This window comes from Pistacia vera, unplaced genomic scaffold (genome assembly GCF_008641045.1).
Source record: "Pistacia vera cultivar Batoury unplaced genomic scaffold, PisVer_v2 Contig129, whole genome shotgun sequence".
NCBI classification, from domain to species: Eukaryota; Viridiplantae; Streptophyta; class Magnoliopsida; order Sapindales; family Anacardiaceae; genus Pistacia; species Pistacia vera.
In genome coordinates, this window is record NW_022195346.1 from 602,192 (window position 1) to 746,370 (window position 144,179).

Sequence of the window (144,179 nt, forward strand, 5' to 3'; positions counted from 1 at the left end):
AATTAATCAACTAACCTATGATATGAGCATACAAATAAAGCACCCAGAGATTTACATGGTTTGACTAGAATCATTTTAGCCTACACCTAGGGGACTAAGTCCACATGAAGCAAATCCACTATAACAAACACAATACAAGCGAATCCAGAGTTGATGTTAAGTACTACAATGTAGAATACTCCTTGTTTTACAAGACACTAACTCTACCTTCTGATTCCTTCAGTGTTCTGCTACAGCAAGCTTTTGTCCAAGATACGACTTGGTCAGTTCGAGCTCCACTTGAGCTTCAATTGCGGAACTCTTCTTTTAGCTCCATAGGTTGACTTTTTTCAAGCTTTCAATCAATAAAACAACGTTCCAGTACTCAACCACAAATGAAATGATCGTCAATAGAATCAACAAACAAAAAGGAGTTGTGCAAGAAAATACTCTGAAAATTCAGAGCAAAATGAATAGCAAAACCAGGATAGTGCACAAGGAAGAAGATGACACTATGTATATCCTTGCATGAACCACATGTGAAAACCTTTTACCAACTTTCTTGGACCACTCTAAAAGTAGAGTGACACCTGTAAAGTGACTTATCACACAAGTCTCATAAAAATAATTAAGATAAAAAATATCTAGATAAACAGTTAATAAAATGTTTACACATAAATCGGAAATGTGCCTACATGTTTTGTTTAGTACGATCATATGAACAAGATAATATGTGCATATACAACAAGATGTTACAACATGTGTAAACGATAAAAGAAAATCCAAGACTTTATAAGACTTAGCCATTCCTCTTATTAATACAGGCCTTTTGGGAAGCCCAGGTCTGAAATTAGTTTCGGCATAGTTCCACCGTAATTTTATAAGGTTGTCACTGATTTTCTCTCAATTTCTGTCTCAATTACACTTACAAAATTCCAAAACCCACTTTTGTATTCCCTTTATATTCTTATTTGCGATATCTCCAATGTGTAAAACGCTCATGCTTCTTAATTTGAATTAAGAATTAACACATCCTGTCTGTCTCCATTATTATTTTATTTTGAACTGTCTCCTTTGAAGTCTACATTTGTCGTCACTGTTTATTGCAAAAAGGGTTGGTGATAATCCAAGCAGTAATATACTTTTTGATTCATGCATTATATCAAATAGCATTTTTTTTCTTCACAAACTCAGTTTTGCATCTTACTTGTAAGAAGTGGCAACTAGCTAGTGTACAAGTAATTTTATAAACAACCGAATACATTTATTCATTTATAGCCATGAGAAAAATAAATTTTTTTGAAAACAGCATAACCACAAGCTCAAGATCATCTAGTAGCTTCTGCCTTCTATCATTCTAGGATATATCTTGAGTTTGGATTTGAGTTTATTTGTCTCTTAATGAAGGATCTGAGCCTCGCAAACATGTGACTGCAAATAGAGATCCCAACGTGAAAACTTTGGTACATTCTTCCTTTCTATACTCTGTCATTGTATACTTGAACTTAATGAGCTAGCTAGCTCTTCTCTTTTGTATTAGAATAACACTGACCATCCAAAATAACGCACTAGAAGATTGAAAGTAAAATGAATCAAATAATTAATTATATTGCAGCAATCATACACCTTAATTATTAATTCTTTTTGTATTGATGATTTTGACAATGATTCTTCTTTAATTAATTTCATCTTTTAAGATAAATTTAAGGATGGCAAAAAACCTGGTTCCACCAGACAGAAAATCCCTTAAAAGGTCTGAGGTTGGGGAAATGTGGAAACCCACGAAACCCGACTCCGTCTCTTACAAAGATATTTAATATATATAATTAATTATAATGAATATTCCATTTAAAATTCAATTAAAAAAAGAAACAATTTCGGGATTTCCCAAGTGTGGGTACAAGGCCGGGGTGGGTATTGCTTTCCCCTACCTTGGGGATACCTGCCCCCATCTCCCAAAGATTTGAGGTTATGGAAAGGGCGACATCTTTACAGGAATGGGGTTGGAGATGAAGGTCCCCGGCCCACCCCTGAAATTGCCAACCCTAATAAAAGGTTTGTAACATAATGAGTGGTATATATTACATAAACGTTACACTTATATATAATTTTGACAAGTCATACTGTGAACCTTTTTTTTTTTTTTTTGTTGATTGAGTTGTCTGGGCCAGCTTGTGCATCTTAACTAATCCCCGAAGCCCTGAAGTTAATGGTTTGGTAAACTTCCAATAATCACTCCTATTAGTAATTGAAGTGAATCAGATTCAAGACCTCTTGGGTAATACCTCAAAAGTCTATATTTAACCACTCGATCACCTAAAGGTGATTATATAGAAGTTTGATTAACAGTATTGAACTTCATTCCAAAAAATTTATCATCCTTTGTCCTCCATATTTGGATGTACGATATATGAACTGGAGCTTCGTAGTCTTCACTCACATAACTGTATTTTTTATTCTAGTTCCAGGGAAAATGTAAGAAAATATTAGTATTCATAACCCTGAAATCTACAAATGGTATTTGTCAATATCAATGCCCAGAGCTTAACTTTTCTTGTAAACTGAAATTTTTTTCCTGATTATAACTCCACTTAGCTCGTGATTGCAAAAACTGGCGGCTATCTGCTTTTCAGCGATGTAACTTTTTACCAGATTTAGACAATTTCTTTGAAATTAACAAAAGCGCCAAATTACAGATACATATTGCATCAAACTCCCAATTAAAATAATATTGGATTAATGTGAAGAGAACTTAAGTAGCATCAACTCTTGGATGTTTGCGAGCATATTGTTATATTCATTCCTTAAAGGCTAATTAGATGTGGTAAAATATTCTCCTCATAAACCTCAAAATGCCTTTAAACATACATCTAATTAATGTGAGATCAACAGGGATCATTAACAAATTAATTACTGGCGGATCATTTTCAAAGCCTCTTGGTATTAAATTGTGAAAGTAAATCCATGCATGCTCATCACATTAATATTAATGGATCTTAATCTTAAAAATACGCAAATCAAACCCTACAATTTGATGTTAATTTACTTTACTTTTTTGAATTGTAGATTCACTTAAAAATAAACATTATGAACCTGCGACCGATAATCGAGAAAGAAAACAGGTTGGATGGATTCAATTTCTCGGACTGGTATCGTAATCTTTGGATTATACTCAAGTCTGAAAAGAAATTGTATATCCTTGATAAGTCATATATGGCTAAGCCTGATCTTGATGTCACTCAGGAAGTAAATGATGCTTATCAAAAGTTTCTTGATGATGCTGATGGCCTTCAATGCTTGATGTTAGCATTGATGACACCATTGCTGCAAAAGCAGCATGAGAACATGGATGCTGCTGCCATTATTCTACACCTTAAGGAGCTTTACGAAGGGAATGCTTGACATGAGAGGTACAAGATGTCAAAAGCACTGTTTGAAAGTCGCGTGACTGAGGGAGCCCAAGTTGGCCCTCATATGCTAAAAATGATCGAGCACATGGAAAGGCTTGAGACTTTGGGGTTTGAGTTGGATGCAGAATTACAAGTGGATTTAATTTTGCAATCCGTGCTTGACTCTTATGCACCGTTTATAATTAACTTCAATATGAACACTATGGTGAAAACCTTGTCGGAGCTTTTGAACATGTTAAGGACTGTAGAGTAGGGCTTGAAGAAGTCCAAGCCTGTTTTATTGGTAGTTGCCAGTAAAGGAAAGGGTAAGGCCAAGGCCAATCCCAATCCCAAGCCTAAAGGACAAGATGCTCTCAAGCCTGCGGGTGGCGTTGGGAAAGGTAGGAAGGTAGTCTGCTTTTATTGTGGCAAGCTTGGCCACTGGAGGATGCATTGCAAGGCTTTCCTCGCAAACAAGAAGAAATTAGAAGTTTCGACTTCAAGTATGTTTATGATTGAGCTTAACTTCTCTCTTTCAACATCTTGGGTCATTGACATAGGATGTGGTACTCACATTTGTACTGATGTGCAGGGACTAAGGCAGAGTAGATTGCTCGCCAAGGAAGAAATGAACCTACGGGTTGGAAATGGAGCATATGTGGCTGCATTAGCTGTAGGGACTTTTTGTTTGTCTTTGCCTTCGGGCTTATTATTAGAACTCAAAGACTGTTAATTTGTAGCTGCGATTTCTAGAAACATTATTTCAGTATCCGCTTTGGATAATATAGGATATCGTTTTGAAATTTCTAATGGATTGTCGTCATTTAGTTTGAATGGTAGTCTATTTGGAATTGCAAGGTTATATAACGAATTATATGTTCTTGATTTGAACAATAAGGATATTCTCAATGTTGAAACTAAGAAAGCTAAACATAGCGAACAAAACCATACATACCTCTGGCATTGTAGATTGGGTCATGTTAATCAGACCCGCATTGCAAAACTTCAAAGTGATGGAGTTTTGGACCTTTTTGACTTCCAGTCATTTGAGGTATACGAGTCATGCCTTTTAGGCAAGATGACTAAGTCACCTTTCACAGGACAAAGTGAAAGAGCTACTGAACTGTTAGACATCATCCATAGTGATGTATGTGGTCCACTAACAGTTGAAGCCAAAGATGGATATTCCTACTTCATCACATTTACTGATGATTTCAGTAGATATGGTTATGTCTACCTCATGAGACATAAATCTGAAGTCTTTGATAAGCTCAAAGATTCAGGAATGAAGTACATAATATTTTGGGCAAAAGTATTAAAACTCTTCGGTTAGATCAATGAGGTGAATACTTGAGCTTAGGGTTTTCTGAATACCTGAAGGAATGTGGGATAGTATCACAAATCACCCCTCTGTATATACCTCAACACAATGGAGTATCTGAAAGGAGTAATAGGACCTTACTTGACATGGTTAGGTCTATGATGAGTTTTAGTGATCTACCTGCATCATTCTAGGGTTATGCCCTAGAGACTGCAACTCACATATTAAACAGTGCGCCGTTAAAGTTTGTAGATAAAACTCCATATAAACTATGGAGTGGGCAAAAACCCAACTTGTCTTATCTAAGGATTTGGGGTTGTGAAGCTTATGTCAAAAAATTGACTTCGAACAAGTTGGACCCAAAATCGAGAGATGCATTTTGTGGGGTATCCTAGGAAAACCAAAGGGTGCTATTTTACCACCCAGAATAGTGCAATTTTTGTTGCTCGTATTGGTGTCTTCTTATAAAAAGAATTTTTCTTAAGAAGTACTAGTGGGAGAAAAGTAGAACTCAATGAAGTTCTAGAACCACAAGATGCATTAGACGCAGGACGGAAAGATGTGCCACAGGAAGTGGTTGAATATCATGAGAAGGTCACTCCACAATCCGTGGATCAAAGTGAACCACCTCAAGTAGCACAGGAGCTACGTAGATTTGAGAGAGTACGCCATGAGCTAGAGAGATATAATTATCTTGTGACTCAACATGATGACGTACTAGTCTACCAAGACGATGAACCCATAACCTATGAAGACGCTATATCGGACCCAGATTCTGTTAAATGGCTTGAAGCCGTGAAATCCAAGATGGACTCCATGTACCAGAACCAAGTATGGTCTCTGGTGGAACCACCTGAAGGGGTAAAAGCCATAGGGTGCAAATGGGTCTTCAAGAAGAAGACTGACATGGATGGCAAGATGCACACTTGTAAGGCACGACTGGTTGCCAAAGGTTTCAAACAAATTCATGGTATTGATTATGAAGAAACTTTTTCGTCGGTTGCCATGATTAAATCCATCCAGATTATGCTTGCGACTGCAACATATCATGATTATGAGATTTGACAAATGGATGTCAAAAGGGCTTTCTTGAACGGTAACCTTGAAGAGGATGTGTATATGACATGACCCGATGGTTTCATTCTTGATGGGCAAGCTGAGAAGGTATGCAAGTTGTAGAGATCCATTTATGGACTCAAGCAAGCTTCAAGGAGCTGGAACATTTGTTTTGATGAAGCTGTAAAAGAATTCAGTTTTATCAAGAACGAAGATGAGCCTTGTGTTTACAAGAAAGTGAGTGGGAGCGCAGTGGCATTCCTAATGTTGCATGTCGATGACATAATTCTGATCGAGAATAATATACCGAACTTGCAGTCGGTAAAGACTTGATTATCCAAGTGCTTCTCCATGAAAGACTTAGGAGAAACAGCCTACATTCTCGGAATAAAGATTAACCAAAGATAGATCACGTAGATTGCTTGGCCTAAGTCAGAGTACATACATTGACAAGGTACTGAAGAGATTCAGTATGGAAGAATCCAAGAAGGGATTTCTTTCGATGTCACATGGTGTCTATCTCTCTAAGTATATGTGTCCTAAAACACATGATGAGAGAGATAGAATGAAGAGGATCCCATATGCGTCAATAATTGGATCCATCATGTATGCCATGCAATGTACTCAGATTGATGTCTCATATGCGTTAAGCACTTGCAGTAGATATCAATCAGATCCAGGTGAGCATCACTGGATAGCTGTCAAGAATATCCTTAAGTACCTGAAGAGGACTAAGGACATGTTCTTGGTTTATGGAGGGGAATATGAGCTCACCGTAAGAGGATACGGTGATGCTAGTTTCCAAACGGGTAAAGATGATTATCGATCGCAATTAGGGTTTGTATTTTGCCTCAATAGGGGTGCAGTGAGCTGGAAGAGCTCTAAGCAAAGCACTGTATCAGATTTTACAATAGAGGCTGAGTATATTGCATTATCCGATGCGACCAAGGAGGCAATTTGGATTAAGAAGTTCATCACAAAACTTGTCGTGGTTTCCACGATTATTGATCTGATAAATGTCTATTGTGACAACAATGGAGCAACTACTCAAGCAAAGGAACCACGATCTCACCAAAAGTCTAGACACATACTTAGATGTTTTCAACCCATTAGAGAAATGGTTGAGAGGACAGATGTACAGATCAATAAAGTGCATACTGATGACAATCTTGCCGATCCACTGACGAATCCTATGTCATAGCATAAGCATGAAAAACACTTAAGGTCATTCGATATTGAATTCATGAATGATTGGCTATAGTGCAAGTGAGAGATTGTTAGAGTAGGTGCCCAAGAGCCAATCAATTATTGTAAAATTAACTCTGTAATAAATGTTTATTTATCAATAAAAGGCATATTCTTCAATATCGTGTATGTATTAACATATATGTCCTTAGGATGGTAGAACCATGACGAGGGTATCAAGTGTTTCAAATCTTGATAGTGAGAACCCTATGATCACATATGGTGGCCATTCTAGAAACGTCCATAGCCCTATTATTATTCTGACTAAGGACATAGATAATACGGTAAGGCTATCATAGTGTTGAACAACCCTGTCGAAAGGCAGTGACTGATCTCACTTGTCAAGATTGTTTGTTGACAACCTGGTGCAACGCATGGATGCTTGCTAGAGGCAAGTTCACTGGACAGACCCACCAGAGGATTTCATATAGATGGTAACCCTAGTGTCTATGGAATAAATCCTCTAACAGATAGTGGTGCATGTGATCCTTAGGCTTAAGATCACCAGAGCGCCTTGTGCACCAATTGGTGTAGTTTGACACTAGCCCAATGTAGTTCTATTCAGAGCTATCAATACGGTTGTGATTGGCTACATTGAGAAGTCTATCGAGACTATGGTGGATCGACAAATGATTCATCACTCCTGAGTACGGGAGAAGTTATCTCATTGGGTAATTCAGTAAATGAAAATGACACTAAATCTGTAGCCACAGTGGGATTGAGTTGATGCTTAATCCAAGTTAATATTCCTGTCATTGGTCCAGTAACTGAATACAAACATGTCGAGGATATCTGAGGTTGACACTATTTCTGTACGTCAGTCTCGATGAGATAACAGTTGATGAAAAGATTTGATTGGACAGTAACCATACCGTTGACAGGCTGCGGTTTTGCTGAATCCGAATCTATCGGGTAGCCATGATGCCTTGCTAGGGGCCAATCTTGGTTTGTGTGTTGTGAGACAATTAATTGGTATTAATCGCGATACTACACACTATCGATATGGCGAGAAGCCTACGGGTCACACACTTAGAAGATAATTTAAGAATCAATTTGTGAGAAGAGTATTTTCGTCTTTCAGGATGAAAGGGTATTTTGGTAATCTCACAGTACAATTAAATTTGTTGAGGTTCTTGCTTGTATTTAATTTTAATATTAAAATTAAATTAGTGAGATTATATTTAAATATATCTATGTATATATATTTAAATGAACTATTATTATTAATTAAATGTTAATATATTATTATATATATTAATTGATTTTAATTATAATAATAATTAATTAATTAATTAAAATATCATAAAGGGTGTGTTTGGTTGCAAGGGTAAACTAGGGTTAGAGTCCATGGCTATTCCTAAGTGGAATAGGGTTTTAATTGTTGCACTATATAAGTGCAACTTAAAATTAAAACAAAAAGAATTATTCATTCAATCAAAACCCTAGCCATTTTCACTCAGGGAAGCGAACATTAGTCACTGTCTTGAATAGATTTGTTCATCTCATCATTTCTTTGATATCTTTGTGGATCTCTAGTCCTCAGATTTACCTACCCCAGTCTCTTCTTAATTTATATTTTTATTGTTTCTGATAAAAAATAAAAGAAAAAAAGTCACTCCCTGGTTATTGTGAATGGTGGGCAGTATATGTATAGATGTGGTTTGGTTACAACCCTTTATTTACATAACGCAAAATTTAGTAAATAATTCTAGCTATTGATTACCAATTTACCATCTAGTTAGGCTGGTCATTTTGTAATGAATTCCATCACCTGTATATTGTTTTGCACAACTTGTATGTAAAGAAAACATCACCTTTTGTTCTTATTAGAGTTCAATTTCTTGTGGATTATGGATGATAAAGACTATTTGCTACTTAAGCTGAATTCGATTACTAAGGCCAAGATTGATCTATCTTTCAAAAGTAATTTGATTGGAGATCCGAGACCAATACTATAAATAAAATTTATCTATTGCTTTCTCTGTCAGGAATTGGGTTACATGTTGTAGAAGTTATTTAGCAAATTTGGCCTAATCTCTTGTGTACATGTCAAAGCACAATAATTTTATGTGGTGCAATAATTCTCTTTATAGCAGCTTTATTCATTCTTAATAGATTTTGCTCCAATGATAATTACAATGTGATGTTCTTGTTTCAGCTGATCTATATCTAAAGAATACCAACTTATACACCCATCAAAATTGCACAACAGGTCAATAGCCAAGTGGTATAATTTTTCTATATTTTGGATTTTTCTCTTGTCCATAGACACAGACTTTACGAATCATGTTAAATTATTAAATCTTATATTATATCATACATCACTATATATATATATATATATATATATATATGTGTGTGTGTGTGTGTGTGTGTGTGTGTGTGTGTGTATTGGTTGTCTCAAGCATTGACATGGCAGATTCTGAAACTATAGATACAGATATGGTTAACGTGAGAGCAAGTGACGATGCTTCTAAGGTAATGTCACCTCCTTCTAATTCTAGTATTCCTACAACTAGTTCTAGAAATAAACGTAAAACATCAGAAGTTTGGAATTACTTTGAGACATATGTTGATGAGAATAAGAATGAGAGGGCTAGGTGTAAGGCATGCAATAAAACTTATGCATATGGTAGTGCCACACATGAGACTAAAATTTTGAAGCGTCTTATTGGAGATTGTCCAAAACGTGGCAACCATGATGTAGGGCAATTATTGATTGATCATGATCATAGATTGCAAAGTAGAAAGATTAGTCAAGAGACTTATTGTGAATATATGGCCTTATCAATTATTCAACATAATTATCCATATTCACATGTGGAGAATCAAGGAACTAGGAGAGTCTTTTCGTATGTGTGTAAGGCGCTTAAGCATTATTCTAGGAACATCGCTAAGGCAGATTGCTTAAAAATATATAAAAGGATGAAACAAAAAACTAAGCTTGAATTAGGGAGGCTTACTAGTAGAATATGCCTAACTTCTAATGTTTGGACTTTTGGTACAATTGAGGGATATATTTATTTGACAACTCATTATATAGATGAGGATTGGGAGTTACAAAGTAAAATACTAAACTTTTGCCATATTCCTCCTCCACATTTAGGGGTTGTTTTGGCAGATAATACTATGAATTTCTTGCAAGAGTGGGGAATTGAAAAGAAAGTTTTCTCAATTACTTTGGATAATGTAGGTAGTAATGATAGGATGGAGGATATCTTAAGAAACCAGCTTTGTGTGCAAAATGCTTTGTTATGTAGGAGTGAATTTTTCATATGCGATGTTCTGCACATATCTTGAATCTTATTGTTCAAGAAGGGTTAAAAGCTACTAGTGTCGCTTTAAATAAGATTCGAGATAGTGTGAAATATAAGCAAATGAGGCTAGAAGAATCAAGTTTGGAGAACTTGCTATACAAATGGGAGTGAAAAACTCAATGGGGTTGAGATTGGATGTTTCCATTAGATGGAATTCGACATTTTTAATGCTTGAAACGGTGTTAATATATCGTCCTGTGTTTGTGGCTTTATTAACAATAGATCTCAATTATAAATTTTGTCCATTAGATGACGAATGGGATAGGGGGCGAGGATATGCAAGTTCTTGGAACCATTTTATGATATTACGACTTTATACTCGGGTTCCAAATATCCTACAGCAAACTTGTACCTTAAATGTGTGTGGGAAATTCAATTGTGTTTAATTGAAGAGAGGATGAGTGAGGATGAAGTTGTTAGGAGCATGGCGGAACAAATGATGCCAAAATTTGCAAAATTTTGGGATTCTTATAGTCTTGTGTTGACAATTGCAACTATTCTTGACCCACGTCTCAAGTTTTAGTTTGTGGAGTATGCTTTCAAGAAAGCTTATGATTTAACTACTTCCATACGAAAGTTGGAGGCTGTTAAGAATAACTTGCAAAAGTTTTTTCAAGCTTACAAGGCTTAATCTTCCAAAGAAGTTTTTGCCTTACCTTCAGTTGTTTCTCCTGTGAGTGGTCCTACTCTTGGTAGGCGTGTAGATTATTCTTCTGTAAGTCACTATACTTTTTAGTTTTTATATTCTTATGATAAATAAAGTATTGTTTATTGTTTAATTTTAACTTTTGACACTTAACTATTTAAATGGTGCAGGATTTTGACAACTACAAGAGTGATTTTATTTCCACCAAGAAATCCGAATTAGATCTTTATTTAGAAGAGATGAGGTTTGATTGCGTCAAATATCAGAATTTGGATATCCTCGATCATTGGAAGAACAATTGTGATCATTATCCGATACTTGCCATGATGGCTTGTGATATCATGGCAATACCAATAACATCTTTTGCTTCGGAGTTTGCTTTTAGTATTGGCAGTAAAGTGCTCAACAAATATCAAAGCTCACTTCGACCTAAAAATGCAGAATCTTTGATATGCACTCGGACAACATGTTAACATTATATTTCATATATTTTATTATTTACATTTATTAATATTTGTAGTTGACCATTGTTTTGTAGATGATGATGTGAATGATGATTCAGATGATCATCTTGATGTGCCATTAACTAATCTCGGGACTGTGGAATCAAGAGACTCTATCACCCCACTATGGTATGAACATTTGCTACCCAAGAATGTTTTTTGTTGACCATTTGATTATGCATTTGTTTATTTTAATTGGCATTTGTAGTTTTGTATTTTATGTTATTGACTTATTGTGTTTGTTTATGTGTATTAGTGATTATGTATTTGTTTATTTTGGTTGGTATTCGTAGTTTTATATTATATGTTATTGACTTGTTGTATTTGTTTGTGTATTATTATTAGTGATTATGTATTTGTTTATTTTGGTTGGTATTCATAGTTTAGTATTATATGTTATTGACTTATTGTGTTTGTTTATGTGTTATTTGTTTATTGTGGTTCCTATTTGTTTATATTCTAAATTGAATTGAATTTAGAGTGGTTGATTTTGGGGGTGTAAACGTAAAAAATTAAAATTGTAGGAATTTTGGGGGTATAACTGTCATAATTGAAAACCATTAGGGGTGAAAAAATGTAAAACCTGGAGAGAGAAAAAAGGGGCACCCGCAGGTCCACCCGCATAGGATGGGGTACGAGTCCAATATTTTGGACCCGTATATCTCCACGTATATGACGCATACCCGTGACGACCCGACCCGACCTGAACCTGTCCTACCCGCCTGTTTTGCCAAGTCTAGTAGCCGACGCCCAACAAATAACAAGGACAAGCGTTTTGTAAATTTTTATGCATGCAAAGAATATTTAAACTAATGTTACTAAAAATAACCTAATTAAGACAATATAAGACAAACAAGACAATATAAGTTTGTTTAACATAGTATCAGCCTTGTAATTGTCCAACTCACAGTTTGACATATCTAAAAGTATTAAAAAACTTCACTTGCATGATTTATACAAGCATCTATAAATACCCACCTCTTCTCTAAACTAGTTATCAGGCATTCAACTATCGATTATATAAATTAAGCTTGTTCATAACTAAAGAAACTAGATATGGCAACAATGCGACACATCTTCATAGTCACAGCATTAGTCTTCTTCCTTTTCTTCGCGACAACTACCACCGATAAAACAACAACCTTTGACATTGCTCCATATGTTCATAAGAATCCTCCATATGTTTACATTTTTATTCTTAATGTCGTGTTCGGTGTTTATACTAGTTGTTTTCAGTCTTTCTAAATATATATTTGAAAAAGTCAACTCGATATTACGCATTTTGTTATGTTAACATTCAAATATATAAATTTCCTTTTAGAGCCTAACTTAGAAATTAACTTTAGGGGTTAAATTCAAAGTAAAATAATATAATATATGAAAAATAAATGAGTGCAGCCAGACATAAAAACATTGATTCTGATTCAACCTAATAAAAAAGAAAAAAGAAAAACCGAATTTTTGAATTTTTATGTTGAGTGGGGTCACTAGCCCCCACTCGTTAGTATGTGAATTCGTCCATGCTTTCCTTGGGCCAATACCAAAAAAAGTAACATGGATAATCATGGGAATACAACAAGAAGATCTAAAGAAGACATTATTTTGATTTTGTTCCCAACATTGAGCTAATTTTCCAATTGAATGTAGCTTCTGCATGTTATGGTAACAAAGACGAGGGAGCAATGATCGCAGCAGCCAGCGATGAAATTTGGGATAGTGGAAATGCTTGTGGTCAGAATTATAGGGTTAAGTGCTTAGGTGCAACCAATAAAGGTGTTGCTCATCTGTGCCAATTAAGGCTCTGGGGAAGTGGTTGTTGGGATATTATGGCTCATTTTTCTGTTTGTTCCCATTTAAAATTTATGTCTTTAGGAAAACTCTTTAGTAAAGAATACAATTCTAAATATAAATGAAAATATGAAAGTCCAATTAGGAATTGAAATATGAATCCTATTAGGAATAGAATATCCCATATACTACCTATAAATATAGGGGTGAGAACTAATTCAAGGTTATGAGAGAGTGAGAGAATGTGAGAATTGCTGAATATGGTTCATACTTTGCATGGTCTTGGCCCCTATGCAAAAGCATTCGAGGGTCCCACTTCCCGGTTAGTAGGCGGTGGTCTCGCATCCTGGTAAGCGGGCGGGGGTGAGTGGGCAGTGCCCCCTTCACGGTAAGTCCAATTAGTAATTGGACTTGTTATTGTTTTACTAATATTTGGGTCTAGGTCAGGATAGATTCAGGTAGCCCAAATGGGGAAGGGTTTTTTCTATTATATAATGTAATAGTGAGAAACCTAGGGTTCTAAGAAAATAAAGAGAGTGAGCTGCCATCAATTATTGATTTGTAACTGCTACACTGTTCTAAAACTCAATAAAATGTTTATTTGAATGATGCATGTAGTTCCTTAATCGGAACGAACCAGGGTAAATCAAGTGTCCTTATTTACTTTTCTGTTTATTTTATTACGTGTGTTTGGCTGGTGTTTCAACAAGAACACGGGGTATTTGATGTAAGGGTTATTAAACACCATGGGGAGAGAGTCTTAGAAACTGGGATTGTTTCCACTCTAGGTATTGGGTTGAGCGTGGTTAGAAATTAGGATGTTTCTGCTTTGTTTTATGTACTGGGTTTATGGTGTTGTGTACTCTTGTATATCGTGTTCATGAAACTATAGTGGATTTCTCTCATCCGTTGATGTAGGCAGGTTTTGCTGAACCATGTAAATATCATGTCTGTTTGTGTGGTTTGATTTTATTCCGATGTTATTTACCTCGAAAGCATGTTTTCCGCTGCGCGATCTCCTATCAGATGGTATCAGAGCTCCAAGTTGCAACCTAGGAGATGAGTTCTTTTGAGATGGTGGATGCACATAAGATACGGACTACAACATATTTAAGTTGTAGTTGGAGTGGTTCTCAAATCTTGGCAACAAAATTTAGCATGGCTACTATGCGACTTGGATGCTAGCATAATTCGACATGGTTAACCTCGATGTTAGGGTGATGGAGCATTATCTTCGTCATATTCATCGTTGTGATGGAAAACTCACCACGGTGGAGATTGTTGGGATATTGTGGCTCGTTTTTCTATTTGTTCCCATGTAAAATTGTATGTCTTTAGGAAAACTCTTTAGTAAAGAATACAATTCTAAATAGGAATGAAAATATGAGAGTCCAATTAGGAATTGAAATATGAGTTTAGGAATAGAATATCCCATATACTACCTATAAATATAAGGGTGAGAACCAATTCAAGGTTATGAGAGAATGAGAGAATGTGAGAACACAGGGTATTGATATAAGGGTTATTAAACACCATGGGGAGAGTGTCTTTGGAACTAGGATTGCTTCCACTTTAGGTACTGGGTTAAGCGTGGTTAGAAACTAGGATGTTTCCGCTCTGTTTTATGTACCAGGTTTATGGTGTTGTGTACTCTTGTATATCGTGTTCATGAAACTATAGTGGATTTCTCTCATATGTGGATGTAGGCAAGTTATGCCGAACCACGTAAATATTATATCTCTTTGTGTGGTTTGATTTTATTCCTATGTTATTTATCTCGAAAGCATGTTTGCCACTATGCGATCTCCTAACAAATGGTATTAGAGCCAGGTTCAAGGAAGAAAGCGATGGTTGGAGAAGAAGGAGGATCTGCACCTGGGATCAACAAGTTTGATGGAACAGATTACACATTCTAGAATATGCATATTAAAGATCATCTGTATGGCAAAAAATTACACCTACCTCTCTTAGGAGAAAAACTCGAAAAGATGTCAGATGAAGTTTGGACACTCCTTGACAGACAAGTATTATGAGTCATTCGATTGACATTAACTAAAAACATGGCAAGTAACGTGGCGAAGGAGACAACTACAACATGGTTGATGAAGATCTTGTCTGATATGTGTGAGAAGCCTTTCGCAAATAATAAGGTACATCTTATGAAAAAATTATTTAATCTTAAGATGAGAGAGGGTGCTTCTATGATAGAGCATATGAATGATTTTAATACAATTATTAATCAATTGTGATTTGTAAAAATTGATTTTGATGAAGAAGTTCGTGCCCTAATTCTTATGGCCTCCTTACCAAATAGTTGGGAGCCTATGAGAGCAACAATTAGTAATTCAACAGGTAGTGCGAAATTAAAACTCATTGATGTTAGAGACAAAATTCTCGCTAAGAAGGTTCACAAGAAAGATTTGGATGAGATAACATCGAATGCTTTGAATGTTGAAACAAGAGGTAGGGGCTACAATAGAAAATCAAACCGAGGCAGAAGAAGATCAAAATCAAGGAACGGAAGAAGCAAGTCCAGGTTTGGGAAAAAGGTTGAGTGCTAGAATTATGGCAACAAAGGCCACGTACAAAGGAATTGCAAAGCACCAAAGAAAGAGGAGAATAATGATAATGACATCGCTAATGCCGTAACTGAGGAGGTACAAGATGCTTTACTTTTATCTGTTGATAATTCTATTGACTCTTGGGTTTTAGATCCAGGAGCTTCATTTCATACCATTGCACGCCGTGAAATTCTAGAAAATTATGTGGCTAGAAATCATGGAAAGGTATACCTAGCAGATGGAGAACATTTGGATAGTATGGTTGATGTTAGGTTGAAGATGACAAACAGATTTATGTGGAAAATCCAGAAAGTAAGATATGTACCAAAATTGATGCACAATCTAATATTAGTTGGGCAACTTGATGATGAAGGGCATAGTGTGTCTTTTTTGGGTGGTGCATGGAAAGTTACTAAATGAGCCATGGTGGTTGCTTGTGGAAATAAAACTAGAACTCTTTACATGACTTCTAGTTACAGAGATTCAGTTGCAATTGCAGATGCTAGTGTTAACTCGAGTTTGTGGCATTGTAGACTTGGGCATATAAGCATGAAAGAAATGAAGGAGCTTCAATCAAAGGGAAAACTACCAAAGTTGAAGTCAATTAATCACAATTTGTGTGAAGGTTGCATCATTGGCAAATGAAGAAGAGTAAGTTTTTCCAAAGTATCAAGGGAACCAAAGGCAAAGAAGTTAGAGTTGGTTCATACAAACGTGTAGGGACCCGCTCCTGTGTCATCCCTTGGAGGCTCAAAGCATTATGTGGCGTTCATTGATGACGCGAGCAGAAAGGTATGGGTTTATTTTTTGAAAAATAAATCTGATGTTTTTTACGGTTATAAAAAGTGGAGAGCCATGATTGAAAATGAGACAAACCTAAGGGTGAAGTGCGTGCGATCCGATAATGGGGGAGAGTACATTGATTAAGGGTTCAAAGAAAATTGTGCCACTAATGGGATCGATATGGAAAAGACCATTCCTACAACTCCTCAATAGAATAGTGTCGCTGAAAGGATGAACATAACCCTAAATGAGCGTGCAAGAAGCATGAGATTGCATGCTAGACTACCACATACATTTTGGGCTAAGACAATTATTACTATAGCCTACTTGCTAAATAGAGGACCCTCTGTATAGCTAAATTGCAAGATTCCAGAAGAAGTTTGGAGCGGCAAAGAGGTAAATTATTATTTCTTATGAGAGTTTGTTTGTTTAGCATATGTTCACATTGACTCTACTCTTAGAAGTAAGCTTGATGCTAAATCTAACATATGTTTTTTCATTGGTTATGGTGACGCTGAGTTTGATTATCGTTTCTGGGATGACCAAAACTGCAAGATTATAAGGAGCAAAGACATCATATTCAATGAAGAAGTGATGTACAAGGATAGACTTAACATGAAGTTAGAAAATCCAAGCATTGAAGTGAAGAAGCAAGAGGTAGTTCATTTGAAAGTCTTCATAATGAATGGCATGCAAGACAATGACCAAGAAGATCAAGATAATATAGCTCAAGAAGTTAAACCACAAACGCTTGTGTTTGAACATAGAAGATCTTCTAGGACTATAAGACCACCACAGAGGTACTCCCCTTCTTTGCATTATATTTTACTAACTGCTGGTGGTGAACCAGAGTGTTACGAGGAAGTAATGCAAGTTGATGACTCAATCAAGTGGGAGCTAACTATGAAGGATGAGATCGACTCATTATTAACATCAAACCTGGCAGTTGACAGAGCTACCACAAGGGAAGAAGGCATTGCAAAACAAGTGGGTTTATCGAGTGAAAGATGAATATGACGGTAGCAAATGATATAAAGCAAGACTAGTTGTGAAAGGATTTCAGAAAAAAGAAGGCATTGACTATACTTAAATTTTCTCTCCACTTGTCAAGTTGACTACAATAAGAACAATACTCGGGTTAGTGGCAAAAGAAGACCTCCATCTTGAGTAGTTAGATGTAAAGACGACGTTTCTTTATGGAGAACTGGATAAAGAAATTTACATGCAATAGCCACAAGGTTTTAAAGTACAAGGAAATGAGAGAATGGTGTGCAAACTTCAAAAGAGCCTATATGGGCTAAAACAGGCGCCTAGACAGTGGTACAAGAAGCTTGATGGGTTTATGTGTAGTAACAGTTTCCTCATATGCCAAACAGACCATTGTTGTTATTTCAAGAAACTTGGTAATTCCTATATCATCCTATTACTATATGTAGATAACATGTTGATTGCGAGGGCTTGTAAACAGGAAATAGACAAACTAAAAAGGCAATTATCAAAAGAGTTTGCAATGAAGGATTTGGGAGCTACAAAACAAATCCTTGGTATGAGGATAACCAGAGACAAAGCCAAAGGTTTCTTGAAGCTGTCACAAGAAGAGTATGTGAAGAAAGTACTCAATAGGTTCAACATGGATGGAACAAAGCCAGTAAGTACTCCTTTGGCTAGTCACTTTAAACTATCCAAAGATCAATCACCTACAACAGAGCATGAGTGAGACTACAAGGCCAAGGTACCCTATGCATCAGCAATTGACAGTCTTATATATGCCATGGTGTGTACAAGGCCAGACATAGCACATGCAGTGGGAGTTGTGAATAGGTACATGAGCAATCCAAGAAAGCAACATTGGGAAGCAGTAAAGTGGATTCTCAGATATTTGAAAAGTATTACAGATTTAGCATTATACTTTAGGAAATCAAACTTAGAGCTACAAGGTTATGTGGATGCTGATATGGCTGGTGACATTGATAACCGCAAGAGTACCACAGGTTACGTCTTTACGTTAGGTGGTACAACAATCAGTTGGGTTGCAAAGTTACAAAAGATTGTTGCTCTCTCTACTATAGAGGCAGAGTATGTTGCTATGATAAAAGCTAGTAAGGAGCTAATATGGTTACAACGATTCCTAAAGAATTGGGTTAGAATTATGAAAGGAGTGCTTTGTATTGTGATAGTCAAAGTGCAATTCACCTGGCAAAGAACCCAGTCTACCATGCTAAGACAAAACACATAGAAGTTCGTTACCATTTCATACGCTCAGTTTTGGAAGAAGAAGTTATAGCTCTCAAGAAGAAGGGAGTAAAATTGCAGTTGATATGTTTATGAAAGTGGTTACCATTGAGAAATTGAAGTTGTACATCAGTTGGACTTCTCGCTTGAAGAAAGAAAAGTTGATGTCGCTGCTGAGTGAAGAATTGAAGATACGTTGAATTAGTCTCCAAGTGGGAGATTGTTGAGATTGTGGAGCCAAATTCAATCCAAATTAGAGTTGGATTAGGACATGGGTTTTCCTAATTTGTGTTTAAGTAGAATTGTTTTCTTTTAGGAGTACAATCGGGAATAGGATTATAATTGTATTAGGAATTAAAATATAATTCCTATTAGGATATGAGTTTGAGTCTTATTAGGAATAGTATCCCATGTATTACCTATAAAAAGGGGTTAAGTGCTAGAGTTATACATCACAAATTGAATAGAAGGCAAAGCCACAATGAGAGATGTGAGAACACATGGTATTTGATGTAAGGTTATTAAACACTATAGAGAGAGTGTCTTAGAAACTGAGATTGTTTCCACTCTAGGTACTGGGTTGAGCGTGGTTAGAAACTAAGATGTTTCCGCTCTGTTTTATGTACTGGGTTTATAGTGTTGTGTACTCTTGTATATCGTATTCATAAAACTATAGTGGATTTCTCTCATCCGTGGATGTAGGCGGGTTATGCCAAACCACATAAATATCGTGTCTCTTTTTGTGGTATGATTTTATTTCTATGTTATTTATCTCGAAAGCATGTTTTCCTCTGCGCGATCTCTTAACAGTGGTGGTGACTATTGTCGACTATTGCCCAACTGTCGAGGCACCATTGACTTATCCCAAGAAGCCTTTAAATCCATCGCTGATCAGAATGCCGGCAAGATAAAAGTATCCCTGGATAAGTATGTAACATTATCGATTTCATCTTTTAAAAGCTGAATAATCAAGTTCCATACTTGCATTTTATATGTTTATAACGAGTTTCCACTTTTCTTTTCATTGCAGGCAATGAAGATTGGGCAAATAACTTCTGTTTCGATGAAGTGTTTGAAGAACTGTCATGGAAGTGAACTTAATTTGAACTTTCATAAATGTGTTGTATGGAAGATGCTTCAGTGTTAGAAGCAACAGAATCGATGTGTCATCCTTAAAAAATAAAATGGGTAATAATTGTCTGTTATTCCTGTGATAGTCCATCATCATCTACCATCATAAGCAAGAATTTAAAAATAATATATGATTCCCTAATCTATTATATATACTTGTATATATAATTCAAGTAATCATTCTAAGCATCTAAGGACAATGAATGCTTAGAATGATATTAAAAACTGATTTTGTTACTATTATATGTAGATATCTAATAATTGTCTCCACCAGGAAAGCAATACAAATAGAAAAGAAACCTGTGGCAATAATTTTTATTGGTCCGGGAAAGATCTCAAATAATATCAAATATTTTTACAATTAAATTATGGTGAAAAGGATTCATATATATTCCAATTATCACTACTGACTCTTAGTAAGGCAAATAGCAGTAGCAAAGCAATTCCCCACAAATAGATTGAAGGTATGAGAGATTGTAAACAAAAAATAAAATAAATGTTTAGAGTGTGAATTTGAGATTAGACTTCCATAATTAGAGGTTTGTACGACTATTTTTTATTTTCTAGTTTTCTGTTAATCAGAACTCAAGAATTGATCCAGGCTTCTCTGTCAAACCATGTAAATGATGTTCTTGAATGGAATTGCAATCTTTCTTTGTTTTTGACATCTCCCATTCAATTATTTTGGGTGGTTTTCTTTTTACTTAACACATAAATCAAATTTAATTAAGTATACTACATAACTATTGAATATATCTAGTATATACCTCTTTGTTAAGTTGCCACTTGACTTAAAAAGTTAAGCTAGTAGCAAGGGGTCAAACATTACATTTGAGTTTAATAGACTCTCTCACATAAAACTTAGGTTTTTTATTTTTTATTTTTATTCAGTTAAAATTTGAGATGTAAGCATGTTACATTTGACTTTGATACTATGTTGAGTTGACACTTGACATAAAAGTTTAAAGGTGAAGCTAGTTAGGCTAATGTAGATGCTATATAAGATAACAGTTTTCACTATTAACAGGTTATTGATGATTCTTATATGTCACACTAATAACGACTATCGACAAAAGATTCTTAATTACTAATCATCACAGAAAAAAATTCTCACGATTGAAGGTCTGCAGAGGAAAATAAGAAAGTTCATTCTTTCTAATTATGTTTGTAATAAAAAGATAACTAAAATTACTTATACAGGAACGCTACATGATGTAAATCATGAAAGTGGTCAAGAATAAATGTGATACACAAACTTGTTAGCCATTAAGGCCTTCTGTACTCTGTTCATTTTTTTTTTTAAAGAAACCAGGCCCATGTAGACTTTTTGGTGGATCTTCTGGAAATGGAAGTTTCCTTAGTTTGTCTCTTTAGAAGAAAAAAAAAAAAAAAAAAAAAAGGTTATAAATCATGGCAACTAACATTAGAGGTCAATAATGGTAGAAATGTTTTTACATTTTGCAATATAAACAACTTACTATTTCATCTAATTGAAATAAAAATTTACCTACCCAAGTGAGGTTATAGATCTTCATCAAAATTTCTTACATATGTGATCATCTACTTATATTGCGACTTGGGTTAATTAAGTATCAAGCAAGAAAGTGATAACCTTACAAAGTCTTCAAGTGGTAGCCTTTAAGAATGCGGAGAGCCAACTTTCCTTCCCTGCAACAATTTCTTCGGAGTATTTGATTTTTAATTCTTTATATGTTTGGAGACTACATCTTATTTACAAGTTATATCTACAAAATTTAGCTATAATGTCCAATATAATGTTTGTATCCAATTAATGTATCAATCACCTATTTGTCTAGCTGATAAATTCATTGTATGTATACAAGTATTCTATTTTCTTCTATTTATGTATCCTAACCAGCAGTTAATTGGTATTTTATATATGGATTATATATGTAGTACAACTTTGTACCCAATTAAATCTCCCCATTAATGGGGAAAATCTTGCATATGCTTGAATGATAAACATTCTATTCATGTATCCTTATATATGATTGTTGATTTTAAAACTAGATACAAATCTACCAAGTTGTTATGGTACTAATATACAAATGGTACGATACATCTAAAAATTTTTGGAAGGCGGAAGCGTGAAATGAGATATTGCCACCATTATTATCATAAGCAACAAAAGAGGAAATGGACGTTGGAGAGGTTTGAATGCTGGTCATGACAAATATAAGCACAAACAATATAAGGACAAGAATAGATAAGAAACCGGATGCATGTTTTCTGCAATACTTTGGTTGTAATGGGCAGACAGAAAACTTTGATGCATACACGTAGAGCTCTTGTCGGTATATTAAAAAGCTTTGTACATTGGGGTCCATGGAGACCGAACAAGAGGGTCCATTTTTAACCTACTCTTCGGGAAGTTTATTGATCAATCAGGGATGTGATGAGAGGATTAATGATATCATCAAGTTTTTTGGAGTTTTGTTCAAATTGGCCTCACCACTACAACTACAGTACATGCTTTTACTATTCTTTCAAACTAGATAAAAAGAAATCGCTATACTCATATTTTCCTCAAGTTAATTCCATTGCGGATACTTTTACATTATTGAGGTTTGAAAAAATGCTGCTCTTGAAAATTCATTTGTTTTAAATCAAATTTTGATAAGGCTAGCTCATGATTATGTCTTTCTCGATAAAGTTATCATAATTTCTTTCCCTTTGATAAGATGTTGTGGTTTGCTCAAAGAAATAAATTAAAGTACATTAAAAGAAGAGAGTAATTTACTAGTGTGTATTTTTTTTTTATTACCTGTTATTCCTATAAATATTGGTCAAAGTAATTTACAAGCTTTTTTGGCATAGTGATTGATCTTACTCTCCCTCACTGTTATACTGAACAAAATATGTCAACAAGAAGTTGGTTTGGCGATATTAAGTGTAAAGTTTCAATAATGGATGATGATAACTAAAATTAACTCTAAAAAGTTGCAAAAAAATTTATATGCAGCCATCTCATCACCTTCATTGGCTCTTCAACCATCAGACAAGTTTACGGGGTGGCAACCATTACAAGAAGAAATTAAAGCAAACCCATTCCTATGCCTTGAAATAATACTGAAAACTCCACAAAACAACAAAACGCATTCACAACTTGCTTGCCAAATCATAACCCACATTACTAATTAAGTAATTATCATCACTCTACATATAGGACAAAGTCATCTTTTAATATGCAAATTTGTATTAGATATCATTCATTATAGTTTCAAAGATTTATTTAAATCTAGCTCATCCACTACTTAACTTTTCCAAAAAGCAACATTAGGCAGGCCTACTTGCTTATGGAAGTAGGGTTTCCTTTAAGTTGACCTGAGACAGCATCTTTTAGTTTTGTAATGGTATAAATTTAGGGTTTTCATCACATTTGATGTACTTGAGACAACTTTCATAATTTCTGTAGTGTCCATTAAGATATATAATTCTCTCAATCATTTCCTAAGTAATGGATTTGCAGATAACCTTGAAGGAGACTGTAACTGTGAGGCCATGTGAACAATCCAATACACAAACTATTGATCTCTCTGGTCTCGACAGGATGTCTCCAGCAATTCTCTACATGATCTTTTTTTTTAAGTCTCAGTTGAAAAAAGAAATTGATCATGTTGAGAGAGCCAAAAAAGCTCTCCAAAAGGTGTTGAGTCAATGGTATCCGGCTGCAGGGAGATTTAAATTCCATGGGACTACAGGGAAGCTAGAGATTGATTGCAACGATGAAGGCGTCGCCATGGTCACTGCTTTGACTAAGTCCAGGCTTGAAGAGCTTGGTTGCTTGCATGAATATAAACCTTGCTATGAAAAGCTAGTTCCTAAACTTCCTGAAGCAAATGATATATCAGAAAACCCCCTGGTTGTTGTGCAGGTTTGTATTTTTCATGAAATAAGAACCCTACATATATTTTATTTCTCTTCTCCATTTAAAGTTTATATTCTCTTCACAGGCTTACTTGATCATTGCTGGTGGTAGGGGAGATTTTAAAGTTTTTCTTTAAGGGTTAAGAGAGATTTAGTTTTCAAAATCATCAATCATCGATCAATTTGCAAAGTTTGCACTTGTAATTCTAGAGGTTTAATTTTATTCAAGAGATATCAGCAAACACAAGAATTTTTAATTTCTTGATTTCATAATCTCTTAATTTTTTTTGTCATCTAAATAGGTGCTAGGGCATCTCTGTTTCACAAACAGTTAGCTTAATTTACTCATGAATAATAAAACCCTAACCCGAGACCTAAACCTATATAGATTTTATTTGTTGTATTCATTAAACGTTGAAAGCCTCTTATATATTTTGGAAGATCACTTCATAGTAGTAACCTGCTAACCTTAAACCATGAATAAAAATCTAGTTTATCTTGTCTTACATAACCTTAAACCATGAATAAAAATCTAGTTTATCTTGTCTTACATAATACTTAACTTTCATGAATGTTCGTCAAGATTCGATAACCCGAAATTACTAATCCAGTTTAGCTTTCTCTTATTAGCAGGATTACTGCACCATTTTTCTTTTATTGAATTCAACTTACACGAGATAGACTAAAAAATTAAAAGGAAATTGTGATGATTGATTGGTTAACAACTGCAGACGCCCTCTATCATTTCCTTGAATTGGTTTGATTACACTTGTAAAACCCCTTTAAGAACCCCAGATGGAAAATTGAAAGGAGAGGTTATTTTTACTTCTTTTTCTTCAAACTGAGTAAATATAAATGGTATGTAGTGTTATTTTAATTTTGCTTAAGAGAATACACATGGCATTCCCTCTTCTCTATCTTTCTGCTTTCATTCTTTTATTTTTTCTGTATTTCTCCGTTGCCCTAATTATTTTTTTCTTTTCTTTTTCTAATTCAAGTTGCAAAACACAAAGGGTTGTACAACGGATTAATCTTCTCAAATATCGGTGGAAGAACATTCAAATGTATTTTTTTACGATTTCAAGATACCTAATCAGTTGATAGACATTTTCACCTCTTTTGCAGATGACAAAGTTTGCTTGTGGAGGGATTTCAATAGGTATTGGAGGCAGCCATGCTTTGTTCGATGGCGTCGGCGCGTTCAACTTTCTAGCAGCTTGGGCTAACACATCAAAAGGGAAAGATGATTCCAACCTTGTTGCGCCCAACCATTCAAGAGCTGCCCTTCTACAAGCCATCTATTCTCCGAATTCAAGCCCTAAAACTTCTTCAATATATGAACAAGAACACATTGCAGCTATTCAAGATCTCTATGGCATACCTATGGAAGCCATGGCCTCCGATGACCGATGCTGGGAAACGGCGCTATCAAAATTTGGGCAGATTGAGCCTCAAGGTGAGCTTGCACTTGTTACACTTAGTGTGCAGAAGGAAGTTGTAGAGAGATTGAAAGTGCTGGCTACTAAGGAAAGTGGCAAACTCTCTAAGTGCTCCACATTTGATATTTTATGCGCACATGTATGGAAGGTAAGTATTTGTTATTGCATATTTTATTGTAATTTTGTGGTTGTGTCGTGATTGCAAAAAAAGAAAATTAATTTTGATTCGATAACTAATTAATTCATAACTGAACTCCCCTGGACCACTATTAGTCTTCTGATTTTTATAAAATCCAACTTCACTGACCGAGAATAAAGTGAAGTTTTTATATGTTAACGAACTCAGATTGCTCCGAATATACAATCTGCCAATTTGTTGTTTATTTGCTTCTTTAGTTTGTTTTATAATTAATATAATTTGCTTTATATTAATTATAAAACAAACTAAAGAAGAGTACTCTTACCAGATTTTTGGTGTAAAGGAAAAAGAAAACAAATATATTTCACTAATCTCCCCTGAGCTATTTTTCAAATTATTCACTTAACCATCGTAAATTTAAAAAGTTGATGTCAAATTATTGAGTTTTTTCAAATTTTTGCTGACCTTTCTTATAATACAATAACATGTCAACGGAAATAAGTGATATTTCCTCAAAAGAATTGCTCATAAATTATGTAATACATTCATAGGACATCTACTATGACTAACATGATCATTTTATATATATCTTGAGTCTTCCCTTTTAAAATACTGATGAACTAAAAGTGGTATACTAATGGCTGATGCTGACATTCTGAACATAAAGGCAAGAGTGACTGCTCTCAAGCTACATCCCGATACAAAAATATGTTTGCAATTCCCAGTGGATTCAAGAAGCCGGTTCCATCCCCCTCTTGGTAAAAACTTTAGTGGCAATGCCATTGTCCTTGCCTCAGTGTCATGTTTGGTGAGAGAGCTATTAGAAGAACCTCTAAATTACACAATCCAAAGAATTCAAGCTGCGAAAGGTGTTATCACGGACGAATATATCAAATTATATGCGAAGGCTCTTGAGACCTCTGATAAGTTTTTACCCTCCATGAGAGAGCTGACAATAGTAACTGATTGGTTAAAGTTCCCATTGCATGCCCTTGATTTTGGATGGGGAAGAGTTTCAACTGCAGCTCTCTTGGCAACTCCTGTTCCTGAAACTGCATTTCTAATGCCAAATCTTGAAGAATCAGGAGGGTTCCTGGTTCGAATCGGTATCAAAAGACAATATGTGCAGAATCTCCTCAGCAAATTCAATGACTTCAACTACACATCAAACAGCAGCTCTTCTTCCACCTATAATTGATGAATAATCCTACTCATACAACATTTTTTCATACAACATTATGTGGCAAAAGATGATTGGGTGTAAGTTTAATTTTAATTTAAACTCAATCGATCATATTTTGCTATATAATATTATATGAAAAAAGTTATATATGTAGTATTACTCATAATTGATATCATCGATCTTTTGGTAAGTCTTCACTTGATGTTGCATGCATGTCCATATTGTAAGATAGGATAAGAATAATGTTTGATGTAAGATATAGACTGTCCCCTTCTTGTTGATATCATTGTAAGATATATGTGTGAGCTTTTGTGAAAAAAGTGTTGATGTTTTGAATTTGAGATCATTTATGCGATGGTCTTGTTCTTCTAGGGATATGTCACATATTGTAAACATAAATGTGATTGAATTTTGACTATTATATTATCCTTATATAGAGTTATATACCATGCCAAATAAATATACAGCTCATAGATTGATTATGATGTTAAAGAACGCGAAAATTAGGGTACTTAGCTGGCTTCCTATAGCTAAAGATTTATAAATCCATGGAAATTAAGATATAAAACGATTAGAAACTACTTTATAATTACATATCCAATGATAAGCCTTGGATGGAGCAATTGTAACAAATTTAACAACTTAATAAGCATATTTGGATTTGTGTACAAGAGTTCTTTGCCTATGTATCTGTTGGACAAATGACAAAGTGCCAAAGTTATTGAAGGAAACGCTGTCGTTTAGCTCAAATAATGAACACCCAAAACACTGTCGTTTAGAGTGTTAAAGTCTACTAAATTGAGTATATGTAAAAACAGTAGCACTCTTTCTTTGTTATTAACGAAAGTTCAGTAAAGAGATTTGTGCTTTCTCTGTTCTTACTCTCTCTCTGTTTTTCAGTTCTCTGTTTTCAGTTGCAATCACACATGGTATCAGAGCCGTGACTGGCGTCAATGGCAAACTCTGGAAAATCTTCTGATGTGCTCAACGACTCAAACGAGATGTTGAAGCAATAAGCAAATCGAGCTACTCCAGCTCTTGCTACTAGTCATCAGGTCATAAATCCGAAGCTAACCTAAAGTAATTACCCTTTTTGGAGCTCTCAGGTGTTGTCCACAATTGGCTCTCACGAACTTGAAGATCATCTACTTGGTAGGGTTTCCTGTCCCTCACCTCTTATAATTTCTTATTCAGCAATTGATCATGAGTTAGGTAAATCTAGTGGTGAAGTTAGGGCAAGTAATGTTTCAGTTAATGAGCAATTGAATCCTGCTTATATAATGTGGAAAAAAACTAATAAGTTCTTAGTTAGTTGGTTATTGGCATCAATTTCAGAAAGCATGTTTAGGTATGTGTCCAAATGTAGAAGCTTTACTAAGATATGGTTTGCAAACGCTAGAGCGTTACATCTCAAGAATTTACTTCAGACAACACAAAAAGGAAATTTAAATGTAGGAGATTATGTCAAAAAGATGATGGAAATTTCAAAGAGTCTGTCTGTAGTGGACTGATAATTACTGATGAAGTTTTACTGCAATACATCTTAGATGGACTTGGTCCTGAGTTCGATGCTGTTGTAGTGAACTTAACCTTATGAATTGAGTCGAAATTTGATTCTGTTACATTGCAAGAAGCCACATTTTTGCTGCAAAAATATGAACTTAGACTTGAAAAGTTCAATGCTGTTGATCTATACAATTGTTCAGCCCACATAGCTTCTATTGGCAACTCTGTTGGTGATTCTAATTGTTCAAACAATGTCACAAACATTTCCTCCAAACCAAACCTAGTTAGCCAACAATCTGACAAAATGACTGGACCATGTTATACAACACCTCCCACTCTGATGTCTCTCGGCAATCCTCATTACCCTCAATATCCCATAATACCTAGCTCTCAAACTATCCCTCAAACCTATAATCAACCTCTGAATAACAACATACCACCTTATTTTGGGGGAGTATCATATGGTAGAGGAAGAGGACATAGTGCTGGAAGAGGAAAACTAATATGTCAATTATGCAGTAAAACAGGATATTCAACTGGGCAGTGTTATCATAGGTATAACTCTGCTTTCACTGGTATGTCTTAGAATCCCATTGGCTACCCATCACAACCACCTAGTTCATATCATGAAGGATTATCATCTCAACCACATAACAACCAGCATTCATACAACCATTATCAATACAATAGTGGTAGAAATCATTACCCATCTAGCATTCCTCAGTTTAATGGTCATGCAAGAGGCTCTTATTGTCCATCAGCTTATCCACAACCATCTTATAATACTCAAGTTGGTACTCAACATGGGAACTTCAACAATGGCACAAATCATTCTGACAATGTGGCTGCTACTGCTTATAATGTTCCAAGTCAGCAGATAACTAGTCAGAATCAAGCACATTTCGTGGCTGTGGGTTCCAATTTTCACTCAGCACAACCCTTTCAACCTTCACCCTCTTCAGTGTAGTCCCTTCCACAAGCACAACAATTTGCGGTGGCTACATCTCTTACACTCACTGATCCAGTGTGGTATATGGATTCAGGGGCAACTGACCATGTCACTTCAGACCTCAATTATCTAAATATCAACAAAAACTACAGTGGAGTGGATCAACTTCAGGTTGGAAATGGTGAGTACCTTAATATTTCTCATACTAGTCATTCCTTTTTGCCTAGTACTTTTCATTCTAAATCTTTGCATCTAAAGAACATTCTTTGTGTCCCTAAAATTACAAAAAAACCTATCAAGTATCTCTAAGTTTACTAAAGATAACAACGTCATTGTTGAATTTGATGCTCATTGTTGTGTTGTCAAGGACAAATTCACAAGAGCAATCCTATTGCAAGGGGATCTTAAAGAGGGCCTGTACCAACTGAATTCCTCCTCCAACAAGCCTTCCTATGCTCCTCATATGTCATCCCTAAATAATTTGTCTTCCCATATAGCCTCTGTTACCTCTATTAAGAAACCTGATTCTCAACTGTCAAATACTTGTAATGACATCAGGTGTTCAGTCCAGTTAAATGAAGGTTAGTCCAATAATACAAGTCAGTTCTATAATAGAGGTTAGTCCTCTTCAGGTTAGATTTTTTTTTTTTATCTTAGTGACAATGTTGATAAGGTCTCTCATGTTTTAAATAATAGCACTTGTACATCTTTTGTTACTGAAAATTGTCAATGTACTACTTGCTTGAAAAATAATGAAATTTCTGATTCTGACAATAGTTCTGTCTCTAAAACAGTCTTTATATCTGATAATTCGGACCACAAACACAATAATACTGATGTTTATTATTTAATTGCTAACACACAGTCTGGTGAATACATGCTTTGGCACAAACGATTAGGTCATCCTCATTCACAAACTTAGCATCAAATTTTAACTGATTTGCATTTAAAATTTCCATCGAAAATTAGGACCTCTGTTAGTTCCAGTGTTACCTATTGTGATGCTTGCCAATTAGGTATATTACACCAGTCTAGCTTTCCAGCATCACAATCTCATGCCATAGCTCTATTAGAACTGATCCATAGTGATGTTTGGGGCCCTACCCCTTGTATCTCAGTAGAAGGTTTTAAATACTATGTGCAATTTTTGGATGACTACAGTAGATTTACATGGTTGTTTCCTTTTAAGACCAAAGCTGAAGTCCAATCAGTTTTTATCAAATTTCAGCATCTTACTGAAAGGCAATTTGGATGTAAACTAAAAACCCTACAATCTGATCAAGGTGGGGAATAAAAGCCCTTTTACCATACTTAGTTGATCAAATTATTCAGGTTAGACAGTCTTGTGCTTATGTTCATCAACAAAATGGTAGGAGTGTGTTGAACCAGTCGTCACGGCCACAAAATTAAACCTAAATACCGTAGTTAGTGGTAAGCAGGGTCGAATCCACAAGGAGCAAGACTAACAACCTAATGTATTTTGAGTAGCAGAAATGAAATTGACAATTGATTAATGAAACTAAATAAACTAAATGCAAATAATGAAAGAGTGAAATTAAAACTAATAAAGACTTTATAATAAAAATGTTGCCGTTACGGTTTTGGTTCGACACGAGACTGACTCACACAATTCTCCTCCATCCTCTATGATCCCCTAAACCTACAAGGCAAGGTAAATCAATGAAATGGCCTTCCGGCACTCTAGGTATAATCTATCATGTCTCACCCGATCACTCAAGTTCGATTGGTTAAAGACTATCATTAAATGCCGATAAACGCTACAAGGCAATACCACTAGTTGGTATGCGATTAACAAATACAATTTGTCAACACGTAAATTCCAATCAATCAACTTCACAATAAATGCAACAACAGTAGAAATTAAATTAATCCGAACACAACTCAATTACAATCGATGTGAAGTAATGAAAAGCAATATTCATCATGTAATTATTTCAAACCAACATTTATCATTCAGCAAGTTCTATGAAATCATAATGGACAACAATATTCATCACAAGTTATGCTCAAATCATATTAAAGCATCGAAATCAAACATGAAACGAAAACAAATATAATCTGAAGCACAATACTACCAAATGTCCTACAATCGAGCTCGTCTAACTAGTCAAGAACTGATGAGGAGAGTCGTGGAGTCAATCTCGATCTCGCCTGTGCCGTAATAGACAACCGGGAACTTAGCCGCTCAAGTGGTGGTGACGGAGGCTGAAACGGTGGAAACGAAGCTGATCATGGCGGAGAGGAGGTAACTGACAGCGATATGATGTGAAGAAGGGGCGAAAACGACTAACGGAAAACCCGGAATACGAACAGCCACACTCGCCGGAAAACATTAATTTTTCGGCGGGTCTTCCAGAAAACGGTGGCGGAAATGGGATCTGAAGGTACCGATGGAAAGCTCTGGTGATGGGGAGTTCAGATAAGGTCTTGGGGAGGTGAGAAGTCACCAAAAATGAGCAGGATCTGGGCTGGAAGATGAAGAGTTGCGGTGGCTAGATGGCGGATTCTGACAGTTTTCGCAGCGGCTGAAGCTTGGGATGTGTAGATCCGGCCGTGGGGAAGGGAGATCAAGTCCTAGGGAGCCGAAACGTTGTCGAAAAACAGCCAAAACTGGCCTAGAAGATGAAACGTCACGGTGGTGGAAGACGAAGCATCGCGGTGTCATGATGGTTCCCACGGTGGTGATCCGGGACGATGGAGATGACGACGATCTATGCACGAGGAAGCCGAACCGTCACCGGAGATCGCAGGAAAGGAAGATGAAGCGTCGCCGGAAAAGATGGATGAACATCGCCTCCCCTTCTGCGACTTTTCGTCTTCTTTTATAGAACAAAATGCAAAATATCAATTTGGTCCTTACATAATTGAAAAGTGACAAAATCAACCCTTATAATATGACAATTTACCCCCTAAACAACATAAATGAGACAAAATCACCCCTAATCCATAAACCACAACCTAATATCAACTCATATCATTTCCAAAATCATTCTAAGCACGTTAAATTCATAAGAAAAATATTAGGAAGCGATTTTCATGAATAAATTCATAAATTCTTTAATTGTCTCAATATACTTCAATTTAATCACACATGGGGTATTTTTATCATCAAAATAGAGTCACTTTCAAGACTCTAACCGAGTGAGAGGAAACATAGACACGTTGTAGAGTTTGGTCTTACACTTTTGGCCCATGCATTTATGCCACTACAATACTGGTTGCTAGCCTTTGAAACTGTTGCTTACTTAATCAATAGACTGCCTACTCCTATCCTAAATAATGTGTGTCCTTATAAAAAGCTTTTTAACCAAACTCCTATCTATGAAGGCTTAAAAGTCTTTGGCTGCTTATGTTTTCCTTACACTAGGCATTACAATAGGCACAAATTTGATTTCCATACCATAAAGTGTGTTTTTGTTGGTTATAGCTTAGTACACAAAGGTTACAAATGTCTAAAACCTGATGGAACAGTAATTATCACCCCTAGTGTACAATTCAATGAATGTGAATTTCCTTTTGCAGTCAACAATATGTTTTCTTTCCCACACACAAATCTAAACTCTTCATCTCAAACCAGTGTTGACATTTGTACAAGTCCACAAGTTTTACATTTTCCTTGTGACACTAATCCTAGTCATTATCACCCTTCAGCTCCCCTTGGTTCCCCTACAGTAATTGACTCTATTGATCAGTCACCTTCAGACAATGCAGCAGTAGGCAAGACTTCTCAATTCGTTGTGTCTTCTCCACACACTATACCAGCTCCTACAATACCAATTCTTTCCCTTAATATCTCTTCCAGTTTTGTTTGTATGTTTGACCCATCTAATATCCCTACTATACCTCATTTTGATCACAAAATCTTCATTGACCATAATTAAACCACAGTAGATACTCTCCCTATTATTCCTACAGATTGCTCTTCCTCACCATGTCAGCTTGTTGTTGATCTCACTTCATCGCAAGTTGCTACTGACCCAGATGACAGTTGTCTCGGTGAGACCCTTTGTTCCAATACATCACCACCATGTTAGCTTGTTGTTGATCTCAATTCACTGTAAGTTGTTGCTGAAATAATTGATAAGTCAATTTATGAGAATATTAATCCAATGGTGACCAGATCTAAGTCAGCTGTCCAGTCCCATATGGTTCCTTATAGTCAAACTGGTGATGTGAATCATTTTTCACTTCTCATTGGTGGATCTGGCAGTACTGAATTTGCTGAATCAGAACCTGGTGCAGTCTCTGAAGCTCTCCAAAGCAGCAACTGAAATTCTGCCATGCAGTGTGAGTATGATGCACTTATAGCTAACAACACCTGGACGCTTGTTGACCCTATTTCTGACGTGAACATAGTGGGAAACAAATGGGTTTTTCGCACAAAATTTAATGTTGATGGAACCCTACAGAAATATAAGGCCCGGTTAGTTGCAAAGGGTTTTCAGCAAACTCCAGATCTTGATTACTTCGAGACTTTCAGTCCAGTGATTAAACCAGCTACTATACATACTGGTCTCACTCTAGCTGTGACACATGGATGGGATATTCAACAGATAGATGTTAACAATGCATTTCTTAATGGAGTTTTAATTGAAACAGTCTTCATGAAGCAACCACCTGGTTTTGAGCGTTTTGTTTTTTCTGATGCAGTTTGCAAGCTGAACACTTTATGGTCTCAAGCAGGCTCCAAGAGCTTGGTTTGATCGATTGAAGGCTGCTTTACAACTTAAAGGCTTTCAAAACTCAGTATCAGACTCAAGTTTGTTTGAAACAAGACATTGGTTCTATTTATGTTTTAGTGTATGTCGATGACATACTGATCACAGGTTCTGATTAGGTCTTTATTAAGCAGTTGATGAAAGATCTCAATGATAATTTTGCCTTAAAGACACTTGGCTCACTCAAATATTTTATGGGCTCGGAAGCAACAAAAGATTCAGCAGTTATTCACTTAAAACAGTCTAAGTATGCTTAAGACTTATTAATTCGAACCAAAATGATGGAGGCACATGCATGCTCAACTCCAATGACTGTTGGTGTCAAACTTAGCTCAACTAACAGTGAGCTGTTTCAGAATCCCAGCTTGTATAGAAGTACTACAGGAGCACTACAATACTTAACTCTTACAAGACCAGATATCAGCTACACTGTAAACAAGTTAAGTCAATTTTTACAAGCACCTACTGAACTTCAATGGCAAACTTGTAAGAGGGTGATGAGGTACATTAAAGGTACTCTGGATTTTGGCCTTTTGTTTAAACCAACAAGCACTCTTCATGTTGAGTGTTATGCTGATGCTGATTAGGGAGGAAGTATAGAGGATCAAAGATCTACCAGTGGCTATTGTGTATACTTAGGACCAAACTTAATCAGTGAAGTTCTAGGAAACAAAAGGTTGTTGCTCTCTCCTCCACTGAAGCTGAATATAGAGCCCTTGTTCACACAGCCACAGAGATAGCTTGGCTTGAAAATATGTTTACTGAGCTTGGCCTAACCTTTCACACTGTACCAGTAATCTGGTGTGATAATGTTAGTGCTGGTGCTCTTGTATCTAATCTCGTATTTCATGCTCGAACCAAACATATTGAGATTGACGCTCATTATGTTCGAGAACAAGTCTTGGCAAAAAAGCTAGCCATCCAATATGTTCCCTCCAAGCTACAAATTGCGGATCTTCTTACTAAAGCACTCTCAATTACTCAGTTCACTAAGTTAAGAGCCAAACTGAATGTGGTGTCATTAGGAAATGTTTGCAAGTAAATGATAGTTGATTCACTGCTGAGATTCTTTTTTAACCCTCCTTCTGATCTGGTTTGCAGCTCAGTTAATTGATCTGCAGTTCTAATAAATTGGTGTTTGCAGATTCTCTACTTTGCTTTTGATCTACTCAGTTAATTGATCTGGTGATTGTTCGTGAGTTATTCCTGATTGTTCTGGAGTTCTGTAATTGATTTATTGTTCTGGAGTTCACAGTTGATTTTTTTTTTTTTTTTTTTTTTGCTTTTTTTGTTCTTTGAAGATTCTGACAATTGATTCTCGCAGCAGCTCAGATACTATCTTTTTTCTGATCTGGTTTGCAACTCAGTTAGTTGCTCTTCTGCCAATTCTGAAAAATTTCTGCAAGCTCAAATAACTGTTCTGGTTGCAGCTCAGAAATTTCCTTATTATGTTGCTTTAGTTGATGGATGTATTCAGCTTGCATCTCAGATTTTTCTTCACTACGTTGCATATCAGTTGATTGATATTTTTCAGTCAGATATTGCATTCAGTTGGTGGATGTATTTAGCTTCAGCTCAGATGTTTCCTCACTTGTTCAGTTCGTTGATTGATGTATTCAGTCCAGATACTTGTTTTGTCTTGCAGTCCTGCTAGGTAGATTTAAGTTTCCTTTAGTGAGAAATTGCAGCCCAGCCATGTGCTCAATGCAGTTGGTTCTTCAGTTTGAACAATGGGGTGAATCATGCAGCTGAGTTAAATTGCGTGTTGATCATATCAGCTATTATTGCATTATTCCAGCAACTTATGCAGTCTGGTTTGAGGGGCATGTTGGACAAATGACAAAGTTATTGACGAAAACGTTGTCGTTTAGCTCAAATAATGAACACCCAAAACACTGTCGTTTAGAGTGTTAAAGTCTATTGAATTGAGTATATGTAAAAACAGTAGCACTCTTTCTTTGTTATTAACGAAAGTTAAGTAAAGATATTTGTGCTTTCTCTATTCTTACTCTCTCTCTGTTTTTCAGTCCTTTGTTTTCAGTTTTGCAATCACACAGTATCATTTTAAAGAAGAAGAAAAAAAGGACGAGAAAGTAAAAAAAAATCATATTTGGATTTAACCAAAAAAATTAAGTTAGAAGAAGAAGTGAAAAGTGATTATTAAACAAACTATGAGTTTAAGAGGGTATAAGAAAGAATAAATAGAAGGAAACATTAATAAAATGGAGATGTGCTTAGATTCTATAAGATCCTTTATAGTAATTTTATTTTAAGGTTAAACTTATCAAAATAATAATAAAAAAAATGAAACGAAGGTTATCAATAAAAAATGGGTATTGTTACTATTGTAACTGTTTCTAAACCCCATTATCAGTTCTTTTTTAAATTTAAAAATTTATTATATATGCAAATTACTAAAAAGGACTATCTGTGTCAAAATCTATTAACAAGTTTTTCTAACTTTAAAAACTTTTAAACATCTTGCATTTCTAAGATAAAAATATATTTATTTACTTCAATGATAATTGCTTTTAGTTTTTTTTTTTTTTTTTTTTTAAACTTTAAACATCTTGCAATTCTAATATTATACTCTATTTATTTAATTTAATTATATTTTTTCTTTTTCCAATTTATTTACTAAATCAAATCTATAGATTTCTAAATTCTAAATTTTAAAAAAACTGTTTCAAAACCTTTTACCTTTTAATTTCATCTACCTGTGTGTAACAGTAAATCACTTATACTAGTTTTCTTATTTTATTATATTATCAATAATTTTATGATAAATTTTTTATTTAATTCAACGTTCAATTATTGCTTATGATATTGTCTGTAAAATCATGGCAAGAAATATTCTTTCCAATTTTGGTTTAGCTTATCTTTATGAGTTTCCCATAATTGTTTCTAAATCATAAGTTTTTTTGTAAGAAAGAAGATAAGTAAAAAAAGATTAGAAAAGTAGGGAAGTTAAAAAAATATTGGAAAAAGCGCAATTTTTAAATATAATAAAATTTATTTAAATTTACCTTTTGTAATTGGTTTTGGGGCTTACAGGTTACAAAGTGTATAGGCGAGCTTAAATAACCCCACTTTTACTTTTTAACTTTTACACTAGATGTGATCTTTTAACTTAAATTTCTAACTTAAATTGAAACACAAATTCATGATTATTGATTATTTCAATTTAACGCATATAAGATGAAAATTGAAATGGTTATTTATTTATTTGTCACCTTATCAACTCTTACCACTATTGGTTTGCAATAGATTAGCACTTGAAAATTTAAGTCAGAAATTTCAATTAAAAGATTTGATCCCTTTTCAATTAATCATTTAATTTTCTATTGATTTGTTTACTGTTTGTTATTCAATTATTGAAAAATTTCACTTAGGTCTACACCATTTTATAAGAAATTTATCAATAGTTATTTTTTCTTTCATATTTAACTAATTTTTCTATTTTTCTAAAGTTTTTCTTAGGTTTTTCAAATCAAGATTCATATAATTGACATGATGAAGATTAAAATTTTTCTACAAACAAATCTCAAGCGAATTAAAACACAAAGAATAATATAATAATGAACAATTTAAAATAATTGAAAAAGAATAAGTATAAAACGACATAACCTAACATTATGTTGAAATTGAAATGTTGATCCTTACCATTCCAAAACTCAAATATTTCTATGGAAATTAAGAAGAGAGATTGTTATAATATTGAAGTGAAAAAGACATGTTGGTGATTTTCTAAGTTATTTGACTTTTAAAGCATTATGTATAGGTAAAAAATCGTCTTGAGCCTAATGAAGCCCAATAACAAAATAAACATGCCACGGCTCAAGGTCTTGGCCCAATTCCAACTAGGCCTACACTTAAATTCACTTGTGAACTGCCCTACGAGTTGGTTATCCTATAAGTTAAGTTAAACTGGGTTCTGACCGGTTAGCCCACGGCAATCCATTAATAGGAAATCAGAATCTCACCCTATTTCTTTTTCTGCCAAGATTCCGAATCTTACTCAAACTAGTAAACCTAATCTGATAAAGGAAAGAAATTTTCTTTCTTTTTCTGATTGGAATAATCTCCCAAAGTAGGATTTAGTGTCCTACTAGGATTCCAACCCCTTGAGTTCACTATATAAACAAAGGCAAACCCTCTCATTAAGGTGATTATTCAATATCACTACCACCTTCTAAGCTCCCGAGTTCTAGCTCCCAAGAACTATACATCCTTGCCATAGGCCTCGTCTCCGACAAAACTTCTAGTAATCTTTCTTTCCCTTAAACTTCATTAAATAACCTCTCTTAGACTTGCTGACTTGAAAGTTTCATCACAATAAGAAAGTTCTTCTTTACTTTTCTTCATTTGTTTTATCTATTCACATGTATTATATCATTCAGCATATCATAGTTTGTTTTACGCATATCATGTCTATTCAACATATAATATGATACCTTGAAGCATCAAAACACATCTCCCGTGTTCATAATTTGTTTTGTGCATTAGTTGGAATATTACTTCCTTTTTTGTATGTGTTTAATTTCTTTTTAGAAGGTATTTCGTTTTCTAAAAACCCTTACATCTCTTGGACATGTTTTAGAGTTTTTAAAAACCCATTTCCACATCTCAATGCTTCTCATCACTCATCCAACACTTCCAGCGTAAAATCACATGTGCTCCTCCACATATCTCAGTTTCAAGATACCACCCCACCTATTTGATCCTTTTCTAACATGATCATCTAATGCGTAAGAAGACAAACGTTGCTTTGGGTTGTGGGCCCTTTCTTCTTTACATTACCTTCCCACAGACGACACTATATACATATAACACTCAAAACTGTAATAATACCCAAATCAATTAGCATAGATTCAGTCATTTGGTTCATGCCACCAGAGTTTTTTCCATCCAGATTGGTTTCCCAAGCAACAATAGAAGCGACCCTCATGCACTCTCCCTCTCTTTTTATTTATACCAACATCACCCTTTTACAGCCCCACATCTCTATCATACAGCCCCACTTCACCAACCTATAGCCCTACTTTGCCAAGTCACGGTCCTCAGTCTGCCAAATACAGTCCATCACTAGCTTATTCACCAAGCGGCCCAAGATTGCCACTTGCCAGCAGTCCTACATCTCTAGATTACAGCCTAACACCTTCATCATATTCACCTACATCTCCATTTTATTCTCTTTCAAGCCTGTCATTTAGTCCTAGCAGTCCATATAATTCTAGGGTAAGCCCTGACTATAGCTTGAGTTCTCCACAGTACAGTCCAAGTGCCGAATACTCACCTAATGTGTCAGGCTACTCTCCATCATCTACTATTCTATACACCCCACAGAAAAACAGGGAAGAATGCCACCTCCCAATCTCTTTCTTCTTCCATGAAAAAAGTCAAAGTTCCCTAAGAAACTTGCCAAGAACGATTCTAAATCTTCTCCAGAAATCACCAAATTCCTTTCGAAAACCTCAAGAACTATTGGAAAATTAAACTTTGTAGAAAAAACGGAGAAAACCCATGAACTTTTAGCCTCCTTCAGAAAATGAAGCCACCAAGCATCTATAAAACTACTACATAACATAACTTCATCTTTTTTCTAGAAGTACACCCACCTTACAACAAATCCAACACGAGCTTAATCAATTCTTTCATGGAGATCGTATCATCCACTAAAGAAAAAGCTTTTTTCTTCTTAGAGTCTCATTAGTGGGACCTTGGACACTATCGTTTCAACTTTCTCAGACATCCAAGGAAGGAAATAGAGTAACAGAAGCTCTCAAGCTTGGTAAAGGCGAAAGCTCTCAGGTGGCCACTATGAATGTTTTGAGAAACAAGCCTTTCACTTTGTCATCACAGACCACTGCCACTGCCATCACTGCTGCTGTTGCCACCGTCGTTGTTACTTTGAAACCCAATGTCTTCAATCTCCCTACCGTTAACTCTACCTCGCCGCCACTATCTCACTAGTCGCTGTCTACATCTCCTTTTGCATCACTGTCTCACTCTCCTACTAGGTCTCGTTCTCGCTCTGAGTAAGCCAATTCCATGTGCAGTACGTGGATCGCATGACCCCTAAAGGGTACTTGAGTGGACTTCCACACTCCTGCTTTGAGTTTCCGTTATTGGTAAGAAGTGGTGAGCCCCTATACTGACTTTAGTAAGGATGGGCACAATCCAGGCCAAGGCCGATGACCTTTGTCTCCGGCCTCAGCCCAAAGGCCCAAGGGGATTCCCTGGTCCTCGCCTATAGCCCGAATGGGGAATTCAAAGAATCCCTAAATTAGGCCCGATCCCCAAATGGGGAATTCGAGGAATCCTTGAAATCCCTGTTTGGGGGTTTTGCCTCTTTGATCCTGCCTTATTACCATTTTCTCCAAATTATAATGTACATATTAAACATAAAGACCATCATACTAAATTTATAATATATTGTAATACATTACAAATTTATAATCAAGAGATTCAAAACATAAGAAGTCAAACTGCCAAAAAGACCCCACAATCCACATTAGTAGATTCAATACATCACACTATCAAGATTCGACATTCAAGAGTAACACCTAGATGGCCAGACCACAGTAGACAATGCCTAACACATTCCATTTCCATGTGCAGCCCACAAACAACCTATAGACAAATTTTAAATTATTACATACCTAAAAAAAAATCTAAACCATATTAACTTGCATATAATTAAAATATTGAGAAATAAACCTGTCACCTAAGAAATCCAAAACTTTTCACCAAAAGCATCCATATCATCAAAATTATAATACTTCGATTTCCTCCTAAACAAGCAAAAAATATAAATTAGATGATATTTAAGTAACATGTACACAAATTTTAACTACCATACAAATGACTAAAGAAGAGGAAAGAAAAAGAATACATTATAAAATACAAATCTATAATACCTCATTGTCTGCATCATTGTCATCATAAATTGATGAATAATATCCTAGCCTTCGGCGTAACATAACAATAAAAGTAAACATTAACAACTATCATATGTTAATAGGTTTTTTAATTCTTAATGTAGAAGAAACAAAAATTTCTTTTTTGATTACCTTTGATGTCAGCCCATTTCCAATTCCGTAAACACATCAAAGCCTCTATTGTATCAGAATCAAGCCTGTTGCGATGCAGACTCACTATATTGCCAGCAATGCTAAATGCAGACTTAGAAGCAATGTAGACACTGGAACAACTAGGATATCTGAAGCAATCCTTTGTAGGATAGGATATTTGGCCCCACATGACCTCCACCAAGTCAATAAATCAAAGTCTGGAGTTCTAGGAATAATTTTCTCATCTAAGTAAGAATCCAACTCAGACTTTTCTTGGCCAATACTAGATTCTTCGTACAAAAAATTATCCAAACTAGCCATTACCCCCATCCTTTCAAACTTAGCCTAGGAAGATGTGCCAGAGGATGTAGTGAAACTATAAGATTGATGCGTTTGGCAGCTTCAATGGTTACTCTCATATTGAACATACAAATCATAACATAATCTCAAGATCTCATAATCTCATCTAAACCATCCTCTCCATAGAGCAAAGGAAAAAAGAAATCTAATAACTTCGTTTTAAACCTAGGGTCTAAAACCATTGCAATCCCCATGACACCATGAATCACACTCCAATGCTTTTTTAACTTTTATCCATCTGAGTTGCCATCTTCCTTACCAAATCATCCTCATCTATTAGCAAATTAGTAACATGAAGTCTAATTTCACAAATCTTGGGAAAATAAGAATTGGCAATGGGATATTTCATTGCAGAGAACACGAGTGTGGTATCATAAAATATTTCAAGCTTCTCATTGATATTTTCTCCAAACTTCCATTCTTCATCACTTGGTAAACATTTAAAATTTGAATCTTGATGCTTTAAATGCCTAAATATCCCTTTATAAATGAAAGTTGTTTGAAGCATCAAACACGTTGAATTCCAACGTGTCTTACAATCAAGACGTAACTTCTTTGTGCTTGGAATGCCTGCATGACGTGCCATTTGCACAAATTTTTGCTCCCTTTTAGGTGATGTCATCCAATAGGAAACAATTTCATGGATTTTGGATATTGCTACTCCAATAACTGATAAGCCATCCTGAACAGCTAAATTGAGAATATGCGCACAACAACGCATATGAAAAAATTCGCCATGTAACATAAGGATAGAACATTGAAGCTCTCCTAAGATATCATGGAAAGCTGCATCATTGGTAGAGCAATTGTTAACCGTCAATGTGGACAACTTCGAATCAATATTCCAACCATAAAAACAGTCCATAAATGCCATAGAAAGCACATCTCTAGTATGTGGGCAACGCACATGTACAAACCTACAATATAAATTGTAGATAATTAATATTTTAATTTATCTTAAAAAATTACAAAGAAATAAGAATAATGAAACATAAAAATTAAAAACATAATACCTTAAAAGTTGATTATGCAAGACCCAATTATCATCGATAAAGTGCGCTGTGATGGTCATATACCTTTGTTCTAGTTGCCAGCAATCCACAAATCAATAGTGATGGTAACTTTACTCTGGTTCTTACTTAACTTTTTCATGGACTTCTCCTTCTGAACTTCATACATCTTCATAATGTCCCTCTTAATAGTTCTCCTAGAGACAACATTGAAGGAGGTTGAAATAGTGTTGCAAATTTTCTAAACCCCATATCGTCAGCCATGCTCAACGGATACGCATGAAGAATAATCATATTTACAGGATCATCTATCCCCACCTGTTGATCTAAATGGTAATTGCTTAATGTCTTTTTGAAGTCTTGTTTTTGCATCCCCACAAGCATCATTTATGATACATCTTGATTCTTTTACATTGCACAAATTTTCTGATGATCATGCAAATGCCTTGTTCCGTTTTTAGAACCATCGACTAGCTGTCGGTGACAGTGGTTACACTCTGCCTTTTCCTTCCCATCAACTAAGACTTTTTTGAAATGTTGCCATACAATTGGCCTAGACCTTCCAGTTTCAGTAACACAAGTATCCTCTTGGGGAAATAGAGGAGGGGTTGAACGAGGGGTATCGGTCATGATTGGTATGCTAGTTCCTTGAACTGGATATTGTTCTTGGTCATTTCCATCAGATTTGGGTGGAATATTCATGTGGGAACTCGCAATAGATACTTTTTTGGATGCCTCAGAAGATCGGTTGATATCTTCTTCTAAACCCCTTCTTTTGGTCGATGTTGACATGGTGTAATGTAATCTATTAATAACCTGCAGATAACATCCACAAAAGAATAAAGATGTTAAAAAAAAAAATTGCAAAAAAAACCCCTACAACAGTTTACACATTTGTTAAAAAAAAAAAAAAAAAATTGCAAAATAACTCAACTCGCAATAGATGCAATCTACAAGTTCCATTTGCAAATTGCAGATGTAAACTACAGTGCAGATGTAGTTTGCATGTGCGAATTGGTGTAGTTTGCTTGTGTGAACTGCAGTGCAGTTTGCTCAAGCAAACTGCACAGCAAGTGCAAACATAACTCGTACAAAAACAAGCTCGGATCAGATCATAACTGAATCAATCTAAACCCTTAAACCCCACATAAAATCTTCAAGCATAACTCAATCAATCAATCTAAACGGCAAATACAAAAACAAGCTTGGATCATAACTCAATCAATGTAAACCCTTAAACCCCACATAAAATCTTCAATCATACAAACCAAAACTGATGAAAGACCAAAATTTTAAAAGAAAACAAAGCACGGAGAAAGACCTTGTTTGTACAGGTTTTAAGAGTTGATTAATAAAAGAACTACAAAAACAAACAAAACAAGAAGTGGGTTAAGCCTTTCAGTTGAAAAAACACTCTTTCAATTCAACTCAACCAAATATTGAAGTTCCAAGAAAAGTTAGATGGAAATGTTCATCAATCATAATAAAGAACACGCAATGCAACCGATAAAAGCAATAAACATCCAAAGAATTTCTAGGTTGAGAAAAGAGAATTGAATGGGTAGAATTTAAGACATAGTGATGAATTGTGGAGGCCGGAATCAATGAAGAGGCAAAGATATTCTAATGAAGGTTTGACACTGAAGAGGTGGTAGCGTTTTAATTGGACAAGGGATTTAGGGTTTCAAACTTTGAATCGTGATTCGTGAGTTAAGTTGAGTTGAGTTGTATACTTGGGCATAATTTGTGTTTATAAATGAAGGTCAAAACTGTTATTATAAAAATATAACAAGGGCAAATGGGTAATTACGTAATGATTAAATCATTTAATTTAAATGAAGGACAAGGTCCACAAATACTTTATTTATAATAATTAAAAAAAATTATAATGATTTATGGATTTATTATAATGAATCAAAATATCAAAATGATAATTATGATACATTATACATATATATAAATATATTATATATTAATAGTACAATATTATGTATTATTGTACTAAGTAATAAGTATTAATATATGATATTATAATTACGGATAATAGCATATTATGTATAATATATAATGTACAATTTTTGTTTTATAGCATATTATGTATAATGTATAATATATAATATCAATATATTAAAATAAATTCTAAATAAATCTCACAATATATATTATAATGTCTCATTAATATTCTAAATAATACATAACATTATACATAATGTATTACATCTGATACATTATACATATATATTATAATAAATTCTAAATAAATAGCTACCATATATATTATAATAAATTCTAAATAAATAGCTACCATAATATAATAAGGGTAATTAGGTAATAAAATTGAAATAATGATTCAATGAGGGAGAAAAAAAATTTATAATGATTTATTGATTTATTATAATCAATCAAAATATCAAATGATACATTATACATATATAACATATATATTATGTATTAACATATAATTATAGATAATGACATATTATGTATAATATATGTATAATATATGTATAATATATATATATATATTATACATATATATCAAATGATACATTATACATATATAACATATATATTATGTATTAACATATAATTATAGATATATAATAGCATATTATGTATAATGTATAACATATATATGTTATACACATTATACATATATAACATATATAATGTACAATGTACAATGTATAATGTTGAATGTATAACTTTAGATAATAGCATATTATGTATATTGTATAACATATATATGTTTTACACATTATATATATATATAACATTTATATTATGTATATCAAATGACACATTATACATATATAACATATTTATTTATTATGTATTACAAATATTTATAATGATTTATTATATTTAATCTAATTATATTTATTACCTATTAGTATATGGTTTCATAAAATACTCAAACAATTATAATTTGTTTTTGTATAATTTATGGCTTTATTGATTGATTTTCAACTATTAAAATTAATATAAGATTAAATGGTTAAAATCAAACCTTAGTACAAATATATAATGCACGGGCCGGGTCGGGGAATTCGGGCCGAGGAAAAAACGGGGCTGGGCCGGGGCAAGACCAATTCATCCCCGAATTCAGAGACCGATTTTTAGCCCGAGCCCGACCCAAACCTCGAATAATTCGGGGAAACTTCGCCCAATTCGGGGCAGGTCGAAGCTAGTATTATGCCTATCCCTAGACTTTAGGCCATTCCTCGCACATGCGCTTGAAGCATAATCTCCATGTTATATCCTACGGTGGTAGGAGCTGCTCTACAGTAGTTGTTCCTACAACTCAAAGAGACAAACAAGTGGCTTCAATGCCTTCACGCGGCTCAGCCACTCGTCTCCCAATACTCCACAAAATTCAGGTCAAAAATCTTCAGACAAGTCTCACACAACTCCGCTTGGCAAACACTTTCTCAAAGAACCCACTCGCCTCGCCTATGGGCTTTAGAGGAACACCAGAGTTTCTCTTGGCACAACTCAACCCCAATCACAAGACTCCAAATAGTTTTGTGACCGAACTTTGTCCTAGCTAACAATCACAAGAGGTTCATCAGTGAATGAACGACTTTATAACCCTCAGTTCCCACTTTAATACCGCTGCTCGACTCTACTTCAAAGGACAAAATTGAGAAGCAAATTTGGACTTCCCTTGGCCTATCTATAAGAGACTTAACACCTTCTCTTTCCCGCTCGACGTCAGAAACATATACATAACTCCACACTTGTTCAGTCAATTCAAACAAGGCCTAATATAACCTTTGTCTCCATTAGGCTCTGCTTCCTAAATAAAAAACATTATCCCTTCTTGGTTTAGTCTAAATGAAAAATTCAGCAATATTCACAGCTCCAAGTCATTTTGAAACATGTGAATGCTCAACTCCCACTTGGCTCTTTACGATCGTACTCTGAGTAAACGATTCCACTCGTCCCACAACCAAGTCCAAAAGTTTTAGTTGGCTCAACCTAATTTTCTCTTGGGGCATCCTCCGATCACTCCACTTGGCAAGTGGACATCTCCATACTCGGTTTTATTTACAAAATTCTAATCAGCCATGTACACAATAAGGCCTGGATCATGCCTATAGAGTTTCACTTGGCTAGGTAGTTTCACCCAAGTCAAATGGAGCCAAATGGGAATGGTTATTATTCAAAACCCTCATTTCAGAAAAGGAGTGCTACTTTGCCTCTCCAAAATGCTGGCAAGAAAAACCCAAAGAACNGTGCAGGGAAAATCTCAAAAAGGTTCATTACATATCTTATTTTTAAGGTCACGCTTTTTCCTCAATAATTAAATCTCCTTCTCATGTCTAATATACCTCAATTATTTATTGTATATGAACCCTTTTTTATTTTATTTTTAAATTTCACTTGAATAACCTTATTTGTTTTCTCAATTTACCTCGTGTCACATGTTGGGAGTTTCATAGGATTGGGTGGGAGAGAATATCACGGATCTCATATCAAAAACACATTGATTGGGAGTTTCACAGGATTGGGTGGGAGAGAATATCACGGATCTCATATCAAAAACGCATTGAGAAAGTCTTGGGCTTATAAGAAGGGAGTCCTGCCACCTAATAAATTAGCTTTTTTGATGTAAAACTCCTAGTCCGTGACACTTAACTAACATACTATATTAGGTCGAATCTTTGTCTCAAATCTGGCTTCTATACATATCAGTTAAGTATAAATATATTTTTCATTGTTTTCTCTCTCGAACAAGAAAAAGAGACAAAAGGAGATTAATTAAACAAAGAAATAAGTTTCTATCATTAAGGTGGTGGAAAATTGATGTGAAATATAATAAACCAAATGGATTCTCATTCGTTAATATAGTGGAAGAGGACAAAAATTATTCTTTGATTTGAAGATCCACAAACAGGCATAGGCATAATCCTTGCCATGTCGGGACTCGGCTCGGCCAAACCCAAACGAGGCGGAGATTCCTCGAATTGTTTGGGGTTTGGGTCAGGCTTAGGCTAAAAAACAGTTGTCGAATTCGAGGATGGGATTAGTCTTGCCCTACCCCTTCCCGTCCTATCCCCGAATTGTCGCCGCCTTGACTTCCCCATATATATATATAAGGTTTAATTTTAACAATTTAATCCTATATTAATTTGAATAATTGAAAATCAATCAATGAAACCATAAATTATACAAGAGCAAATTATAATTGTGTGAGTATTTTATGAAACTATATACAAATGGGTAATAAATAATAATAGATTAAATATAATAAATCATTATAAATATTTGTAATACATAATAAATATGTTATATATGTATAATGTATCATTTACTATATATATTATATATATATATTATATATATATATATATATATATAGTGAATAAAAGTTATACATTATATGCTATATTGTACTGATGTGGGGTCCTTTTGGCTCCTCATATTTTGATTATAAATTTATAATATAATGTAATATATTATAAATTTATTATAATGGTCTTTATGTTTAATATATACATTATAAATTTAATTTCTTTTCGGATGATATGCATTATAATTTAGAGAAAATGATAAGGTAGGTTCAAGTTGCAAAATCCCTAAACGGGGAATTCAAGGATTCCCAAATTCCCGGTTTTGGGATCGGGCTTAATTCAGAGATTCCTTGAATTCCCCGTTCGGACTTTGGGTTGAGGTCGGAGACAAGGGTCCCCGACCCCAACCCAGCCCGTGGCCATCCCTATCCACAAAGCACCTTTTGTTTTGTTTTCAAGATATGATTCAACTTATAATATCATAAATATAAATCCATAAATTTGCTTTTCAGAAAGTATTGCATTTCGATTGGTATTTGGTTGTAATATCAATATAATATTGATGGTAATTATTTATTAATTACATATTTAAATCCTTAAATACTGTGCTTCGATTTAATTGTCCACAAGCACGTTTAACAACCGAAAAAAGCTGCATTGTTAAAATATTTAATTAAATGTATTACACGTGTTGAGATGGTGAAACCAAATTCAATCCAAATTAATATTACATTAGGACATGAATTTTCCTAATACGTTTCTATGTAGAATTGTTTTTATTTAGAAATACAATTAGGAATAGAAATATAATTGTATTAAGAATTAAAATACAATTCTTATTAAGATATAAGTTTTGAGTCTTATTAGGAATAATATATTATGTATTATTTACAAAAAGTGTTTAAATCATAAAATTAGGTAATTGAATAGAATAGAAAGTAAAGTCACAATTAAAGAATAAGAGCCATAAAAAGATGCTTAGTGAGAGAGAGACTTTTGTAATTTTGCTTCTTCTTCAAAGCGACAGAGTAGATGTAACTCTTATATAAATCTTATGTTTGTGTGTGATTTCTTTATTTGTTTTTTATTTGTTTTATTTTCGTTTTTATATGAATTTATGATTCGTTAGCATCTGATTAAATCCACACAACAATTCGGTGTGATGTTATCTATTTTTGTAAAACAAAAAAATAATTAACCCTGACTCAAGGAACACAAAACAATACTACAAAAAAAGATTATAATCTGATAATAATAACTGCTCTGTTAATTATCATATTTTCTTGAGAGTAATTCACCCAATCGATCGAGCTAACGTTCTTGCATACTTAAGAGAGTGGATTACAATGGAATTAATATACAATACATATTAAATAAACATAATTATATTAAAGCTAATTATAGGTGTCAAAAGAAAAAGTTGCTTATGGACCCAAATTAAAGATCTTGATTGACCATCAAATCGAAGTATTTTGTCCTTTTCATGAATGCGAATCCCATTGGTGTAAATTAAATATTTCACGTCTCCATGATTGAAGCTCAATTTATCTCTAAATCAGTTGAACTTTAGAGTCTTAATTATTAAAGGAGGGAGCTAGAGAAGAAAAGATTAAGGAAGAGAAATATGGAAGCTAATTATAAAGAGACAAACTCCATTTCAGCTTCACTTAAATCTTACCCCATGAATGGTGGAGAAGGCCCTAATAGCTATGCCAATAATTCCAGCTTATATCAGGTATCAATCTCTCTATGAAAAACGTTTTACACTAAACTTAAAACGAATAATATCTACTATTTTCAATTTTGTAGAAAAGAGGACTGGATATAGCCAAGACATTTTTATACGAAGAGATCAACAAGAAGCTTGACGTGAAGCTGCTTTGTTCTTCTTCAAATTCCTTCAACATTGCAGATTTGGGATGTTCGGTTGGACCCAACACATTTCTGACCATCCCAAATATTATAGATGCCATAAAATTCAATTTCCAATCCCAGAACTTGAACCCTAACACTATAGAATTTCAAGTCTTTTTCAATGACCATACTTTGAATGATTTCAACACTCTCTTCAAGTCTCTTCCTTCTGACAGAAACTATTTTGCTGCTGGTGTGCCTGGCACGTTTCATGGAAGCTTATTTCCGAAGGCCTCATTGCATTTTGTACACTCTTCTTATTCGATTCAATGGCTCTCTAAAGCTCCGGATGAGGTTCAAGACCAAGGCTCTCTTGCATGGAACAAAGGGAGGATTCTTCAAGATGGAAGTGAGGATGTTGAAAAGGCTTATGCATCTCAGTTTGCTGATGATATGGTGTCGTGTTTGAGAGCTAGGGCAATGGAGATTCTCCCTGGAGGTTTCATGGCTTTTCTCCTTCCATGCATACCACATGGAGCCAATCCTTCAAATTGTTCTTTGATTGCAAATTTGGAACTTATGGGCTCTTGCCTAATGGACCTCGCCAAGAGGGTATGGATATATAATTAATTGTTCAATAATTCTACTCATGAAACTTGTTTCATCTTCAATTGCATGGCCTGGAAGTAATTAGTAAACAAATCATTTGAGAAGTTTCAAAACCTTTTTTCATTACATATAATGATAAGTGGTTAAAGAATAATGATTTGTCAGAGGGATCTCAAATTTTCACCCAAGAAAAAATAAATTTTATGAACTTTACATTATTTTTGGGCAGGGTTTGGTGGAAGAAGCAAAAGTGGACTCCTTTGTTGGAGATCCCATATCGACTAGGCACACTCAAGCCAATGGGTTTATAAGAGTGGGCAATCCTCCCACTCAATAAGGCATTTTGGGTGAGGAGTTAGGCCCAACTCCAACAGTGGTATCAGAGCCAGCCCCATGTGAGCTGAGTGATTGACCAGCGGTGGGCTGCCAAACTACCTCCATTCATAGGCAAGTGGACCATATGGGCTTGACCGTGAGGGAGAGTGTTGGAGATCCCATATCGACTAGGCACACTCAAGCCAATGGGTTTATAAGAGTGGGCAATCCTCTCACTCAATAAGGCCTTTTGGGTGAGGAGTTAGGCCCAACTCCAACATCCTTCAAGCTGCCTTTATACTTTGCAACTAAGCAGGAGATGGAGCTATTGATACAGATAAATGGGTGCTTCAAGATTGAGAGAATGGAGCAAATGGAACGCCCCATGGGAGACATAACAAGATCAACTGTCGAGAAGTTTGCGTCGCTTATGAAAGCCGGATTTGAAGGGATTATTAAGCAACATTTCGGAAGCCATGAGTTCATTGAAGAGCTCTTCAACCATTACACAGATAAACTCATTGACCATGGCCTCTTCTTGGATTCTAGTTACATGCCGATGCTTGACTTATTTGTCTTTCTCAACCGCATTAATTGATCATTGAGTATTTTGTATAAATATCTATAATAAAGTTTTATGTAAAGTAATATTACAACTACCAAGTTACCAAAATGACTCTAGAAATAACTTTATCGACCAGAAATACTCTAGAAATAAATTTTTATGTCTCTTCCTTTTTTTTTTCATGGGCACATGTATCTTCGAGGGAAAATTTTAAAAAGTTATTTAAGGGTCCATTTGATATAGAATTTAAATACAAAAAAATTGTTTTAAAAAAATAAGAGATATAACAAATCTTATAAAAATGAGTAGATTGTTTTCAAAAATAGTTTTCGAATACAATCATAAAAACTAGTATAAAATTAGGAAATGATTAAAAAACATTTTCACAGTTTTCTATAGCTTTGAATCTGAAAACAGTTTTTAAATTTTATATCATACACATTTTTAAATATTAAAAATATTAAAATACAACTCAAAATTTGAATCATACTTTAGTTTCTAAAATGAAATCTATGTGAGTAGAAAATTATATTCTACAGCTTCATAATTTAAGAGATATATATATATAATCGACATAAACAAGAAATATTAGTAAAGATATGTTTTCCTACATTATGTGTTGACGCATGATTTTGGACGCCAACGACTCGCACGTACAAAGTGCTAAGAGAGTCTTAGAAATTACACGTGATGGAGATTTGAATATGGAGCTGAGATTATATATGTTGCAAAAAACATAAATAATAGGCTAACAAGAGAGGTTTTTATAGTGGTTCGAATGCTCAAACAAGCGACTCCTACATCCATTGTTATTTTATTGATCTCTGACCCTTTCTATGATATTGCCTGTAAGGCAAACAAAGATGAAGAAATACAGTGTTTACATAGAGAAAGAATTGAGCTCAAACTATGGTTAGCTCTCATATGCCTCGCCCCCCTTTTCGGGAAGAGAAATGTCAATTTATACACCCCTGAACTCAATGTAATAAGTGTTTTGCAAGTTGCCTTGACACATGGAAGGCTCTCGTCCATTCATCTATTGAAATGAGATAGGGTTGGTATGAATATCTTTGAGTAGATATGGGCTTGGCAGCTAGTAACAAAAGACATTTATTAGGTTGACATAAGCATGACTTTTTAGGCATAACATTATGTATTAATTAACAAGAATTTGAGTTGGTATGAAAATCCTCACATAAGAGGAACTCACCTAATATTGAAGTACTGAGAAAAAACCCATTAAGTTTCGGATTTATCTTTAGCAATAGCCTGTCAAATCAATTAGAGAACACAGGGTGCAAAAATAAAGTGAAAATGAACGAGCTGGAATGTAGAATCCTTTCTTCTTCTTTTTTTCCCCACAATTTTTCATATTTTTATGGGACACAAATAAATAGATGGAAACAATATTAATTTTATGTTTCTTCATTGCAAAGGGCTAGAATAATCCATCGTTACCACAAGCTTTTGCATCTCCTATTTCATTACTTTATCCATCTCGGATGTGAACAGAATAACACAAGCTTTATAGAGTAAAAGGTATTTGGTAAAGTTGTATATTCTATAACTGAGTAAAGTAAAAGTTGCTGTACATATACAAGGAACTGTAACTAACTAAAACGTGACTAATCTAGCAAACTAACTGCTTTACAGCTCAGCATCTAACTAATGTAACCAATTATACAATAAAATAATTTATTCTGTACATCCCCCCCTTAAGTTGGAACTTGATGGAAATCCAACAACCCTAACTTGGAAGTAAATTGATGAAACAAATGACCAGCTAAGGATTTGGTGAAAATATCAGCAACCTGCAGCTTGGAAGGAATATGTTGAGGATGAACAAAACTAGCCTTAAATTGATTGCGAACCAAATGACAATCAATTTCGAGATGCTTGGTGCGCTCATGGAAAACAGGGTTGGTAGTGATATGGAGGGCAACCTGATTATCGCACCAGAGAGGAATAGGAAGGTGAAGCTGAACATGTAAGTCCTAAAGAATATAGGAAATCCATTGCAATTCACAAACAGTATAGGCAAGTCTGCGATATTCAGCTTCAGTAGAAGATCTGGAGACAGTGGTCTGTTTCTTGGTTTTCCAAGAGATGAGAGAATAACCAAGATAAACACAATAACCAGTTAAAGACTTTCTGGTAGTTAGACAAGAAGCCAAATCTGCATCACAAAATGCTTCTAAACGAAAAGAGCTATTTGCAGGGAAAAACAAGCCTTTAGAAGGACAACCCTTCAAGTAACGAAGAACATGAACAGCAGCTTCCCAATGATGAGTGTAGGGACGTTGAACATGTTGACTGAGTTGCTAAACTGCATAAGCAAGATCAGGTCAGGTGAAGCCAAGATAAAGAAGTCTACCAACCAATCTGCGATATTGATCAGGATTAGCAAATAAAGTATCCTTAGTAGAACAAAACTTGAAGCCTTTAGGTAAAGGAGTTGTAGCAGGTTTGGCACCAGAAAGGCCCGCATCTGTAATAATATCCATAGCATATTTTCTCTGATATATGTAATTACCCTATGAGGATTGAGCAATCTCAAGACCAAGGAAATATTTGGCATATCCAAGATCTTTAATGGTAAATTGATCATGAAGGAACTTCTTCACAGCAAGAATGTCAGTTTCAGAAGAACCAGTAATGATGACATCGTCAACATATACTAAAAGAACAATAAAGGAAGAATCAGTAGATTTAACAAACAAACAAGTATCATGAGTAGACTGAGTAAAACCATAAGTAATCAGTTGAGAAGTAAACTCATTATTCCACTGTCTGGAAGCCTGTTTCAAACAGTATAGAGATCGTTTCAGATGACAAACCTGATCTGGTCTAGCTGTATCATAACCAGCAGGTGGTAACATATACACTTCTTCATCAAGATAGCCATGCAAAAATGCATTATTAATGTCAAGCTGATGAATAGGCCAGAATTTTGCAGTAGCTACAGCAAGAAAAATTCGTACAATAACTAATTTTGCTATAGGAGAAAAAGAATCAAAGTAGTCAACACCTTCTACTTGGTTGTAACCCTTGGCAACTAATCGGGCTTTATACCTATCAACTGAACCATCTTGATTAAGTTTGATCATATAAACCCATCGGGAACCAATGGCTTTCTTTCCTGCAGGTAAAGAGGTTAACTCCCATGTATGATTTGCTTCTAAAGCCTAAAGTTCATGGTGCATGGCCTGTACCCACAGATTATTAAGTCTAGCTTGACTATAAGAAGCAGACTTTTGGACATTAGATACATTTGCCAAGAAAGACATATATGATGAAGTAAAAAGGGGTGATTGCACATATGGAAATGTGGGAGGTGTATGTGGTGAAGAGACACCAGATTGAGCAACAGTGGCACTAGAAGTTGATGGACAAGTAAGAACATTAGAGACAAAATCTTCTAACCAAGCAGGTGGTTTGGATGTCCTGGTACTACGTCGTTTATGAGGTATAATTGGTGAGGGTGAGAGTCTATAGAAGAGGAGTTAAGTGATGAAGGTGACAAAAGGGGAGAAAGTAATTCTGTATGATTAAGAGGAGTATAGTGATGATTTTCAGTAATAGAAATCTGACGTAAAGACACAGTTGTTGACATAGGGCTATTTTGTTTAAAAGGAAAAGAATGCTCATGAAAAATGACATCCCTAGACATAAACACTGTTTTAGACCGAATATCAAACATTTTATAGGCTTTATGACCACTGTTATAGCCGAGGAAAACACATTTATAAGCTCTAGGGGCGAACTTATCTTTATGAGGATGAGTGTTAGTAGCAAAACATAAGCATCCAAATGTTCTGAGGAAAACGTAATCTGGAGATTTATGGAAAAGTATTTCATAAGGGGTTTTCCATTTGAGAGCAGGAGTGGGCAATCTATTAATGATATAAGTGGCTGTGAGTATGGCTTCCCCCCAAAAGTGTTTAGGGAGAGCTAATTGAAACATAAGGGATCTAGCTACTTGAAGCAAATGTTTATGTTTCCTTTCAACTAATCCATTCTGCTGAGGTGTATAAGTGCATGATCTTTGATGTAAAATGCCATGTTCAAGGAAAAGATTCTGAAAATCTTTACTAAGAAATTCAGTTCCATTATCAGTTTGAATTCTTTTAATGGACAGGGAGAACTGATTTTTAATCATCCTAAAGAATGTAGTCAATGTATGTACTACTTGACTCTTATGGCTAAAAAGAAAATTCCAAGTAGCTCTACTGAAATCATCAACTATAGTTAAAAAATAATGTGCCCCTGTAAGTGTGGCTACTTTATAAGGTCTCCAAATGTCAACATGAATCAATTCAAAAGCTGTGAAAGAGTAAGTTGTGCTAAGATGGAAAGGTAATCAATGCTGTTTTGACAGTGGACATACATCACAAATAAAAGTTGCTAGATCAGAATGTTTGACAACAGAAACTTTATTAAGAATATCATGTGATGGATGGCCTAATCTTTGATGCCATAAAGTTGATGATGGTACATTATTAGTGACAAAATAGAAGGTGTTACAAGCATGTGTACTAACAGGTAATTCAGACCTAGATACAAACTGTGAAGAAAAAGTTTTAATCGTTTCTAGTTTAAAAGAGAATTTATCTAAAATGTATAATCTTCCCATTAACTTGCCAATTGCCAATACTGCCTCAGTCTGTAGGTCTTGTAAGATACAATGAGTAGGGTAAAAAACAAACTTGATGAGTGCGGACTTTGAAAGTTTATTTACTGAAAGTAAGTTAAACTTAAAATTTGGAATATGTAAAACCTCAGTAAGTGTTAAGGCTTGCTGCAAAAGGACTTTTCCTATGTGTTGGACAAAATTAATTGATCCATCAGGTAAGTATACAGGTGTGGGTTTATGAATTGAATTATAGGTGTTAAACAAGGCAAGATCGTTACACATATGAATCGAGGCTCCTGTATCTACAATCTAAGATCCTGAACTTAAAAATTCAATTGAACTTAATGCTTGTGTTAGACCAATACCTGCAAAGTCAGCGAAATGAGCAAAATCGATTGTAGAGCCATCAGCTAATGCCTTTCCTTTCATAAGCTTGGCCAACTCTTGTTGGATTAATTCTGATATTGTTGTTCCCTACTCAGTTCTAGTATTGCCAAGTTCATTTCCAGCTTCCAGAGGTGTATTAGTCATATTTGCATAAGTCTTGTGTTGAGTCTTTCCATTTTGTTCCTTCAAATCTTTGTACCAATCAGGATAACCTTGAAGCTTAAAACATGTCTCCTTCGTATGCCCATTGTTATTGCAGAAATCACAATGTCTCTTTGACTTCTTAATCATATCCTTCCTCTTGTATCCTGTCTTAACACCTTGTGCTTTTGCAAACATAGCACTATTTTCAAGATTATTTGCAAATGCTACATGTACCTCTCTCTATTTTTCAACTTGCAAGATCATTGAGTATACCTTGTTAATAGTGCGTAAGGGATCCATGACCAGAATTTGATTTCGAACATGATCAAAGCTATCATTTAATCCCATAAGGAATTGCATCAAACGATTAAAAGAAGTTATTTCTGCCATCGATTTAGCTGCTCCACAACTTCACTATGGTATAGGCATCAAACATGTCAATTCATCCCATAACTTCTTCAGTTTTGTGTAGTATTGTACTAGTGGCATATTTCCCTGATTAATTGAACTAATATCCCTTGGATTTGATATAACAAAGGTCCATTACATTCACCGAACCTTTCTTCCAATTCCTTCCACAAATCTTTTACAGAGGTTGTATACAGGAAAGCTTCAACTATCTTTCACGAAATTGAATTTAAAATCCAAGAAGTAACCATGCAATCTACCCTCCTCCATTGATCAAATGCTGGAGAACTTTCATCAGTATCTTACATTGTCCATTAATAAACCCTAACTTCACTTTGGCTCCTAATGCGAGTTTCATCAAACGACTCCAAGACAAGTAGTTCTTATCCATTAATGGAGTTGAGACAAGGATCATACCTGGATGATCAGAGTTTTGCAGAAAAAAAGGATCTCTGCTTCGTATATTTTCTCCTGTTCATACTGAATCAGGTTCCATTGTTGCTTCACTTTGAAAATCCGAGCTCCTTATACTAGGTTCCATGTCAACTAGAAGCAATAGTATGTCACAAAACCAGAAAATCAATGATTTCGTGAAGGATCTATTCCTCTGATACCATGAACAGAGTAATGCAAGCTTTACAGAGTAAAATGTATTTGGTAAAGTTGAATATTCTGTTATTGAGTAAAGTAAAAGTTGCTATATATATACAAGGAACTGTAGCTAACTAAAACGTGACTAATCTAACAAACTAACTGCTTTACAGCTCAGCATCTAACTAATGTAACCAACTATACAATAAAATAATTTATTCTATACAGGCTGCCATTAATTTTGACAACCCTCTAAGAATAGGCAGTCAAGACAATAAGAGGTCCACATGCTTTCATACCACCATTGTAGAGTTTCTGGTGGCAAAATACTGGACAAAGAAAATCTATTATACTTATTGTTGTTAGGTAAAGGAGAAAGAACTGTTCTTGAAGTGGTTGTTCCTCTACCTTCAACATGGAAAGCTCGAACATCTTTGGTAAAAAAAAATCTTGATTCAAGAGTATTCCCAACAGATGCAACCATAACATATCTTCCAGAGCAGCCATCTGCACTACTTGCACAAACTATCTAATAATCTCTCCAGATTGTACACACCCTTATCATGAAACAGCAATGGACCATTATTAAACATATCCTAGGTGGCAGGTGTAATTCCATTAGTTAGTTAGACACATTTATAAGGAAGCATTAGTAAAATCGTACCAACTCATGCTAGACAAAGTAATCCATACCCTCGTACCAGATCTCCAAATGTCATGGATCCTTCATATTAAATCACATAAACCAAAGCAACCATCATTCAAGTCGAGTATGTATCTCCTAACACGAAATCCACTCTTACTCAAGCCTATACCTGTTAGGCGTCCACAACTTCCACAATTTCCACCCTAGCCTATACCTGCTAAATGTCCACAATTTCCATCCCAACCTATATTCACTAGATGTTCACAATTTCCAACCCAGCCTATTCCCACTGGATGTCCACAATTTCCATCCTAGCCTATACTAGCTAGATGTCCACAATTTCCATCCTAGCCTATGCACCATGTTGGATGTCCACAATTTCCATCCCAACCTATTCCTGCTAGATGTCCACAATTTCCATCCTAGCCTATATCCGCTGAGCCTATATCCGTTGGATGTCCACAATTCCATCCATTCAGTTAATACAACCACTAGCACCACCACCACACTAGTATCTCGGGTCCTTAATACAAACAGCCAACTAGGCCACCCACAATCTGAACTCGGGGTGGTGTCATCCACATTTTACCTTTGAGATGGCTAAAGCATTACAAGATGACCATACTCGACTCATAGTCTACCCTCGGGGCATTAAGTAATAATATCCGACCCACAATAATATATATATATATTAAAATTTTTGCATATAAAAAACTATAATATATTATAATATTAAATTTTTGATTAATTAAGTGTATAATTGGAATTAGGATCCAATTAAAAGTGTTTTAATTTTATTAAAAGAATTATTTTTGAATAAAATAGTTGATTAAATAATGTTTAGTTATTTACTTCAATTATCAAGTTTCAAGTATATTTATCGTAAATTAGTAATTAATTAATTATATATGATAAATTAATAAACATTAGTACATTATTAGTTAAATGATTATTTAATTAATTATAACATTACATTAGTTAAATTATTACTTAATTAATTATAAGTTTATAACATTACATTAGTAATCAACTACATTAATAGTTTAGTATATTACTTAATTACATTATTAGAAATTTAATTAATTATAACGTTACATTCTAAACAAACGATTACTTAATTAATTATAACATTACATTATAAACATTAATAATTTACTACATTAGTACATTACTTAATTAAATGATTATAAATTTAATTAATAATAACATTACATTATAAATTATAATAAATTGATTGAATTCAAGTGTTGCCTAGAGATTAGGGGATCTATGAGTCACATTGGACACAAATAAATGAGTAATCAAAAGTTGAAAACTACTAAATGAATCTAGGTAGGGATGACAAAATGTTAAATGGCTCATAGTTTTGAGTTTGTAGGAATCTAGGTAATACTACACTTACAACCCAATTTCATGAAAATCTCACAATTATCATACAGCTCTTCGCCCCAATCACTCAAAACTTTAAAAAAATTAAATCATCCAATTATCATACTACTCAGTTTTAGTTAAAGGTTATTGGCACAATGTAACTGAAAGGACGGTTCTCAAAGTTCATCTATATCTTCTTCTTCCTCAAGCTATTTCTGTTGTTTTGGTTTGGTTTGGTTTCATTTGAACCCCTTCACCTTTTGGATGTCGCTTTGGGCCACCGAAAGATAACAATCTGGAAATGTTAATTCATGCGAGCAATAACAATACAAGCACGCAATAGTCAAAGGATAACTAAGAGTTTGGAATGACGACCCAGATTTTGTGCCGATTTGGTGCAGCTCGCTGCCTTTTCTCCATTGATTATAGCTCCCTACTGATTGTTGTTGATATTTGATTACTGTTGTGTGTAATTATCTGGTCACCGACGACTCCCCATCAGTTCTAACCTTCCCACAACCAACCCGCCCACCACTTGTTTGACAAAATTCCTCACCCAAACCCTTTGAAATATGGAGGGTTATTTTCATTTTCATTTCAATCTTTTCAGATTTAATATAATATAAATTACTACTTTACCCTTTGACCGTTAAATGAAACATAAACTATTAATTTAAGGGTGGTAATATGGAATTTATGAAAGCAGGGTGGGAACTTGTCATTTCGCTAAACCTTGGGTGGGAACATGTTGTTTATTCTTTTATTACACCACTGAAATTATAACGTGGGTTATTTCTTGTGCTTTGAGCAGATATAATATTTCTGAAAATTTGAAACATCTACAGTTTTGACAGGCAAAGGACTTGTATTGTTGAGTTGGCTTATTTTTAGAGGTTAATGGGTTGAGGTTTGTTTGGAAAATAGAGAAACTGGTTCAACAAGCAACTGTGAAATTAACCTAGAAGATCCACTCATGCTTTGAGTCTTGAATCATATTTTGAGGGAAGTGCTTTTCAGTTTTACAGTTAAAAAAATAAATTAAAAAACCAACCAAAAATACCTCTAGATGTGAAGTTCAACTTATAGGAATTTAAGTTATATTATTGTTTAACTGAAAAAAAAAAAAAAAAAAAGAAGCTTGATTCTATCACCATTAATGGTTAGATCTTACAGAAGAAGTAGACCAAATTTTTAGCCCTTTGAAAAAGCACAAACGCATGTTGTTAAATATACCAATTACACTTTCAAGTTGGTTACACCCAACCATAAAGCTCTTTCTCCTACCAACACGAACCAGACTCTAAAAAGCCTGTTCGCAATTTCTAGTCTTCTTCATTCAGCCACAAAAGGGTTTTGGAAATGCGAATGGCCTTTTTCTGTTGTCTGTTGTTTGGTAGGAGAAAGTGCTTTTATGTTTGGATTGTGACCAGCTTTTGAAAGTTGTAATTGGTGTAGGATTTATATCTGTATATTTCTAACAACATGCGTTTGTGCTTTTTCAAATGGCTGAAATTTGGTACTCCTGTTGACCGTCTTTTCACTCACTAATCTTGCTACTAAATATCCCATACAATTTTTATAACTAACCTATCCATTTAAGATATTAATTTTGAAGTTAAACAATTTTGATGAGAAAAATCCGTAGTGGGATATCTTCCTATTTGAAAAGTTTACCATATTTGATATTTATTTATTTGCATAGAAAAAGATCAATTTACATCACCCCATCACCAAAAACCCAGCTACTGCCACTGCCGCCCTTAGCCATTGCACCATCGCCACCCAGCCATTATCACCATCCAACCAAGTTAATAAAATCTTCAATAACATAATGACATTTGAACAGTTATAAAGATCTGAAAATATTTAGAACCACTTATTTCCTCTTGTTTATTAATAAAGCATTAAAATGACCAATGGGTTAGGTAACATGTAATAAGTGAAGTGAAGAGCCTCTACCCAATCGAAATATTCAATTGTAGAATGACCTGCACTATATTTATTGCAAACCTTTTTACTTCAACTAACTAAAAAGAATTTGGCACCAAACAGTGGTGACCTTTTGGTTTTCCTTTATCTTCTTCCTCAAGTGTTTTTTGTTGTTTTGGTTTGGTTTCATTTGAACCCCTTCACCTTTTGGATGTCGCTTTGGGCCACCGAAGATGAACAATCTGAAAAGTTAATTCATGCGAGCAATAACAATACACATGCACAGTCAAAGGATAACTAAGAGTTTGGAATGACGACCCAGATTTTGCACTGACTTGGTGCAGCTCGCTGCCTTTTCTCCATTGATTATAGCTCCCTACTGATTGTTGTTGATATTTGATTACTGTTGTGTGTAATTATCTGGTCACCGACGACTCCCCATCAGTTCTAACCTTCCCACAACCAACTCGCCCACCACTTGTTTGACAAAATTCCTCACCCAAACCCTTTGAAATATGGAGTGTTATTTTCATTTTCATTTCAATCTTTTCAGATTTAATGTAATATAAATTACTACTTTACCCTTTGACCGTTAAATGAAACATAAACTATTAATTTAAGGGTGGTAATATGGAATTTATGAAAGCAGGGTGGGAACTTGTCATTTCGCTAAACCTTGGGTGGGAACATGTTGTTTATTCTTTTATTACACCACTGAAATTATAACGTGGGTTATTTCTTGTGCTTTGAGCAGATATAATATTTCTGAAAATTTGAAACATCTACAGTTTTGACAGGCAAAGGACTTGTATTGTTGAGTTGGCTTATTTTTAGAGGTTAATGGGTTGAGGTTTGTTTGGAAAATAGAGAAACTGGTTCAACAAGCAACTGTGAAATTAACCTAGAAGATCCACTCATGCTTTGAGTCTTGAATCATATTTTGAGGGAAGTGCTTTTCAGTTTTACAGTTAAAAAAATAAATTAAAAAACCAACCAAAAATACCTCTAGATGTGAAGTTCAACTTATAGGAATTTAAGTTATATTATTGTTTAACTGAAAAAAAAAAAAAAAAGCTTGATTCTATCACCATTAATGGTCAGATCTTACAGAAGAAGTAAACCAAATATTTCAGCCTTTTGAAAAAGCACAAGCGCATGTTGTTAGAAATATACCAATTACAACTTTCAAAAGCTGGTTACAACCTAACTATAAAAGCTCTTTCTCATGCCAAATGAACTAGACACTAGAAAAAGCCCATTCGCAATTTCAGTCATATTCATTCAAACTACTCAGTTTTAAAGGTTATTGGCACAATGTAGGACGGTTCTCAAAGTTCATCTATACCCTCCATTTTTGCAATCACAACATGCCACGTCATGTTGTCTTCATGGAAATTCACTATACTTTTTGTACCCATTTACCCATTTCTTCACGTGTCTCATCCTACGCTTCTTAACACATCTCCACCCTTTTTTTTCTTCCTCACTCTTCGCATCCTATTTCTCTGTATAAACAAATTTCACAATATTAAAAAAAAAAAATTGTATAAAAGGATCTCTCAATATTAAAAAAAAAAAAGAAAAGAAATAACACTACACTACTACAGCTTGGACCTTGATTCTATTAGAATGGTAACAAAATAAGATGATGAGAGATGAGGAAACAAGGTCCCCAACACAAAGTGCATAAATTATGGAGAAGCGGTTTCAATAAACCAAATCGTACCAATAACAGTAGAGATTGTTTTAGTAGAAACTGTTACAGGTACGATTTGGTTTACAGAGACCTTCCTTTCATAGGCCATAGTAGAGGAAGAAGAATGTTACAACAATTTTATAGCTTTTTTGACTTAATATTTTGTTGGTAAAAACATATGTGAAGAAAAACTCCAAAATTGTGTGAAGGAGATGAACACAGAACTAGGATGCGAAGAGTGAGGAAGAAAAAAAAGGTTTTTGGAAATTGCAAATGGGCTTTTTATGTTGTCTGGTTTGTTTGGTAGGAGAAAGTGCTTTTATGGTTGGGTTGTAACCAGCTTTTGAAAGTTGTAATTGGTGTAGGATTTATATATGTATATATTTCTAACAACATGCGTTTGTGCTTTTTCAAATGGCTGAAATATTTGGTCTACTCTTGTTGACCATCTTTTCACTCACTAATCTTGCTACTAAATATCCCATACAATATTTTATAACTAACCTATCCATTTAAGATATTAATTTTGAGGATAAACAATTTTGAAAAGTTTACCATATTTGATATTTATTTATTTTGCATAGAAAAATGATCAATTTAGTGTTTGTTAATATTGAAGCCCAAACAATCTTTGAAAAGAAACTCTTTAGATTTTTAAATCAAAACAAATCTCCATTTTTAACCCTAAATTAAATCAAATCTCAAAATCCATTTTTTAGATTTATTTTAAGGTTAGATTAATTTTTTTTTTTTTTTCAGTTTTTGGAGGGAACGCATTTGAGTGACATTGCGGATGTGGTGGCACCTGCCACGCCGGTTCCATATCAGTCGGTATAGCTGTTAGTAAGAGTTATTAGGAAGTATGAAATTATTATATAAAAGAGTAATACTATACTTACAAAGAAATTTTATAAAGATCTTCATACAAAGTGATGTGGTAAAAAATGAATGGATGAGTGAATTTAATGAGTTTGACTTTTTGTTTCACCATTCCATTCATTTTTTGCCACATCACTTTGTATGGAAATCTTTGTAAGATTTTTTTGTAAGTATAGTATTATTGTATATAAAAATTTCAGAAATTGGTAGCATACTGTGTTAGTGCTGGTTGTTAAATTAGTTGATGGGCTTTTAACTTGAGTTTATATTATATAGGGTGGGCTGGCCTTTTAGCTTATTAATAAGCCCAATTATTTGTTGGGTATTGGATTTATTATATATGGTGGGCTAGCCTTTTAACTTTTTAATAAGGCCCAATTATTTGTTGGGTGTTGGATTTATTATATATGGTGCGCTACCTTTTAGCTTATTAATAAGGCCCAGTTAATTGTTGGGAATTGATTTTTACTATTTGGTGGGTTGGCCTATTAATAATATGGCCCAATTTCTTTTGTAAACTCTTTTTCATTCTTTGGGTTTGTGCCTTAGGGAAACTCCCCTCCTTTATTTTGAAAGGGGCAAATGGGGGTTGACTGGAAATGTTTAAAAGTATAGGGGGTTAACTGTTAGGATTTAAAGGGTTAGTGGTTGAAAAGATTCAAAAAGTTTGGGACTAAAAAATGAAGCACAAATATTGGGTGTAACCGGATATTTTGCATGATTATAAATTTCATGAAGTTTCGAGCTTTGTGCCCATATTTACATGCCATCTTTAAAAGAGAATTATGAGACGTTATTACATGCATCGGCATAAGGGTATTCATGAAGTGCGATGCGTTTGAATATTCGTGCAAGTGTATAAGGATATGTTTGGTTGGATTTGAAACCACCCTTTTACAATACTTGTCCCCCTTCAGACATTAGCTAGCACTCTTATACTTATCCTCATGCACGCAGCATTGAGATGGTCCGTCCTACTGAACAATTACAATATCCTACTGACAGGCCCTTGACAAGCTTTAGGCAGAATTACACTAGGCGATTATTGGCTAGTGTGGGATTTTTTACGCCTTCGAGAGTAGACTGTGGGCAAGGTTCTATTTGATACCATATCATGACACCTCGAGGGTAGACTACCGGTTGTGTATGGTTATCAAGTGATAAGTATACCATCCCAAGGGTAGACATGTGGGTGGTGTGGCATACCATAGCCTCATGTGTGCATTGAGATGACTCGTACTATCAAAAGATGATGTTACATACTGTCCTACCGAGACAAGATGGGCGCTTGACGAGCTCCAGGTGGGATCACACCCCAAGGGTGAAATACCTAAGTTTCACGCGGCACAACAATTTTCCAAAAGTCTTAAATAAGCCCTTACCATTAAAATACCGTTGGCACTAAACAACCCATAAATTCAGCCCCATGTCGCCACTAAACAATCTAAAAATTCAACCCCACGTCACTGCCAAACAACCACCACACACTCGCCCACAAACCACCACCAAACCCACCAAAAACCGAGCCAAAAAATCACCCACAAACTCAACCACAAATTCAATGCCTTATGCTACCACCTAACAACCCACAAAGTAAGCCCTATGCGTCCACCAAGCAACCCACAAATTTAGCCCCATGCCACCACCAAACCCACCTCAAAACAACCACAAACTCAGCCATAAACCACCACAAATTATCAAGTTGTGTTATGTGTGGGTGGGCTACGGCTTGTTTTTCTATTGTTGCCGCAATTATCGTAATCAAGCCAACGACGAAGTCAGCAGCTATTTGATATTTCTTGATTTATTTGATATGTTTTGGATGTGGTTATCAAGGGTTGGTTCCCTTAAAAGTAGGTTTGTTACTCTGTTGCTATTTTTATGCTTTTTGTTGCTAATCTTTAGCTCACGTTCATGGTCGAACGTTGCAAATAAATGTATAAATTTAAGTTGTTGCAATAAGAGAGATCGGTTTTTTGAATCTAAACTTCGTTCAAGACTTATCTTGACAGAGGCCAGATCACCTCCCAATTGATCAAAATCTACTTCTTTCCAACTCCATTCTTTAACTTCTTTTGGTGACCATAGGGCCTAAGAAGAAACACGCTACAGATTGGTATAAGCGCTTGGCAGAAGGTATGGAGCAACGAATGGGAAATCTAGAGACTACAGTTTATTCCCTCTTCGATGGGCAGCAAGCACTCGCTAAACAAGTTCATTCTCTCTCAGGGGGACAACAAGCACTTGCTGACCAGCTGAATGAAATCCTTTCAAAGATAGATCAGTTATCGTCTCAACCTCGTAAGGAAGGAGATACCTTTTCAGCTGGAGTGTCTCGGCGTCGTAGGGAAGGAGATACCTCTTCGGCTAAAGGTTCCCATAGTCGGACAACATCGACAAACAGTAATTCTTTATCGGCCTACACCGTTAAACCAATGAGGTTGGACTTTCCACGGTTCAAGGGAGAAGAGGACCTCATAAGTTGGCTTGTAGAGATGAACAGTTCTTTAATTTCCACTAAACACCTGACGAGGAATGAGTTTCCATTTGCTTCCTTTCATTTAGAAGATGAAACCTAGTTGTTGTTCCAACTTTTGAAGGAAGATAAGCCTGAAGTTTCATGGGATGACTTCAAAGAAGGTCTCCACGCAAGGTATGGACCAAATTAGTACTTAGAATTTTTTTGAGAGCTTACCAAACTGTAGCAAAAGAGAAGCGTCTAGGCTGATCAAGTGCAATTTGAAAAGCTCCTCTCGAAGGTAGGACGGTTAGCACCAGAGCGGAAGGTTAGTTGTTTCGTAAGTGGTCTTCAAGACTCGATTTGCACTGAAGTTCAAGTAAGACGACCGAGAACTCTATCAAAAGCAATCGAACTTGCATGCCTCTATGAAGCAAAGTCACTTACACAACAAAAAATGCATATGACGCCAAAGTGAGGAGGTCTTCCTACACGTCCAGCAAGTACAACCGCGTCGTCTACAATCAAAAGATTAAGTGTTGAAGAGGTAAATGAAAGAAGGAAGTTGGGATTGTGCTTTCGGTGTAACAAGCAATTTGGACCAGGTCACATATGTAAAAAACTTTTTTCTATACAGGCAGTGCTTGATGAAAGTGACGAAGATGTGGAAGTGGAGGTAGAAAACCAAGATTCTCCTAGTATTCCAGCTATCTCTAATCATGCATTAGCAGGTACTCCCAATCCTTGGACCATGTGAATGAGGGGAAAGATATGTGGACATTTTGCTACTATTTTATTTGATTCTAGGAGCACTCATAATTTTATTAATGATGGGTTCACTACTAAGATTGATTTGCAACTAATGAGGGGATGATGCTTTGAAGTGTTGATGGCCTCAGGTGAGAGACTTAAGAGTCAAGGTAAATGTCAACAAGTCCCACTTCTCCTTCCAGGTGCATGACTGCTAGTTGATGTATTCTTACTACCCTTAGAAGGGTGTGAAGTGGTGCTTGGGACATAGTGGCTTCAAACCCTTGGTCCCATCACATGGGATTTCTCTAAACTCCTTATGAGGTTTAACACATGCAATCGTGAGGTCACATTACAAGGAGCTATAACGTCTGAAATCAAGTGGTTGACAATCCACAAGTCCAATCGCTCAGCCGCAAAAACCATTTGGGTGTCTTCCTCAAGCTGCATGCAGATCTAATTCAGGCTATTGGTCAATGGGTGATTCTAGCAAAGATACGAAATATGCTTAATGAAAACAAAGAGATGGTCCATGAACCAAACACTTTACCCTCCTCTCGGATTCAGGACCATCGAATTCCTTTGATAAAGGGATGTGATCCAGTTTCATTAAAACCTTATAGGTACCCTCAATTCCACAAGGCAGAAATAGAAAAAATTGTGGCAGATCTTCTCCAATCTGGAGTGATTCGTCCCAGCAATAGTCTGTATTCTTCACCAGTGATCCTTGTTAAAAAGTATGACGGCTCTTGGCGGATGTGTGTTGATTATAGGGTGTTGAACAAGATAACAATCAAGGAAAAATTTCTAATTCCAATAATTGATGAATTATTAGATTAGTTACATGAAGCGCAATTTTTCTCAAAATTAGATATTCGGTTAGGCTATTATTAAGTTCGTGTCCATCACCTGATATTGATAAAACGACATTCTGTACTCATCAAGGCTACTATGAATTTTTGGCAATGTCATTTGGCTTGACCAATGCACCTTCCACATTTCAATCCCTCATGAACGAGGTATTTAAAGTATATCTCCCAAAATTTGTTCTTTTTTTTTTTTTTTTTAAATGATATTTTGATTTATAGCAAAAACTGGGATGATCACTTGGAGCATCTGGAGACTGTTTTTTTCAATTTTACGAGCTCATCAGTTATTTGTAAAAAAGGAGAAATGTCTTTTTGGGTAGAAAAAGGTTAGATATCTTGGCCATATTATTGCTAACCATGGAGTTGTAGTGGATCCTGAAAAAATAGAGGCTATCACAAATTGGCCAAAACGAGCTACACCAAAAGCCATGAAAGGATTTTTGGGACTTTGTGGTTACTATAGAAAGTTTATCCAAAATTTTGGCAAGATAGCTAGCCCCCTCACTAAAATGCTTAATAAAGATTGTTTCACATGGTCTACTGGTGTAGAATCAGCTTTTTGTCAATTGAAGGAAGCCATGACTCGAGCTCCAGTTTTGGCTTTATTAGATTTTTCAAAAAAAAAATGTGATAGAATGTGATGCTTCTGGATCTGGTATTGGTGCTATATTGAGACAAGAGAGACCCATCACAATTTTTAGCCAAGCACTACAAGGACGCAGTTTATTTTTATCTACTTATGAAAAAGAAATTCTAGCTTTGGTCCTTGTAGTCCAGAAGTGGAGACCTTATTTGCTTGAAAGATAATTCATTGTTCAAACTAACCATCAAAGCTTGAAGTATTTGTGGACGCAAAAGATTACTACGACAACCCAACAACGGTGGTTGTTTAAACTATTGGGATTTGATTTTGTTGTAGAATACAAAAAAGGAAAGGAGAATATTGTTGCAGATGCTTTGTCGAGGAAATATGAGGAAGATTCTGAAAGGAGCCTACTAGCAATTTCTCAGCCCATTCCTAGCTGGTTGGAGACAATTAAAACGGAGCATGCCACTAGTCCCAACATTCAGAGTATCATTCATTTGGTTCAAAAGGGTGAAGTCGTGGGTCCTTGGGCATTTCAAGAAGGAGTGTTATATTTCAAAAATCAAATTTACTTGGATGAAGATTCTCCTTCGTTGCAGGTAATCATTGATTAGTTTCATATTAGTACTCATAAGGGGTTCCACAAAACTCTTCATCAAATCAGAGCTAATTTTACGGCAAAAACTTAAGGAAACAAATCTTGAAATTTATTCAAGAATGTGATGTCTGCCAAAGGCATAAGATTGAGAACCTCTCTCCTGCTGGTTTGTTGCAACCCCTACCTGTTCCACAACGAATCTGGGAAGACATATCTATGGACTTCATAAATGGTTTACCCAATTTGGCTGGAAAAACAACTATATATGTGGTGGTAGATAGGTTATCCAAATATGCCTACTTCATTGTGATTTCTCACCCATATAATGCTGTAAGTATAGCTCAAATTTTCTTTAATGAAAATTTTCGTTTACATGGGATGCAAAGATCTATTGCTTGTGATCGAGATCGAGCTTTTGCAAGTTCTTTTTGGAAGGAATTATTTAGATTGAATGGGATTGCTTTCAATTTTAGTTTAGGTTATCATCCTCATACTTATGGTTAGACTGAGGTGGTGAACAAAAGTCTAAAGATGTATTTACGGTGTTTTTCTAGCCCTTATCCAAAGATTTGGAAAAGGTGGTTGTCATGGGTTGAGTATTGTTACAATATAAGCTCTCATTCCTCAACCGGAAGAACACCATTTAAGGTGGTTTATGGAAGGGAATCTTTGCTTACGTACGTTTTAGGAACAGCTAAACTTCAGTCTGTTGAGCAAGAGCTGCTTAGTCGAGATGCCATCATCAGAGATGTTTGTGAGAAGATTGCAAATGTGCAAAATCAAATGAAGCGAATATACAATTTAAGCATAGGGAACAATAATTTTCTGTTCGAGATAGGTGTATCTCAAATTGCAAGCTTTTCAGCAACTTTATGTTTCTAGAAAGAAGATGCACAAGTTAATAGCCAGATTTTATGGGCCCTTCAAGATTCTTCAAAAATTTAGGAAGGTTGCCTATAAACTTGAATTGCCGTTGGGGAGTAGGATTCACCCTGATGGAATGTGATTATTACAGAGTGCTGTGATCTGGGCTTAATTAAAGGCTAAAACTATTCTAGCTTGACTCATGGAATTACAATTACAGATTTCATGTAATTACATTGATTGTATTTAATTCTATTTCCATATTTTACACTTGTAAACTTGTATAAATTGAACACATTACAATGCTGAAATATACTGAAAAGAAATATTCTTTCATCTTCTATTCTCTTATCTTCTAGGCGCTCTAGTATCTTTGTTCCTCTGCCTCTTTTGCCTCTCTTCTTGCCATACTCTAACATGGTATCAGAGCCACTACACTTCTTTTAGCTTCCGCAACTTTATCTTTTTTTTTGTCCCTGCAAATGCAAATAGAAACTCTATTAGTTTCTCTCAAAATTCCACTCGTCAATCACCAAAATCAATTTCCAGAAAGTTATTAGATCAAACACTTCAATGACAAACAACACACGCATTGCTGAACCAACCCACAATGAAACAAATCCAAACACCACAACTACAGGCCCAACCCCAAGCCCAAACACCATAAACCCCACAAATGGCCCAAATCCCACAAATGGCTCACCACAACAACTGGCCCAACTCTCACAACAAGCACAAACCCATTTCCCTTTGGTATGTCGGGTTAGAACCTAGATTCAACTCAACCCACGGGTCAATACCCGTATCCTTTCACCTTCCAAATGGTTCAATCCACCAATCACCGCCCTGAACTAGGTGTTGTCCTCTTCTCCCCAGCCTCCGATAGACTGAAAATTACACTCATCAAGTAGCAGTTAATAGGATCCGAAAACTAGTCAACGTGGGCAATAGATTTCCGGCAACCCTTCGTCACTATAGACAAAGAAGGCTTTGTCGATGGCAACATCCCACCACCACCTTTGGATTCACCTCTTCATCATTATTGGAGGTGTAATATGCTTATGAGATCTTGGCTCAACAACTGTTTGTTTTTTGAAGTGGTGGTTGGACTGTCACCGACTGAAATAGTTGCAGAAATGTGGCGAAACATTAGGGACATGTATAGAAAACTCGATTTGGCCAAAATTTACACTTTCTGACAACAACTCGACGAAATCAATCAAGGCAATGCAACCGTGATTTTATAACAAACTCTCTTCTATATGGCATGAATTAGATGTTGCCGAAGAAAAGCTTGAAGGACCGTCGACAACCCTCACACAATTCCAAAGGATTTGCGATCAAGAACGACTTAGTTGTTTCCTTTTGGGTCTCAATGAAGCTTTTCTGGCATTTCAGACACAAATCCTTGTCGCAACTCCACTATTAGATCTTCGTTGGGTTTTCCAGCTTGTTGTGCAAGAAAAGAGCCAACGACGTGTTGTCACAAATGGCTCTCGATCTAGCGACACCATTGCCTTCGTCAGCACTTGCCAGAATGGCTTGGGTGCTCCAATTTCAGCGAAACACTTATGGCTAAGGTTCCACAACCTTTCTTAAGCTCCTGTTTTATATGAAGCAACCAAGGGTCCAGCTCAAATGCAGCAATCCAACAGCCCTCAATTGATCTCTCTTCATAACCAATCCAACAGCCCACATGCTACCACATCATCATTATGGTCCATTGGGTCCAATACACTTAATACTTCAAATTGGAAAGATGGGCCAAATGGGCTAGCTTGGTCTAATGGTCCAACCAAAAGTCAACATGGCAAAATGGGTAAAACTGGGCAAACTGGTCAAATGGGCCCGGATCATACAAAATTGGGAAAAATAATTTTTTTTTGCGACTATTGCAAAAAGCGGAGTCACACCCAAGATAAATGCTGGAAATTACATGGAGGCCCTACTGAAAAATCTGGTAATTCAATTGTTCACCAAGTCAACATTATTCCTGTTGGAAATCCAATTTCTACACCCATGATCAGCATAGAACAGTACGATCAATTGCTTCAAATGATGAATCAACTCCCACAAACGTCCTTGGCTTTCTATGCAGGTTCATCTTATTGTTTAAATTCAATTATGGATTATAATTGGATTATTAATTCAGGGGTTAGTGATCATATCATTTGTAACCAAAATTTTTTTACCCATAATTCCAATACATCATCCATTTTCATTCGCATGCTAAATGTGAATATAGCACTTGCCACACATATAAGAACAGTTCAACTCAGTAAACATCTCATCCTTAAGAATGTCCTATTTGTTCCAGATTTTCAATTCAACCTCATATCCAAGTCAAAAATTTGCACCGATAATCACTGTATTCTAAAATTCCACTCTAATACATATGAATTTCAAGACCTTTTGACTGGGACACTAATGGGCTTGGGTAGAGTAACTAGTGGCCTGTATTACTAGATTTCCGATAGTTCTTCTAATAAATTTCTCCATTGTATTACAAACAATAAAACTTTTCAATGTAATACAAATATCAATAAAAATTCATTTATTCTCCATCAAAAACTAGGTCACAGTGCATCTATTCCATAACCAAAATGCCTAATATGTCCTTTAGCAAAACAATCTCGCATCACTTTTCCTCATAGCACTTCTACTATCACATAGCCATTTGCCTTCATCCATATTGATATATGGAGTCCATATCACACTCAAAATCATGATGGGTCTAGGTTTTTCCTCACCATTGTAGATGATTTCTCCGGGGGCACATGGGTATTCCTAATGCAGTAAAAAACACAAACCCTCACTCACAAGAGGAATTTTATATCCATGGTGACCACCCAATTCAAATCATCAGTTCAAAGGGTTTAAACTGATAATGGTCTAGAATTTTTTAGTCATCAGGGTTCCTCATTATTTTTGTTACTGGGCATTCTACACAAAAGTTCTTGCACATACACTCCTCAGTAGAATGGGGTAGTAGAAAGAAAACATAGACACCTATTAGAAGTAGCCAGAGCCTTAAACACCAAGCCAACATTCCCATTAAATTTTGGAGAGAATGTGTGATCACTGCCACATACTTGATCAATCGGATGCCAACCCGTGTTCTTGGTGGGAAAAGTCCTTATTATGAGGTATTGTTTGGTAAAGCACCCAAAATCAATCATCTCCGAGTTTTTGGTTGTCTCTGTTATTCTGCAATTGTTGGGTCTCATGACAAATTCGGACCACAGGCTACTCGGTTCATTTTTATGGCATATCTAATGTTACAAAAAGGATATCTTCTCTATAATCCCACAGCAGATAAGTTTTTTTATTTCCAGAGATATTATTTTTCATGAAGACCAGTTTCCTTTTGTTACAAATGATGCCACTCCAACTCCATTAACAAAGTCACCCATGTTTCTTGAAGAGGAATCTCCAACATGTCCTCAGTTTGCAATACTTCTTATCCCTACTACCAATTTACCATCACTAGAAACTACACCATAACATCAGCACCAACCTACTCCCACGTCTCCATAAACAGTCTCCCTTCCATCTATTGAAATACCCTCAACCACACAAATAGAATCTCTTGTCCCACCTTTAATTTATCCTCAAAGACGGTCAACTCGTTCCACCCGACCACCTATCTGGACATTAGATTATGTTTGCCCTACCATACTAAATTTATCAAGTACACTATATCCATCCTCCAATTATGTCAATTATGATTGTCTTTCTCCAACACACAGAGTTTGTATCAACCAAATTTCTGCTGACCGTGAACCATCCAACTATTCAAAAGCTATCCAACATATTTAGTGCCAGAAGGCAATGGTAGATGAACTGAATGCCCTAGCTCATAATAACACTTGGGATCTGGTACCTCACCCCACCCATAGGAAACCCATTGGCCGCAAATGGGTGTTCAAAATCAAATATCGAGTAGATGGTTCCATCAGACGATATAAAGCTCGACTAATGGCAAAAGGTTTCACACAACGAGAAGGTTTTGATTACTAAGAAACATTTGCACCCGTTGCCAAACATGTTACTGTAAGGTAGTTTTTATCCATTGCCTTTGCTCGTGACTGGTTCTTACACCAAATGGATGTTCATAATGCTTTTCTTCATAAAGATTTACATGAGGAGATATATATGGACCTTCCGCGTAGACTTTGTAGACGGAAGATGTCATCTACGCAAGTCTCTTTATGGTCTAAAACAAACATCTTGGCAATGGAATGAAAAATTCACATAGGCTTTTACAAACATTGGTTTCGTACAATCCAAGCATGACTATGCCTTTTTCTCTTGGTGCAAAGGTGAATCTTTTATTGTACTCATCATTTATGTTGATGACATTTTAATTACAAGAAATGATGAAAAGGGAATCAAAAGTTTGAAAGTGCATCTCAATAGGCATTTTCAAATAAAAGATCTTGGTGAGCCAAAATACTTTCTAGGGATTGAAATTGCCAGATCTCAAGCAGGCATTTCCTTAAGTCAACAAAAGTATGTTCTTGAACTTATATCAGACTCTGGATTAGCAACATGTAAACCAAATGTTATTCTAGTCGAGTTGAATATCAAGTTTACCATTCAAGAGTATGATAAAGAGACGCCATCCTCGGAAATAGATTCGCCACTACAAGATCCGTCACATTATCAGAGACTTGTTGGGCGACTAATTTACATTACCATGACACGGCATGATATCAGCTATGCGGTCCATATTCTCAGTCAATTCATGCATGAGCCAATATAATCACACATGGATGCAGCAATGAAGGTACTCAAATACTTAAAAGGATGTCCGGGCTTGAGACTTCTTTTGCCTCAAGATGGAAACTTAAATGTCATAACATATTGTGACTCTGATTGGGCCACATGTTCTATGACAAGGAAATCTCTCACCGGGTTCTGTATAAAACTCAAAGGTGCACTAATCTCTTGGAAGACAAAGAAACAATCAACAGTATCTCTCTCATCAACAGAGGTTGAATATAGAGCAATGGCTAAAACGACTTGTGAGATCATCTGGATCCTTGGGTTATTAGGAGATTTGGAGGTACATACCAAGATACATGTTCATTTATACTATGATAACAAAGCTGTAAATGATATTGCAGCTAATCCAGTAGTCCATGAAAGAACAAAGCACATAGACATTGATTGTCACTTCGTCAGATGAAAAATTCAAGAAAGTATAATCAAGACTCTACATATCTACATTTCAGAACAACCAGCGGATGTCTTCACAAAACCATTGTGCAGCAGACATCACTCTTATCTTCTTCACAAGCTTGGAGTTTATGACATTTACAAACCACAAGCTTGAGGGGGAGTGATGGAATGTGATTATTACAGAGTGCTGTGATCCAGGCTTAATTAAAGGCTGAAACTATTCTGGCTTGATTCATGGTTTGACTCATGGAATTATAGTTACAGATTTCATGTAATTACATTGATTGTATTTCCATATTTTACACTTGTAAACTTGTATAAATTGAACACATTACAATACTAAAATATACAGAAAAGAAATATTCTTTCATCTTCTATTCTCTTATCTTCTAGGCACTCTGCCATCTTTGTTCCTTTGCCTCTTTTGCCTCTCTTCTTGCGATACTCTAACACACCCCGTCTTTCATGTATCTCTCCTTAAACCTTTCATTGGCAATCAAAGCACAATTCAGACACAACTTCCTCTCCAATTAGAAGAGCCTTCTATCACACAACCTCTTGCCATTTTGGATTGTCGTGTTTGCAAGGGCATTCATGAGCTTCTCATTCAATGGCAAGGTCTTGACCCATCTAAAGCTACTTGGGAAGAGTTGAAGTATTTACAACATCAGTTTCTGAATTTTGCGTTTGAGGACAAGCTCAATATTTAAGGGAAGAGGAGATGTTATGGGTGGGTAGGCTACTGCTTGTTTTTCTATTGTTGCCGCAATTATCGTAATCAAGCCAACAACGAAGTCAACAGCTATTTGATATTTCTTGATTTATTTGATATGTTTTGAATGTTGTAGTCAAGGGTTGTTTCCCTTAAGAGTAGGTTTGTTACTCTGTTGCTATTTTTATGCTTTTTGTTGCTAATCTTTAGCTCACATTTTACAAATAAATGTATAAATTTAAGCTACTGCAATAAGAGAGAGATCAATTTTTTGAATCTAAAATTCGTTCAAGACTTATCTTGACAGAGGCTAGATCACCTCCCAATTGGTCAAAATCTACTTCTTTCTAGCTCCATTCTTTAACTTCCTTTGGCAATCATAGGGCCTAAGTAGAAACACACTACAAGTTGCTACTGTTTCTGGTCAATGGTCACTTTAAGCAGAACTATTACGAGTGTTGAATTCTCCACTTGTGTACTATTTGTTGTTACATGCTTCTTTCCTGATGAAATTGCAATTACTAGTGCTTCCTTATAAATGTATCTGACTAACTGATGGAATTACACTTGCCAACTGGAATATGTTTGATGGTCCATTACTGTTTCAGGATAAGGTTGTGTATAATCTGGAGAGATTGTTGGATAATTCGTGCAGCTAGTGCAGATGGTTGCTCTGGAAGATATGTTGTGGTTGCATCTACTGGTAATACTCTTGAATCAGGATTTTTTTCATGGGATTCATAGGAAAACTAATCCTATTTGGCATTCAAGTGAGATTATATAAAACTTGTTTCAATGTTAATAATCAATATTGAGACATCATAAAGATGATATTTATACCAATCCTTTAGTTGTATACCACATTCTTAACATCTTGATGACCCATTATTAATATTATGTCATTGAAATAAAGAAAAGTTAATGATTTCGATGCTACAACATAATATAGATGTTCATAATCAATTTTTTTTTTAATAAAAGAAACTTAATATTTCAAAAAGAAAATTTTAAATAAGGAGACTTGGAAAGTTAAAGTTTGAAGATGTACCACTAGCCGAACATCAATTTACCTACAGAAATATCCTTAAGCTTCTTCATCAATCATCATCTAAAAATTCTTTTTCTTCTTCTTAAGAACAAACTATAAACGTAAACATAGTTAAAACGATTTGGTTTCAGCTCAGCCCTTGAACCAGAGCTGCGGATGATATGCACTTTTATGATATCTTGCACATCCCGCTCGCTTTGCGAAAATTCACAAATGCAGACATCATCTTTCTTCACAAGGTTCTACTGACAGAAAGTTGTCCACCCACGAATCTTTGTTCGACCATCATTCCAACTGAAAACCTTTCCAGGCCATTTTTGCTCAAGTTCATCATGAAAAAAAATGTTTTCGGCTAATTCAATTTCAAGATCATTCAAGACTTTCGATGGAACATGCTGCAAAATGAAAGAAAGATTTCTACCATAAACAAATATATCATAAATGGTTTGACCCCAATAAATTCAAGCCAAACCAAACCATGTAAACTATGGTATGGTTTACAGATGAGCAGAGATCATTACCAAATATTTTAAATAGCCCTTGGACATGAAGTAGGGGTTTTGAGGTTGAATAGTATGCTTCTGGTTAGTTGCTTCTTCTTCTTTTGTATCCCCCTCCTCTTCCTCCTCGCCTTCTACTTCTTTGATACAAATCTTCATAATCGTCATTCTTTGCACCACCACACTCATCATCAACATCGATAACAATAATGTCATCCTCATCTTCTTTCCCCTCCATCTTTACCTCCATGTCAATGCACACATTAGCACTAGTTTCCTTCTTCTCGCATCCATATTTCTCAAAAATCAGAACATCGAATAAATGATCACCATCATAGGTAAAAACTAAAGAATCTGCAGGCTCTACATAATCATCTTCAACAATAACACCATACTATCAGCGTAGGCCATCTCCGCATGCCAACGCGTTCCTATTCAATTTCGAAGCACAACTTTCTCTAGGAATCCATTCAAGTACTTCACAAAAGCATCTGGGATTTTCTACAGAACAAATTAGTAGCTTTATCAGTCATAAAATATCAATCATAACACCTAAGAGATAACTGAAAATTGTTATATGTGCTTCTTTAGATGATCACATCAACATTTTAAGTTTAAAATTTAAGTTGCTATAGTTTAACGCTCTACAAATATACATAAACTAAACAATTTATAACCAAAATCAACCCATTAAATCCATTATCCAACCCCTAGATCTACCCATTAAACCCACTTGAAATATTTATTAAATAGAGGAAAAAAAATCTTTTTTCATTTTCTAAACTGAAAGTCATATGATCTTCAAGGTATCAACAAAACAAACTTCATATACAATAAATAACTTCCAATGAAAGGATACAAAGCTTGAAGCTTACAAAGATAACATTTTTGATCTACTTTTACTACTTATTTTGCAACCAATCAACAAAAAGAACCAAACTTTTCATCACATCCCAGACTTGTAAAGCTCAAAACTTTATCCACTTTTCCGCTTATTTTCCCAACCTATCAACGTTAAAATAGTAAAGAACCAAACTTTTCAAAATGCATACTATTATGCCCAAGAACCAAGGCTGGCGTAAGCATACGTCAGCAGAAACCAATATGAATTTAGGAAGGTTTTTTGCCGTCTAGATGCAGCGACGCCCGCAAGGACAGGAGGGGTAAGGCCATTGCCAGTGAGGCAGGTGAACACCAGGCCTATGAGTGACTGGGAATTGTCCACCTGCTGAAGCCATACGCGATTTAAGGATATCTCTTGTGTAGACAACCAATGGGATGTAGGTTAGGAATTGTACCACACCTGCCTGCACGCAAAATCATGATTACCAGCTTGAATCCTCCAACTATAAATAGAAGGCTCTCCTCTATTTTACAGGATTGACTCATCTAACACTTAAACACATACACTCTCTTTCCCTCTCTTCACAATTATTTTCCCTATTGTAATTCTGCTTGTCGAGTATGACCTAATTGTAACCAACCATTAATATAATCACAGTGGATGTAGGATTCGCCTTAGAGCATCCGAACCACTTCAAAGATTGTTACCCGCTCCAGTTCACATTTTTCACTTCCATATCACGTGTGATTTCTAAGTCCGCTTAGCACTTCACATGTGCGAATAGTTGGTATCAAAATCAAACATCAACACATACAAAATTTATCACAAAAGAAACAAACGAACGAACCCAGATAAATGAAAAGCACAAAAAAAATAGAGAGATCTACAAAGATTACAAATCCATCATAGCCATGCTTTGGAAGAAACTGTTTGAAGAATTGAGCTACTCCCTTGTTGTTTGTTTTGGACGCCATTTCTTTTTCTCTGTGTTTGTGAGCTAAACTGGAGAAGCAAAGGTAGAGCTAGCTTCTTGAAGAAGTAAAATGATGAATTCTTTTAAGCAAAGGAGTAGTCATTAATATAAGAAATAATGGGTTATTATAGATTACGTGGCGTTCCACACTAATGCCATATTTGTAGTCAATGAAAATGACTTGACCAAGGACAAGTGGATGATGCACTCTATGAGAAGTCACCTATCACTCATAGAGTTATTGACAATGAAGGATTGGATGAATAGGTGGCAAAGACCACTATATAAAGCCCCCTTCATTCCTAATTTCACACAAGACAATTGAGAGGAGAGTTAATAAAAGTCTTTTCATTTTAGCACTCTTGATTTGCTCTCCTTAATCAACACCGGTAGGAATTTTTAGGTTATAATTTAGGTGCAGAGAGGGTTATTACTTTACTATCCTTAACAAATTACTTTTTAACCTTCAAATTAGTAGAATTAAAAAATTAACTCTTACAGAAGAAGTAGACCAAATATTTTTGCCTTTTGAAAAAGCACAAACGCATGTTGTTAGAAATATACCAATTACAACTTTCAAAAGTTGGTTACAACCCAACCATAAAAGCTCTTTCTCCTGCCAAACGAACCAGAATCTAGAAAAAGCCTGTTCGCAATTTCCAGTCATCTTCATTCAGCCACAAAAAGGGTTCTGGAAATTGCGAAAGGCCTTTTTCTGTTGTCTGGTTAGTTTGGTAGGAGAAAGTGCTTTTATGTTTGGGTTGTGACCAGCTTTTGAAAGTTGTAATTGGTGTAGGATTTATATCTGTATATATTTCTAACAACATCCATTTGTGCTTTTTCAAATGGCTGAAATATTTGGTCTACTCCTGTTGACCGTCTTTTCATTCACTAATCTTGCTACTAAATATCCCATACAATATTTTATAACTAACCTATCCATATAAGATATTAATTTTGAAGTTAAACAATTTTGATGAGAAAAATCTGTAGTGGGATATCTATCCTATTTGAAAAGTTTACCATATTTGATATTTATTTATTTTGCATAGAAAAAAGATCAATTTACATCATCCCCATCTCCAAACACCCAACTACTGCCACTGTCGCCACTTAGCCATTGCCACCATCGCCACCCAGCCACTATCACCATCCAACCAAGTTAATAAAATCTTCAATAACATAATGACATTTGAACAGTTATAAAGATCTGAAAAATTATTTAGAACTAGCTTATTTTCCTCTTGTATTATTAAATAAAGCATTAAAATGACCAATGGGTTAGGAGTAACATGTAATAAGTGAAGTGAAGAGCTCTCGACCCAATAGAAATATTCAATTGTAGAATACGACATGCACTAATATTTATTGCAAACCTTTTTACTTCAACTAACTAAAAAGAATTTGGCACCAAACAGTGGTGAGCCTTTTTGGTTTTCCTTTATCTTCTTCCTCAAGTTGTTTTTGTTGTTTTGGTTTGGTTTCATTTGAACCCCTTCACCTTTTGGATGTCGCTTTGGGCCACCGAAAGATGAACAATCTGGAAAAGTTAATTCATGCGAGCAATAACAATACAAGCATGCAACAGTCAAAGGATAACTAAGAGTTTGGAATGACGACCCAGATTTTGCACTGACTTGGTGCAGCTTGCGGCCTTGTCTCCATTGATTGTAGCTCCCTACTGATTGTTGTTGATATTTGATTACTGTTATGTGTAATTATCTGGTCACCGGCGACTCCCCATCAGTTCTAACCTTCCCACAACCAACCCGCCCACCACTTGTTTGACAAAATTCCTCACCCAAACCCTTTGAAATATGGAGGGTTATTTTCATTTTCATTTCAGTCTTTTCAGATTTAATATAATATAAATTACTACTTTACCCTTTGACCGTTAAATGAAACATAAACTGTTAATTTAAGGGTGGTAATCTAGAATTTATGAAAGTAGGGTGGGAACTTGTCATTTCGCTAAACCTTGGGTGGGAACATGTTGTTTATTCTTCTATTACACCACTGAAATTATAACGTGGGTTATTTCTTGTGCTTTGAGCAGATATAATATTTCTGAAAAATTGAAACATCTACAGTTTTGACAGGCAAAGGACTTGTATTGTTGAGTTGGCTTATTATTAGAGGTTAATGGGTTGAGGTTTGTTTGGAAAATAGAGAAACTGGTTCAACAAGCAACTATGAAATGAACATAGAAGATCCACTCATGCTTTGAGTCTTGATTCATATTTTGAGGGAAGTGCTTTTCAGTTTTACAGTTAAAAAAATAAATAAATAAAACCAACCAAAAATACCTCTAGATGTGAAGTTCAACTTATAGGAATTTAAGTTATATTATTGTTTAACTGAAAAAAAAAAAAAAAAAAAAAGCTTGATTCTATCACCGTTAATGGTCAGATCTTACAGAAGAAGTAGACCAAATATTTCAGCCTTTTGAAAAAGCACAAACGCATGTTGTTAGAAATATACCAATTACAACTTTCAAAAGCTGGTTACAACCCAACCATAAAAGCTCTTTCTCATGCCAAATGAACCAGACACTAGAAAAAGCCCATTCGCAATTTCAGTCATCTTCATTCAAACTACTCAGTTTTAAAGGTTATTGGCACAATGTAACTGAAAGGACGGTTCTCAAAGTTCATCTATACCCTCTATTTTTACAATCACAACACGCCACGTCATGTTGTCTTCATGGAAATTCATTATACTTTCTGTACCCATTTACCCATTTCTTCATGTGTCTCATCCTATGCTTCTTAACACATCTCCACCCATTTTTTCTTCCTCGCTCTTCTCATCCTATTTCTCTATATAAACAAATTTCACGATATTAAAAAAAAAAAAAAAAGAACAGTACACTACTATAGCTTGAACCTTGATTCTATTAGAATGGTAACAAAATAAGATGATGAGAGATGAGGAAACAAGGCCCCAACACAAAGTGCATAAATTATGGAGAAGATGTTTCAATAAACCAAATCGTAACAATAACAGTAGAGATTGTTATAGTAGAAACTGTTACAGGTACGATTTGGTTTACAGAGACCTTCCCTTCATAGGCCATAGTAGAGGAAGAAGAATGTTACAACAAGTTTGTAGCTTTTTTGACTTAATATTTTGTTGGTAAAAGCATATGTGAAGAAAAACTCCAAAATTGTATGAAGGAGATGAACACAGAAATAGGATGCGAAGAGTGAGGAAGAAAAAAAAGGGTTCTGGAAATTGCAAATGGGCTTTTTCTGTTGTCTGGTTTGTTTGGTAGGAGAGAGTGCTTTTATGGTTGGGTTGTAACCAGCTTTTGAAAGTTGTAATTGGTGTAGGATTTATATATGTATATATTTCTAACAACATGCGTCTATGCTTTTTCAAATGGCTGAAATATTTGGTCTACTCCTGTTGACCGTCTTTTCACTAACTAATCTTGCTACTAAATATCCCATACAATATTTTATAACTAACGTATCCATTTAAGATATTAATTTTGAGGCTAAACAATTTTGAAAAGTTTACCATATTTGATATTTATTTATTTTGCGTAGAAAAATGATCAATTTAGTGTTTGTTAATATTGAAGCCCAAACAATCTTTGAAAAGAAACTCTTTAGATTTTTAAATCAAAACAAATCTCCATTTTTAACCCTAAATTAAATCAAATCTCAAATCCATTTTTTAGATTTATTTTAAGGTTAGATTAATTTTTTTTTTTTTTTTCAGTTTTTGGAGGGAACGCATTTGAGTGACATTGCGGATGTGGTGGCACCTGCCACGCCGGTTCCATATCAGTCGGTATAGCTGTTAGTAAGAGTTATTAGGAAGTATGAAATTATTATATAAAAGAGTAATACTATACTTACAAAGAAATTTTATAAAGATCTTCATACAAAGTGATGTGGTAAAAAATGAATGGATGAGTGAATTTAATGAGTTTGACTTTTTGTTTCACCATTCCATTCATTTTTTGCCACATCACTTTGTATGGAAATCTTTGTAAGATTTTTTTGTAAGTATAGTATTATTGTATATAAAAATTTCAGAAATTGGTAGCATACTGTGTTAGTGCTGGTTGTTAAATTAGTTGATGGGCTTTTAACTTGAGTTTATATTATATAGGGTGGGCTGGCCTTTTAGCTTATTAATAAGCCCAATTATTTGTTGGGTATTGGATTTATTATATATGGTGGGCTAGCCTTTTAACTTTTTAATAAGGCCCAATTATTTGTTGGGTGTTGGATTTATTATATATGGTGCGCTACCTTTTAGCTTATTAATAAGGCCCAGTTAATTGTTGGGAATTGATTTTTACTATTTGGTGGGTTGGCCTATTAATAATATGGCCCAATTTCTTTTGTAAACTCTTTTTCATTCTTTGGGTTTGTGCCTTAGGGAAACTCCCCTCCTTTATTTTGAAAGGGGCAAATGGGGGTTGACTGGAAATGTTTAAAAGTATAGGGGGTTAACTGTTAGGATTTAAAGGGTTAGTGGTTGAAAAGATTCAAAAAGTTTGGGACTAAAAAATGAAGCACAAATATTGGGTGTAACCGGATATTTTGCATGATTATAAATTTCATGAAGTTTCGAGCTTTGTGCCCATATTTACATGCCATCTTTAAAAGAGAATTATGAGACGTTATTACATGCATCGGCATAAGGGTATTCATGAAGTGCGATGCGTTTGAATATTCGTGCAAGTGTATAAGGATATGTTCGGTTGGATTTGAAACCACCCTTCTATAGTACTCATCTCCCTTTAGACATCAGCTAGCACTCTTATACTTATCGTCATGCACGCATTGAGATGGTCCGTCCTACTGAACAATTACAATATCTTACTGACAGGCCCTTGACGAGCTTTAGGCGGAATTACACTAGGCGAATATTGGCTAGTGTGGGATTTTTTACGCCCTCGAGAGTAGACCGTGGGCAAGATTCTATTTGATACCATATCATGACACCTCGAGGGTAGACTACCGATTGTGTATGGTTATCAAGTGATGAGTATACCATCTTAAGGGTAGACTGTGGGTGGTGTGGCATACCATAGCCTCATGTGTGCATTGAGATGACTCATACTACCAAATGATGTTGTTACATACTATCCTACCTGGACAGGATGGGCGCTTGACAAGCTCCAGGTGGGATCACAACCCGAGGGTAGACAATGGGTGGGATATTATTACTTAATGACTTGAGGGTAGACCGTGGGTTGAGTATGGTCATCTTGTGATGCTTTAGCCATCTCGAGGGTAAAATGTGGATGGCACCACCCCAAGGATAGATTGTGCGTGGCCTAGTTCGTTGTTTGTATTAGGGACCCTGCACACTAGTATGGTGGTGGTACAGGTGGTTGTATTAACCGAATGGATGGAATTATGGACATCCAATAGGTATAGGTTGGGATGGAAATTGTGGACATCCAATAGGTATAGCCTGTGATGGAAATTGTGGACATCCAACATGCATAGGTTGGGATGGAAATTGTGGACATCCAGCGAGTATAGGCTGGGATGGAAATTGTGGACATCCAATGGGAATGGGCTGGGTTGAAAACTGTCAACATCTAGCAAATATAGGCTGGGATGAAAATTGTCGACATCTAACAAGTATAGGCTGGGTGGAAATTGTGGACACCCAGCGAGTATAGGCTTGAGTAAGAGTGGATTTCGTGTTGGGAGATACATACTTAGCTTGAATGATTGTTGCTTCGGTTTATGCGATTTAATATGAATGATCCATGACATTTGGAGATCTGGTACGAGGGTACAGATTACTTTGTCTGGCATGAGTTGGTACAATTTTACTAATGCTTCCTTATAAATGTATCTGACACCTGGGATATGTTTTATAATGGTCAATTGCTGTTTTAGGATAAGTCTGTTACAATCTAGAGAGATTGTTGGATAATTCGTGCAGCTAGTGCAGATGGCTGCTCTGGAAGCTATGTTGTGGCTGCATCTGCTGGAAATACTTTTGAATCAGGAATTTTTTTACCAAAGATGTTTAAGCTTTCCATGTTGAAGGTAGAGGAACAAACACTTCAAGAACAGTTCTTTCTCCTTTACCTAACAACAATACGTATAGTAGATTTTCATTATCCAGTATTTTGCCACCAGAAACTCTGCAATGGCGGTACGAAACCATGTGGACCTCTTATTGTCTCGATTGCCAGTTCTCAGAGGGTTGTCAAAATTAATGACATCTGAGATGGTGAGCAGGTAATGAAATGGGAGATTTAAAAGCTGGTGGTAACGATGAATTATTCTAGCCATTCACAATGGAGAAACATAAAAATTAATATTGTTTCCATCTATTTATTTGTGTCCCATAAAAATACGAAAAACTGTGGGGAAAAAAAGGAGAAAAGATTCTACATTCCAGCTCGTTAATTTTCACTTTATTTTTGCACCGTGTTCTCTAATTGATTTGACAGGCTATTGCTAAAGATAAATCCAAAACTTAATGGGTTTGTTCTCAATACTTTAATATTAGGTGAGTTCCTCTTATGTGAGGATTTTGATACCAACTCAAATTCTTGTTAATACATAATATAGGAAAACATATCCTTACTACGATTTCTTGTTTAATACGGAAAACATATCGATTAGGAAGTCATACTTTATATATGCACTATGCAAAATTCCATAAATCTTCACATATCCTCACTGCGAACTTTCTCTTTTACACACGAACACCATGTCTAATTGGTCTGAGCTTCCTGAAGATCTAGTACTCATCCTTCTCAAAAAATTAGACAAGGCATGTGAATATATTCGTTTTTGTGGAGTTTATTTGTCATGGAGATCGATTGGCAAAAGTGATAGTCACCGCATCCGCCATCAACTTCCTTGTCTACTATTCTTCAATGGTAAATTTATCTTCACAACCTGATTCTTCAAGCGGCTGTATAATGTGATGTATAACCTTGTTAGTTTTAGTATGTTAAGATGAGAGGTAATGATAAACAGTAGTATATGTAGAATGTGAAATTCTGCGTTTAGTCTTGCGATGTCAGGGCTTTTTTGGTTAAATAATTTGTTATATACTGTCATTTTTTAATAGTGTGATGGTTTAGCTATGAATTGTGGAACTTTTTTGTTGAACCAGCATTGCTTAGGAATGAAGTTGACTTAAATTTAGATGGCCTTTTTGGTGATTTAAGAAGGAAAAATTTTAGCAAGGGTGGGGGATATTGGTGTTTGGTTTTTTATGTTGTAATTTTTATCTAAATTTATTTACAAAAATTGCATATTTATGTGGATTTTGTAGTTAATAACTTGTGAGATTTAGTATATTAAGATGCTATGGAATGTAAAGCGAATTTGAAATTCTCAATAACTAGTTATCCAAGTTTACTTGTGGTCCAAAACTTCTTATTTTTTATTTTGATTTTTATTGACTCATGTTTGAGACTGGGGCCTCTAGAAAAGGAATGGATTTTAATCTGTATGTGATATTTAGGAATTGAATCTAGAACTTGTGAGAGCAAACCATGGGCCTGAATGATTGAGTAAACTCCCATATTTATGCGACTCCTAAACTGATGTTAAAATTGTTGAACACTTTGAATTTTACCAAATTTGAGGTGATGTTTTTTGTTGATTGTGTCGCCATAAATATTGTAAGACTGTCTCTACTCAGAGTTTACTGGTTTGATCACTTGTTTAACTTGTTTTATGATGTGTTTAATTGCAGGCTGGGCTATACTATGAGGAAGCTTTAGCAGCATTGAATGTTGTACCTCTGAAGGATCATTTTGATAAGGGATGGATTTCTCATGTACAGCTTAAAGCTGCTCTTTTCTATGCTGAAGCTTGCTATAGGTATAGTTTAGAGCTGCATGAGAAAGAAGAGATTGCAGAAGAAATTGCACGGTTGAAGAGTGGCATTAGTGCTTTAACTGAGGCGAAGAAGTCCTCAAGGGGTGCTGCAGCGCAACTTTTGGATGCAATGACCAAGTTACAGGTCAATCTTAATCGCAATCTTGAGAGAGCTATGAAGGAAAATGATAGAGTTTACCTCATGAGGGTACCCTCCCCCAGTTCTTTACCACCTCTTCCAGCATTTTCCATGGTGAAGCCAATGTCAATCAATGAGGTGCTCGATACGAGCAAGGAGAAGATGTTTGCAAGTCTTGTTCCAGATAGTAGTGCAAAGGCACTTTCCAGGTATACTGAAATGGTTGACGATGTCATCAGGACACAAGCTGAGAGATTGCAGCAAGGAAGCGAACTAACTCGAGTGAGGCTCAAGGAAATGGACCTGCCAGATTCTATTCTTGCCTTGGAAGGAAATATGACTCTCCCTACGGATCTTAAAGAGGATGTGGAAGCTGTGCAGATCAGTGGTGGTCCGGCTGGTTTGGAAGCTGAGTTACAGCAACTTAGGGATCTGAGGAGGGTGAACCAGGAATTGCTTGTCCAAACTGAGGAACTTCTGCAGAAGGAAGCAACTGAAGATGCTCAATTTGGAAGCCATTTTGGAACAAGATGGACTAGGCCGCAGTCCAGTACTCCGATGAAGAATTTGCAGGATAGGTTAAATAGATTTGCAGGTAACTTAAAGCAAGCTGCAGAAAGTGATGCTCGAATTGAGCGTTCAGTCAGAGATAATGCTGCACTCATGTCAATCCTTGATCGTCGTCCTGTATGTGTCTCTAACCATTTACTGTAGTTCTGTTCCATCCTTATACTATAGGTCTTGCACGGTGCAAATAATCATTTGGCAATATTTTTGTTTCAATCTTTATTTTTATTTAATTTAAAATTTTGAACAGTGTTAATGTATATGATGAAATTTGCATGCTAATAAGAACCTTGAAAGCAGTTACTCTCTGTCTCTCTTGGTTACTCACTAACCATTTTCAAATATTACGGTTCAATTGGATATTTGATCAGCTTAAGGGTTTTCAAGTTAGCTGTTTTAATTGGACATTTTCTTTATAGGTTTAAAATTAAATACAATAGATTTTCTTCCTGTAGGTTTATTACGTGTGTCCTGACATATTTGGATTTCTCTCTTTTCAGATAGAATCTGCTCTTCCAACTCTGGCTAAGCCAATAATGTCTTTGGATGCGACTGAGGATGCTATTGTGGGGGGCCTGAAGCAGAGCTCGGTAATTTCTAATTTCCATCACAAATCTTGGGCTCATGTTCTAAATTTGTTATGACTTCTGTATTATTAATATTACATACCATATTTGTGGTTTTCCTCCCATCTTTCCCACCTCAACCATAAAAGAATAGGGGAAAAAGATTAATCACGGGGCCCATTAATTTTGATTGTAGAAACCATTCATTTTACTCCACTAGCAATGAGTGATATTAAGATTTCTCTGTTTACTACAATTAACTTCAGGACTGTGCTTGATGTTTAATTTATTTGGCGATAATGTTGTTGCTAACTTCTTGATTGAATGTAACCTTCCTTTTTTTTTCCCCTGAAGTTCCTTAAACATGGGCATACTCAGTAAATCTGAATGAACATGTAATCTTCGAGTCAGTGGCTTAATATCTATTCTTATGTAACATTGAACATTAATTTTATTGTATCTAGGTGACTTGGGTAATACTTGCAACTGCTTGGAGATTATGTGTAACTTGCTGGTAGAATTGTTCACTAAATTTTAATTTATTAAAGTGAGACTCCTTGATTCTAATGCTCCCTTGGTCCAACATGTCATATGGGTAAGATTGTCTTATTGTACATTTTCTATTAGTAAATTACTGTGGCGTGCCTTCCTTCATGATACTTGGTTATGGGTGATTATTTCTCTGTTGCAAATTAATTGTTGCATTTGTTTGTATCATACATTTCAGAGGCTTCTTTACATGTATGAAGCGAAAATATCATACATTGATTTCTCTTTTTATTAACATCTCTGTGCCAGTGATGTTGCTTCCAGTGTATACTTGGCTTGGCTTATGTTATTTATGCATATGGCTTCAGGATGACATACTACCAAAGTTGATGACAATCACTGGATCATATGAGGATCTCTTCAGGAAGGAGATATCGAAGTATGATCGTATTTGTGAAGACATTGCCCATAATATCGAGGCACAAGAGCAATTGTTGTATCAAATTCAGGTTACTTCTTGCTTCTACCATGGTTTTCTAAACTTACTTTGCACTCATTTCAAAAGTTCAAAAAGCCTCTACATTTGCCTATATTTATATCTGATGTTTTCATGGTGATCAATGCTTGTTGACGTAAAAGATTTTAATGGTGGCTAGAATATATAATCTGGAAAAGCGTGACCTGTAGACATAATAAGTGGCTAACTGCAGGGACTGTCTTTTCCATGTCATAATTTTCTTCATGTATTGGTAGATCATAGATGTTTGAGCTTCTTCATTAGTATCCTTCGAAATCAATCATCTACAAGAAGTGAATGGCATTCTAATATCCATTTTTAATCTTGAAGATTACAGAGGTAGCTGCTTATTTATATCCTGATTGAGAATTCTGTGAGCTTCTTTTTAATATTCATCGGTTTGTGTGTTAATACGATAAATGTTTGAGGTTCTTTTTGCCTCCCTAGACGTCAATTATATACTTAGAAGGTCTTTATAGTTTGGCTTATATCCGAAATTGTATTTTCCTGTCTTACTTATGCTGTTAGTTTGCGTTTTCTCATTCAAGTGCTGTATCCATCTATAGCGTAAGTACTGTTATTTTCTTTTGATTTTGTTCATTTCTCTTTTTTTCTCTCAGCATCCCGAGAGAAGTGTTATAAGCAAATTCAAGCTGCCATAGCCAAGAATCGTGAAATTAAGGAGAACATTAACGAGGGATTAAAGTTTTATGTTACCCTTCAGGTAAGAAATTGCTTATTGCTTGCTTAAGGTTGTAATATTTGGAGTCATTGTATCCTCAAATTGTTGAAGTGGATGTTATTTTACTTCCTCTTTTCACTGTTGATGAAAATAATCGGTTGTTGTGTGAACCCGCCTACTTTTGTGGATATTTCTCATGTCTTCACTTGATGAACAGGACGCAATTACAAATGTCAAGCAACAATGCAGTGATTTTGTTATGACCAGAAACATCCAGTGTCGAGAAATGATCGATGACGTACAGAGACACATGGCAGGTCTCAGTTTCCAGGACCGCAAGACCTCTGTTTCTTACGATGGCGGCTACCCTTCAGTAGGACCACCTCCTCATCAAACTCCGAGGTCGACTGCACTGCCGCAAACAGAACCTCCAAACACACCACCCATGCCTCATCCCCAAAGTCCTTACTACCGGCCTCCAGAGCAGCCAACTATGGCCGGGTATGGCCACCCCCCTCCCCCCTATGGCACCCAACAGCAATCACATCCTTACCACGCACCCCCTGCACCTGCTGCTCCCTACCCGCCTCAACATCCACAACAACAGCCACTGCCAAGCCACGAGTATGGCCAACCTGCCTACCCAGGGTGGCGGGGGCCTTACTACAATGCCCATGGACAACAACCCGGATCTCAGTCACGACCTCCTTATACAATTCCATCTCCATACACGTATCCTAACCAAGGCGGGTACTATAAGCAATAATTGTGTAGCATCTATTATTATTTGTGTGAAATTTTACAATTTACTGATTATTTGTGTAAAATATAATTAATGAAAGAGATAGATTATGCATTAAATTAGATAAATTCTGTGGATAGCAGATTGTTCCATGATTTTTTAAGACATTGACTCCATGTAAATTTTCATGATCTTTTGACAATCCTAAGACGTTTAAGAACTATAAACAAATGCTCTTTAATGATATTAGAGATTTTGCAGGTGTCTATATTGGCTTTTTTTTTTCTTTGTATTTTTCATTGAACAAGTTTCTAGATGTTGCTTCATATATCAAGGTTAACTTACAAATACATCCACCCTAGACTTTATCTTATTTATGGATGCAGTAATCATATCTCGTTAACTCGATATTCTGACACAAATAATCAGACACTTTAAAGTTTGTCAAAATGTAAGGAGTAGAGTTTAAACTTACAGAAATTTCAAGACCTAAAGCACCATTTATATTAGAAGCTTCTGCTCTTAGCCTTTACATGGAACTTGAATCAATGTATGTGGATATATGTCTCTTGCTGTAAATCACATGTAGAGTGATATTTGTCACTAAAAGGGTGTTTCTTCAAGTATTATTATTTTTTGTTTTAGGAATCACAAATGATTCTAAGGACCCATGTGTGGATACTTTCCGTTCAACTACCTTACCCATGTTGAAGCGCTTTGGAGTTCCTTCTGAAGGATTAGGGCTGAAAATATAGAGTCGTGGAGCTCCACCTCATGTTGGGGGACAAGTTATTGTGACTATTCCAGTTATTGATAAGTTAATGGTGAGCCTTTGAATTTTAATGTAGTACACTGTAAATAGAATGTTTTCCAAAAGATTACAAGGTATAACCTTGGTGCACAGTGCATTGAAAACAGTAACAGCAAAAGACAAGATAGAAGAGGGTAGAAGAAAGTGCATGGAATTAAAAAATTGTTGGCTTTGCAAGGTTCTAAAGTTTTGAAAAAAGGTTATTTGTGCAAGAGAGAGAGCTAAAAAACGGAAGAGAAAAAACTGACAGCAAAAGCACTTGTATTTTCATTCAAAACAGAGAGATATATGGTCAGCATACAATACTGTTACAACCACTTCACACCATATAAATAATCTTTAAAATGATCACCGGCTGTCTTCACCTAAACAATATATAAACATCACTTGACAGACAGCCCCTTTAATTCAAAAACTGGCGCCAAACCTTCAAACCAGCCATGCAAAAAGTTTCCAGCAAAATATCATTTGCTTCAACAAAAATGACTGACAAAAAAAGATAAGAATCTGTGGGAGGCTATCTATTTTGTATATTTTTCTTATGCTTTTTCTTTGTACAGGCAGTTAATTGGCTTGTTGACGGAATGGTTAAAAGGATTAGAGGGGTCACCTACTCAATCAGAGTGTACCATGATTCATGCTGCTCGTGGATCGTGGAATAATCAATCGTGTGCTTCCAGATGTTCACATCTTTACTGATCATAAAGCTGGTCCTGAAGCTGGAAAGTATGGTCTCATTTTGCTGTAGATATTATCTTTTTTCTTTTAGGGTATATATATATATATATATATATTGTGCTAAGTACAACATATCTCATCAAGAGAAGCAATTTGATGGCAGGTCACCTGGTTATGGAATTTCACTGGTTGCAGAAACTACTTCTGGTTGCTTCATTTCTGCTGATACTGCAGTATCTTATGCACAAGGAGAAGTAGGTGAAATTGATAATGATGAGGAGGAGGAGTTGATGCCGCCGGAGAATGTTGGTGAGGACATCGCTTCATTTCTTCTTGAAGAGATTCAGAAAGATGGAGTTGTAGACTCGACACACCAGGTTGTGTTATATAAATTACTCCCGTATCTTTACATCTTTTGACTTTTCTCATTATTTTGATGAAATATTCTGAAGGATCTCTTTCCATTTCTCCATTGATCGGAATTGAATGATTTGAATTATAAGTTGACTTAGGAATTTAGCACTTTAAGTCATCATTTGTGACTTTAGGCTAATTCTCAACTTCTTCCATCCCTCCAGTCCTGTGGTCTTTTGATGGAAACCGTTTGGTTTACATACCTTTTTAACTCTAATTTATGTTGTCTCCCCTTAACCTTTATAACTAGTTGTTTATTTTTCCAAATTTTGGCTCCATAGCATTCCAAGAAGCAAGGCTAATGTGATGTAATCCCCCTTTCTTTTTTCTAATAATTTTTCAGCCCGTCTTGAATTGTTTTTATTATTGGAGGACTTCTCTTGAATGATGCCATAGTAAGAACATAAACTTTCTTTTCCCTTGCTTTCTCATTATATAATGTGGAATAGCTTTATCCTCTCAAAATATTGGGAATAGCCACATTGCAAAACTATTATCCTCTCAAAATACTGGGAATAGCCATAATGCCAAACTACCTACCTTTGTAGTAGAAGTGCACCCTTTTTTCGGATGCAATACAAAGGTTTTTCCCTCAGCTCCTTTGTTCATAAACTGAGTTCTTTCACAAAAATATATACCTTAAAAACATTGTGTTCAGCTTGACAATTACTATGGCTATTAGTATAAAGTGGGGTTCTTATATGTATCTTCAGCAGTGCTTATCATTTGCAAAATAAAGCTGAAATATTATCTAGTTAAGCCAGCATTTTAATACTTATGTGGTGCCTTCAACATCATAGCAACGTGATATAAGGCTTGCATTAATTTGTAGGATTAGCTCACATTTTAGCTTTGATTCCTGTTATTGATACAAAGGAGAGAGAAAAAGGAGAAACCGGAGGAAAAAGAAATGAAATGCTGTCAGTGATGTGTTCTGTTAGTTATATTTCCGTTACAACACCTGACCATAGTAGTTGTTATATTCTGTTTGTAGGGTTTGTTATTTCTTCTCTGTGCGTTGTGCGAACCAGATGTTTCTAAGGTTCGTGTTGGAAAGCTGTCGCCATATGGAATAGAAACACTCAAAAGCATCAGTGATTTTCTTGGTGTTACATTTGACATTAGGCCAGATCCATCAACAGGGACAGTTATACTTAGATGTGTGGGATGCAGATATAAGAACCTAGCGAGAAAAGTTTCATGATTATTTCACATAGCAGAAGATGTTATTGATTTTATACAGTAGATGGTATGCTTCTTGCTGTGGATAGTTATTTTCAGCAGTCGTAGATGCTTCAATTGGTGAGATTAGGATGCTTCTTATGCTTTGACAGGGGTGAGCACGGGTAGCAGGTAGAACCGGAACCGGGGGTAAGAACCGGAACCGGAACCGGAACCGGAACCTACCCAGAACCTGCACTGTGCGGGTAGGTTCCGGTTCCAATTTTTTGGAACCGCTACTGTGCGGTTCCGGTTCCGGTTCTTACCCCCGGAGGAACCGGAACCGGAACCTGTAAAAAGGGTACCCTGTTTGGAACCTGTAGGGGGTACCCTGTTTGGAACCTATTTTGGAACCTGTTTGGAACCTGTTTTGGAACCTGTTTTGGAAAACGTTTGAACCTGTTTTAGAACCTGGTTGGAACTGTTTTGGAACTGTTTGGAACCTATTTTGGAACTTGTTTTGGAACCTATTTGGAACCGTTTTGGAACCTGTTTGGAACCTGTTTTGGAACCTATATTGGAACCTGTTTTGGAACCTAGTTAGAACATTTTGGAACCTGGACTATAATGAAATATTTGTGAAATGTAAATAATGGGGGAGTTTCTATTATTTTATATATAAAAAATTTAAAATGGAAAAAGTTAAATTTTTAGAATAACCTAATTAAATAAATATACGAATACAATATAATTATTACATATAAATTACACCATATTAAAAGCTTTAATATATTATATACATATATTAAAGTTTTGATCAATAGTGAATAATTGGAATTATGATCCAATTAAAAGTGTTTACATTTTTAATGTTATAAAAGAATTATTTTTGAATAAATAGTATATTTGATTGAGTAATAATATATTAGTTATTTACTTCAATTATCAAGTTCTAAGTATATTATAAAATTAGTAATTAATAATTATATAGATAAATTGATAAACATAATAAATTTAATTACTAGTAAATATCATACTTAATCAATATAACATTACATTATAGTTAAATGATACTTAATTAATTATAATTTTATAACATTACTTATTGATTTATAGTATAATTAATTATAGCATTACATTAATTGATTACTACTTAATTAATTGACTTTATTATAAACATTAGTACAAACAATTAAATGATTAAAAATTTAATTAATTATAATATTACATTAAAAATTATAGTATGTTATTTAATAGTTAATTCACTATAACATTACATTATAGTATGATTATATAATTAATTATAAATTATATAATTAAAAATTACTTAATTGATTATGAGTATGATATTATGTTTTAAACATTAGTATTACTAATTTGCTACATAAACATTAGCATTTAGCAAATACTTAATAAATAATAAGAAATTTAATTAATTATAACATTACCTTATAAACATTTCATCATATACATTAATAAACATTATTATAGTTAAATAATTACTCAATTAAATTATAATATTATTATATTATATTATATTTAGATCACTTACTTAATATAGCATTACATAGTTAAATGATTACATAATTACATAATTAGTTATGAATTTATAACATTACATTATAACATTAGTAATTTACTAATTTACTATATTATTACATTACTTAATTAAACGATTAAAAATTTAATAATTATAACATTATCTTATATATTTATAATATAATTACTTAATCAATATACATTCTATATTAAATATTAGTTATAATCAAATGATTTGAAATTAATTAATTATATATTAAATTATAGATTTATAGTATGATTATTTAATTCATTATAACATTACATTATACTATTATAGTATGATCATAAATTAATATAACATTACATAATTAAATAATTACTTAATTGATTATGAGTTTGATATTATATTTTAAACATAGTAATTACTAATTTACTATATAACATTAGCACAATACTTAATTGGATGATAAGAAATTTAATTAATTATAAACATATCTTATAAACATCATTTAAACATTAATAAGCATTATATATAGTTAATAATTACTCAATTAAATTATAATATATCATATTACATTATATTAGTCACTACTTAATTATAGCATTAATAGTAAATGATTACATAATTACTTAATTAGTTATGAATTTATAACATACTTATAAATATTAGTAATTACATTACTATTACATTACTTAATTAAACAATTAAAAATTTATATTAAACATTACTTTGTATAGTAATATGATTACTTAATCAATTATAACATTCCATTATAAACATTAGTATATTAATTAAATGATTTGAAATTTATTAATTATAATATTAAATTATAGATTTGTAGTATGATTATTTAATTCATTATAACATACATTATACTATTTATAATATGATCATATAATTAATAAACATTACATAATTAAATAATTATTTAATGATTATGAGTTATGATATTATACTTTTAAACATTAGTAATTCTAATTATATATAAATTTAGCACATACTTAATTAAATGATAAGAAATTCATTAATTATAACATTACCTTATAAACATTAATTAAACATTACATTATAGTTAAATAATTACTCAATTAAATTATAATTATTCATTACATTATATTATGATCACTTACTTAATTATAGCATTATATAGTTAAATGATTACATAAATCTTATTAGTATGAATTATAACATTACATTATAAACATTAGTAATTACTATACATTACATTACTTAATTAAACGATTAAAAATTTAATAATTATAAATACTTTGTATATTTGTATATGATTACTTAATCAATTAACATTCATTATAAACATTAGTAATTAATTAAATGATTTGAAATTTAATTAATTATAATATTAAATTATAGATTTGTAGTATGATACTTAATTCATTTAACATACATTAACTATTTATATATGATCATATAAATTAACATTACATAATTAAAAATTACTTAATTGATTATGACATTATATTATAAACATTAGTAATTTACTAATTTGCACAATATTTAATCGAATTATTATAATTTTATTAATTTAAACATTAATATAAACAATATTATAATACTTAATTAAATGATTAACAATTTAATTAATTAAATATCACATTATAATTAATGTATATACTTTAATTATAACATTACAATTTACATGTTAGATGATCACTAATTAATTAAACATTACAATTACTTGTGTATGATCACTTATTTAATTATAAAATTACTTGTTTCTAATATTAAATACTAAATTAATTGGTATATTATAAATACCCAATTAACAAATTATAACATTAAATTAATAAATTTATAAAATAATATAAACATTAATAATTTATTAACTTATCAAATAGACCCCGGCAAGTGGCAAATGGAATGTTTAATTAGTATAAAGAATAGGGTACTTTGTAATTTTACATTTACAACAAACAAAGCAAAATGCCCCAATTCGATAGGGTATCTCAAATTGACAAATTCAGAAATTCTCCTCTTCTCCATTCTCTCTGGCCTCTACACTCTGCCGTCTTCTTCTCTGTTTCACTTCTTTCGCCTATCCTTATCTCTTAAATTTATTTTAAGTTATTAGTAAATAAATTTTTAATGTTTTTACTTTTTGAAGCTACTAATTGACTCTTGTGTTATTTTTTGTAGAAATGATTGGACTTCAATCACTTGGAAGGAAGATCCATGCCTAATTGGGCATTAGACATGGGTCATGTACTCATGTTATGCTTTTTGGGTTGTTTTGTAGTTTTATAATTGTAGTGATTGAAATTAGTGGGAGATAAAAAACTTGGTGATAGTTTCTAACTTCTATATTGTTGTGTTTGTTTAAATGATTTTGGTGAAGTTATTTTATGTGAATTGTGATGAATAATTGTTTGTGTTTTGGTTTTGATTGACGAATTTTATGTGAATTGTGATGAATTGATTGAATTCAAGCGTTGCTTAGAGATTACAGGTTATGAGTTACGTTGGACACAAATGAATGAATAGCGAAAATTTGTTAGGGGTGTATTTGTAAACTTATAAGGTGTTTTTGTTATTTTTTAAACTAGTAGGGGGGTAATTGATTTTTTTACAGGGTACCCTGGAAAGGAACCGGAACCTGCATTTTAGGTTCCGGTTCCTTGAATTGAAGAACCTGTACTGTGCGGTTCCGGTTCCGGTTCCTTTTTTGGGAACTTGTACTGTGCGGTTCTGGTTCCGGTTCCCCGAAAAAGTACAGGGTACCCGGAACCGCTCACCCCTATGCTTTGTTGGCTTGAAATTTTGATGTGATCACGTCGGCAGAGTAATGAAGATAAATTTTAAAATGATAGAGCTCCTAATATGATTGGTGTTCCAGTCCTACATTACTATCAAATTTTGATTCGATAAAATTGTATTATAGAATCATGTTGTTCTGAGAAAATTAACTTAACCAAATTCTTTTATGGGCTGTTAAGGGTGTGACATGATAACTATTCTTGTTTATGAATTTCCCTTCTACGAAAAATTTGACAATATTACCTCTACCCTTGTAGTTGGATGACAAATCCTTTAATCAGTGAGATTAGCTATACTCAAGGGTCTTGTGTTCGAGTCACAGGAGAGGTATGTACTATATTTGTATAATTATCTTGGTCTATTAGGCTTGGAAAGTATTCCATGGCTCTGAGGATTAGGCAGACTTCAAGGGAAGTTTGGATACCTCAAATACCCATAAAAATAAAAAATAAAAAAATTTGACAATATCCATGCGAGGAAGAAGAATTTTCAATGATTTTTAAGATTTAATATAAGTGGAACGATAACGTTTGAACAGAGAGAAAGTGAAAAGAAAATTAAAAAAAAAAAAAAAAATTTGAGAGAATTATTTTAACCAAAATGAATTAGATCCAATTTAAATAGATCGATCTCTTTTTATAATCTTCAAGGCCGTGCAGGGAAAATCTCAAAAAGGTTCATTACATATCTTATTTTTAAGGTCACACTTCCTCCTCAATAATTAAATCTCCTTCTCATGTCTAGTATATAGTTCCTCAATTATTTATTGTATATGAACCCTTTTTTTGTTTAATTTCACTGGAATAACCTTATTTGTTTTCCCAGTTTACCTCGTGTCACGGGTTGAGAGTTTCACAAGATTGGGTGGGGAAGAATATCACGAATCTCATATCGGAAATGCATTGAGAAAGTCTTGAGCTTATAAGAAGGAAGTCTCTCCATCTAATGAGTTAGCATTTTGAATGTGAAACTCCCAATTCATGACACTCAACTAACTTATTATATTAGATCGAATCTTCGTCTCAAATCTAGCTTCTATACATATCAATTAAGTATACGTATATTTCTCATTGTTTTCTCTCTCGAACAAGAAACAAGAGACAAAAGGAGATTAATCAAACAAAGAAATAAGTTTCTTTCATGGAGGTGGTGGGAAATTGATGTGAAATATTATAAACAAATGGATTCTCTTTCATTAATATAGTGGAAGAGGACAAAAATTATTCTTTGATTTGAAGATCCACAAATTGGGATGGGCATAATCCCTGCCATGTTGGGACTTAGCTCGGCCCAACCCGAATGGGGCGGAGGTTCCCCGAATTGTTTGAGGCTTGGGTTGGCCCTAGGCTAAAAAATAGTTGCCGAATTCAAGAATGGGATTAGTCTCGCCCCGACCCCCGCCCATTTTGTCCCGTCACCAAATTGTCCCCGCCTTGACTTCCCCGACCCTATATATATATATATATATATATTATTGTAGTAAGGTTTAATTTTAACCATTTAATCCTATATTAATTTGAATAGCTGAAAATCAATCAATGAAGTTATAAATTAAAAAAATAAATATTTTTAATACATAATAAATATGTTATATATGTATAATGTATCTTTTGATATATATAATATATGTGTTATATATATGTAATGTATTATTTAATATACATAATACATATATGTTATATATGTATAATGTGAAACAAAAGTTATAGATTATAGATTATAAATAATATGTTATTATCTGTGCAGATGTGGGGTCCTTTTGGCTCCTTATGTTTTGATTATAAATTTGTAATATAATGTCATATATTATAAATTTATTGTGATGGTCTTTATGTTTAATATATACATTATAAATTTAATTTCTTTTTGGATGATATATATTATAATTTGGAGAAAATGATAAGGTAGGCTCGAGATGCAATATCCCCAAACGGGGAATTCGGGGATTCCCCAAATTCCATTTGGGGATTTCCCGAATTCCCAGTTTGAACTTCGAGCCGAGGCCGGGGAATCCCCTTAGGCTTTGGGGTCGGGGTCGAAAATAGGGGTCCCTGATCCCGACCTGGCCCGTGGCCATCCCTATCCACAAAGCACCTTTTGTTTTGTTTTCAAGATATTATTCAACTTATAATATCATAAATATAAATCCATAAATTTGCTTTTTAGAAAGTATTGGATTTTGATTGGTATTTGGTTGTAATATCAATATAATATTGATGGTGATGATTAATTAATTACATGGTTAAATCCTTAAATAACGTGCTTCGATTTAATTGTCCACAAGCGCGTTTAACAATCAAGAAAAGCTTTATGGTTAAATTATTTAATTAAACGTTTAACAACCAAGAAAAGCTTTATGGTTAAATTATTTAATTAAACGTTTAACAACCAAGAAAAAGCTTTATTGTTAAATTATTTAATCAAATGTATTACACGTGTTGAGATTATGGAGCTAAATTCAATCTAAATTAATATTATATTAGGATATGAATTTTTCTAATATGTTTCTATGTAAAATTGTTTTTCTTTAGAAATACAATTACGATTAGGATATGAGTTTTGAGTTCTATTAAGAATAGTATCTCATGTATTATTTATGAAAAGTGTTTAAATCCTAGAATTAGATAATTGAATAGAATAAAAGGTAAAACCACAATTAAAGAGTAAGAGCCAGTAAAAAGATGTTTAGTGAGAGAAAGCCAATTTATGAGGCTTGTGAGAAATTTTTGTAATTTTTCTTCTTCACAACAACAATAAAGTGGATCGTAACTCTTATATAAATCTTGTGTTTTCGTGTGTCGTTTCCTTATTTGTTTTATTTTTGTTTTTATGTGAATTTATAATTTTTTAGCATCTTATTAAATCCCCATAACAACATTCGTGATATTATCTATTTTTGTAAAAAAAAAAAATAATTAACCCTGACTGAAGGAATACAAAACAAGACTACGGAAAAAGATTATAAACTGGTAATAATAACTGCTCTATATTTACTTGATAGTAATTCACCCAATCGAGCTAACGTTCTTGCATACTTAAAGAGAGTGGATTACAATGGAATTAATATACAATACATATTAAATATGAAAGCTAATAATAGATGTCAAAAGAAAAAGTTGCTTATGTACCCAAATTAAAGATCTTGATTGACCCTCAAATCGAAGTATTTTGTCCTTTTCATGAGTGCGAATCCAATTGGTGTAAATTAAATATTTCACGTCTCCATGATTGAAGCTTAATTTATCTCTAAATTAGTTGAAATTTAGGGTCTTAATTATTAAAAGAGCTCGCTAGAGAAGAAGAGATTAAGTAAGAGAAATATGGAAGCTAATTATAAAGAGACAAACTCCATTTCAGCTTCACTTAAATCTTACCCCATGAATGGTGGAGAAGGCCCTAATAGCTATGCCAATAATTCCAGCTTATATCAGGTATCAATCTCTCTATGAAAAACGTTTTACACTAAACTTAAAACGAATAATATCTACTATTTTCAATTTTGTAGAAAAGAGGACTGGATATAGCCAAGACATTTTTATACGAAGAGATCAACAAGAAGCTTGACGTGAAGCTGCTTTGTTCTTCTTCAAATTCCTTCAACATTGCAGATTTGGGATGTTCGGTTGGACCCAACACATTTCTGACCATCCAAAATATTATAGAAGCCATAAAATTCAATTTCCAATCCCAGAACTTGAACCCTAACACCATAGAATTTCAAGTCTTTTTCAATGACCATACTTTGAATGATTTCAACACTCTCTTCAAGTCTCTTCCTTCTGACAGAAACTATTTTGCTGCTGGTGTGCCTGGCACGTTTCATGGAAGCTTATTTCCCAAGGCCTCATTGCATTTTGTACACTCTTCTTATTCGATTCAATGGCTCTCTAAAGCTCCGGATGAAGTTCAAGACGAAGGCTCTCTTGCATGGAACAAAGGAAGGATTCTTCAAGATGGAAGTGAGGATGTTGAAAAGGCTTATGCATCTCAGTTTGCTGATGATATGGTGTCGTTTTTGAGAGCTAGAGCAATGGAGATTGTCCCTGGAGGTTTCATGGCTCTTCTCCTTCCATGCATACCACATGGTGCAAATCCTTCAAATTGTTCTTTGATTGCAAATTTGGAACTTATGGGCTCTTGCCTAATGGACCTCGCCAAGAGGGTATGGATATATAATTAGTTGTTCAATAATTCTACTCATGAAACTTGTTTCATCTTCAATTGCATGGCCTGGAAGTAATTAATAAACAAATCATTTGAGAAGTTTCAAAACCTTTTTTCATTACATATAATGATAAGTGATTAAAGAATACGATTTGTCTGAGGGATCTCAAATTTTCACCCGAGAAAAAATAAATTTTATGAACTTTACATTATTGTTGGGCAGGGTTTGGTGGAAGAAGCAAAAGTGGACTCCTTCAACCTGCCCTTATACTTTGCAACTAAGCAGGAGATAGAGCTATTGATACAGAGAAATGGGTGCTTCAAGATTAAGAGAATGGAGCAAATGGAACGCCTCATGGGAGACATAACAAGACCAACTGTCGAGAAGTTTGCGTTGCTTATGAGAGCTGGATTTGAAGGGATTATTAAGCAACATTTCGGAAGCCATGAGTTCATTGAAGAGCTCTTCAACCATTACACAGACAAACTCATCGACCATGGCCTCTTCTTGGATTCTAGTTACATGCCGATGTTTGACTTGTTTGTCTTTCTCAACCGCATTAAATGATCATCGAGTATTTTGTACAAATATCTATAATAAATTTTTATGTAAAATAATATTGCAACTACCAAGTTACCAAAATGACTCTAGAAATAACTAATCCAGAATCAAACAACTCACAAACTTACACAAATCAATAGATCACACACAAGAACACCAAGATTTATCCTAGTTCACTTGCTCAAGATTTGAGCAAGTTACGTCCACGTTGAGCTTTGAAAATGGGAGAGCTCATTGCACTAATATTAAGAGTGTATCAACTATTACAAATCTTACAAGAACTTACACAAGAATCTTTCTCTTCAACCTGAAACTACCCGTAACTTGACCCCTAGAGAGACTAAAACTCGGAATCCCTAGAATAAGAGAAATTACACCCTTATCGAATGACTAATGCCTAATCACTCAAGATCCTCACAAGTTACAACCAAATTTTAGAACACAATTGCAAACCCAAGTAGAGAGCAACTGATACAATAAGAGAAAAGCTTCGAATGAGAAATTTGGTGATTATGATATTTGTCTCTTTTTATACTGTTAACATGAAGGTGAGATTTCAGCCGTTGGATTGGTGTTGGATCAACGGTCAGGATCCAATTCAGCTAAGCCCCCAAAACAACAACGTTCCACTAACTCTCTAATGCGGTGCCGTTTCAAGCCTTTACTTCAACAATTCCCACCTTGAAGGCTTGAGACTCCTTTAATGCAGCAAGCTCATAACCAAGTCCCTCATAGCTCCTGCCACCCCTGCCTACTTCACAAACAATAAGTTCAAACAGTGCTTGAACTTGGCAAAAGTGACAATCTTTGTGCCCATATCTGCAGGATTGTCTTCGGTGGCAACCTTCTTCAAATCAATCACTCATTAAGTGACTAAATCCCTTACAAAATGAAATCAAACATCTACGTGCTTTATCTTTTCATGATAAACTGGATTCTTACTTAAATGGATTGCGCTTTGGCTGTCAGAGTAGATGATTACCTTCCCTTCAATCAAACTTACCTTTGATAATATCCCTTGCAACCACAAGGCTTCTTTGAACACATCGACAATGGCAATATACTCTGCTTGAGTCGATGAGAGGGCTACTATTGGTTGTAGCTGAGACTTCTAGCTTATGCAGTTTCCACTGATAGTGAAATAATAGGAGGTAGATGATTTTCTTGAGTCTTTATCACCTGTAAAATTTGAATCTAAAACCCAACCAAATCAAGTGAAGCATGTCTTTTATAGAATTCTAACCCAACATCAGGTGAATTATTAATATATCTTAAAACCCAATTTAGAGCAGCCTAATGCTCACTACCAGGGTGAGCCATAAATCGACTTAGCATAGAAATGGCAAATGATAAATCTAGCCTAGTGCTTATCATAACATACATCACAGATCCAATTACATTAGCATATGGGACAGATTCCATTCTTATCAATTCATCTTCAGTTTTGGGGCATTGGGTTTTACTCAACACAAAGTGGTTGGCTAGAGGCATAGAAACCAATTTGGAATCAACCATTCCAAACTTTACTACCAGTTTCTTAAGTTATGAATGTTGACTGATTTTTAGCTCACATTTTTTCCTATCTCTGGTTGTAACCATTCCTAGGATTTCTTAAAATTTCCTAAGTCTTTTATGTCAAATTCATACCCGAGTTTATTTTTCAGTTCATGTATTCTAGACTTAGACTTACTAACCAGCAACATATCATCCACATATAGTAATAGATATATAGGCATGCTCTCATTTAAGGCAAAATAAAAACAACTATCATATCTACTTCTAGTAAACCCTATGCTCACAATAAATGTGTCAAACCTCTTGTACCACTGCCTAGGGGACTGTTTCAGCCCATATAAGGATTTATGCAAGAGGCAAACATGTTTAGGCACTTTATAATCTATAAAACCAATTGGCTTAGCACATGTAAATCTCTTCTTCTAGGTTTCCATGTAAGAAAGCAATTGTCACATCCAATTGTTCTAGTTCTAGGTTGTGGTGGGCAACAATAGAAAGCATTAGTCTAATGGTCTTATATTTTACTACTGGGAAAAAGACTTCATTGAAGTTTATTCCCCCTCTTTGGGTATACCCCTTAGCAACTAGCCTACCTAGGGGGATCAGTAGATAAAATACCTTCTTTTACCTTAAACAGCCATTTACACTGGATCAATTTCTGGTCCATTGGTTTGGGAACCAAGGACCATGTCCTGTTTACCTCTTACAACCTCATTTCCCCTTCCATTGCTGCCCTCCACTTGTCCTTCTCCTTGGGCCTTATAGCTTCTTCATATGAGTCTAGTTCTGTTCATAACACCTCTATACCTGCAAGCAAAGCAGTATAAATTAGTTCAGCGTATGGAAATCTAGCAAGGGGCCTTACCTCTCTCCTAGTTCTGTCCCCTGCAAGTTGGTAATGCTTTAATTCATCTTGTCGGGGTTCTAGTGTGTCTTCTGCAGCTTCTTCATCTTCTTGTTCAGGACCATTTGGTCCTAGTTCAGCTTCTAGAGGTTACTTAACTTCTAGTTGAGGTGGATCAGCTTGTTGTGCCACAGGCTCTACCTCAATTTGTGTAATTTCAATGGAGTTAATGGGATTTTCAAAGATATTAGGGCTGCCTGCATCATGGTTAGTAACTTTGCAAGGGAAAACCCCTTCATTAAATACAACATCCCTACTTACAATGATTTCAACGCTTGGTGATTCTCTACCCCATAATCTATAGCATTTGATCCCTTCTTGATATCCTAAAAATGCACAATTAGTGGACCTAGGTTCTAATTTCCTTCCTATTGTGTGTGCATAAACTGCACACCCAAAAACCCTTAAATGGCTAAATTAAGGCCTTCTACCAGACCATATCTCTTTTGGGCATTTAAAGTCTATGGCAGTGGATGGGCTTCTGTTTATTAAATAGGCTACAGTAGCCAAGGTCTCTCCCCAGAAAGTGTTTGGTAGTCCTGAGGTGAATAACAAGCATCTTACCTTTTCTAGCAAGGTCCTATTTATCCCATTTTATTGAGGAATTTTCCTTACCGTTCTATGCCTTAGGATACCTTGCTCACTACAAAATTTGTCAAATTCAGCATTGCAAAACTCTAACCTGTTGTTAGTCCTTAAGGCTTTTACTCTCATGTCTAATTGCTTCTCTACAAGAAGTTTCCATTTTTTAAACCTAGACAGGGCTTGGACCTTAGTTTTTAGAAGGTAGACCCACATTTTCCTACTATAATCATCCACAATAGATAGAAAATAGCTATTACCACCATGGGACCTTATCTTCTCAAGCCCCTATAGGTCAGAATGAAGATACTCTAGATAGCTAGTGGCTAAGTGAATTCCCTTTGAGAAACTCACCCTATGTTACTTATCTAAAACACAATTCTCACAGAATTCTAAAGTGGAAACTGAATCCTTACCAAACATTCCTTGGTTACTAAGGATGTTCATCCTTTTCTGACTCATATGACCCATTTTGAGGTGCCATTTTTTAGCCACAGATAGGTTAGTAGAGAATAAAGCAGTGTTAAAACATTCAGAGCAGAAATCACCACATAGGATATAAAGACAATTCCTTTTTTCTCCTGTCAGAACTGAGTTTTGGTTTCTATACACATTCAACCACCCATTTTCAGCCCTGTAGCAACAACCAACTTCATCTAAAGTTCCAAATGAGATAAAGTTCCTTTTTAGTTTAGGGATAAACCTGACCTTAGTCAATTTTATGAGTTTCCCCCCACTAAGCCTTAGAGTTATACTACCTATGCCCTTCACCTTACAAGCATGGTTGTTCCCCATAAACATAGTTTTATTTTCATAGTTTTCAAACTCTTGAAACCAGTCTCTATTTGGGCTCATGTGGAAGGAGCACCCTAATTCTAATACCCACTCCTTAGCACAATCTGATGTGGACACTCTAAGCACCTTAGGTTCTTCTATTAGGCTTTTTGTTGAGGTTAGATTACTCTCTGTGTTGCCCTGTTTTTGTTTCTTAATCCATTCAAAACAGTTCTTTTTTAGGTGACCAAGTTTATTATAGAAAAAACATTTTCTTGTTTCAGCTTTTTGTTTATTATTCCCTTTACCCCTTTTCTTGTTTCTGGACCCCTGACTGTACTGATTTCCCTTTCCAAATTGGCTAGGTTCAGGCTTACCCCTCACAAACAAGTTGCTATCATTTCGTTTTTGGACGTTCAATTTTAACTCCCTAGCTTTAAGTCCTACTACTATTAAGTCCAAGCTAGGTACAATACTAGAGTACTGAAGTGCATTCTTGACTACTCGGTAGTCATCTGTCAATGAGTTCAATAATATCATAGCAAGGTTGGTCTCTCCTAATTCTTGATTTGTGCCTTTCAGAATCAAGGTCATTTTCAGAAATTCATCTAAGTTGTCCTTTATAGTCTAAGAGTTGTCCATCTTATATGAAAATAAAGCACCTTTAAAGAAAGCAAAATTTGGTGCAAATTGTAGGGCATATAAGGATTCGAGCTTACCCCACAATGCAAGAGGAGTTTCGATTCCGTCAACCTTCCTCAATATGTTGTCTGAGAGATTCATCACAATCAGGTTGTATGCTTCCTCGTCAATCTCCTCATTCTTCTTTAATTTTTTTTTAGATCAGTTCTTGGGATCCTTTTCCAGCACAAGACCAACCTTGTTATGAGAGAAAAGTGTCTTCATCTTCTTCTTCCAACTACCGAAGTTGATCTTCCCATCATATTGGGTGATCTCCATTTGGGTAGTAATGTTTGCCATGGTGAGGTGTTTTTAGGTTTGATTGAATGGATTGACAAACCTAAGAACAAAGAATTGTTCTTTGCTTTCCAAGATTTAGTAAACCCTAGTTTTTCCCAAATTTGTCTAATTGACACCAATTCTCTCAAATTTATGATCTATAGACTCCTAATTAGGTCAAGGACTGCCAAAATTGAGAAAGCCACAAATTTTTGATACCCTAGAAATTTTCCAAATCTAATTTGAAATGTCAATAACCAAAATCTAGTCACCAATAGCTCTGATACCACTATTATATCACAATCTAGAATCAAACAACTCACACAAATCAATAGATCACACACAAGAACACCAAGATTTACCTTGGCTCACTTGCTCAAGATTTGAGCAAGCTACGTCCATGTTGAGCTTCGGAAATGGGAAAGCCTGCTACACTAATATTAAGAGTGTATCAACGATTACAAATATTACAAGAACTCACACAAGAATCTTTCTCTTCAACCTAAAACTACCTGTAACTTGACCCTTAGAGAGACTAAACTCGGAATCCCTAGAATAAGAGCAATTACACCCTTACCGAATGGCTAATGCCTAATCACTCAAGATCCTCACAAGTTACAACCAAATTTCAGAACACAATTGCAAACCCTAGCAAAGAGCAACTGATACAATAAGAGAAAAGCTTCGAAAGAGAAATTGGGTGATTCTAATATTTGTCTCCTTTTATACCGTTGACGTGAAGGTGAGATTTCAGCCGTTGGATTGGTGTTGGATCAACGGTCAGGATCCAACTCAGCTAACCCCCAAAACGACAACATTCCACTAACTCTCCAATGCGGTGTCGTTTCAAATCTTCACTTCAACAATAACTTTATCGACTAGAGATACTCAAGTTTATATGTTTCTTCTTTTTTTTTTATAGGCACATGTATCTTGGAAGGAAAATTTTAAAAAGTTATTTAAGGGTCCATTTGATATAAAATTTAAATACAAAAAAAAAAAAAAAAAAATTGTTTTAAAAAAAAAGGCATATAACAAATCTTATAAAAATGTGTTTGGTAAAAATGAGTAGAATTGTTTTCAAAAATATTTTTCCAATACAATCTAGGGGTGTTCGGTTCTGGGTACCCTGCAATTTTTGAAGGAACCGGAACCGGAACCGACGGTTCCTTAAAATTTGGAACCAGAACTGGAACCAACGGTTCCGGTTCCTAGGTACCTAGAACCAGAACCTATAACAATAGTTCCAGTTCCGATTCTAGGTACCCTGTAAAATTACAATGACCCCTCAAAAGTTTTTAAAATGACAAAAAAACCCTTAAAAACTCACAAATACCCCCCTGGCACTTGTTAACAAAAATAAAATTACAAATTATAAATTCAAAATTACAAACTCTATTACTTTGTAAAGGTAGATTCTCAAAATTCAAACCAACTTACTTTAAATGTTATGAAATATAAATATAAATATATTCACATTACTTTTTCTACAAAAGTTTTTTATTAAACCCCCTAATATTTAATTTTATTTTATATTAGTCTCGGTTCCTGGTTTCTGGTTCCGGTTCCTAACTATAGGAACCGGAACCGCATAGCAACAGTTCCAAAAATTTGAAACCAAAACCTACCCATTGACGATTAGTTCTAGGTAGGAATCAGAACCAAACCCAGGGTACCTGTCGGTTCCGGTTCCAACAGGTTCTTTTGAACACCCCTAATACAATCCTAAAAACTAGTATAAAATTAGGAAATGATTAAAAATCGTTTTCACATTTTTCTACAGCTTTGAATCTGAAAATAGTTTTAAATTTTATATCATACACATTTTTAAATATTAAAAATATTAAAATACAACTCAAAATTTGAATCATATTTTATTTTTTAAAATGAAAATCTATGTGAGTGGACAATTATACTCTACATGCAGCTTCATAATTTTAAAATCTACAGCTTCATAATTTAAGATTTTGTTGTTTTAAATTACTTAAAAAGAAAAAAAAAAAAAATCTATGCATGTGAGTGGACAATTATATTATTTTAGAATGAAGTTATGGTTAAAAATTTTATGCATGTGAGTGGACAATTATATTATTTTAAAATGAAGTTATGGTTAAAAATTTCCTAGTACCATTTTATTAAAGTGCTTACCACTAATTCAGACTTTGTTTATGTAGATCGGTGCAAGTTTTTATTGATGTTTTTTTTTTCTTTTGTTGAAAATGAAGGAAAGCTCTTTATTTTAAGAAATTAAACTATAACAAATGTTAAAAAAAAAAAAAAAAAATGGGTGCAATTTTATGATGCTCTATTTTTGGTGAATATATACATAATTCACATTTTTGTTGATGTTTCAATTACATATAATATTTTGTAAATATGATAAATTATGTCATTACAATAGATCAAGATTGTATAATTATAAAATCATGTTCTTCTAAAAGACAGTTAAATTATTATCTTTTTCAAAGAAAAAAAAAGTTATTATTATCATACTATATGTAAAACTACTAATCAAACTTAAATGCAAGACCTAGGTTGAGCCTATTTTTTTAAGTTTAGAGTGTGTTTGGTTGTGTTTATCTACTGACCCAAAAAACTTATTTAAAGTTTAGAGAGTGAGATAGAAGGGTTGGCAAGGACCCTCGCCTGTGATGAGTGCATCACAAGATTGGGTGGGGGGGAATATCATGAATCTCATATCGGAAGTGTATTAAGAAAGTTTTGGGCTTATAAGGGGGGAGTCATTTCACCTAATAAGTTAGCTTTTTGGGTGTGAAACTCCCAATTTGTGACGCTAGGCTAACCTTCTATGCTAGGCCAAATCTTCGTCTCAAATCTAGCTTATATACATACTAGTTAAGTATATGTATATTTCTCTTATTTTCTCTGTATATGTATATTCCTCTTTTTTTCTCTCTCGAACAAGAAACAAGAAACAAAAGGAGATAAATTAAACTAATAAATAAGTTTCTATCATGGAGGTTTTCGGAATTTGATGTGAAATATTTTAAACCAAATGGATTCTCATTCGTTAATATAGTGGAAGAGGACAAAGTTTATTCTTTAATTTGAAGATCCACAAAGCACCTTTTGTTTTGTTTTCAAGATATGATTCAACTTATAATATCATAATATCAATCCATAAATTTGCTTTTTAGAAAGTATTGCATTTCGATTGGTTGTAATATCAATATAATAATTGATGGTAATTATTAATTAATTACATAATTAAATCCTTAAATACTGTGCTTCGATTTAATTGTCCACAAGCACGTTTAACAACTAATATGCGTGTTGAGAAAAGGTGCATTGTTAAATATTTAATAACACGTATTTCACTTATTAAGACTATGGAACCAAATTCAATCTAAATTAATATTATATTAGGACATGAATTTTCCTAATATATTTCTATGTAGAATTATTTTTCTTTAAAAAAGCAGTTAGAAATATGAATATAATTGTATTAGAAATTAAAATAAAATTCTTATTAAGATATAAGTTTTGAGTCCTATTAGGAATAATATCCCATGTAGTATCTATAAAATTGAGTTAAATCCTATAATTAGGAAATTGAATAGAATAGAAGACAAAATCACAATTAAAGAGTGAGAGCCACCAAATAGAAGTTTAGTAAGAGAGAGCGGATTTGTGAGACTTGTGAGAAACTCTTGTAATTTTTTTCTCTTCTTTATAGTGATATTCCATGGTGACAAAGTAGACGCAGCTCTTAGAGAATGAAACACTATAATTGTGCGTGTGATTTATTTATTTCTTCTTCATTCGTTTTATTTTTTTTTTCATATGGATAATAATAACTGCTGCGTTAATTATCATATTTTCTTGAGAGTAATTCACCCATTCAAACGAGCTAACCTTCTTGCATACTTAAGAGAGTGGATTACAATGGAATTAATATACAATACTATTAAATAAACATTAATTATATGAAAGCTAATTATAAATGTCAAATGAAAGTTGCTTATGGACCCAAATTAAAGATCTTAATTGACCATCAAATCAAAATATTTTGTCCTCTTGATGAATGAGAATCCAATTGGTGTAAATTAAATATTTCATGTGTCCACTAGCTCCACGATTGGAGCTTAATATATCTCTAAACTAGCTGAACTTTAGCTCGCTAGAGAAGAAGAGATTAAGGAAGTGAAATATGGAAGCTAATTATAAAGAGACAAACTCCATTTCAGCTTCACTTAAATCTTACCCCATGAATGGTGGAGAAGGCCCTTATAGCTATGCCAATAATTTCAGCTTCTATCAGGTACCCATCTCTCTATAAAATACGTTTTTATACGAGACTTAAAACGAATAATATTTACTACCTTCAACTTTCAATTGTACGCATAACATAGACTAATATAATTAATAATATCAAATTTAGTCTGTTCATAACTTTTCAGTGCATATTAATACAGAGTTGATATATATATATACCCATATATAGGGCCGGCCCAAGGGCTAGGCAAATGAGACATGCCTAGGGCCCCCAAAATATAGGGTAAAAAAGGGCCCAAATTTTTTATAAATTTTTTTAATATATTACAAAAATAAAAATAGTGTATAATTTCTTATCTAAGCTGACTAAGGGGCCCAAACAAAAACAGCCAAAAAGACACAAATTTATTATAAACTTTTTACATATATTCCCACCCAAAGTTTGACGAAATAGCAAGTTTGTACCGAAATAGCAAGTTTGTAGCTCTAGTTTCATATATCCAATTTACACACCTAGATTAATACGCTGAATTTTTTTTTTAATAATGAAAGGTTAAAATGGTCATTTATATGTCTCAAAATTATTCTTCTTCTACAAACCATGGAAAATTTTGCAAGATCATGTTTCTAATTTGACACTTAAGCCATTATCACAAACACATTAGGAAAGTCGTGTTAAAAGTATTAAAGCAATAAAATTTCAAGTTCCACAAATAAGAGATGCTTTATATCAATTAGCAAAAACTAGTGAAGATCTTAAAACAAAAAGTGAAGCCATTTCTTTAGTAACATATGAGATTGAAAATTTTGAATTTCTATTAGGCATAATTATTTGGTATGAAATGCTATTTGCTATTAATAGGGTTAGTAAATATTTAACAATCTAAAAATATGAACATTATTGTTACAAGAGATAAGTTGAAAGGTTTTGTTTCATTTTTTGAAAAATTTAGAAAAAAATAGGTTTACATCTTCTATGATTTCTACTAAAGAGATTGCAGAGCAAATGAATATAAAACCAAAATTTCGTAAAAAACATACAATAAAGAGAAAAAACAATTTGATGAGAATGAAAACGAAAAGATGAAATTGTATGCTGAAGAATCTTTTAGAATAATTATTTCACATATTTAGTTGATTGTGTCGTTTCCTCACTTCAAAGTAGGTTTGAACAATTTGAAATATATAGTGATAATTTTGGTTTCCATTATAATATAGAAAAGTTAAAATTGCTTGATGATGATAATTTGAAGAAAAATTGTTTAAATCTTGAAAACTTTTTAAAATCTGATATTGATGGTTTAGATTTATATGCAGAATTAAAAGTTTTAAAAAAAATTATAAACGTGGAAATTAAAACACCACTTGAGATTCACCACAGTGTTGGGGGGTTTAATTGAATACTAGCAAATCCTAAATCTCTAAAAGCGAAAAATAGTACGACACAAAATAACCACATATACAAACACATGATTTATAGTGGTTCACTCTTCGTGTGAGAGTTACGTCCACTTTATTGCTACAGAATTTCAATATGAAGAAAAAAAAAAATTACAAGAATCTCTCACAAACCTCATAAATTGGCTCACTCCTTAAACCATATTTGATGGCTCTCACTCTCTAATTGTGGTTTTGCCTTCTATTCAATTTTGTAATATCTAATTCTAACACTTAACCCCCTTTGATAGGTAATACATGGGACACTATTCCTAATAGGACTCAAACCCATATCCTAATAGGAATTATATTTTAATTCCTAATACAATTATAATTCTTTTCCCAATTATATTCTTAAAAGAAAACATTTATACTTAAACACAAATTAGGAAAACCTATGTCCTAATCCAACTCTAATATTAATTGAATTTGACTCCACAATCTCAACACACAAGATATTATATATACCAAAAATTTGTCAGAGGGTTCTCAAATTTTCACTCTACAAAAAAATAATTTCATTAACTTTACAATATTTTTGTGCAGGGTTTGGTGGAAGAAGCAAAAGTGGACTCCTTCAACCTTCCCTTCTACTTTGCAACTAAGCAGGAGATGGAGCTATTGATACAGAGAAATGGGTGCTTCAAGATTGAGAGAATGAAGCAAATGGATCGCCCCATGAGAGACATAAGCAGACCAACTGTCGAGAAGTTTGCATCACTTACCTCCACTGTTTTGTTATATAATCTTGTTTGTAAACTTGAAAGTTTGTAATTTTATAACCCATGTAATGACCTGAGCGACCAACTACTATCAGTTCATCTCCACAATGAAGCAGGTAAGAATAATTGATATAATGTCCAACCCTATCTAATTTGGTCAATCTTGGACTAGAGGAATTCAGATCACAAGTAAAGATTGTTCCTCTAGATTCTAAAGCAATAAGTTGTCCCATGTGATACATGGCATCCGAGAATGAATTGTTTCTAATGTAAGACGGGGGATCACCTTCTCCCTCTTTACGAATTCGAGTCCAGATTGTATCTCCCGGTTTGCAATAGAACAAGTTATTGTGGCAACAAATAACGAAAACAAAACAGCCGCTTGAAGAATCAGGTTGTGAAGATAAAATACCCTTTTCAATATAACACCTATAGCACTCATCGCAACCAATTTGAATTATCTGGCATGGATGATATTTATCTAGATATCTTCCGGCGGGAGGCAGTGGAATTTGTTGACTGGAGATAGGGTTTTGCAAGTGCATGGTATAATCCTGGTTCACCATGAATAGCCATCCTTTGTATGAGCATCGACATAAACTTCATGGCATTGATAGCGTTGGCAATTTTGGAGGAGGATCAGAGTGAAGTTTAGTGAAGGGCAAAAATTTACCATTGAAAAATAGTAGACAAGGAAGTTGATGGCGGAGGCGGTGACCATCTCTTTTTCCAATCGATCTCCATGACAAACAAACTCCACAAAAACGAATATAATCACATACCTTGTCTAATTTTTGGAGAAGGATGAGTACTAGATCTTCAGAAAGGTCAGACCAATTAGACATGGTGTGTAAAAGAAAAAGTTTTGCAGTGAGAATATGTGAAAATTTATGGAATTTTGCATAGTATATATATATATATATATATATATATATATATAATATGGACTCCTAATCGGATATGTTTTCCATATTAAACAAGAAGAAATCGTAGTAAGGATATGTTTCCCAATACTATGTATTAACAAGAATTTGAGTTGGTATAAAAAATTCAAAATCCTCACATAAGAGGAATTCACCTAATATTGAAGTACTGAGAATAACCCATTAATATTGAATAAAGAGTAGAATTAATATTTTAACAAAATATATAAAACCAACTTAATTAACAAAGGTGAAAGGACCCTAATCAACCATCATTGGGTGGTCTGATAGTAAAAGAGCAAAGGGGTCTAGTATAGGTTCTTGAATTCGAGTCTCTGCATGCCTTAATAAAGGTGGACACTGAAGAGATTTACTCGATCTTGAATTTCAGGGTCCCGGAAAATTAGTTAAGGTGTGTGTAAGCTGGTCTAAACACCTCCGGTCAAAAAAAAAAAAAAAAAAGACCCTAAAGTAAATAAGAGATCTAAGCAAGGAGGACAAATAATATTGGTATAATATACGTTATCGTGCTGCTGCTTTTAATATTGTGATTTCCTCATCAAGGACAATGAGAGGTTTCCTAATCCAACAAGAAATAATCTATCTTAAAATAAATAAATAAACTTCTAAATTCACCTGCAATTCTTCTGTTGCAGCTTCTGAATCACCCTTCTAAATTCACTTCTTTAACTGAACTTTTGGTCTCTGTTTCTCCTTTAACTAACATGAGTGATTCACTCAAAGTAAAACCATATAACTTGACTAAATTTTCTTATTACATTCTAAACCTTAAACAAACTTCTTTTTCTTTAATGATATACATCTAAGCCCACTTGAACTTTTAAGGTTCTCTAACACACGTGCATTTGTATTTATCTATAGTCAAATTAATTTGTTTAATATATTTCTGAGAAGAATTGAATTAAGCTAATCTCTCTCACACACTTATCATTGAAACAGCCAAAGCATTTATACACAGCAAGTGATAAAACCAAATTAAAACTGAAATATTACAAAATCAGGTGGCGAATATTTCTCAGATGGTTTGGTGGATACTCTTGGACTTGGTCTCTAATAGAAGTGGATAGCTCTTGGACTTGTTCTCTAACAGAAACATCTTGGACTTGGTCTTGATCATTAACACCTTCCCACAAACTGGACGGCGGAAGAAAGCGAAGTCCCGGTTTGGAACGAATTAGCAAAAACGGAGTCCGTGACAAGGATTTTGTAAATATATCTGCAACTTGGGAAGACGATGGAACAAATCTTGTTACTAGAGAACCGAGGGCAACTTTCTCCCGAACAAAGTGATAATCAATGGCAATATGTTTAGACCGAGAATGAAACACCGGATTTGTAGTCATAGAAAGAGCTGATATATTATCACAATACAAAACCATCGGTGAGGTTGAGACACTCCAAGGCTCTGTATTCAACCTCCGTGGATGATCGAGATACAGTGGGCTGTTTCTTAGCTGACCAATAGATTAGATTGGACCCGAGAAAATACAAAATCCTATGGTAGACCCGCGAGTGAGGGGCAACCTACCCAGTCAGCATTACTAAAGCCATAGAGAAATGGGGAACTTTGAGCACGGATCGCGAGACATAAATGGCGGGTTCCTTGAACATATCTCAAGATCCTTTTTAGTTCAGCAAAATGTACATTTTATAGCATGACATTGGGATGAGCTTGGGGTGTCAGATCTGGGTAAATGAGAGGTTGGATGTGGACTAGGAGGTAGTGACGAGCTTGGGTTGTTACTAGGAGGTTGTGACGAGCTTGGGTTGTTAGATGGAGATGCTAGATTTGGGCTTGGATTGACATGTGGAGATGGTGTATTTGGGCTAGTGGATCCTGGACTAATGGTGGCAGGTGTAGCTGGTATTGAGTGATGTAGAGGTAGGAACATAGGAGGCGGAGGTGATGATATTGCAGCAGGTTGAGAGGAATTACCTGATTCAGAAAGATCTGTTACATTCAGCCATTGTGGAATAGCGGTAGAAGAGGCGCTACAAGAAATTCGAGTGCTTGCAAATGGAAAATTTTCTTCATCAAATATTACATGCCTAGAAATGCAGACACGGCCACTAGCCAAATGAAGACACTGATATCCTTGGTATTTATCGCTATATCCGAGAAAAACACACAGAAGAGATCTCAGTTGAAACTTGGTCGATGTGTAAGATCGGATGCATGGAGAGCACTAAGAGCCAAAAACCTGAAGATGTGTGTAATTTAGATGCCGCTAAAAAGCAAGAAATGTGAACTTTTAGAGTGTAATGTCGAAGATGGTAAGAGATTAATGAGATAATTTTCGTTGTAAAAGCCTCTACCCAATAATGCAAAGGAGCTTGTGCTTAAAATATCATAGAGAGACCCAATTCAACAACAACTCTGTGTCGTCGTTCTACGAGACCATTTTGCTCCGGTGTCCGAGGACATGAAATAAGATGTTTAATTCCATTTTCTTGTAATAAAGACGCGAAAATATTACTCATGAATTCACCACTGCCATCACTTTGAAAGGATTTAATCTTGGCATCAAACTGATTTTCTATCATCTTCTTGAAGGATGAAAAAATTGCAAAAAACTCAGATTTTTTCTTCATTGGAAATAACCAATTATAGCGTGTATAATTGTCAACAAAAATAACATAATGCTTAAAACCTTGAACAGATGAACAAGGAGAAGGCCCCCAAACATCACTATGGAGCCTTTCAAATGGCTTGACAGCCTTATAATCAGAAAAAGTAAAAGTAAGTCTACCGCTCTTGCTCAAATGACAACTCTCACATAAGCCAATAAGCGGTTTATTTATTTTAATAAATTTCTGCTAGTGTAGGTAATGCAAGGACTTCATATCTGTATGCCCCAATCATCTGTGCCATATATCTCTTCAAAAGCTAATTGTTGCCAAAAAGAAAATAGAGCAGAATGATGAGGCTGATGCAAAGTGTACGTAGAGACCATTATGCTTGTGTCCCGTGGCTATTAATGTCTGACTGCTCAACAGATCCTTCACATACACCCTAGAGGAACCAAAGGTAAATGAACAAGGGTAATCAGATGTTAGTTTAGAAACAAATAACAAATCCTTCTCTATATCCGGGCAAACGAGGACATCATTAAGAGCCAAGTTAAATGAATGAGATGATAGAGTTGTAGATCCAATATGAGTAATAGGAAGTATGGCCCCATCACCAACCATGAGTTTATCATATCCAATATAAGGAGAAGAGGAAGTGAGCTTACCAACAAAAATCAGTCACATGAGAGGTGGCTCCAGTATCTGGAAACCACTCGGTACCAAGAGGATCTGAGATCTGAACAGCAGCGAGAGCAGCAGGCATGGATTCATGTTGATACGAATTGTCAAATCGATTCCAACAACGTAAAGCATCATGGTTACTTTTCCCACAAATCTAACATGTCACACGATGATTTAGAGAGGAAACAGACTGTTGATTACTGCTGGAAGTAGTAGAGGAACCTTTAGAATGGATGGTCCGTAAAGGGAAGCCACAGCCCGAAGAAGTAAATTGGGATTTCCCATGGGATCCTTGACCGCGACCACGTCCTCGATAGTTATTGCTTCGACTTGTTTGAGTATAAAAAGCTTGATTTGGATTTGGTGTAGGTAGAAGGTATTTGCGGTTCTGGATTTCATACCCTTGAAGGTGAGCAACAACATTCTGATAGGAAGGGATGGGTGGCTTATACATTGAAGTACGAAATGATTCATATTCTCGACCCAAGCCTTCTAGTAGACGAAAAACATTCATTTGCGGAGCAACCGGTTTCCCAATTGCATTAAGTTGATCACATACACCTTTAAACTCCTGAAGATATTCAGTAAGAGATTTGGTATCTTTTTCTATGGTTTGTAATTAAGCTAGTAAATCGAACTCCCGAGATATAGAGCTTTGTAAGAAATGCTCCACTAAGGAGTTCCATACTTGAGATGTCGTTTCCAAGCCGACGGCATATCCTATAAAGTATCTTTAGAAAGTGTTATGCCTAAAAATATAAGGGCTGACGTAAGGTCCAGTCAGCATGCAAAAGTCAGATCATGGGAACGCCCGCAGTCTACTTCTGTCAGAATAGTGGGCGCGCGCCAAGCCAGCCAAGAGCTGTGACGATCCCACATGTCCAATCCCTGCTCCAAATTGCGCAAATCACTAAGGAAGGTGGGCAATGTGACATAAATAGGGATTTTGCGCGGATAATCTCACCAACCCGCAGATTCAGTGATGATTGCCTCAATCCATTCCTCTAGAAATTGAGAGCCCCTCTCCCATTGAAGGGGATTCGCACATTTTACACTTGATTAACTACTCTCTCTCGTTAGAATTCTTAGAATTTGGTACCTTGTAATATCATTGCAAAGTCAGTCCGCTAAAAGCGACCTGACCCTTATCATCAATATAAGCAGCAGTGGACGTAGGACTTGCTACCTTAGCATCCGAACCACTTTAAAAACTGCCCCCATTGCATTTACTATCATTTTCTTTTGCATGCATGTGTGTCTTTTGAGCCAGCCCAATATTTCACATGTGTGTTTCGTTGGTGTAAAAATCACGCATCAACAGTTTGGCGCTAAAAGGAGGGCCCTGATTTAGTGTTCATCCTTCATCAGGAGAATCTCCGGCTTATCGGTCCTACAACAACGAATGACTCGCCAACCAGAACCTGAGCAAACCAACTAGGGCGCTGAGGGGCTCCCCCAAGTTCAGGGGGACACTTCTTCCAAAAAACCTTCAGCCCCGCAAAATGCTATAGGAGATATCCCGTCAAGTTCACAGCTTGACCCCGCTATAAGAAGCTACCTGGAGAGGTTTGACAATACTCTTCATCCAAGTTAGCTGCGGCGGTGTAACCGCCAAAAACGCCTGCAAGTCGTGCGAAAGTGCGGCAAAGGGAAATAGCTCGTGCCGCGAGCACTGTAGCGTGTAAACGAAAGGGTAAGCAAGTGGCAAAAAACAAGCACACAGGCTCCAAAGGGCCAGCAAACACCGACCACGTCCCAAGCAGAATACCAGTCTCATTGAGACTCGGTGAAAGGACGCAGCTCGAGCTGTCCTATGCCACGTCGCAAGTGCACACCCATAAAAGTGTTGGACAGGGCGGTTCTTACCACCGCGAAGGTCGTGAAAATACCTCGCACCTTTCGTCGCCATCACACGCCTCTAGCCAGCGTGTGTCGAGAGTGGTCAGAACCGCCGACCGAGGCGAAGAGGAACACGACCTCCAGACTTTCCTCAACCGTAATCGCGAGGTAAAAACTCACGTGGGTGAAAGCAATCCCCAACCGACTCCATTGCCGCAAATTGAGGAGCTGCAGCGAGCTCTAAACAGACTAAGAGCTCAGCAAAACGAATAAGGACAGGTCGCATCTGCGTCCCCCTTCTCTCTTGAAGTGTTAGTCGCTCCACTCCCACAAGGATTCAGGATGCCCAACATGCGGGCGTTTGATGGAAATTCCGATCCGCAGGATCATTTATATGAGTTTAACGACCTGATGAAACTTCACTAGGTCTCAGATTTAGCAAAATGTCGTTGTTTGGTAGTAACTTTGACCTCCCATGCCAAACGGTGGTTCAAGTTGCTCCCAGCGGGATCAATCAGTTCGTGGCCTCAGATGAGCGCGACGTTCCTAAGGCATTTTCAAGCAAATTGGAAGTTCTCAATGCCTTTGAGCTACCTCAGCAATATAAGGCAAGAAATGGATGAATCCCTCCAGTCCTACATTGATCGTTTCCACAGAGAACTCAACAAGTGGCTCATACTCCCGAAGAGTCTGTTTGGACTCTCATCATAGCCGGAGTTCGTCCACAAACTGACCTGTGGAATGAATTACAGGCTGAGAACGATGTTTCCCTCACAGGATTCTATAACCTTGCAGAGAAGTACCTTCGGATAGAAAATTCATTGGCGGCACTCCGCCGTCGCGACCCCGGCACTTCGGCCAGTGCGTTTGATCGGGGCGAAAGTAGAAGAGCTGATTGCAGGGGGGACGCTAACGATCAGCGAAAAGGAAAGAAACCTCACTACGAGCACAAAAAGTCTTATGCTCCTGTCCCTCGTTGTGATCGCGACAAAAACCAATATACTCCACTGAACGCATCTGTATCGGCTATTCTTGATAAATCCGAGGAGGCCAGCCCGCTCGGAGAGCCCTAGCCCATGAAAACTCCCGCGATAGCCAGAAATAATAAAAAATACTGTCGCTTCCATCAAGACAATGGGCATCATACAGATGAGTGACGAGCTCTAAAGCAAGCAATCGAAGAGCTCATTAAGAAGGGGCATTTTAAGGAGTATATTGATGACTCTGCTCCCGCGTAAGAGAAAAGTCAAGGGGAGCAAGGAAAGAAACGTCGTGATCATAGAGGGCATAGCAGTGTCAACATAATCTTTGGAAGGCCGTACCTCGCGGGGAACATGCAAGGTGCCCAAGAGAGATATGCCCACGAGACTCATCACGACCCAATTAGGGTGATGAACATATCGCAGCGACCACAAAAGGCTTGCAAGGAGGAGCCGATCACCTTCTCCGAAAAGGATGCAGCTCATTTGCATCATCCTCACGACGACGCCCTTATGATCACGCCCCTCATAGGGCACCATAATGTCCGCAGAATGCTAGTGGACAACGGAAGCGATGTGAACATCCTGTTCAAGGATGCTTTCGAAAGAATGAACTTGGATGAGGCCGACCTGAAGCCCGTCTCAATCCCTTTTTATGGTTTTACAAAGGACCACCTGATCCCCAAAGGAACGATCCAACTCCTAGTCACGCTGGGTGACTATGACGAAGTGACTAAGGTTATTGAATTCTTGGTCGTGGACTGCCCATCTGCCTTCAATGGGATCCTGGGCCAACCTCTGTTGAGAAACTTCAAGGCAGTTACTTTTATTTACCATCTGAAGATGAAGTTCCTCACCCCGACGGGGATAAGGGAAGTTAGCGGATCTCAAAGCGCATCTCGCGATTGTTACATAAAAGCAGTGTAGATGGCGAGAGGGAAGGGCATCTCGCATTGTATTCCCCGCCAGGCTATGGTGATCAGCCGGATCGAGCCATAGCCTGGCCCAGCAGAGGATAATATGGATCCTTGAATTTGGGAAAGCCCTTCCAGTGGGCCAATTGGGGATTTTTCCGAAGTGTCAATCGACCTAAAGGAACCGAGCCAAGTGTTAAGATTGGGAACAGCCTTAATCCCTAGTTCGCCTCTAAGCTGATCAGCTTCCTGAAAGAAAATATCGATGTGTTCGCTTGGTCACACGCAAATATGGTTGGGATAAGCCCGAATATCATTTGCCATGTGTTGAACATCGACAGCGGAGCCAAACCAGTTCGCCAGAAAAGAAGAGCAATGGATCCAGAGTGATATGCCACCTTAAAATTAGAGGTGGATAACCTCCTCCAAAACGGGTCCATCCGAGAGGCACTCTACCCGACCTGGGTTGCCAACCCGATTCTGGTAAAAAAGCCAAATGACAAGTGGCAAACCTGTGTCGACTTCAGCGACCTCAACAAGGCCTGTCCTAAAGACAGCTTCCCCCTGCCAAGAATTGACCAGTTCATGGATGCCACCTTGGGGCACGAGCTACTAAGTTTTATGGATGTGTACTCGGGATATAATCAAATTCTGATGTACGGGCCAGACGAAGAGCATACGTCTTTTATTACATATCGGAGGCTGTATTGCATCAAAGTTATGCCTTTTGGCCTCAAGAATGTTGGTGCAACCTACCAACTATTGGTTAACCGGAGGTTCTCCGACCAGATCGGCAAGACAATGGAGGTCTATGTGGATGACATGCTGGTCAAATCTCATGTCGCTTCAGATCATATAGCACATCTCGCTGAGATGTTTGACATCCTCCGATTGTGCAGAATGAAGTTGAATCCTCTCAAGTGTTCGTTTGGAGTATCATTAGGTAAATTCCTAGGATACATGGTTAACCAGCGGGGAATAGAAATCAACCCTGAGAAAATTCAAGTATTGCTCGATATGAAAAGTCTGACCAATAAAAAACAATTCATGAGTCTTAATAGGCGAATAGCGGCACTAAGTCGCTTCATATCGAGGCTAACAGATCGTTGCTTCCTGTTCTTCAATGTTATGAAGGCCAATAAGAAGTTCGAGTGGACTCCTGAGTGCAAACAAGCGTTCCAAAGTATAAAAGAACATATTGGGAAACCATCTCTCTTGTCCAAGCCTCTTCCGCAAGAGATTCTGCTCCTGTATCTGTCCGTCTCTCAGTTTGCGGTCAGTGCAGCCCTAGTTCGGGAAGGGGAAAGGTTGAATGGCCAGTGTACTATGCGAGCAAGTGTCTGACGAATGCCAAGATGTAGTATCCGAAAATGAAGCGATTAGCCTATGCCCTGTTGATCGCTTCCAGAAAGTTGTGACCTTACTTCCACGCCCATATTATCCATGTGATGACTAATTATCCCCTCAAGCAGGTCCTTCAGAAGCCAGAGGCATCGGGTAAATTGCTTAACTGGGCCATAGAATTGAGTCAGTTCGATCTGAAGTACAAGCCAAGATCGACTATCAAAAGGCAAGCTGTTGCTAACTTCATTTGTGAGTCAAAGCAATACCCTAGCAAAGCCATCCAGGAAACTGCTCAGAATCTGTCGACTTGAAGTCTTTACGTCAATGGATCGTTGAACAGAAAGAGGGCTGGTGCACATATTCTCCTTTTGAGCCCCGAAGGGGCTCGCATTCACGGCATTCTTCGGTTCGGATTCAAGACAACCAACAATGAGACCGAGTATGAAGCCTTGCTTGCTGGATTACGGTTGGCTAGAGAAATGGGGGAACCGCGATCAGTGTCCACAGCGACTCCATGTTGGTCGTTAACCAAATTTTAGGGGAATACTAAGCCAATGAAGAAAATGTGATCCGTTATCTGAAAGAAGCTAAGGTCACACTCGAGCTGTTCAAGCACTTCGCGATCACTCAGATTCCCAACGCGGACGCCCTGGCAAGAATAGCCTCTTCGTTGGACTCAGAAGTGCCAGATAGTATTCCTGTTCGATTCATCAAGGCCCCAAGTATCAGCCCGATCGAACAGGTCGTGAATGTGACAGAATCAGATTCCTAGATGATTCCCATTTTCCAATACCTCAAGGATGGGATCTTTCTTGACGACAAGGTCGAGGCAAGGGTTCTTCGAACAAGATCTACTCGTTACACCCTCATCAGGAACTAGCTGTACAGGAGAGGATTTAGTGCCCCTCTCCTTTGATGTGTAACCAGCGAAGAAGTAGAATACATCATGAGGAAAATTAATGAAGGGATCTGTGGTAATCACACCGCCGCACGATCTCTTGCGAACAAGGTTGTTCGTCAAGGGTACTATTGGCCCCGAATTCAAGATGACGCATACAACTTTGTCAAGAGGTGTGATAAGTGTCAGCAGTTCACGAACATACCGCGAGCTCCCTTCCATGAACTAATAACCATGACTAGCCCCTAGCTTTTTCCATGTGGGGGATCGATCTCATTGGTCCCATGCCAGTCGGGAAAGGGGGAGTCAAATATGTTGTGGTCGCGGTAGATTACTTCACCAAATGGGTAGAAGCTGAACCGCTAACCGCGATCACGACCAAAAAGCTCATGGACTTCGTTTTCAAGAATATTGTGTGCCACTAGAGAATTCCTCATACTCTCATCTCGGATAATGGGAAGCAGTTCAACAACGAGGAATTCAAACAGTTTTGCGACGAGCTAGGCATCCATAAAAAATTCGCCTTAGTAGCAAGGCCACAAGCAAATGGCCAAGTTGAAGCTGTCAACAAAACCATCAAGTATACCCTAAAGGCCAAACTTAGCGCAGCCAAAGGGAATTGGGCCAACGACCTTCCTTAAGTCCTATGGGCGTACAGAACAACTTCGAGAACCTCCACCTCAGAAACACCTTTTTTGCTAGCATACAGTTGCGAAGCGATGATCCTTGTAGAGGTGGGAACTGGTTCACTTCGGAGGGACTTGTACAATGAGGCCGACAACGAAGCACTTATAAGAGCAAGCCTAGACCTTGTTGAAGAACATCGCAGCAAGGCTTCGCTAAGGATAGCAGCCTATCAACAACGCGCGAAGAAGTTCTTCGATTCAAAGGTCAGGCAAAGAGACTTCCAAGTCGACGACCTTGTGTTAAAAGAAGTTCTTCTCGATACTAGGGAACCAAGTGCGGGAGTGTTGGGACCAAACTGGGAAGGTCCATACCGCATCGATAAAGTGATAAGACCGGGGACTTATAATCTCAAAAGGCTGAATGATTCCAAAGTACCCCGAGCTTGGAATGCTGAGCACCTTCGGCCATACTATCAGTAATTCCGAACTCAGTTTTCCTTGTAAATTAATTCCTGATTTTTTTGAATCATTTCCTTGTAAAGTGTTATTTTGTGCGCTTGTAACGATCTTCGCATGTAATCTTGTAAGTGTGAATGTGTTATGTTATCACACTTGTTCCAATAAATGTAAGCAATCAGGAAGTACTCATGTATAATAAAACGAACATAAAATTGTAAAAGCAAAAATGTATTTCATTAATGAGGAGTACAACAGGCAAAATGGCATAGCTACAAGCCCTAATCCGGCTCCTAGAGGACCGACCTCGTCGTCCTAGGGCTGGTCAGCTGAAGGTTTATCCGAGGCATGTCCTGAACCTCCTGCTCGGGAGTCCGTCGCTTCATCATCCTCCCGTGCCATGGACATAAGTGTATCCCGCCAGTCCTCCGAGAGGTCAGACATATCAAGTCACGAATTCTTTGGTTGCAAGGCGTAGATAGACTCGATCGCCCATTCGGTAGCCTTCTCCTCAACCTCCGCTGCCTGATTCTGCATCTCTTTTATCAAGGAAGCAACTTTTCCCTGACTTGCCTGAAGTTCAACTTTGAGAGCTTGCTTTCGCTTCTCGGAGGTGTCCCTCTCTTGTTCTGTTCGCAAGGCCTGCAGAGAGGTTGCTTTGAGCTCCTGGTCCTTCTCCGCAGCCTCCTTGGAGGGTCTGGCTATGGTCCTTTGTAGCTTCTTTATTTCCTCTCCATGCTTCTCGAGCTGCACCTTTTTGAAGTCCATCGTGCGAAGAGTCGCATCTCTTTCGTTCAGGTACCGGTTCGTCGACTCAGACGACAGGTTTCTCTCTATTTCGACGGCTTTCAGGCTTCGCTTGAGCGTTGCGTTCTCTTCCTTCAGAGCAACCTCTCCCTTTGCGACTCCTAGTTGAACCTTCTCCAAGGACATTCGCATAGCAAGAAGAGCCTCCGAACAAAGAAAGATAGAGTTAGTTAATCAAAAGAAGCTAAGGGTAGTCCTCGTCGAGGACAGTTCGTTCACCTTGCTTAAGTGTTAGACCGATGTGGACATTAGGTCCATGTCTCTGGAATCTACGAACTGCTCAAATAATTTCGAGAGTTCGCATTCCAATAAAGCGTAGACCACCGACTACAGGTACTCAGGCAGGTTCCCCAACGAGGCCAACACTGGAGTATCCTTCTTCACGCCTTCAGCAATGGTCGTGTCATCCATCGGTTCCTTACTCGACCTCTTCACGTCCGGTCGCAACCTCTTGGGTTGATCACCCTCAGATTTGGTCTCTGACTTTTTGACCTGAATCAACCTCCTCTTCTTTCGCTAGGCCATTATCTTTAGCCTCGGGCGAGCAGGCGACGGCTGGGAGGCCTTCGTGGTTCGAGTTGGTGCGTCCTCTGATGGTTGGGGCTGAGAAGTTCCAGCAGGTCACGCTGGTGGGCCCGACGCCACACCTTCAGCTAGGGGAACGGTCGAAGCAGCATCGATCGCCTTGTATTTTCTTGACCGAGGGAAATTGAGCGGCCTTCGTCGCGGCTGCTCTGACTCCTTCGGAGACATGGTCGCTGCATGAAAAGCACCGTTAGCAAAGGTATTCAATTTCACGACCAGAAAAGGACCAGTTAGCAGGACTTACTCAATAAGGGCTCTAACAACGCGCTTGTGTTGAAGAAACCGTATTTCTGAAAAATTCGTGGTCGTCACGAGTTTCTTCGCGTCGCGCTTGTCCTCAAGTGGGGAGCCAAAATGCACGATCCTACGTTTATCGAAGAGCAGCCCTAAGTTAGTCGTCTTGTTAACTGTCAGAAAGGAATCAAGTCGTTAGAAAGAGCACATTTCAAATGTAATGAATTTGTCAAAAAAAACAAAAAAAAAAAAAGGCCTACTCTGTTCCTAGAAGCGGCAATGGCCGTCATAGTAAAAAAAAAAACTTCGTTTCATAAGCCCCCGCATTGCTAGGATAACTGTGTATCCCCTCGGTGATGGTAGGTCGCCTGGACAAGTAATAAGAATCCTTGTCCTTGCTCTTTTTCAAAAAATACGAGCAGCCGAGCTCCGTCGCAGTCAGCTTGCCCAGCCCGTTCTCGTGGCATGCGATGTACATTGCAATGGCAATACGTACGCATTCGGAGTCAACTGCATCGGCGCGACCCCGAAGTGGTCCAAAAGTGACCTAATGAAAGGGTGGAAGGGGATCAGTCCCCCACCTTTGATGATCTCCTCGGAGATCGCAGCCAGACCACTTAATAGGTATTGCGATGAGTGTGCCACGTCGAGGAAAGCATCCACCTCGATACCATACTGTTTTATTACCCTCTCGAGCTCGTCCCTGGTAAGTACCGAGAAGACCTCGAGAGGGATACTCGGAGCACCCAGTGGGGATGAACCCGTTCCCTGCTCGGATCTGGTTGTTGAGGGGTCCATTTTGCCAGTCTGCAAAAGTGACAAGCAGAAGGGTCATTTAGCCACCATACGCTATTTCGCACGATGACGTGGGAGGAAATAAACTCCCTAAATCCTAAAGAAAACCTTAACAGCATGATTCGAGCCGCCATTCATGGCTCGAATCCGACATAAGCGTTTCATCTCCGATTAGTTATCGGAAGACTGACGCCATTTAATCACGGAAAATAATGAAACAAAAACAAAGAAAGGTTTTTACCTCTTGGAGTATGAGAACAGCTTCTGCTTCGAATGCCGGAAAAATGCAGGTTTGGAAAACAAAGGTTCCAGGTTTGCAAAAATCTTTTACTATCTGTGAAAAAGACTCTGGTGACATTGCCTGAGAAAGATTTGAGGTTTTTATAGCATAAGAATCGGCGTTTGGATTTCTCGGAATCGAAACGGCGTTTGGATTTCTCGGAATCGAAATGGCATTTGGGTGGTAAAGATTTCTCACCGTTGATCATGGCCACGTGTCGCACATCAACGAGGAAGAGTGAGCGTCACGACTGGATAAAGTCAAGCCTTCATCTTTCCCGTTGAAAAGCTCAAACGACGGCCATCTCTCTTTCTCAGAGCATTAATTGCGTCTCAAATCTACATTTAATGCTCTGATAAGGGGCGTCCTTCCAACGTATAACGCATTTAATGTTCTGATGAAACGTACTGTGTCAGCATACAACGCATTTAATGCGTCTAGTTGGCACATATCACGTGTAGGGCACATCTGTTAGCATAGGGACTGCTTCATTAAATGCACCCATATCAAAAGCACAATAGGTAACGCCTGAAGAAATCAGGTCGCTCATCCTTTGCGAACAATGACCATGCGAGGATGTGTTCGCAAAAAGTGCCATCTCGACCTACTTTCAAACAGGTCGGAATCACCAGAATCTCCATAAATCATCCAATCGCGGCATGACTTACAGTTTCCAAGGTTCGATCCTCAAACCTTAAAAACTAGGGGACTTCTGTTATGCCTAAAAATATAAGGGCTGACGTAAGGTCCAGTCATCATGCAAAAGTCAGATCATGGGAACGCCCGCAACCTACTTTTGTCAGAATAGTGGGGGCGCGCCAAGCCAACCAAGAGCGGTGACGATCCCACGTGTCCAATCCTTGCTCCAAATCGCGCAAATCACTAAGGAAGGTGGGCAATGTAACATAAAAAAGGATTTTGCGCGGATAATCTCACCAACCCACAGATTCAATGATGATTGCCTCAATCCATTCCTCTATAAATTAAGAGCCCTTCTCTCATTTAAGGGGATTCGCACATTTTACACTTGATTAACTACTCTCTCTCTCTCTCTCTCTCTCTCTCTCTCTCTCTCGTTAGAATTCTTAGCATTTGGTACCTTGTAATATTATTGCAAAGTCAGTCTGCTAAAAGCGACCTGACCCTTATCATCAATATAAGCATCAGTGGACGTAGGACTTGCTACCTTAGCATCCGAACCACTTTAAAAACTATCCCCATTGCATTTACTATCATTTTCTTTTGCATGCATGTGTGTCTTTTGCGTCAGCCCAACATTTCACACGTATGTTTCGTTGGTGTAAAAATCACGCATCAATAGAAAGTGTACTAATAATCCATGATTTAACAAGTTTATCAGTTCGAGTCCAGGATTTATAATCCGGATGTTCTAACTCTGCTCCTGCATCATTGACAATGGGAGTAGGTGAAGAAATGGTTCAATCAAGGAATCCAAGCAGATCCTAGTTAGAAACAAAAGCCTCAACTTGAGTTTTCCAATTGAGATAATTTGTTTCGGACAATTTGAGGGATACAAAACTAGGTACATGCAGAGAAATAGGGAATGGATACTTTGGTGCAGCAAAAGAGAGTGCCATTTGTGGATTGCACAGGAACAAGTAATTAGCAATATGGAAGAAAGAATCAAAACAGTGATTCTGATGATATAAAAAAAAAAAAAAACAATAGGTTAATTTAAGAGAAATAGTTAAAAATTATTAAATAGGTTTAATTAATAAGTACGGATTGTTTTGATATATTTAATAATTATAAACTTTTTTTTTCAAAAATCCATTCTTGCGTCTGCCCTGAAATGGAATATCCATTCATTTAAAACAAATAACAGAATGGGATTCTCAATCCCATTCCCATCCCCTCACCTATTGCATTGAAGTATATAAAAGAAAGAATGGGTTGGAAAAATATTATGTATTTCTTGTGTCTAGCTTGAATTACAATATCAAGCTATATAAAGAATTTACAAGAGAATATAAGAAACCCAAAGAAGATAGAGATAAGCAGTTGCTGAGATTTGAATGAAAATAGATAAAGATGTTGTGATTTGAATGAAGATATAGATAAGGCTTAACAGCCCCCCTCAAGCTGTCGATTTTACATACAAAAGTCGTAGCTTGTCTCAGCGTCGTTCAAAGAGTCTGTGTCCTAGTGGCTTGGTGAAGATGTCAATGAGCTGGTCATCACTCAAAATAAATTTAACTTGAATCTTGCCTTGAGCAATCAGTTCGCAAATAAAATGATAGTCTAATTAGATGTTCTTTGTACGAGCATGAAATATAGGATTATAATTTATGTAAATTGCTCCTACATTATCACACCATAAAGTTGTTGGAGAGAAACATAGGAAACCAATCTCGCTTAGTAAGAGTAGAGCCAAACCAATTCGGATGATGCATTTGCCAAAGCCCGATATTCACTTTCAGTAGATGATCTAGCAATTGTGGGTTGTTTCTTTGCAGTCCAAGAGATTAAATTATTACCCAAATACACAGTGTAGCCATTTGTAGAGCGTTTGTCATCGAGGCAACCCCCCCAATCGCTATCAGCAAAACTTTGCAATTGCAAATTTGAATCCTTGGAGAGGAACATGTCGAGTGAAGTAGTATGGTGAAGATACCGCAACAACCTTTTGAGAGCTTTCCAATGATCTTCATTAAGACAATGCATAAACTGACATAACTTGTTAACAAAAAATGTTATGTCCAGTCGTGTCAATGTAATATACTGAAGAGCTCCAATAACTTTACGGTAGGGCTCTACAGCCGAGATTGAACAAGCAGAATATTGACTGAGTGGAGGACTGCTGGCCATAGGAGTGGCACAAGGTTTACTGGCAGATCCTTATCTAGTTCAAAAGATCGAGTACATACTTATGTTGGGACAATCGTATACCTTTTTGCAAACAGTGTACTTCTATTCCTAAAAAATAATGAAGAGTTCCCAAATTGCGGACGGGAAAGACTACTTGAGGTTTCTTAACAAACCAAGAAATTTATTGTAAATTGGAACCTATTACAAGAATATCATCGACATAGACCAAAACAAATAATTTTGATTTGTCAGTATTCAAAATAAATAATCAAACATCTGCACGTGAAGCCACAAAACCAATTTGTAGTAGGAATTCAGCAAGGCCCCAATTTATCAACCAACACGTAAGATCTGATTGGTCATGATCAACAAATCCATTTGGTTGTTCCATGAATATTTCTTCAGCCAGAAAACCATGAAGAAAAGCATTTGATATGTCCAGTTGTCGTGTTTGCCAACCAAGAGAAGTAGATAAGCCCAAGACTGTGCAGATTGTGGTTGTTTTTACCACCGGACTAAAAGTTTCAGTGTAGTCGAGCTCACTCTACTGTTTAAATCATTTGGAAACCAAGCGTGTCTTATAACGATCAATTGTGCTATCCGACTTTCTTTTAATCTAAAACACCCATTTACTGTCTATGATATTTTTGTTGAGGGGTCTGGGTACTAAATCCCATGTTTTGTTGGCAAGGAGAGCATTGATTTCTGCTTGCATAGCCTCATGCCATTTAGCATATGGTTGATTTGGCGCACTGAAGGTATGCATTGACAGATAAGTCATTCTTTTTCAATTCTTGAAGTTCTATATTTAATTGCAATTGGCGGTTTTGAGAAATAGAACCAAAGGCAGTGGAGGGGGCTTTCCAGACTTAGAAAGAGGTAGAGAGATTGATGACATAAAGGAACACTTCTTCTGTTAAAGAAGACAGTAACCAAGAGAGAAGCATTTGATCCTTTTGGAACCATGTTTGACATGCAGGATTAGGAATTTATTGTGGTGGTAGAAAGAATTGTTTTTGGTGGGGCATGTCAGGAGCCATCAATAAAACTGTTGAGATTTTGATAGTCAATGAGAGGAATAAATTGAGTTTTCCAAGCTAGAAAAATCTTTGTATTAAGCTTAACAGATAAGGCGTGATGGGCATTTGGAGAAGAAGCAATGGGATTGGCCATAGTTATTTGAGAGTTTGAAGGATTTTGAGATGCAATATTCACAACTTTGATACCATGTAAAAAAAAGAATAGGCTGGAAAAATATTTTGTATTTCTTGTGTCTAGCTTTAATTATAATATCAACATATATAAAGAATTTATATGAGAAGATAAGTAATAGTTGTATAAGATAATAACAAGAATGAGATAACAAGATAAAAAAACCCAAAAAAGATATAGATAAGTAGTTAATGAGATTTGAATAAAGATAAATAAAAATGCTATGATTTGAATGAAGATATAGATAAGACTTAACAAAGTAAACATGCCTTTAGTTCAAAGATGTTACCTTCTCACTCGTAACTCTAAATTAGGCAGTTTTTATTTGTTTTTAATGAATGGATTTATTATACATGTTTAGCGGATCATGAATTCATGATACAATCAGTGGGTTAATTCATTTTGGCTTTATTCATGTTTAGAGGATCATGAAATGTCACATCAACCCCTCACTCCCCTTTTATTCCTTATAAATATCCATTCCCTTTTTAATTTTCTTTTTTATTTCAACAACTCTTTAGAGTTACTCAATTGCTCGTAAAGTCTAGATATTTCGATGGCATTAAACTCCTTGAACTCCATGCTTCTCTTTTGAAAATTGCTTCTTCTTTGACTTGTTGCAATAATTTTAACTTCGCCTTTTGAGGTTTCGCTTTCGCCAACGTTTTAACCATTTACCAAAATGCATGCTAATTTATCTAATGCACAATATTTGATTAATTTCACTTGAAGCATCAAAAGGTTTAATTTGTAACATGTGGGTTGTTGTCACACACTCACATGGAGTTTTCATTATTTGAGTTAACATGAAGTCTATGTGCCTCCTTTAAGATTAACATAGTATTATTCATCCAAAACGTGTTTAAGTAAAAATAACTTATAAACATAGAGATCGATCAATACCTGATAAAAGCTCGAGTTATTGGCATAGCCGCAAGGGCTTTCTCCACCGTTCATGGGATAAGATTTAAGTGAAGGTGAATTGGTTTTGATCTCCTTATAACCTTCCATGTTTCTCTTCCTCAATATATTCTTATTCTTAATCTCTTGCTAAGTACACCTTTATATAGGAGCACAAAACAGAAGTTACCGTGGGAAGTATTTAGCTAGTGAAATATTTTAAATATGTACTACCTATTGATTTTAGTATAGATGAAGGAACCCGATGAGCTTGGTTCAACTTTGCTTCTCTTAATTTTGTTGCCCTGTTGGATTTTACAACACTCTTAAGAATTTACTAGAACTAATTATGCTTCTTTAATCCTAACCTAAATCTAATTCTTGTTGGCTTATGATTACAAATTACTTTTTCATTATTTTTTAGAGTAACCTTACCCTAGTACTGTATCAACTTCCTATCTATGCATATCAATTTAAAATAGAGTATATGATCTACCTATCTATACATAAACATTTTAAAGATTCTTTAATATCAAGGATAACATTTCCCTAGTACCATATCAGCTTCATATGAGCTTCTATCTATATATAATATATACTTTGAAATTAATAGAGCATTAACTTTCTATCTATTCATAACATTTCCCTAGTTCTGTAAGACTTCCTATATATATATATATTATTTTAAAGATTCTTTAATATTGATAGTAATGTTACCCTAGTATATACATAGCTAAGAAACCGAGATAATCCTCGGAGCTTTCATAAGGGAAGGCCTAGTACCAAAAAATCAGAGTTTGGAAAAAGTAACTACGACAAAGCTTGCATAGAGAAAAACTTGAGCATTGCAACACGTGATGGTTTACGGATGAGATTGAGACAGCCACGCTCTCAAATTTCAATTTATTACGAGCTTTCCAAAATGTAGTAAAGAACTACATGTGCTTATAACCCCAAGGGGCGGCAGTTAATGAGGTTTGTTCATTTCCTTGAGTTTCTGAGTTCAAACCTTAGGGTTACTTACCACAATAATATTGTGGCTTACTTGATCCTTTGGGCTTGTAGGGTGTTCAATAGATTTTAGGGATTTGTTGAGATGCATGCAAACTGGTCTGAATACCCCGATTACCAAAAATAAATAAATAAATAACTATATGTGCTATAGATAGCCAAATATTAAAGAACTACATGTAGATAGAAATAATATTTAAGTCAAATAGTCCCTTCACATAAAATTTAGATTTTATTTTTATTCATGGCTCTTATACTAAGTAAATTATCACATGACTTGAAAGCTAGGGGAACTAGAATATAACGATTGAACAAATCTTGACTTTACATGAGTTAATCAAAATATAAATTAAAATCTTTTAAAACTTAAGTAATTAATTTTTGAGAAATTCCTCTATGTAGCCATCTTCACTAATTTAAAGTCAAAAAATGTCAAGGTTTTGTTTCAAAGACAAAAATAGTCATAAAATAATGTGAGTTAACCTGATTGCTTTTAATAAAAAATTACAAGGACAAAAGTAGTTGGGAACACAATCTAGTATGCACTACAAGGAAAATGGCCTACAGTAACATGCAAAAAGTGTTACCGTAGGTAAACAGTAGCATGTATAAGGATACTGTGACAGCCCATGTTATTAAAACGTAGACAATAGTAACACTTTCTGCATTTTACTAATCATTTTAGTAACTGCAATAAAATATTGTTAAATATATTGTAACATTTATTCGTAGTTACGAATGGTTTTAAGTAACACTACATAAATGCTATAAATAAGTTTTCTGTAACATTCTTAATCTATTACAATTTAGTTTTTTGTAACACTCTCAAAATGTTATAGATAACAAATCTATAACATTTTGAGATTGTTACAAATTGGTTTTTCTTAACATTATTAAAATGCTATGGAAGAATTCTAAATAACATGTAAAAAGTGCTACCAAAGTTTTAAAAAGTGTAATAGATAAGTATTTATTGCATTTTGTAAATGTTACAAAATTATTTTCCATAACATTTTGAAAATGCTATCAATGTTATAGCATATATAAAAATTGTTATAGTTGTTATTTTAATAATATAAATTATAAACAATGATACACTAATTTTTCAAAGAACATTTCATTGATGGAGAACCTTCATATACAAAAAGTTTGCATATATGTCTAATAAATAGGCACCCAATATCCATAAAATCTAATACCTAGATGATTGGAAAATTAACTATGAATAATAGTTAATACTTTTCAATCATTCAAAAAAATCTAACAAGAAAAACCATCATGCATACCATCTTCCATTCCCAATTGTGTTTTACCAAAAAAGTACTCTTGCATTTTCACAACCTACAATACCATTAATACAAAAAACATCTTCGAATGGTACGTTTGTTTAGTTTTTTTTAGTATTATTTTTGAAATATTATTGTAAAGTTGAGTTAGGTTATTATTTCGAAAATAGGATTTTAAAAAAAAATGTATTTGATAGAATATTTAGTTGGGTTATTATTATGAAAATATGATTTGATGTTTGGTAAAGTATTGAGGATAGTATATTAGAGTTAAATAAATTGTAGAAAAATTATTTGGTATATTTTTTTATAAAGGATTTATTGATAGAATTCTTTATTGCTTTTGTTAAATTAATTTATTATTATAGCCTAAAAACTTATCAATTAACGTTTTAATATTATTAAATATTTAATTGTTAATTTTGTAATCACTAACTTAAAGACAACTTTAGAACTATTAGTTTCAAGTACTAATACATCATTTAAAAACACCATATTAATACATCTCTGACGAAGCTGCTGATTGTCAACCCTTAGAATCGTTTATTCAGCTATACTTCATTAACAACTATGACATCGGTCATATGTTCTTCCCACATTTCAGTCGTTATGTTATCGCGCATATGCGCCATGTCGTCAATAATACGTTGCTGCGGTTGACTCAATCTCTCCCCATTTTCTTCATCTGCTGCCTCATTTTGGTCGTGCAAATATACTTCCTTAGTAGACTGTTCGAGATTTCATCTTGCATATTGTATCTTCTGATAAAATTATGAAGTACACAATATGTCATAATAATTCAAGCTTGTTTCTCCAATGGGTAATTATTCATTCCATCGAGAATATGAAATCTTTTCTTTAGAACACGAAAGGTTCTCTCAAAAACATTGTAGAGTGATGCATTTATGTAGTTAAACAATGCCTCTGGATCATTTCGGTTATGACGGCGATCATGTAGATGGTAAGGATCTCGTCTATGAGGGGCAAGGAACCCCCCTCTATTTGCATAACCTGCATCAACCAAATAGTATTTACTTGTAATCAACCCACACATGTTATTTGATATTTCAATCCAAAAAAATAGAGCAAATACACTATAATACGTAAAGAAGCTAGTTGTACCTGGTGGAGAGTGTGGGAATTCAGAATTAGGATCATCAAAAACCAAATGTAAAACCTTTGAGTTGTGGGCGGATTCTTCCTAGCTAGTGATGACATAAGTAAACATCATCCTGAAGTCATATACAATCATGACATTCTGCGCCAACATTCCTTTACAATTCTGGAAGACACCAGCCAACTCAACTAGAACCCCAGCATCGACATGTGTGCCATCAATCGCCTCTATACAGTCTTGTGAACAAAAGATAACATTCAATAATATCAACCGATTGTCAACATAAAAACACAACTAACTAAAGTATCTACAAATAATAATAATAATAATAATACAGTAATACTTCTCTATAGTAATACTCTATATAAGAATAAACTCTACATAATCATAAAAAAATTTATTCCCAATTCAGAATAGTTATAAATAAAAATAAACACCAGATTGTAATAAGTTATAATTATTATAATTCCCATCCTAAGAAAAATTGCCTCCACATAGTAATAATTATCTGTATATTGCAAAAAAAAAAAAAAAAATATGCTATGTTACATTAAGGGTTTAAGATGAAATAAAATATTTATCTAAAATTGTTTAGGATAATGATTTATATTTTAGAATTGTTACCACATCTTTTAATTTACGAGTACATTACTCCAAAATATTTCTAGCTTCTCAAGCATACTTAGAGCGTCTTGACACGTACAAAACTTTTTATATTTCTGTACTATCATCCTCATGATTATTTCCTTTATCTTATTGTCTAATTGTAGCAATGATTTCTTCTTCAGTTAAAGCATATATAACTTGTTGCTCATTTGGATGATTGAGGAAGACATTAATATCCATTCGATTAGTGTAGTGATGTTGCCGAATCTGATCACTCAATTCTACAATAACTCTTTGATTCTCCTTATCCACTTCATTTGTAACTTGTGATTCATCGACATCAGGAGTCCTAATTTTGCAATGCTTAAAATAATTGGCAATTGTTTGTGGCTTTACATCAATTGACCATGCAATAAATGAATTTATAATTCTATCAAGAACACTTATTTTTGTTAGTTCTAAGACATGATCTTCTATCCGTTTCAAAAATAGGCAATTGAAGCGCTAAATTGAAACCCGAGTACTATTAAAACATGAATTGAAATCCTAATGTTGTACTACAAAAACATGAATTATGAAATAAGAAATTTTTGTGACAACACCTCTATTAAGTTATAACCTCCTTATAGTAATAAAATTAGTTATTCCCACAATTATGACTATAGAGAGGTTTTACTGTAATATGATAATATTTTTGGTTGGTCGATATTTCCTCTGGAACTTCACTGAAGTATGGTGCCTTGATAAACTCTGTCTGCAACCTACATATCACGTTGCAAACTTAGCCCACATATCTAGAGATTGTCTCACCCGGATGTTGAAAATCCCCCATAATAGTATTGTATGTCCCCTTTTTTCCAACGGTTGTCAAAATATCATAACATGTGCTTCAATAGTCATCCTCTTAGAGTCTCGCAAATTCCCTTGTTGCGCCAAAATGTAACATAAGTATCTAAAGCATTGTCATGGTCATGGTTGTCAAATCATGTATCATATCGTGTATTTAAAACCTAATTTTTCGAATTACGTATCGTAGGATACATCTTTTTCAAAAAAAATTAATAAAATAACACTACAAGAAATATATTATATTGTGACAAAATTAATTTCGTCAAAAGCTATTTCGTCACAAGTAATATATGTATTATGACAAAATAAAAAAAGGTCACATTAAGTATGACAAAAGGAATATATAGTGACTAAAACAAATATTGTCATAATATTTTATCACAATAAAGAAATACATAAGAAATATATTGAAGAAAAACAATTTTATCATAATATTTCGTCACAAATTTTTGGCGCCAAATTTTAGCACCTAGGTAAATTATTTATTGTGACAAACATATTTTGTCATAAAACATTTTAGTCACTATATTTAGTTATACATGCTATAACTACAAATTATTTTGTCACAAAAGAATTTATTTATTGCTACAAAAATAATTTGTCATAATACATGTTGAAATTGAGGTATTAATAACAAAACGTTTGAGTCAAAATTTAAGCGCCGAGATAAATTGTTTATCGTGGCAAACCATATTTGTCATCAAAAACTTTAGTCATTATACTTAGTAATACATGCTATAATTACAAACTAATTTGTCACAAAAGAATTATTTATCATTAAAATATATATATGTTAAAATCAAGGTATTAATGACAAAATATTTGAGTCAAATTAAATGTGATATTTTGTGACAAAAATTTGCTAAAAAAACATAATTAATATGTGTACAACTATTTCTCATTCCTCTCAAGTTTTTAGCAATAATATATGTCATTTAAAAAAAATCATTAATAATTTTAGCATATATGTCACTAAAAAAAAATTCATTAACACATAGGATCGGGTATGAAAGACGTTGTTGATAAATCTATAACTGAACGAAAAACTGAAAAAAAAAAAAAAAAAAAACTATTGAAAATGTGTGACTGTATTTCTCCTTGAAGAAGACGAAGACCAACCTTTTAATTGGTGAAAAAACAATGAAGAAACACAACGTTTTGAAATACAGAATTAAACAAAACGCTGCGTTGATTTTTCTGTGGACTATTTAGTAAACCCCCTTTCTTTACACTATTACAAATTCACCTCATCATAAAAATACAGGACAATTCTCTTACACTTTATCTAATATTCCCCTCGAAAAGAACTGACAACGTTTTCCCACTTCATCTAATATTCCCTCTAAAAAAAACTTCAATTCCATTCTTTTTTTTTTCCTTTTTTTTTTTTTTCGGTTGCACTGATTCAGTTTCTGCAGTGTTTACTTCATTCAATCAGCATTATTTTCTCAACCATTTTCGTCTCCTGGCACATGCACACGTCATTTTCTGCCATCTGTTACAGCTGCATTCTGCATATCAGTCAACTAACACATCCAGCCGCTGCATTGGTCTCTAAAAAAAAAAATACACATAACATATTCATTTTACTATCCCATTCAACTTTCTGCATTTTTCTAACACTTCAGCTTTTCTGCTTTTACTAACACAATCAACTTTCACATTTTCTAACACTTCAGTTTTTCTGCATTTTACTAACATTCACGTCAAAGTGAAATTACAAATATAAATCAGTTCATCCATAGTATATTCCAAAATTAAAGACAAGGGGGTTTCTCAATCATTGCAAAATCATTCAATCAAACTGAAATAAAATACAATTATACAATCAAGTTTACCCCCACCAAACGATAAGGAAGTACCCATACAACAAATGTACAATATTAAAACTCACCATCATCCTCGTCGTCATCATCATTTCATCTTCGTCATCTTCGTTCTCACCATCATCATCTGTTCGTCATTAGTATCATCGCAATAGTCAAGAATAGTATCATCTCCTCCATCAATAAAATCCTCATCACTAGAATCTTTCACTGGAATCATCCTTGTCTCTAGAAAACTCCATTATTGGAACCATCATAAGATTTATCAGTTTTATTTTTCTTCCGAACTGATTTCTTCTTTGGAAGGACAATGCTAACATCAATTTCTTGTGGGAGTACATCTTCTCGGAATAATGATTCTAAATTTTCTTCATCAATTTGTTCAATCTCATTAACATCATTTACCTCATACTGTTGATATGGCTCATCATTAAAAACCAACCCTTCATCCCTCTTTTCATTTTCTGGAACATTGTATATATTCCTAGGACATACTTTAAATTATGTGGTATTATTGACTTTCTAAAAATTAATATCATTCCTAAGATTAATTAAAGAATTTTGTGGTATTATTAACTTTAAATTATGGTATTAGGTAATCAAAATTAAGAGTCTATATCATTTTCTCTCAACCATTAATATTATTCCAAGATCAATGTCAATATTTATATCTCTACTTGTATTATTATTATCATGCAAAATAGGCAACACATGTTCCTCTTCATTTTTTTCATGCAAAATAGGTAAATTTGGCAGATTTTAGTGAACCGGATTGGGTGACCTGGATCCAACCCGAATATTTTTTTGGGCCTTTGGCCTAAAGTAATAAAGTCGTATCGATATTTTTAAGGATACATATCGTATCGTATGATACATATCAATGTATCGAAATGTTTAGGATACACTCTCTGATACGTATTGATGACCCATATCAAATCGTATCGTAGGATACATATCGTGTATCTTAGGATACTAATAACCATTATCATGGTTGTCAAATTGGGTATCGTATCGTGTATCAAAAACCTAATTTTTTTAATCATGTATCGTATCATAGGATACACCTTTTCCAAAAAAAAATTAATAAAATAATAAAAATTTTCTAAAAATTAATATCATTCCAAAGATTAATTAAAGAATTTTGTAGTATTATTGGCTTTAAATTATGACATCACGCAATTAAAATTAATTACAAAATTAAGAACTTATATCATTTCCTCTCAATCATTCATATCATTTCTAAGATCAATGTCAATATCTATATCTCCACTTGTGTTATTATTATTATCATGCAAAATCGGGCAACACATGTTCCTCTTCACTTTCTCCATGAAAAATTGGCAAATTTAGGCAGGTTTTAGTGAATTGGGTTGGGTGACCCAGATCTGATCTGAATTTTTTTCGACCTTTAGCCCAAATTAATAAAGTCGTATCGATATTTTTAAGGATACAAATGGATACGTATTGTATCGTAGGATACATATCAACATATCGAAATGTTTAAGATACACTCTGATACGTATCGTTGGTGACCTGTATTGAATCATATCGTAAGATATGTATTACGTATCGTAAGATATGTATTACGTATCGTAGGATACTAATAACCATGATTACTGTAACCAGTTAATGCGGATGTATGTTGTAATCGTCGTCCATGTGTTTCAAAGTCTGTTTCCAATGCGGCATTGTTTTAAAACCAGGATCGGACTGGCCGATTCGACCGGGACTCGAGTTCAACTTCGGTCCGGGTTAATATTAAAACAGGTAATAATCAAAAAACCGCTTCTGACCGTTAATGGACCTGTTAAATAGTACAAACCGGCCAGTCCAACCAGCCCAAAGCTTAATCCGGTTCACTATTTGAGCCCCTATAGAAAACCTAATCCTCATACCTTTCATTCTCCATTTCTTTTCTAAGTTTTAGTCGAGCTAGCCGCAACAGCAAAACGTGGGAGATTCTCTTCATCTTCTTCTTCTTCGTCTTCTTTTAACTTCCAATTACATCTCCAATCGTCGAATCTTCTTCATCTTTTTTAACTTCAACTTCAACAACGGTGAGCGAAACTCAGGAGATTCTCTTTATCTTCTTTATTGATTTTGCTGTAAAGCTGGTGTTTCTGGGTTCTGGTGGCTGTTTTTGTCCTCTTGTTGGGTGCGTCTCTGCGAAGTTATTTTTTTTCCCTTTTGGTGCTAGGCTTCAACCATCTGCTGGGTGGTCTCTTTTTGCTGGTGCGTTGGTGCTGGTGCTTTGGTGTTGGGTTGGTTTTGCCTACTGTTTTTGCTTTTTAGCAGATTTGGGAGGTTGTTTCTCTTGTTTGAGTGGGTGCCTTTAGGACTTTGGGCAAATTTTTGAGCTCTAGCTTTGATAAGGGCTTGTTTTGTCTCTCTAGTTTGTTTTGTGAAAAAGTTGGCTGTCTTTTTTTTTTTTTTTTTTTTTTTTGTGTGTATTCTTTATTTTTTTTTTATATGATTACTAGTAAAGGTGGAACAAAAGGGTCGGGTTAGGCGGGTCAACCCTAACCTGGCCCGTAACAAAGCGGGTTGACCCTAACCCGGTAGCAACCCCCGGGCAGGTCGAGTTGTAAAATGGCAACCTGCAACCCAGTGGGTTGCTGTTTTGTCTCTTTTGAAAAAGACCTGCCAACCCACTGGGTTGGCAGTTGTCAAATAACAGTCAACCCGCCGGGTTGAAAACAGCCAACCCGGCGTTGGCCGAAAAAAATTAAAAAAAATAAAATATTTTATTTTGTTTTTCAAATTACCCCTTTACCCTTGAAATATAGTCGTTTTATAGCCGTTGGAGGGGTCTTTTTCGTCATTTTTCTTTCCCCTTTTTTCCTATAAATTGGCCCTAAATTCTCACATTTTTCTCACAACTCAAATTCTCTCATTCTCTCATATTCTCTAATCTCTAATCTCTCAATTATTCATTTATTCTCTTAATCTCTTTGTTATCAATTTGCTCGTATTTTAATTTTTATTAGTTTTTGCAATTTTTAATTCATATTTCCAATTTTCCAAATTCCAATTTCCATATTCCAATTCTCTTTCTTTAATTTTTATTTCTTCTACATCAATTTTTTTTTTCAACTACAATGGATAGATATTTCTCTCCCATCAATTACAATGATGAAGGAAACTACTATCCTAGTCCTAGTCCCGCTGATTTTACTAACATAAATGCAGGAGGAGATTCAAATAGTCCCGCTTTCCCATTCTCAGAATCCGATACACCTCAAAATATGCCCCCGATTCCAACAGCTCCCGGTGGTTCTAGAAGTCGTCCTCGTAATCGTCGTGCTCGTCCAACTTCATCTCAAGCTGAGGCGGGATCATCAACTGCCGTCGAAAGCGAAGACAGACACACATCAGACGTTTGGGCGCATTTCGACAAGTTTTACGAGACAGAAAATGGCGTTCAAGTCAAGAAAGCGAGATGCAAATACTGTGGAAATATTTATAAAGCTGATTCAGGTAATGGTACTAGTACTTTAAAAAGGCATGCTAATAAACATATTAATCAACATGGAAATAGAGAAAGCAATCAAACTCAAATAACTAATATGGGTACTAATTGGCGTTATAATTCTGATGTATATAGGGAACAGTTAGCTTTATATATTGCTGCAGCTGATCAACCTATTAATATGGCTGAAGATAAATATTTTGAAAGATTTGTTCAAAATTCATTTTTTCCAGGATTTAAAAGTTATTCTAAAACTGCAACTAGAAATGATTTAATAAAATTGTTTAAAAAAATGAAATTAGAATTAAAAAATAAAATACATACTTGTCATGTTAGTGTGGCTCTAACTGCCGATATTTGGAGTGGTAGAGCTAAACAAGATTATATTTGTGTGACTAGTCATTATTTTGATAATGAATGTAAATTAAATAAATCTTTATTAGGATTTAGATTAATGGATGTTGATCATAGTGGTGAACAAATTTATAATAAAATTGTTGAAGTTTTAGAAGATTATGATATTGTTAGTAAAGTGATAAGTTTAACTTTAGATAATGCAAGTTCTAATAGTAAAGCTATAGATTATTTTCAAAGTAATTATCCTTTATATAACAATTTGAAGTTTTTTCACCAACGTTGTGCATGTCATGTTATTAATTTAATTGTGAAAAGTGGTATGAAAACAATTAAAGAAAATATTAATAGAATTAGAGATTGTTTAGCTTGGATTACTAGTAGTAATAAAAGAAATGCTGAATTTCAAGACGCTTGTATAAAATCAAATATGTCTCCTAGAACTTTTGCATTAGATATGCCTGTTAGATGGAATAGTACTTATTTAATGCTTGATTCATGTTTACCTTATGCTAATATAATTAGTTATTTTGTAGCAAATAATAGAGGTCCTCATTATTTGGTAGAAAATGATTGACAAATAGCTAAAGTATTTCATTCTTTTCTTAAAACTTTTTACCAATCCACTTTACAACTTTCTGGTGTGTATTATCCTACTAGTCCATTGGTAATACATACAATTATAAAAATTTCCGAGTTATTTATAAAAAACAAAGACAATGTAATTTTAAATGCACCAATAAAGGCAATGGAATTTTTTTTTAAAAATATTGGAAACCCATTCCTTTTCTTTATTGTTTAGGTGCTATATTTGATCCTAGAATTAAATTAGCACGTTTAGAAAATGGTTTTGACAATTTAAGTGAAAATTTACAAACCGAATCATTTGTCAATCAAATAGGAGAGGTAAAAAATAGTCTTTTCGAAGTATATTTCCAATATGAAAACAGGTATGGGAACCCGCAGTCGCAAAGAGGCGAAATATCCAGAGAAGCTGTAGCAGAAGAAACAAATGAAGACTTATTCTCTTGGAATGCACTGAATAGGCCGAAGAGGACCCGAGTCCGAAGCACAGCC

At 35.3% G+C, this 144,179-nt stretch overlaps 5 protein-coding genes, 1 non-coding gene and 1 pseudogene across 7 annotated transcripts; 5 read left to right on the top strand and 2 right to left on the bottom strand.

The window, feature by feature from the left end:
• Window positions 1-23,376: 23,376 nt before the first annotated feature.
• On the top strand, window positions 23,377-26,648 carry LOC116121946 (brassinosteroid-related acyltransferase 1-like). Its single transcript, XM_031407855.1, has 3 exons — window positions 23,377-23,846; window positions 24,965-25,426; window positions 26,085-26,648. The coding sequence occupies exons 1-3, from the start codon at window positions 23,430-23,432 to the stop codon at window positions 26,613-26,615; spliced, it is 1,410 nt and encodes a 469-aa protein (XP_031263715.1). The 5' UTR covers window positions 23,377-23,429; the 3' UTR covers window positions 26,616-26,648.
• A 12,886-nt stretch (window positions 26,649-39,534) lies between these two features.
• LOC116121947 lies at window positions 39,535-39,659 on the bottom strand. The gene has a single exon (XR_004126807.1). It is a non-coding gene; the product is annotated as a small nucleolar RNA SNORD14 (small nucleolar RNA).
• A 9,732-nt stretch (window positions 39,660-49,391) lies between these two features.
• LOC116121845 (loganic acid O-methyltransferase-like) lies at window positions 49,392-50,910 on the top strand (the record flags this gene model as incomplete). Its single annotated transcript, XM_031407763.1, has 3 exons — window positions 49,392-50,000; window positions 50,227-50,259; window positions 50,629-50,910. Coding segments are annotated over 3 exons (924 nt in total), but the record flags the coding sequence as incomplete, so codon positions are not given.
• A 1,206-nt stretch (window positions 50,911-52,116) lies between these two features.
• Window positions 52,117-53,381, bottom strand: LOC116121846 (uncharacterized mitochondrial protein AtMg00810-like). The gene is made up of 3 exons (XM_031407764.1): window positions 53,256-53,381; window positions 52,908-53,198; window positions 52,117-52,146 (listed from the first exon to the last, which is right to left on the bottom strand). The coding sequence occupies exons 1-3, from the start codon at window positions 53,379-53,381 to the stop codon at window positions 52,117-52,119; spliced, it is 447 nt and encodes a 148-aa protein (XP_031263624.1).
• A 12,318-nt stretch (window positions 53,382-65,699) lies between these two features.
• Window positions 65,700-90,515, top strand: LOC116121847 (vacuolar-sorting protein BRO1-like). The gene is made up of 10 exons (XM_031407765.1): window positions 65,700-66,050; window positions 66,657-66,750; window positions 68,558-68,823; window positions 84,845-84,976; window positions 86,649-87,599; window positions 87,980-88,069; window positions 88,903-89,065; window positions 89,346-89,390; window positions 89,672-89,775; window positions 89,951-90,515. Exons 1-10 carry the CDS (start codon window positions 65,700-65,702, stop codon window positions 90,497-90,499), a joined length of 2,745 nt encoding a protein of 914 aa, XP_031263625.1. The 3' UTR covers window positions 90,500-90,515.
• Window positions 90,516-91,008: 493 nt separating this feature from the next.
• Window positions 91,009-93,689, top strand: LOC116121848 (annotated as a pseudogene).
• A 7,253-nt stretch (window positions 93,690-100,942) lies between these two features.
• Window positions 100,943-102,622, top strand: LOC116121938 (loganic acid O-methyltransferase-like). Of its 2 annotated transcripts, none has more exons than XM_031407846.1 (3): window positions 100,943-101,264; window positions 101,339-101,995; window positions 102,221-102,622. In XM_031407846.1, exons 1-3 carry the CDS (start codon window positions 101,154-101,156, stop codon window positions 102,563-102,565), a joined length of 1,113 nt encoding a protein of 370 aa, XP_031263706.1. In that variant the 5' UTR covers window positions 100,943-101,153; the 3' UTR covers window positions 102,566-102,622. The 2 variants fall into 2 exon arrangements, with proteins under 2 accessions (XP_031263706.1, XP_031263707.1); XM_031407847.1 differs by having other exon boundaries at window positions 101,162-101,264; window positions 101,344-101,995.
• The last annotated feature ends 41,557 nt before the right edge of the window (window positions 102,623-144,179 follow it).

Excerpts from the sequence above, each read along its gene's own strand:
- LOC116121946 (XM_031407855.1), top strand. The coding sequence starts at position 23,430 with ATGGATTTGCAGATAACCTTGAAGGAGACTGTAACTGTGAGGCCATGT. Across the intron at positions 23,847-24,964 it reads ACCCCCTGGTTGTTGTGCAG|ATGACAAAGTTTGCTTGTGG; the intron begins GTTTGTATTTTT and ends CCTCTTTTGCAG. Across the intron at positions 25,427-26,084 it reads TATGCGCACATGTATGGAAG|GCAAGAGTGACTGCTCTCAA; the intron begins GTAAGTATTTGT and ends CTGAACATAAAG.
- LOC116121846 (XM_031407764.1), bottom strand. The coding sequence starts at position 53,381 with ATGGATATTATTACAGATGCGGGCCTTTCTGGTGCCAAACCTGCTACA. Across the intron at positions 53,199-53,255 it reads CTGATCAATATCGCAGATTG|CAACTCAGTCAACATGTTCA; the intron begins GTTGGTAGACTT and ends TATGCAGTTTAG. Across the intron at positions 52,147-52,907 it reads ATCGCAGACTTGCCTATACT|GCTATTGCTAAAGATAAATC; the intron begins GTTTGTGAATTG and ends TTGATTTGACAG.
- LOC116121847 (XM_031407765.1), top strand. The coding sequence starts at position 65,700 with ATGGAGCAACGAATGGGAAATCTAGAGACTACAGTTTATTCCCTCTTC. Across the intron at positions 66,751-68,557 it reads CTCTAATCATGCATTAGCAG|AATACAAAAAAGGAAAGGAG; the intron begins GTACTCCCAATC and ends ATTTTGTTGTAG. Across the intron at positions 88,070-88,902 it reads GGGGCCTGAAGCAGAGCTCG|GATGACATACTACCAAAGTT; the intron begins GTAATTTCTAAT and ends ATATGGCTTCAG.
- LOC116121938 (XM_031407846.1), top strand. The coding sequence starts at position 101,154 with ATGGAAGCTAATTATAAAGAGACAAACTCCATTTCAGCTTCACTTAAA. Across the intron at positions 101,265-101,338 it reads ATAATTCCAGCTTATATCAG|AAAAGAGGACTGGATATAGC; the intron begins GTATCAATCTCT and ends TCAATTTTGTAG. Across the intron at positions 101,996-102,220 it reads TAATGGACCTCGCCAAGAGG|GGTTTGGTGGAAGAAGCAAA; the intron begins GTATGGATATAT and ends ATTGTTGGGCAG.